The sequence below is a fragment of the Dama dama genome, chromosome 17 (assembly GCF_033118175.1).
Source record: "Dama dama isolate Ldn47 chromosome 17, ASM3311817v1, whole genome shotgun sequence".
Lineage (NCBI taxonomy): Eukaryota > Metazoa > Chordata > Mammalia > Artiodactyla > Cervidae > Dama > Dama dama.
In genome coordinates this window covers 31,473,845-31,618,023 of record NC_083697.1, presented here as the reverse complement: position 1 = coordinate 31,618,023, position 144,179 = coordinate 31,473,845, and the positions used below count along the sequence as shown (strand labels likewise).

The window sequence follows — 144,179 nt, the reverse complement described above, 5'->3', positions numbered from 1 at the left end:
TGAGGCCGATACTAAAAGTAGTGCCACTAAATATACATAGATTTCTAATCTTGGCTCTCAAAGAACAGGATTTTTATTCCCCTTACATAGACAAAGAAACTGTTACATAAGACAGATCCAGGGACACAATGAATGGTGGGGATGATTGGAGAAGCTGTGGAGGCAGATGTCCTGTTCAGAGACCTAGGTGTGTTTCATAGATTAGTAGGTTAACATAGCAGAGAAAAATGGGTCCTTCTGTCCCAGTACTTTGCCTTGTCAAGACACAAGTCTTCTTTTAAGCACTGCATTATTCTATACTTCTGAAAAAATTAATTTATATATAAACACATCAAACATTCATATCATAAAAGGGGAGGATGGTGGTCACAAAGTCAATTGCAGATTTCATGCTGGCTTTAATTTCTCCCCAGAACACCAGTTTATCAAATTTCAAGACAATCTGTTGGTTCTTGATCTTAGAGACCCTGGAACTGTGAGAATGGAGTAATGGGGGCAAAGAGCTACTTAGGATATTAAACAAGTCAACATCTTTTCTTGATAAGACTGCTAAGAGGCAAATTGCTTTTCTTTCAGTTGAGCTATGTAAACTCACTGTGGTAACCTTAGATATCTATGCTGATCAGAACCTGGGTGACAGTGTATGGTTTTTATTGATAATAACTGCTGTAAAATTATGTTTGGTAGACAAATTGTTATAAAACCTAAAGTCCATCAGGGGGTTATAATAATGTAAGGGGAACAGTTGTGAATCATCAGAGAGACACTAGTAATATGAGGAAGCACTATGGTCAAGTCAGCCAAGTCTTTGTTTGGTAAGTAATTTAATCAGAAATTCTCAGTCACTTTTGGATCAGCTTAGGTTGTCTCTGAATACTTCCAGATGGAGTCATTTATTTACTAAATATTTATTGGTGAAACCCTATGGCACTTCCCTGCCATGTCCTCAGCCTACCTTTTGTCTGAAAAATATTTAGCCAAGGAATAAGTTTAGTCAGAGATGTGAGAAAATGCAGAAACAAAAGAAAACAGTCCAACAAGACCAAATAAAAATAGTTTACTCATTGAACATAGTTAAGGATCTCCTCAAGGGCTATAGATAACATTCTGAGCCATATCCTGTGATCTGTCTATTAGATACTGAAACCTCCACCAGGTGGAAGAAGTTAGCTACATGATGACTAGACGATAGCCATGACATAAGCTGCCATACTTCCAAGAACTGGCCTCAAGAAAATGGGAAAAAGCTGGCCATGGAACTGAAGATTAACTTTAGCCTAAGAAATCAAAATGATGCTGATCAGACCACTGATGACCAATTTCAAAATGACTGTCAGAGAAGACTGTGCTCTTTCTAATGTAGCCCCTTCCCTCTGTCTATAAAAGCTCTTGCCTACTGGTTGGCAGTAGAGGGGGGAATCAGTCTTTGGATAGGAGTCTGCTTCCCCACCCCGCCCCCCTGAAATAAAGCAAACTTTCCTTTCCACCAACCTTGCCTCTTTATTGGTTTTTGAATGGCGAGTAGCCGGACCCCACTTTCAGTTACACTGAGACCTAGGTGACAAGCACTGTGCCAGGTGCTGGGGACAGAAGGAAGGGCGAGGGAGGCGCCCCGCGCTTGTGATACCCTGCCTGACCTTCAGGTCATTCTCTGCCCTGCTCTGTGCTCTCAGGAGGCTGGCCCAACAGCTGGAACAACAGTCCTCCCTGGCCTATGGATTCTGGCTGGGTCAAGTCAAAGAGGTTACCAGCAGATGATCAAGGGCGAGGGAGAGAAAGACTGGGACGTTCCTTTCCTGTCTTCCTCATCACCCATCCTGGTGGGGCAGGGACTGTTTCTTCTGCTCTTGGCCACTGCTCCTGCCAGGCAGCCCCTCTGCTCTGTCTCCAGCTCTTGCTGGATTCTGGTAACTCTTCCCTGCCCTTGCCCTTCAGGCCTGGAAGTGATAACAGTTTCCCACTGTAATAAAGCTTTGAATACTTCATCACCCCTTGTCGGAATGGCTCATACTGCCTACGGTTCTTAAAAGAAAAAGGGAAAAAACAAAACAAAAAAAAAACCCTTCTTAAACTTTCTTCAATTAAACTCTAATTTGATTAAGTTTACTGTTTCCTGCTAGGTTCCTGACTGACATTGGTCCTGCCCTCAAGTTGATTACCAAACAAGTCAATAAGCAGCAACTATTCAATGTGAACATGACTGTGATGAAAATTCTACTTTCTGGTTTCCTGGGTTAGACATTCACCAACCTGTGGAAGAAAGACATGAAAATTATAGCAACAACCAAGGTAAACACTTAGAGATCAGTGAACGAAACTTCCATTTCAACCTAGGCTTATTGGTTTAGAACCTATCATAGGTAAGGAAATGTAGGGGTAGGAGGTTTGAAGAACACAAAATAGGAGAAATGGGATCAACCCAGTGGGATTAAAAGCTAATATTAATAAAGGTAAATAAAGTATAAAAGAAAGACTTGGAGTCACAGTGGGCATATAAGCATTTCCCCAATAGCTTCCTCAGTTTTCAAAATCATTCGTAAACTAGAAACGTATTTGTATACTGATTAACAAATCATTTTCTGTACATTCCCTCTCATTTGTGAAGCAATCCCTAAATCAGGCATGATAAACATGGAAAGATGTGGTTTGTTCAAGTCACATGGTGATCCAGCATTTCATTTGGTGTTTTCATCAAGCACAAAATATTCAGCTATTCCTTCATTTTCCTCAATTCTACTGCAAGAGAGAAATGAACAAGGCAGTTGAAAAAGTGTCCCAAGGTTCATGTAAAAGGGAGCAGTGGTTTCTGATTTTTCTTCCTATTTTAACTATGAACTTGCTCATAACTCTTTGGCCTACTTGCTGCTGCTGCTGCTAAGTCGCTTCAGTCGTGTCCGACTCTGTGTGATCCCATAGATGGCAGCCCACCAGACTCTGTTGTCCCTAGGATTCTCCAGGCAAGAATACTGGAGTGGGTTGCCATTTCCTTCTCCAATGAATGAAAGTGAAGTCGCTCAGTCGTGTCTGACTCTTAGCGACCCCATGGACTGCAGCCTACCAGGCTCCTCCATCCATGGGATTTTCCAGGCAAGAGTACTGGAGTGGGGTGCCATTGCCTTCTCCTTGGCCTAGCTAGACAGTGCCAATTTCAACCTCTTTCCAAGCCCTGCAGAGGAAACCAGGCCTCAGGGGATCTTTTTTTATACTCTTATTTAAGAATCTGTATGCATTTATTTAAGAAGCACTATTGTATGTCTGTTCTTGTTAGCCTCTCCTTTGGCAGCTGGAGACAGACACAGAGACTTGTGAGGGGACGAACACACAGAATACGACAATCTAACATGGCACACACAGTGACCGATGCACACACAGTGACCGACTCACACTTAGGCTATTGAGAGAGCAGAGAGGCCCTGAGGTCAGAGGAAGTGTTCTTAAGGAGTGAAGATTAAAATGAATCCTAACGGAGATGCAGGAATTTGCTAAGACGAGGGAGCAAGTTGGAGGAATAGTCTAGGAATAGGAATAGCAAAAGAGAAAGCAAGCAGGAAAAAGACACCTAAACATAGTGAGTGCAGGAGAAACCCAAGCATTTAGTGTTGCCTGAGTGTGGTGGGAGGGAGGGCCCTTCAGGAAGGGCCTTAGACTCATGTTCATGTCCAAGAAGCAAACTGAAGTTCTGGAATCACTTGTAAGTAAAGGAGCGGCTTGGTCAGATTTGCTCCTTGGCTGTCTCATTCTGGAGATGGTGGGGAAGACAATTCTGAGAGGAATAAGACAAGAGGCAGGGTATAGGGAATTCCCCAAATCTCTATCTGTAATTACCTTAGAGGGAGATAATAGGATATCGAAACATTTCTCTTTAAGTAGGCGATTTCCCAAAGATTAGGGAAAATGAAGTTACACAGACTGTGTTTTGGTTGAGTGCATTCATCCCTTGATATCCATGGGGAATTAGTTCCAGTACCCACTGTGGATGCTCAGATTCCATCAAGTTCCTTCCATATCCATGTGTTCTTCATCCAAGGATATAGAGGGCTGATTCAGAAAACTTACACTTAAAAACTCAGTAAATCAGCGACTTCCCTGGTGGTCCAGTGGTTGACTGGGGGTACAGGTTTGATACCTGGTCAGGGAGCTAAGATTCCACATACCTCCTGGCCAAAAAAACCAAAAGCATAAAACAAACAATACTGTAACAATTTCAATAAAGACTAAAAATGGCTTACATAAAAAAAAAAAAAAAAGACACCAACAAACCCAAACTCAGTAAATCTAAAACAATGCCATGATTCCCAAAGTATCACTAAGCTTGTTTTTGTAAAAAGATAAAGCAGTTAAACCCATGGTATTTAGACTCAGAATCCTCAATCTTGGTCTTCAGGGGAAACAAACCTGTGAAAGATAAATCTACTTTTTAAGAGAAAGGGAGCAATAAGTTCTTGCTCTGATAGGAAGCTCTCGCATCAGCAAGGTCTGTCGATAGAGTGCACCTGAGCATGGCATGCTCCCCACCCTTTTCAGGTGATGTCCATTTCTCTCACACTCGCCTCGCAGGAGTCAGCCAGGGCGGAAGCCGAGCTGCTCCACAGTGAACAGACCTTCAGTCTCCACCCTGCACTTCCTGTCCATGCGGAGGCTGTGAAATATCCTGCTCTGAGCCTCAGGTAAGAGGATATAGTACAAGGGGGTTGGTGCCACTTCCTCTTTGCGCTCAGAAAGCTTTTTGGTATTTGAAAGAACAGAAAAAGAGTGCTCATTGTGGGCGTTCCTGTGGTTGGACTTGGAGGATCTGGACAAATCTGTTCAAAGCTGTACTGTAATAGGCAGGGACTCATGTTGATGTTTGTTATAGGAATTTGGGCAAGAGATGAGAGAACAAATCACAAACTGGGGAAACTTGATAGCAGGGAAGAGGGCAAGGGAATTGACTTGTGGTTTCGGAGGTAAAATCAAGAGGTCTTGAGAAATCATTTGCTGTGGAAGCTGATGGAAAGGGAAGATTCCAGCAAGGAGCCTGGCTTTTGAGTTTGAGTAGATGGTAGGGCCACAGACCAAAGTGAGGAAGATCAACTTTGGAGAAAACAAAGGGTTTAGTTTTGGTCATGTTAGTTTGCATTGCCCGTGGAGTAGCGAGGTGGTTATTCCCTGGAGGTGGAGAGACAATCCACATGGGTAAGGTCAAAATGCCAGGCTAGTCTCAGGGTAAAGCAATGGGGATATTTCCTTTGTGTAAGTTTAAAAAAGAGAAAAATATTCTTGGTTGAAAGTGGAGAGACCTCATGCGGGAGGCCTTCTAAGTGTGGTGTGGAGACTTCTGGGGATGGCTAGGTGTTTTCTTTCAGGGCCTGTTGCTGTTCCTACAAGCATTGCCTATTGCACCGACACCAAAGGAACATGCTTGATCTCTTCTGTGAAAGTCCTAAGTCTGGTGGCTGGGGGCTGGTTGAGCCTCTGAAATATACATCTAGTGTAGGGAAGTTGCCCAGTTTCTTCATTTTTACCCCGACTACAGTTAGAGGAAATCATTTGGATGAACTGAGATGTTCAAAGCAACGAGAAGAAAAAGATAGATCTTAATATCCTTCACACAAGATGAACTGTAAAATTTGGGGAAATTGACATTCTTACAAAATGACATAGTATGATGGTAATTTGTTTCAAAGGGACAACAGCCCAGATTAGGCCAGAATCCTGCCATACCAAGCTTCTAGAAGCAGGTAGAGGAGAAATAGGGCCTCTTGGTAATGCCAGGGCTGAGCTCCTGATGAGAAAACTGTATTCTCTCTTTCTCTACTCGCCTTCCCCCCTTCCCTGCCCCCGCTGCAAGTTATTTGCTCCTTGATCAAACTCAAGAATTTCTTTCAGATTCAGCCAAGTGTTCCCCAGAACCTTCGGTGGTTTCCTGGTGAATGCCTTTTTTCCCCTGATTTTCAGTTGCCACAATTAATTCACTAGCATGTGTCCCCTATTTTGCAAAAATTAACTGAAAGTGCTTTAGCACCCTTCATTCCTGGGGAGGTGATCCTCAGTCATCTTTTCCAAAGTAAAGAGAAACCAAGAGTCCTCATTCTTATTATAGCTTTTGAAAGTTAGAACTAGGTGGGACCTCAGGAAACAGGTACTGAGTTTCAAACCCAGACCTTCTGAATCAAGTTACCACATCATCCTTTTGACTAAACCTGTGTAATCTACAGCCATAGTACAGTATTTGTACTTCATGGGGTTTTGGTAGGAAAGTTTATTTTACACAAGGCTATGATGAATGACTCATACTATATTTGATTATAGTATTGTATATATATAGTATATTATACATTATATACGATATTGTTCCTTGACAAAATTTGCATTGAAACATAAAATACTAAACAAGTTAAAATAATTTTTCTCCAAATGTGCAATTGCAAATTCAAAAAACTTTTCTAATTAAAATGTTGACTTGAATTTTAAATGAGCTATTTGTTTATAGTAGAGAAAAATAAATCCAAATTTGCAATTAAATATTTGGCTACTTGAAAGAGTAGTTGCTACTTTAATTCTTTGACTAGCATGATGATGTATTTAGTTGGACACAACACAGCCAGAAATATATAATCCTCTCAACTTAATTGTGAATCAGTCAGTAATGTCTGCATAGTGTTCATTGGGCAGAGAATGTTTTACTAGGTACTGTTTTAAGAAAAAAGTTTTAGCACAGTCTCTATCTTCTAAAACTCGGCGTGTATAGTGGGTTGAATTCTCAGAGAAAAGACATAATTCACTTCTCTGTAGCCTGTTGGGTGACTGGCAGTGTCAGAAGAGTGGTGGAAAGAATTGCAGGAATCTAAGGCTGATTGGTGAAGGGAATCCAGTTCTATGAGGGAGTCAGAAACAAGAAGATGAATGAAATAGATATGAATGAAGGAGGTGAATATGGCAAGCTAGTTTATGAGGCCTCGGTCAGCTAATTATTACAGAAGAATAGAAAAACTTTGACACAGAGAGGAGTGAGAAACAAAGAAAATGCTGATGGGGAGAATTTTGCAGGTTGGAGTTAAGGTCATGGGGGAAAGAGTATTCCTGGGAAAGCTATATCTATTTATCTATAGCCATTTTCTTCTTTTAAGTAAAAATAATTTAATGTTAATCTTGGTAATAGCTAAAGCATGTTCTTCTCTGAACAAGTGCATATAGAAGCTGACTATTGAGATAAATATACAAAATTCTTCATAAGGAATCAGCATTTAGAATATTATTAATGTTTTGAGGCCATTCTGACCTGTTTTCAGTTCCTAGTAGGAGATGGTCAACTTTTCCAGATTACAGGCCTTTGGATATGTGGTTCCTCCAACTGGAAGAATTCTGCCCCTCTCTTCATGGGGCCTGTTCCAGTTCATCCTTCAGATGTGAGCTTAAATTACACCTTCTCAGAATGGCCTTCCAAGACACCTTATAGAAAGTTTAAAGATTCCTTCCTTCCATTTATTTTCTCTAACACAGTGCTTTCGTCACTGCCCTACTTAACACATCACATGTCTAAGTGATATATTTGCATGTTTATTTACTTTCTTATTACATGGGTGTCTCGCTACACCATATGCTTTGTGAGGCCAGAGGCCAGCCACGTTTGTTTTACTTACCACCATGAGCTAAGTGTTTACCTAACTCATTGCTTGGTATGTGGCTGAAATGAAAAGAAAAATTGTGTAATAAATTAATATCTTTCTCTCATGATTTAAGTAGATAAAGTTTTAGATTATTTTTTAAACAAGAAGTTGGATATTTATTTAACATTCTTATAGCTATTTCTTTAATCCTCTGATTTAATAGCCAAGAAGTCAGTTTGACACTGCTTCATGGCTTTGTTGATTAGAAATGAAAAATACATAAAAACTATCAATCTCCTGATCTCTGCTTAGGACCAGCATTTTCTGGTGATTTGAGAAACTGCTCATAGGCAGGTTTTCCCTGGCAAGATTGAAGAAGGTCTTTCTGTTCACTGTTTGGCCATGACGAGCTCAGAACTGAGAAACGATTTAACAAAGTTTCATAATAAGCACTAAAAATATAAAATTGTGACATACACAACATTTTAAAAAATAAAATTTAGAAGAAACTCTAGGCATAAAGTGGAGTCCATTTAAAAAGCTGGTCTGAGAGAGATAAATGTTTATTCCTTTTTAGATTCATTTCTTCTGATGTAACTGTATTTGTATATAACTTTAGATATCCTTGTGTAACAAGTTTTCTCAAAATTTGAGGTAAGGGACATAAACATTAATATACTTTACATATTTTTCTGGTTAAAAATGCTTTTGGGGATCAGTTTTCTTACATTAGGTGTTTGAGTTGTGACTGCAGACGTTGCTAATGGATAAGGGAAGTCTCTGAATGATTCTTAGATGGAGAGTGTGTGTGTGTCTGTGTGTATTGCTTGTATACGTATATATTTTCTAATAAATTGTAACTATAAGTGCTTTGAGAATTGCCATAGCTGAACAGCTGATGATGAAGGTACTTCATGAAGGAATTTAATATACCTTTTTAGATATTTCTGCTGTTTTTTGTTTTGCTTTGTTATTTAAACCTAGATTAAGCATAGATCAAGAAACTGGCAAAGGAAAGAAATTTTACCCCTTGGGTTCAAGCCACTTTTCATTGGGAAATACTCATCATGTAAAAGTAAATACTCTTTTAAGTACCTAGACTTTTGCAATCTCCCAAGGCAGGAATGTACAAGCTGTATACTGAAACCTCTAATTTCTGCTGTACCCACATTACTTAGTTTTCTTACAAAGTATTTCATATGTTTTATATAGGTGTCTTAATGTTTTACCCTTAGTGAATAAAAGTTTTATAATGAATAGAACTACCCTCTTAAAAAATCACCACAAAACATTTTATAAAATCTTTAAATTTTATTAAAAATTTTAAGTATATTGTATATATAGATACGGGGCTTCCCCGGTGGCTCAGAGGTAAAGAATCCACCTGCAATACAGGAGACATGAGTTCAGTTCTTGGGTAAGGAAGATCCCCTGGAGAAGGAAATGGCAACTCATTCTTGTCTGGAGACATGGACAGAGAAGCCTGGTGGGCCGTGGGGTCACAAAGAGTTGGACATGACTTAGCAACTAGACAGCAAAAACATAAATAGATACAGCAAGCTATGCCAGTGCAGATGTATACAATTAAAAACATTATTTTGTTAAATGGAGTCATTACTAAGCAAATAGGGACTTAGGGACTGCTTTATTAAACTGAATATTAGGATATACATGTAATATATATATATATATATATATATATATATTATACTGTGTTTGTAGCTGAACTTGTATGTTTAATAGTATTATCAGTTCAGTCATTCAGTCATGTCTGACTCTTTGTAACCCCATGGACTGCAGCACGCCAGGCCTCCCTGTTTATCACCAACTCCCGGAGTTTACTCAAACTCATGTCCATTGAGTTGGTGATGCCAGCCAACTGACTCATCCTCTGTCATGCACTTCTCCTCCCACCTTCAATCTTTCCCAGCATCAGGGTCTTTTCCAAGGAGTCAGTTCTTCACATCAGGTGGCCAAAGTACTGGAGCTTCAGCTTCAGCATCAGTCCTTCCAATGAATATTTAGGAGTGATTTCCTTGAGGATGGACTGGTTGGATCTCCTTGCAGTCCAAGGGACCCTCAAGAGTTTTCTCCAACACCACAGTTCAAAAGCATCAATTCTTTGACGCTCAGCTTTCTTTATAGTCCAACTCTCACATCCATACATGACTACGGGAAAAACCATAATTTTGACTAGACAGACCTTTGTTGGCAAAGTAATGTCTCTGCTTTTTAATAAGCTGTCTAGATTGTTCATAACTTTCCTTCAAAGGAGTAAGTGTCTTTTAATTTCATGGTTGCAGTCACCATCTGCAGTGATTTTGGAGCCCCCGAAAATAAAGTCTGTCACTGTTTCCAGTGTTTCCCCGTCTATTTGCCATGAAGTGATGGGACCAGATGCCATGATCTTAGTTTTCTGAATGTTGAGCTTTAAACCAATTTTTTCACTCTCCTCTTTCACTTTCATCAAGAGGCTCTTTAGTTCTTCTTCACTTTCTGCCATAAGGGTGGTGTCATCTGCATATCTGAGGTTATTGATATTTCTCCCGGCAATCCTGATTCCAGCTTGTGCTTCATCCAGCCCAGCGTTTCTCATGATGTACTCTGCATATAAGTTAATTAAGCAGGGTGACAATATACAGCCTTGACATACTCCTTTCCCAATTTGGAAATAGTATTATAAAAAGACATATTTTCCTGAAATATTCATGTATGCTGACAAATCTCTTATACTCTGCTTTTCAATTTCATCTAGTTATAAAATGATTCCTTAAGTTAATCACTTAAAATGTGCTTCTCCCTTGTATCCTCCCTTTCGCTATTTCTTTCCTAATCAAGTAACTTACAATGAGCGGTTTTCAAAACCTTATTAAACATTTTTTGTAACAAGTGCTTTTTAAAAAAATTTACATTTGAATCCAAAAAGAATGGTTACAATGTGTTAAAGACATCCATAAAATTAATATTAGTGTAGGAAATACATGTGTCATATCTTTATGGCTAAATCTGCTGGGTAAAATTCTTTTAAAAAAATCTTTATTCTAACATCAAAATCCAAGTATATGTATATGTACTTAATATATATTATGTATGTACATATATGTATGTTATATATGTACATATATACAATCTCAAAATATATAATTTTGGCTTTAGAACATGTAAGTTAAAAATTTTAATATTGTTGACCCAAGCACCCTGCTAATTCCCAGGTGCTCATAAGACACTGAATGTTTATTTCATGAAGACTATATATCTTCATATATATATATCTTCAATCTTGTGCTTCTGCTTGTATTTATGAAACAGATCCATGGTCAGAGCAGAGAAAGTGTAAAAAGGGAAGGTCCAGGTCACCATCACACAACACAGACCTTCTGTCACCTAGAACCTCAAAATGTCAGGACAGTTTGAATGCTGAAATGTAAAATGACAGCTTTTAGTGATTTGTTTCCGTACCTTCCAAACAAAAACATTTTATGCAATTGTCCTTCCTGCCTGATTTAGGAAACTTCAGGTCAATTCTGCTATTGGTAATCCTTCCAGGCCTGAGGTCGCCACCATTCATTTTCTCTCTATGGGTCTCCGATATGAGTATCTGAGCTGACTCTTGAATCATCAGTACAATTGCAAAAGCTGACAAGAGGAAAGGGATTTCCTGAAGGGAAATTCCAAAGGAAAAGGATGAATAAGGCTATGAAGGTGTGCATAGGAAGGGTTATCCAATGAACTTAGACTTCTGGGTGTCTAGGAGCAAAGTAGCTGAGTGTTACTCCTGGGCTTTATCCCCAAAGCCTAGCACAGAGGCTGTGATAGGGTGGGTGCTAAATTCTATCCTGTGATAGGGTGGGTGCTGTTAAATGACTCGATATATTAATAAATAAAAGTAGGTTGTGGTCTAATAGTAAAGGCTTTCAAAACCATGCTAAGGCATTGATATTTTGGGGCAACTTGAGTTTTAGCAGTTTAGTGAAGTTCTGGCCAATATGGTAAAATATAGTAGGCAGGAGACCTATTATCATATGACTGTGTTAACATGGTCAGTGAGAGAGAACTGAATTTAAGGTAACAACTGTGGGAAATGAGAGGGAGCACTCCCATGCCCACTGCAGCACTGTTTACAATAGCCAAGATGTGGAAACAACCTGTGTCCATGGATGGATGAATGAATAAAGTGTATGTGTGTGTGTATAATAGAATATTGAGTCATAAAAGAATGAAATTTTGCCATTTACAACAAAACAGATGGACCTCAAGGGCATTATGCTAAGTGAAATGAGTCAGTCAAAGACAAAAGCTATATGATCTCACTTGTATGTGGAATGTGAAATCTGAAATAATAACAACTTCATAGATACAGAGAACAGATTGGTGGTTGCCATAAGCAGGATTATGGGGTGGTAGAAATAGTTGAAGGGAATCAAAAGTTAAAAAAACAAGTAAGCAAACAAAGCCTAATCTTCAAGGATCAGAAGAAAACACACTTTAAAAAAGCACTTTAAAAACTACAAAGTAAGGAAATTTTGTGGCAATACTTGAAGAAGTGAGCAGATTTGTGATGAAATAAAAATACCTAAGATGAAATCAATCTAGTATTAAAAAACCAAAGTACAGAGGTTTTAAAAATTGGTTTTATAGGACAATGACACAATAAGTCTATGAAGAAGACTTATTCTTTTTGTAAGTCTATATCAGTCTTGCTACATAAAATAATATAAAATATGAGGGAAACATACATTTATAAATATTAAATTTAAAAGGTAGCCTATGGGGAGGAGACAAGATAACCATAAAAAAGCAGGTACCTTTGTCCTGAGTTGAGCAGTTCAAATCCTTCATTGATTTTTTAAAGATGTAAATCATGTGTTATCAATTGGTCCAGGTCAAATTTCTTTTCCAGGAAATCATTCACCAGTTTTGGAACATGATCTCTGCTTTTCCAGCCTGTAAATAAGCACACATGCTCTCTTTAGAGTTTACTAAATGAGTTTTATATTTTATTATCTTATATTTGTTTCCTCTCTCTCTTGTACTGTTACCTTTATCCTGGATGGTACTATTCTCAGCAGCACACAATGGAACTGCATTTCACCCTTCTTAAGAAACAAAGACAGAAACCCCATGAGAAAGCTTTCTTGTCCTCACATCTTTTAGCTACCTCATATCTCTTCTCTTACAGAAAAACTGCTTTACAGGAAGAATTGTCTCCAGTGTTCTCAGTTCCACTTCCTTTTCTCTTATTTTCTCTTGAGCCCACTCAGTACCTGGCTGCTATAACGCTTGTGAAGGTCACCAGAGACAGAGACTACAGTCAGTGTGAGGACACTCCTTTTCTCTTTCCACAGTACCTGGGACACAAAAAATGAGAGGCTGTTTGGTACAGAGGAGATTCTTCAGAGAGGGCTCCTTAGAGGAAATAAGACTAATTGATAAACAATAAGAGATATGAGTTGAGCTTCCTCACTTTGACTATTTGTGTGATGTAAGGATATTATGGATTATTGATGACTTAGAAGTAGAATTCACATATCACTGAATGCCTTTTGAGTATATGCTAAGTACCAGGTGGCTTCCCCGATGGCTTAGATGGTAAAGAATCCACCTGCAATGTAGGAGACTTGGGTTCATCCCTTGGTCGGGAAGATAACCTGGAGAAGAAAATGGAAACCCACCCCAGTGTTCTTCCCTGGAGAATCCCATGGACAGAGAAGCCTGGCAGACTACAGTCCACGGGGTTGCAAACAGCTGGACATGACTGCGTGACTAACACTTTCACTTTAAGTACCAGGTACCATTTCAGGGATGGGAACATGATGGGGGCAAAAAAAGGCCCAGTCCCTGATCTCAGGAAGAACAGGAAGCCCAAGAATCATCTCACTTTAGTTCAGGGAGACTGACAGTAAACAAATATTGCCGAGTACATCATAAATGACAAGAATGAAGGAGAGAAATAGAGTGGGGGCAGTAGGTTGTGCAGAGGCTGAAGCTAGGGAAGTGAGGAGGGAATGTGATTTTTTTTTTTAAAGCTTAGGGAAGGCCAGTCTGATAGGGTGACACCTGAACAAAAACATAAGGGACAGGAACTATCCGGAAATCTTGGGGTAAAGTAGTTCGGGGAGAAGGCAGAGTAATTATAAAGGCATTGAGGTGAAGTGTTGGCCGATGAGAACAGTGAGGAGGCCGGTGTGTCGAGAATAGAGGAGAGCAGTGGTAGGCTGGGCTTGGAGGGCCAGATCACAAGGGGCCTTTCGGCCATCACGTGTTTTGAGATTTTACTCTGAGTGAGAAAGGAAGACGTTAGAGGTGTTTGGGAGAAGTGTGACCTGATCGGATTTCCCTTTTAAAAGTCTCAGTCTCTGGCTGCTCTGTAGGGAATACTCTAGGAGACAAAGGGCAAAAGCAGGGAGACCATTTCAGTTCAGTTCAGTTCAGTCGCTCAGTCGTCTCTGACTCTCTGCGACCCCATGAATCACAGCCCGCCAGGCCTCCCTGTCCATCACTGACTCCCGGAGTTTACTCAAACTCATGCCCATTGAGTCGGTGATGCCATCCAGCCATCTCATCCTCTGTCGTCCCATTCTCCTCCTGCCCCCAATCCCTCCCAGCATCAGGGTCTTTTCCAATGAGTCAACTCTTTGCATAAAGTGGCCAAAGTACTGGAGTTTCAGTTTCAGCATCACTCCTTCCAATGAACACCCAGGACTGATCTCCTCTAGGATGGACCAGTTGGATCTCCTTGCAGTCCAAGGGAGACCATTTAAGTCATTGATATCATGCAGGAAGAGGTGATGGTGACTTAGACAAGTGATGGTGCTGGTGAGAAATGATCAAATCCTGGGTATACTTTGAAGGTAGAGACAATAGGCTTTGCTGGAATACTCATGGTATAAGAGAAAGAGCATAACCCAGGGTTTGAGGCCTGATCAACAGGAATGATGGAGTCATCATTTATTGAGATGGGAAGACTGGGAGGCAGGGGTGGTTTAGGGCAGGTAAAGTTCACATATCTGTCAACTATCCAAGTGGAGATGCCAGGTACGCAACCTTTATGTCTTCAGGTCTAGGCTGAAGATATAAACTTAAGTGTTGTGGGTAGAGTGTATTTACAGTCTTGAGACCACAGAAGATCACCTTGGAAGGAAATGTAAATAAAGAGGAGAAGAGGGCTGAGCACTGAACCTTAGAACACACCAAAGTTAGAATCTTAGGGATGTGGAAAACCCAGCCAAGACTCCTGGAAGGAGTGACCAGTGAGGAAGGACGAGGAGGAAGAATAAAGGAGAAAGAAGAGGAGGAGGAAGGGAGCAGGAAGAACAACAGCAGCAACAACAAAGTAATATCTAGAAATGAGGTGCACAGAGTGTTTGAGAAAGAGAGAGCCACCAGCTGTATCAAATCCTACTGATAGTTCATTTACGACCAGGACTGAGTTGACCATTGTCTGTGTCAGTCTTTCTGGTGTTAATTTCAATCATCCCCATAAAATGGGACAATCCCTTTTATTTTGGCTTTAGATTCAGAACTTTCTGTTGATGCTATTTAGTGAATCAAATAAATTCTATTTTTCATACACATTCTCATGTATGTTGAAAATAATAGATTAAATCAGAAATTTCTGTTCCATAAAATCATCCCAATAGAGAGTGCTGGAGCCTCTCATTCAGGCCTTTGGAGAACTTGAGTTGCAGATGCTAATATTAAAAATATGCCCTCCAATACTAGCAGTAAGTCAGGGTAGGGGGATTATCTTTTGTACCATCATGGCCACAGTTTCATTTTAGATCACTTCATATCCATTCTTGGAAGAAAGACTTTTCAGGGAGGATATGATGAAAAAAGAGACTTCTCTCATTGTCCACAGAGTTAAAGCCACATTCTCAGGCCAGAGGCTTTGTCGTTCTTACTTCAAAAATGCATCCCTTCCACATGCATCCAGTGAAGAGCAGCATTGGGTTGCAAGTGAGCATCTTGGCTGATGGAGGAGCCCCTACCTCCACTTTGACCACATAGTTCATGTTGCAGATGCAAAGGCATCAATCTAAGTTTAGAATGAAAGAGAATGTTTCTCATTTCATGTTACAGACTCAGAAATACCCTATGTAGATTGTGGTTCTAATAGTTGATTTATTTTCCAAGTCATGAAGTAAAATTAGGCCCACATGCCTTTTGCTTTGTGCTTACTTTAAAAAATTCTCAACACAATTTTAGTCACAACTTAAACTTGTTCGTACATTTGACTTTTAAGGCAGAAAGCAGAAATTAATGTGGTAGGTGTTCATGGCTTTTTCAGTTTACCATGGACCAAAATGCAGGGGGAAGTTTCCTATATTTTCAGAACAATATCACCACTTGAGAAGGCTTAGAAAGCCATTTGAACTAAACTAAATCAAATTACCTATAGTGAATCAATTGACCCAGTTTTCTTTTATTAAAGTTTAGTATGAAAATTAAATACTAAAATGTAGGACAAAGGAATCCCTTTCTTGGTTGCAGCTCTGAGACTAATCCCACATTTTCTGGTCATCTGCCCATTAACTATTCATTAATAGTTTTTCTGAATACTTGATAGGTTATAGCAATAGATGTTATTTATTAGAGACCCATGTTCATTAAAGTATCATCTGGAAATCAACAGACCCTAACAATATCCAGTATTGCATATTGACTGTGTAAACATGATATTGGTTGCTATGTAATAATTCTAAGTGATGCCAGGGAAGGGGAATGACAACAGTGGTAAAGACTACTTATTCCTAAGGTACCAGAAGTATTAGAGCGAATTTAGTCTACTGCTCAATTGGGAGCAGAAGTGACTGTGTCCCATATTGCAGTTCTTTCTTACCCTAACCCAGACTGGGGCTTTCTAGTCCAGAAGATCTGTCCTCAGATCTAAGCAGAAGTCTGGTGCTACTGGCTGCCACAAGGGAGGCATATTTTAGAGAATTGAAGGCTTCTATTTTGAGAGAATTCAGATAAGAGAAATCGAAGCTCAGGTGTAGTGTGAGAAATTGGCTACATCATGGTTTTGAGGAAAGACTGCCAAATTTGGAATAGCCCCTCCACCCATGCCCTGTTCTCCTGCTGTCTCCCCAGAGAGTCACTTTAGGCTATTTGGCTTATTAAACTTCAAGAGATGTAATCATTGTTGCCAAAAAAAAAAAAAAAAAAGAAAGAAAGAAAGTGCCATATATACAAAGCAGATTAACACTTGAACACTTTGCCCCGATGGTTGACTCCCTCACAGCCTGGTCACATGAGGGTGGTATGATGTGATACTTCTCAGGCAGACCTACACATAACTTTGTGTGTGGCTTTAGGTGCAACTGCTTCACGATTACCAGGTATTTTGCCTAATAGGTAGTTACTATCAGTAAAGCTATGGAAAATGAGTCTACCTTCGTGCAATCAAGGTAGCTTGTGTACTATGTGTCTCCCCTTATCGTGGCTCTTACCATAGTTTCAGGATGCCCAATAACTTCAAAACTGTAGCCCATAGTGTCCCCTGTCATTTCTGATAGCACTTCACTGATGGGCTTGGTGAAGTCCTTGGGGCTGATCACTCAGTGGCTCCTACAGCCATGGCCTTTTGAAATTTGTGTTTGTTGAGGTCAACCCCAATGATCCTGGATGCACCAGCTGACTTACAGCCCATGATGACCGAAAGGCCAACTCCTCCCAGGCCAAAGACCACACAAATTGAGCCAGGGGTGACCTGTGGGGAGACAAGTCCTGTAAATGCTAGACCTAGGGTCAAAAGGTAGAACCTGCAAAGTATCTTCAGTATCAGAACATGAAATTCAGAAGATCACTTTGATGAGTTGTTAGGACCGAATGACTCATTCTCAGGACAGTGTCACAAAGAGAACCAGAAACAGCACAAACCCATGACAAATTTGTTTTAGATTTGGTTTAACCAGCATGTTCTTAGTGATCATAACTGAGTATTTTTCATCAAAGTTGAATCTCCATGTTGAAATAGATTATCGATCCATGTATAGCTTCAGGAAGAAAATGTAGTTAAATCAGTTGGGGGGGTTTTTACCCTGTACTGTGTGTTATTAGGGCTTCCCTGGTGGCTCATATGGTAAAGAATCTGCCCGTCATGCAGGAAACCCAGGTTCAATCCTTGGGCTGGGAAGATCCCTTGGAGAAGGGAATGGCTACTGATTCCAGTATTGTTGCCTGGAGAATTCCAGTGGACTATGCAACGAGCACATAGTCCCTGGATTGCAAAGAGTCAGATGTGACTGAGCAACTAACACTTTTACTTCATGCTATATTAAAGAAGATTCTAGACAAAAGTCATCTTCCTGCTAGAACACTCTTAATCCTATTACACAGCAGGGAGCAAGGAAACCTGAAAACAGAAAGACCTGTATATACCTATGCATGTGTTTTGAAATGTCTAAACTTATAAGCAGGGATTTATGTGGGTACAGAGGTGCCATACCCACTCTCCATGAGCTATAATTTCAGCTGTGGCCTCCCAAGCTCTCAGTTCAGTTCCTGAATTTGGAGCTTTGAAATCCGTGTGGCCATTCTCTCAAATATCATTCATCATTCACTCATCCACACAACAAATTTTATTGATGAATTCTTTGTGGTCAGAAACTAAACTGGGCATGTTCTGCCTTTTCTCGTAGTTTCTCTGGTAGTTTTACTAGCACAGTAAAAAAGTAGAATACTAATTTAAACTATATCCAATGTCCCTTCTCTCATCTCTTTCTTGGAATAAATCTGTTTGAACAGCCATATGTGTATTTTCCACAAACTCCTCACCTTTTTAGTCTTCCTTTGGACATATATTTCCTTTATTTGGACATCCCTTTTCTTTATTCATTCATACATCTCTTTTTTTCCAATTATTATTTATTGAGTCATTACTATGTCCAGGCTCCTTGCTAAGCAGTGTAGTGAACAGAGACTTGGTCCATACCTTCCTGGAGCTTGTGGTTAGTGAAAAGTAAAGGTATGAGAATTTGAAATTTGGGACCATACTATTAATGAAGCACTCATGTTACCCTGAATAACAGAAAGAGATTCCTGCTTAGATGGAGTGGATAGAAAGAAATAAAGAACTTTGAGCAAACAGGTGATTTTTTTTTTTTTTGAGAAAACATGTATTTCTCCTTAATTTTTAGATTATATTTTACTAGGATGGAATTCCAAATTGGTAGTCTTTCTGTTTCTTCCCTAGTGGCTCAGTTTAAAGAATTTGCCTTCAATGCGGGAGACCTGGGCTCAGTTTCTAGCTCAGGAAGAGTCCCTGGAGATGGGAATGGCTACCCAGGAATGGCTATCCAGTATTGTTGCCAGGAGAATCCCATGGACAGAGGAGCCTGGCAGTCTACAGTCCATGGGGTCACAAAGAGTCAGGCATGACTGAACGACTAACACTTTCACTTTTCTGTTTCTTCCAGTATTGTATCTTTTCCCAGCAGGTGATCTTTAAACTGAGAATAATCTTAAGGAAGCAGCCACATAAGGGCTCAGTAGATGAGCGTTCCAGACAATTAGAATACCTCATGTAAATATTTTCATGCAAGACAGGGACAGCTCAGCAGGCTTACAGATCTCATGAGAGGTGAGTGTGAGTGGATCATAGTGGATGAGATGAGATTGTTCCAAGAATGGAAGCTATTGAAGGATTTTTAGCAAAGATGTAATGCAGACCAATTTATGACTTATAAATGGAGAATTACTGGGGATGGTCAAGAGGAGTAATGAAAACAATAAAAGGGAGGCCACTGGGTCCAGTGAAGACACGATGATGGTATTGAGATGCAGAAAATGGAAAGATTTAAAATATACCTTGAGGGTAAAGTTAGCAGGACTTGCTGCTGGATTATATATAAGGTGATGGAGAGGGAAGATAGAGGATGAAGAAAATTAGAGTGGGCATAAATATGGCTGGGTGACAGGGAGGAAGAAAATTAAGAATTCCTTTTGATACATACTCAGTTTGAGAAACCTATGAGATCCTCAAAGGGAGGTGTCAGGTATGGCATTGAATGAAAGAATTTGGGGTTCAGAGAGAGTACTGGAGATAGAAATTTCAACTCAACTAACACATGGACAATTTTTAAGACTTCGGAGTTGGATGAGACCACCACATACAGGATTGTCTGTGGGAATGGTTTTAGTATTTATGAATTGTGTGTTATTTTACCCATTTCTTCTACTCATTAAGAGTGACATAGTCAATCAGTTCAGTCACTCAGTTGTGTCTGACTCTTTGTGACCCCATGCAGTGCAGCATGCCAGGCTTCCCTGTCCATCACCAACTCCTGGAGCCTGCTCAAACTCCTGTTCATTGAGTTGGTCATGCCATCCAGCCATCTCATCCTCTGTCATCCCCTTCTCCTCCTATCTTCAACCTTTCCCAGCTTCAGAGTCTTTTCCAGTGAGTTAGTTCTTCACATCAGGAGGCCAAAGTACTGGAGCTTCAGCTTCAGTGTCAGTCTCTCTAATGAAGATTCAGGACTGATTTCCTTTAGAATTAACTGGTTTGATCTCCTTGCAGTCCAAGGGACTCTCAAGAGTCTTCAACACCACAGTTCAAAAGCATCAATTCTTCAGCACTAGGCCTTCTTTATGGTCCACATCCATACATAACTATTGGAAAAACCATAGATTTGACTCTATAGATGGACCTTTGTAGGCAAAGTAACATCTCTGCTTTTTAATATGCTGTCTACATTGGTCATAGCTTTTCTTTCTTTCTTTCTTTTTTTTTTTTTTTTTTTTTTGGTCATAGCTTTTCTTCCAAGAAGCAAGTGTCTTAGTTTCATGGCTGCAGTCACCAACTGCAGTGATTTTGGAGCCCAAGAAAATAAAGTCTGTCACTGTTTCCATTGTCTCCCCATCTATTTGCCATGAAGTGATGGGACTCGATGCCATGATCTTAGTTTTTTGAATGCTGAGTTTTAAGCCAGCTTTTTCACTCTCCTCTTTCACTTTCATCAAGAGGCTCCTCAGTTCCTCTGACATAAGTTGAGTCCAAATAATCACTCTTAAGCTTTCATGTTTTCATACTATATGCTAGCCATTAGAGGTTGCATTTTTCCCCCCCCAACATAACTACTTATATGTTGAAGTCTCAACTCTCAGTACCTCAGAATGTGATCTCATTTGGAGATAGGGTTTTTTCAGAAGTAATAAACTTTAAAATAAGGTAATTAGATGGGTTCTAATCCAGTATGATTGATGTCCTTATAAAAGGGGGAAATTTGGATAAAAAGACTGGCATAGAAGCAAGGTGATATGAAGAGACATTGGGAGAAGACAGCCAAGGAGAGAGACCTGGGATAGATCTTTCATTCACAGCTCTTAGAAGAAACCAGTCCTGCCAACACTTTGATTTGGGGTTCCTAGTTTCCAGAATGTGAGACAATAAGTTTCTGTTGTTTAAGCCACTCAGTTTGTGGCAGTTTGCTACAACAGCCCTAGCAAATTAACACGCCAGTCTTAATACTTATTTTGTGAAAAAAGATTAATATTAGATGTGAGTCTAAATTTTAGAAAAGAAACTGAAGGAAATACAAAGGAAACAAAATTAAATCTAGAGATTTTATTTTCTCTTATTCAGAAATAAAATTTTGAATCTGAATTTTTCATTTTCTTCCAGTTGATTTGGCATTGTGTAGAAACAGCCTGCATATGAGATGCTTTCAAAAGTTTTGCTTTTAAAAAAAATCTTCAGTTTTCCTTAAAAAAAAAAAGCATTTAAAAAATAAAATAAGAACTAGCCTACCCTGCTTCTTACCTTGCCAATCTTAATAGTGGCCCCATATCCAGTGGAAAATCCACATCCAGTTAAACAGACTTTCTCAGGAGGAGCTGCATCATCAATCTTAGCAATGGAAATTTCACCCACCACCGTGTACTCAGTGAGTGTACTGGTGCTCAAGAAGTGATAGACTGGCTTGCCCTTGCACGCAAATCTAGTGGTGCCATCAGCCAGGACTCCATGACCAGTAATGGTTTGATATGTCAAATACTCACTTTAATTCAATTCAAAAATTAGCACAGGAACAATTAAATGGCATTAGAGAAAAATGACTGAAACCTACTCTGCCCTTATACAAAGGTTGCCAGATGGGTAGCGACAAGCATTGCATTCTCTACACTGAGGCAGAAATTGGGGAATGACTTTGTCATCTAGAGGGAAAACATGATATAATGTGTTGGTCATTAACATTAAAGGATAAAATAGATGAATGTGAATTAAGCCCATGCCACATGCAAGAATTGCCTGAGTAGAGGCATGCCTTGGAGATATCACAGGTTCAGTTCTAGACCATTGTTGTAAAGTGAGTCACACAAATTTTTTGGTTTTTCCAGTGCATAAAAAAATCATGCTTATACTACCCTGTAGTCTTTTAAGTATGCCATAGCATTGTGTAAAATAGCAGTGTATATATCTTAGTTAAAAAGTTTGCTATTGGAAAAATGGCACGGATAGACTTGCTTGAGGCAGGATTGCCTCAAACTTTCAATTTGTAAAAAAAAAAAAAAAAAATGCATCTTCTTAGAAGCATAATAAAGCAAAGTTTAATAAAACAATGTATGCCTGTATTCTAAAGTTTATAAGCACATCAAATTTGTTTGCTAAAGGTTGAGACTTTGCCAAATTAAATTTCACTCTATACAATCCATTTTCCTTGTGTTCTTTTATCCTCCTAAATTCATTAAGGCTCCTCTGATAATTCCTAGTTGCACTATTTCCTTTTATAGGATAGATAACCCTACTTATCTCAGACTTGTGGCTCGACATTTGCATACCTGTTTTCATGGTAGTGACTCCTTCTCCAATGCTGTCTACAACCCCAGTGGCTTCATGTCCCACAATCACTGAAAACTTAGACAGTATTGCTCCTTTTTATCCCGTGGTCATCTGTTTGACAGATTCCCATTGCCAACATCTGGGTTCAAAGATAAGAACACTGCACCAACCAGCAAAGGGGTTGTTTTACAGTTGGGAAGACATTTATCTCTTTCTTGAAAAGACTATAATTGTTTATGCTGGATGACTGCCCAATATAATAGTGTTGATTCTCAAATTCTGAGCTGAGGATCAACCATCAAACCAGAATCTCTCTCTTTAAGGAATTTATAGTACTATTGCCTCTGGCTGTATTTTGAATCTCAGTCTTTTTGAAGTAAACTGATGCTCCTGTGAGGGAACTAGAATGCAGTTTGTTACCAGGCACAAAAGTAGATTTTTACAGTTAGTTCTTCCTCTTGATGAAAGATAGAGGGAATGAGAATGGTCTGCCGAAGAGAAGTGAGCAAATTTGTATGCTACCACAGTGCTCAGATAATAAGAGATGGTCAAAGAAAGATGGCAGCAATGACTATTCAATAACCTGGTGACCAAAACAATGGTTAGGCTCTGTCCAAAGGAGTGGGGGGAATGTTCCAGGAAGCTGTTATTTCTCCAGGCACAAATGAGTTCCTTATTCTTTGTGAAAAGTAATCTCAATGTTATTTGATACCCAGAAGATTTTAAAAACAGTCATTAGTCATAATGATTAACCATTTTTATCACTGTGTCAATAAAAATTCAACAAATAAAAGTTATATAGAGCAGATTAGTAGAATTGTTTTTTAATCAATAACTAAGTCATTAATTTTATACCTACTATGGTCTTATAAATTAAAAAAAAAAACAGAATGAGAGTTAATAACTGAAAACTGGGAAACATTTTCTTATTTAAGGATCCAACCTCACAATAATGATATACTCAAAGTAGGGGTGATAAAATTTTAGGCTTATATGCACTTGCAGACTTTATTTTTGGGGGCTCCAAAATCACTGCAGATGGTGACTGCAGCCATGAAATTAAAAGATGCTTACTCCTTGGAAGGAAAGTTATGACCAACGTAGATAGCATATTATAAAGCAGAGACATTACTTTGCCAACAAAGGTCTGTCTAGTCAAGGCTATGGTTTTTCCAGTAGTCATGTATGGATGTGAGAGTTGGACTGTGAAGAAAGCTGAGCACCGAAAAATTGATGCTTTTAAACTGTGGTGTTGGAGAAGACTCTTGAGAGTCCCTTGGACTGCAAGGAGATCCAACCAGTCCATCCTAAAGGAGATCAGTCCTGAGTGTTCATTGGAAGGACTGATGCTGAAGCTGAAACTCCAATACTTTGGCCACCTCATGCAAAGAGTTGGCTCATTGGAAAATACCTGATGCTGGGAGGGATTGGGGGCAGGAGAAGAAGGGGACGACAAGAGGATGAGATGGTTGGATGGCATCACCGACTCGATGGACATGGGTTTGAGTAAACTCCGGGAGTTGGTGATGGACAGGGAGGCCTGGCGTGCTGCGATTCATGGGGTCATGAAGAATCAGACACGACTGAGCGACTGAACTGAACTGATGCACTCTCAGGTGATTACCTTAATATGACTTCTTTCGCCTTTGGTGTGTCTCCTCAATGGAAAAGGGTTTCCTCTGTTCCCATAGCACAGCCACTTTACGTTTAATAACCTAAGAAACTGGTGAGAGTTATAAACAGGTTCCAACTTTGTCTTTACAGTTACAGACTCTCCGAACAATACAAATCTGGACAGATCACTTTGTAATCCTTAGAGATCATCTTATGTACACCTGTGTTTGATATATGAGGAGTGGAGGCCAGAGACACTAACAGCTGGATCCTTGGTGACAGAACATGTGGGAAGCAGGGCTGGACCAGATTCTGAGGTACACCCTTTCTGGCCCTTTGCTTTTTCTCTGCCTGTGCTCACATAATATTTTACTAAACTAGGTTCTTTTACTACCATTTCAAAGTAACAAAATGTCACCTGTGTATCACTTATTCACAAGAGCAGATTTATAAAACAGAAAATGTTGTTGATATATATCTTCAAGAATCTAAGCCAGTATTTAATAGCTGTATAATCATGTGGCAATGGTGAGGATATTAGAAAATTAGCTTCTTTAGAGAGGAAGGGAACCATGAACATCATGATGTGTATAGATTGCGAATTCCTGAATGACTGTCTCTTTGCATCTCCTAATCCTTTTTTGTACCCAGTCCAGTTCTTGCATCTCATGGGTCTAGATAGGTGAGGTAAGGCTTCTCATCTCTGCTGCTGCTGAGTTGCTTCAGTCGTGTCTGACTCTGCGACACCATGGACAGCAGCCCACCAGACTCCTCCCCTCACAGAAGTGGAAATTAAAGAGTGGAGCATCTCAGTGAAGAGCCTTCAGCTGTCCAGCTGGTTTGGGTAGTTATTTAATTAAAGAATTTTGCTGACATTATTGAAATCAGAGAAGGGGAGAGAGAGAAATTGTTTTCTTGATTTTCCATCCTCAAATCTGTTTAGGAATCCTATAAAATATTTTAATTCATTTGTTCAGATGCCAAATGAGTTATCAGTTATCTTTCATCTTACTTGTCAACTAATACACCATTTCTAAGATCTGCTTCAGATGGATAGTTACATGGCTCTTTTACAAGAGACTTTGAGAAATGATATGCTGGAAACAGATGGGACGCTGAAAGCCATCAGTGATTTTAACATTCGCCCTCAGCCTCTCTGAGGCAAATGTCATAGGTCACAGTGTTGCTGACTCTATTGTTTTATTCCTTTCCTCTTTGTTGTTGTTGTTCAGTCACTCAGCCATGTCTGACCCTTTCTGACCCCATGGACTGCAGCGCACCAGGCTTTCCTGTCCTTCACCATCTCCTGGAGCTTGCTCAAACTCATGTCCATTGAGTCAGTGATGCCATCCAACCACCTCATCCTCTGTCGTCCTCTTCTCCATCTGCCTTCTATCTTTGCTACCTCTGTCAACAAAGTAATGTCTCCACTTTTTAATACACTGTCTAGGTTTGTCATAGCTTTTCTTCTAAGGAGCAAGCATCTTTTAATTTCATGGCTGCAGTCACTGTCTGCAGTAATGACCCATGAACAATATGAAAAGAGTCACAGTGCAATGTGGTCCAGTCTTGATGCTAGAAATTTCACATCACAATCCCACACTAATTCCTGCTGGATTAATAGTTGGGATTTAAAGTCAAACTATAAATATGAAATATGTGGAGCATGGAGGAGTTTTTGTGCTTGAGAATGACAGATAAAAGTCACACTGGAAGCATCTAAGAATGAACATTTTGTGTGTTGAGAAGTAGTAAATAGCAGTATGTGCCATTGAAAGTCAATTTATGGAAACATTTTGCTTACCAGAACAATTGCCCGGCTATCCTGAAATTCAGTTATTAATAATGTCAATAGAAATCACATTTTCCCATTTTTCTTACTGAAAAAGCGCCCATATGCTGTTTTACCCTGTTTTTTTTTTTTTTTCAGTACAAACACATATATTTTTTCTATGAAGTAATAGAAACAAGTGAGTATTTCTACCACATCCTTCATTACTAATGAAATGATTTACAAATAAGTGGCTTTGGAGGTGAAATACTAGACTGTTTCCATCTCTTTCTTCACCATGGGTTTCCAAGTTACTTAACTCCATGTCCTGAAGAAGAGGCAGGGCTGGGTGTGGGCTTCTTATATGTATATATACATGTAGAAGACCAGAGAATGCCAACCCAAATATTCGTCTTTGGCATAAGGATTTTTGGAGTGGACTATTTTGGGAAATAGCAGATATAGGAGAAGCACTAGAAATAGAGCATACATTACATTTTCATAAAGGAAATCACCATTTGTAAAAACATCTAGCTCCCTCTACCAGGAAGAGAAGGATGACTGTAAGTCACAAGAGAATCTTATCAATGGAGAAGGCTGTGAATTAAATCTGCATAACAAACAGTTGTTTGGCCCACTTTTCCTGGTCACCTTCCAATAACTTGCTTCCCCCACACCCATCTTCCTTTGCTGTAGCTGAAGATAGTATTTAAGCTCAAGTTCTAGCCACCTCTCTTGAATTTACTCATGCCTGAGTTTCTTCCATGCATGAAGGAAATATACAAGTTAATACATCCTGTTTATTTTTTTCCTATTAGTCTGTCTTTTTTTTTTCCATTTATTTTTATTAGTTGGAGGCTAATTACTTTACAATATTGTAGTAGTTTTTGCCATACATCGACATGAATCAGCCATGGATTTACATGTGTTACCCATCCCGATCCCCCCTCCCGCCTCCCTCTCCATCCCATCCCTCTGGGTCTTCCCAGTGCACCAGCCCTGAGCACTTGTCTCAAACACTTGTTTCAATGTTATTCTCTCAGAACATCCCACCCTCGCCTTCTCCCACAGAGTCTAAAAGTCTGTTCTGTACATCTGTGTCTCTTTTCCTGTTTTGCATATAGGGTTTCTACTGGCATTTTCTGAAATCCCAACCCTTTACTCTCCCTCATCCCCCAGGGTATGCTTGCTCAACAGGCTTTTAATTCCCTAAGAAATATCCCCAAGTATTTAATTATGTTAAGATATTCAAGTTCTAACAACCAGACCCATATTATTAGATCATGAGGATACAGAAATGTTCTGCTTACTTTCCCAGGGGTGCCCATTCTGTCGTTCTTTTTGTGTTGTATTTCAGTAAACAGACTTTTTCTGCCTGTTGTTTAGCTTAGTCTGTGGTAAATAACAGCCTCTTGTGCCCTCAGATAAATAGTCTGGCTCAAAAGTTATGCCTTGAGTTGATATGCCTCATGCCTTCAAGACTTTCAATGAGCCAAAAGCCTCACCCTTTGCAGTCAAGTTTTGAAAAGAAACATGGTAACCTGTAATGATCAAACCATGAGTAGAGCTCTAACAAAGACAAGATAGCCAATCCTATGGAAAATGACTGAAAGCTTTCTTATCCATCTTATATTTGGGGATATAAAAATATATCAGGTTAGTTCAGCTCAGCATGACTCAGTAAAAATGTATTCTGTGCTTCTTTAGCTGCTCTGCAATTTTAGGGATGTGTGTGTATGTATTTATTGATTTTCTATTAACACTTCACAACACAGAGACTTGATGTAATTTGTAGAAAACATGTAATTAAACATAAATGAAAACAAGGCCAGGAAAGTGTGAAAGATTGGAATAGAAGGTTAAAATTAGAAAAGAGGAGTCAAGGATATGTAGAACATGAGTATGGATAACTATGGTTTCTAGATATTTGAGGGATAGAAAGATATGTAAAATTTGCTAGCTCTGCATGTGAACAGATTATGGACTGTCTCATACAGTTGTAAAGGCTGTGCGTGACACAAAGGCATACAGTGCAGAGAGAAAGGGAACTGAAGTCCAGCCTCTTTCTGGCTCTCAAAATGTTAAGGGTTTTCACTTACTTGGCAAGTGTTTCACTCTCCTGAAGTAGTTGTTTAACTACGTCAAGGAACTTTTTCTGAAAATAATACAATGGTGCTGGAATCTTTGGGATTTACTGACTATTGATAGGAGAGTACCCAGGATGGATTTTATTTTTTTACACTATTTGGAAGTGCACTGGCACGTTCACCTCCAAGCAAATTTATTTTACACAAAGGAGATTTTACTGTTGTGGACTCAGTCAGTAGGGCAGGTTTTTCAAATCTGAAAAGCTGTTCAGATCATGAAATATACTTACAGACAACAGATATGAGCAAAATTTTCTTTTCAAAACCTGGCATAAGCTTTGCCCACAGATACCTCTCTCAGTGTAATATATTAAATGTTGTAGGTCCACCTTAAAATCTATATACCTAATTCAGAATTATCAATTAGAAGGACCTTGTTTATCCATCCTATATGTAGTACTTCCGTCTGCTAACTCCCATCTCCCACTTCAACCCCCAACCTCTGTCCCAGTCATGTCCATGAATCTGTCTGTTTTGTAGTTAGATTCATTTGTGCCAGTTTAAGGTTTCACATATAAGCGATATGGTATTCTCTTTCTTTTTACTTCACTTAGTGTGATAATCTCTAGATGAATCCATGTTGCTGCAAACATCATTATTTTCACTCTTTTTTATATCTGAGTAACATTCCATTGTATATATGTGCCACATCTCTGTCCATTCATCTGCCAATATACCTTTAGGTTGTTTTCATGTCTTGGCTATTGTGAATCGTGCTGCTGTGAATACAGGGATGCATGTATCTTTTTGACTTATAGTTTTGTCCAGAATATGCCCAGGAATGAGATTGCTAATACATTTAAAAATAAGAAGAAGAAGAAGAAAGTACATGAGAGAAAAAAAAAATTATCAATTAGAATTAGTCATGCTAACTCACTGGCCAAATTAAATCCAAAAGGTAAAAGCACTACTAGTCAATCAGCCTTGACTGGGAGCACCATTTTCTTAGCAGCGAAACACTGAAGAAATGCAGCATATCTCACAGGTTATTACCAGACAGAGTTAAGAGTTAAGTGAGCCAAACAACTATTCTGAGTCTTAATCTTCAAATCAAAGATGGCAAAGTTTTACGTCAACAACAAAAAGTTGTTTACTTATGAGCCAAGGCAAAAGAGTACCAATATACAAGGTGCCAGCACAAATACGGACGTCCTCATTTGGTAAACTCCCTCAAGTGAAATTTGCTCAGTCATGTCCAACTCTTCGCGAACCATTCTGGTTTGCCAGGACTGAGGGTGTTCCCAGGACATAGGAGTCTCAGGGCTAATGCCAGGACAGTCCCAGGCAGCTGAGTTGGTCACCCCTGTGCACCGGCATCATCACGCAGTCTGTGTGCGTGATGGGCAGAGTCACGTGAGCTTCAGGGTGTCAGCTGTCCTCTCTCAGAGTCCTGGTTCTTCCCCTCCATCCTGCATCATGGACCTCAGTCGGGAGTCGGATCACCTAGTCTCACACTGACAGCAGGGGAGTCATAATAGTGGAGTCAGGAGAACCAGGTCTGACTATCAACTCTAGCAGTGACTTGTAATTGCTTGTGACAAGACAGTAAATGCTCTGAACTTCCCAGTGACAGGAAATTATCTGACTTCAGGGCTTGTCATGAAGGTGAAGTGAGGTACTGTGTGTGGAAGTGCCCATTAAACTGTGGAACACACAATGTATGAAAATTACTCTAAGTGATATCCCTTAAGTTAAAGTAGGAAAGAGGCCTTTGTATGCACAGGGAAATGGACCTCTGTTTATTGCTGAATCATTCTTAATAAGCAGAAATCATTATACAATCAGAATATTCCAAGGCATTAAAAAATCTGCTAGTAACTTGAACCACAGTGAATTTTGTTCTGCCTTCACAAGCCAAACCTGAAGGTGGAATTTCACTGTGGCCTCTGTGGATAAAATTTTCAAACACTCCAAACTCAGGTGGTAAGTCAGACAACCAGCTGCAAGCTGAAACTTATCCTTTAATCTTTGAGCTATGCCAAGCCAGGTGAGGATAAGGCGAAGCTGAAAAGCGGGGTTGAGATGCGGTTTCTGCAGCTTCACCCTGACAGGCGAAGATTTTGCTAATCCTTTTACAGGTACGCAGGGCCAGCTCTCAGAACTGCAGTGTGAGATTATGCTTGGCTGTTTCAGAAAATTTTCTTCTGCATGCAGAACCTGAGCAGGGAAAGAATCCTGAGACGATATTTCATAATGATGCCAGGGCTTCACATCATTCCAGCACATCTCCATTGTGCTCAGTTCGCCAGCCCGGTGTGCTGGTTGATGAGAATTTCCATTTAAAGAGGTCAGGAATCCCTGGTGTGATTCTGTCTTGCACGGCTGCTCATTCGAATAGTAGTCGTTTAATTCTGTCCGGCTTCACATAAGTGCATGCCGCCAACCCATGGAGGATTCAGTGGACATGGACATGAGCTCCTCGAGGCCCCAGAACTATCTTTTCAGTTGCGAACTAAAGGCTGACAGAGATTATCACTTCAAGGCGGATAATGATGAAAATGAGCACCAGTTATCTTTAAGAACGGTCAGTTTAGGGGCTGGAGCAAAGGATGAGTTACACATTGTTGAAGCAGAGGTGATGAATTATGAAGGCAGTCCAATTAAAGTAACACTGGCAACTTTGAAAATGTCTGTACAGCCAGGGGTTTCTCTTGGGGGCTTTGAAATTACACCACCTGTGGTCTTACGGTTGAAGTGTGGTTCAGGGGCTGTGCATATCAGTGGACAGCACTTAGTGGCTGTGGAGGAAGATGCAGAATCAGAAGATGAAGAGGAGGAGGATGTGAAACTCCTAAGTATATCTGGAAAATGTTCTGCCCCTGGAAGTGGTAGCAAGGTTCCCCAGAAAAAAGCAAAGCTTGCTGCTGATGAAGATGACGATGATGATGATGCAGACAATGATGATGGTGACGATTTTGATGAGGAAGTTGAAGAAAAAGCTCCAGTAAAGAAATCTGTATGAAATACTCCAGCCAAAAATGCACAAAAATCAAACCAAAATGGAAAAGACTCAAAACCATCAACACCAAGATCAAAAGGTCAAGAATCCTTCAAAAAACAGGAAAAAAACACCTAAAGCACTGAAAGGGCCTAGCTCTTTAGAAGACATTAAAGCAAAAATGCAAGCAAGTATAGAAAAAAGGGGTTCCCTTCCCAAAGTGGAAGCCAAGTTTATCAATTATGTGAAGAATTGTTTCCGGATGACTGACCAGGAGGCTATTCAAGATCTCTGGCAGTGGAGGAAGTTTCTTTAAGAAAACAGTTTAAACAGTTTGTTAAAAATTTTCTGTCTTATTTCATTTCTGTAACAGTTGATATCTGGCTGTCCTTTTTATAATGCAGAGTGAGAACTTTCCCTACCATCTCTGATAAATGTTGTCCACGTTCCATTGCCAAGAATGTGTTGTCCAAAATGCCTGTTTAGTTTTTAAAGATGGAACTCCACCCTTTGCTTGGTTTTAAGTATGTATGGAATGTTATGATAGGAATAGTAGTAGTGGTGGTCAGACAGATGGAAATGGTGGGGAGACAAAAATATACATGTGAAATAAACTCAGTATTTTAATAAAGTAAAAAAAAAAAAAAAAGAGGTCAGGAATTGTGGGAAAAGTATAAATCCAAGTTGTTTGGTCCTCCTGTTGAGCTTCCCTTAAGAATAAAACAAAGCAGATAGGGAAATTGGTTTTGCCATGTATCAGGCTGAGGACTAGTTGAAAATAATTCTAGAGCACCAAGGCCTGGCAGTGCTTCATTACAGACATGGCCTAGGGATTGCTTCTTGCGGAGGATGAACCAACTATCACAGCCACAGGAAGGGAGCTGCCTTCGGACCAGAAGGCAGGAGATCGTGGCCTTGGAGAAAAGGCAAAGATGGCTCTGGGAAGCGCTGCTGCTGCGTCGCTTCAGTCGTGTCCGACTCTTATCGACCCCATGGACTGCAGCCTACCAGGCTCCTCTGTCCATGGGATTTTCCAGGCAAGAGTACCGGAGTGGGGTGCCATGGCCTTCTCCGTGGGAAGCGCTACACAGCATTGAGTCAAATTCATTGGTTTCTTCTCGCTTTGCATCTATTTCTAGAGTTCCCTTCAGGGCTTGTCTGGATAAAACAGGGAGTAAGAGTCCAGAATATTAGCACCAGAAGTACCCACAGACCACTCCTCTATTATAAAAGCCCGCTCCATATTCAGAAGGAACTCTTCCTGGCACAGGGAGAATTTGGCTCTCATAGTCAATCAGCTTTCTCTGTGGTTCCACCCAGGCTCTCCTTGTGTTTTAAATTATCACTAAGATGGTTAGAGGGTAGACCCAGGGGAATGTTGAATTCCATCTCCATGGGTTTTGTGGCCTAGAAACTTCTCAGTTTTGCAAGTTCAACAACTTGATTCTATTAGTATGTGTAAGTTTGATTAGATTCTGAAGGCTGATTCACATGATCCACACTCATGATGAATTGATAAGCTATGTACCAATTCATCATTTTATAATTTATTAGTTTCTAATACTCACCACTATAACGTTGAACATATTCTGCACAAGGAACATAATAGACAGATATAATATTCAAAATATTTATCAGACCTCAAAGGCATGAGCAGTAATTAATCAGAATGGGTCCACAATCCATTATAATAGATGCCAGCTGGCTTGCTATTTTAGAACATATTAGGAAGACAGCCCTAGAAATAGAGGCAAGAGTTAATATTTAAGTAACCCACTACCTGCCAGATACTAATATGTAATCAATTCACTTGGATTTTTAAAATCAAAACCTTACAGTGATCCTTGAGGAAGGCATTAAAAAACTGACTATAGAAGATTTCAGACAACCTGTCCTTGGTCCCACAGGTACATGTGTATCATACTGCAAAGGTAAATCCACTCCACCCCCTGGTACATTCATACTGGAAGCAAATTTAGATCATATGGTCAGCTAGTATTGCTATTATATTGTACAAGAGGATCAGTCCATGATGGAGTGGGAGAGGGAAAGTAAGGGTTTTCCACCATAGATGGTTTGGAAAGCACAGCTTGAAACCATCTCTTTGGATAACCTTGTGTATCTGTTAGTTGCTCAGTCATATCCAACTCTGTGACCCATGGACTGCAGCCTGCCAGGCTCCTCTGTCCATGGAATTCTCCAGGCAAGAATACTGTAGTGAGTAGCTATTCCTTTCTCCAGGGGGTCTTCCCGACCTGGGGATCAAACCCAGGTCTCCTGCATTGCAGGCAGACTCTTTACACTCTGAGCCACCAGGGAAGCCCTTGGACTACCTTGCATCATTCTAAAGGCCACACTTTGAGGGAGATTCTACCTGTACCTGCTGCCCTTCTGAGGCTGTCATTGGATCCTTTACCATCTTTGGTTTCATTGTCGGGGTCAAATGTAACATCCTCAAGGATTGGCTTATCTTTGCCAGTTTTTCTCAGAGGACACAGCTGCAGCACTCTTTCATTTCTTCTATAAAATACCTGGGAAAAAATGGCAATAAATAAATATAAAACATGAATCTCCACTAAGTGGTAAAACAAAAAGGAAGGGCTCAGTTGTGCTTGGAGATTAACAGTGGGTGCCTGGGTGTCTAAGGCTGACTTAGAGGTTCCTCAGCCAGCTGCACTTCTGGAGGGAAGAGCCCAGGGCATTGTTGAAGATCTGTGATCAGGCAGAATCATGGTCATGTTTTTCTTTTCTGGTCTGAGGCATGATGGTATGTGACAGGATGGAGCCATATGGTAGTTCTCATTGAGGACAAGACCCAGGGTTGCATAACATGAAAGAGCTAGTGGCTAAATGAGGTCTGAGCTATCCTGTGGGGGAGGACTAAACTTTGAATAACTCTGCAACTTGTTCTGGATCATTTCAAATCAAGAAACTTCTGACTTAAAAATAAAAGGTTTAATTATGCCCCCAATATAGTGAATTTTCCTAATTAAAAAATCAACAGAGTCTAGAACTTCCCTGGTGGTGCAGTGGATATGAATCCACCTGCCAGTACAAGGGACATGGGTTCGATCCACAGTCTGTGAAGATTCCACATGCTGCAGAGCAGCTAAGCCCATGGACCACAATTGCTGAGCCTGAGTGCTGCAGCTACTGAAGCCCACATGCCTAGAGCCTGTGCTCCGTGACAAGAGAAGCTGCTGCAATGAGAAGCCCAACCACCACTACAAAGAGTAACCTCTGCTCATCACAACTAGAGAAACCCCACACATGGCAACAAAGACCCTGCTGCTGCTAAGTCACGTCAGTCGTGTCTGACTCTGTGCGACTGCATAGATGGCAGCCTACCAGGCTCCTGTCCCTGGGATTCTCCAGGCAAGAATACTGGATTGGGTTGCCATTGCCTTCTCCAACAAAGACCCAGTGCAACCAAAAATAAAAAAAAAATAAATAATTGTTCTTAATATAAAAAAATCAAAACAGTCTAATTAAGGGTTTTGTTTTGATGTTGGGGCTTCCCAGGAGGCCCGACTGATAAAAAAACCCTCCTGCCAGTGCAGGAGCCATAAGAGACATGGGTTCAATCCCTGACTCAGAAAGAGCCCCTGGAGGAGGAAATGGCAACCCACTCCAGTATTCTTGCCTGGGAAATCCCATGAATAGAGGATTCTGGCAGGCTATAGTCCAAAGGATCACAAAGAGTTGGATATAACTGAAGCAACATAGCAAGCAAGCAAGATATTACTTCCTTTAATACTTGAGCTCTCGTCTTGGAAGTATAATTTGGACACACATAATAATTTTTTGAAACATCTTAGTGCATAAAGTTCTAAGGAAGGACAAAAATAGAGTATTTTGTATCAGAATATGCTTGAAAATAGGAGATATGGCCACATTTCTGCCAACATGATCTCTGATTCCTCTGCCTTTTATTAATCCTGCTTGAACATCTGGAAGTTCTTGGTTCACGTGCTGTTGAAGCCTCACTTGGAGAATTTTGAGCATTACTTTGCTAGTGTGTGAAATGAATGCAATTGTGCAGTAGTTTGAACATTCAAAGCTATGGTTTTTCCAGTAGTCGTGTATGGATGTGACAGTTGGACCATAAATAAGGCTGAGAGCCAAAGAATTGATGCTATGAACTGTGGTGTTGGAGAAGACTCCTGAGAGTCCCTTGGACTGCAAGGAGATCGAACCAGTCAGTCCTCAAGGAAATCAGTCCTGAATATTCATTGGAAGGACTGATGCTAAGGATGAAGCTCCAATACTTTGGCCACCTAATGGGAAGAGCTGACTCACTGGAAAAGACCCTGATGCTAGGAAAGATTGAAGGCAGGAGGAGAAGGTGATGACAGAGGACCAGGTGGTTGGATGACATCACTGACTCAATGGACATGAGTTTGAGCAAGCTCCAAGAGATGGTGAAAGATTGGAAAGCCTGGTGTACTGCAGTCCATGGAGTCACAAAGAGTCAGACATGACTGAACAACAACAGTTGCTGCCAACATGAAAGAAGGAGAAAAGGAGGCCACCTTCTGTATGAAGTTATGGTCTTCAGTTTGCTACAAAAAGAGCCAACTCATTGGGAAAGACCCTGATGCTGTGAAAGATTGAGGGAAGGAGAGGGGGCAACAAAGGATGAGATGGTTTGATGGCATCACTGACTCAATGGACATGAGTCTGAGCAAACTCTGGGAAATTGTGAAAGACAGGAAAGCTTGGTGTGCTGCAGTCTGTGGGATTGCAAAGAGTCAGACACAATTTAGTGACTGAACAAGAGCAACAACTTCGGTCACATCTGTTTCTTTCTCTTTATAACTGAATGTTCTTTCAATTAATGGTAGCTAATATTTATTATCTTGTTCATTCATTATCTCATTTAATGTTCATAAATGCCCTCCAAGGCAAATGGTGTTACTATGTTGTTTATCAATTTTATACATAGTAGTGTATATCTATTAATCCTAAATTCCAAGTTGATCTCCACCCCTCCCCCCCAAACTCTTTCTCCTTTGGTAACCATAAGTTTGCTTTCTATGTCTGTGAGTCTATTTCTGTTTTGTAAATAAGTTCATTTCTACCGTTTGTTTAGATTCTACTTATAAGTGATAGCATATGATATTTGTCTCTGTCTGACTTACTTTACTTAGTACAATAATCTCTAGGTCCATCCATGTTGCTGCAAATGGCATTATTTCATTATTTTTTGTCACTGGGGAACATTCCATTGTATACATATACCATGTCTTCTTCATCTATTCATCTGTTGATGGAAATTTGGATTGCTTCTGTGTCTTGGCTGCTAAAATAGTGTTGTTGTGAACATTGGGGTGTATATATCTTTTCAAATTAGTTTCTGTCTTTTCTAGAATTATGCCCAGGACTGGGATTGGTAGATCATATGATAACTTTTTAGTTTTTTAAGATATCTCCATACTGTTTTCCCATAGTGGCTGCACCCATTTATATTCCCACTAACAGTTTAGGAAGGTTCCCTTTTCTCCACACCCTCTCCAGCATTTATTATTTGTAGACTTTCTGATGATGGCCATTCTAATAGGTGTGAAGTGATACCTCATTGTAGTTTTGATTCATATTTCTCTAATAATTAGCAACATGGAATATCTTTTAATGTGTCTATTGGCCAACTCTATGTTTTCTTTAGAAAAAAGACTACTTAGTTCTTCTGCCTATTTCTTGATCAGGTTTTTTTTTGTTGTTGTTGTTATTGAGTTGTATGAGCTGTTTGTATATTTAGAAATTAAGCCCTGTTGGTTGAATTATTTGCAAATATTTTCTCCCATTCAGTAGATTGTCTTTTTATTTTGTATATGGTTTCATTTGCTTACAGAAGCTTGTAAGTTTGATAAGGTCCAATTTATTTTTGCTTTTATTTATAGTGCCTAGGGAGACTGACTTAAGAAAAATTGCTGTGATTTATGTTAGCAATGTTTTGCCTGTGTTCTTTTCTAGGAGTTTTGTGATGCCATGTCTGTCATGTCTTATGTTTAAGTCTTTAAGCCATTTCAAGTTGAGTTTTGTGTATGGTGTGAGAGAGTGTTCTGACTTCACTGATTTGCATGTAGCTCTGTCCAGCTTTCTCTATACCACTTGCTGCGGAGGCTAGCTTTTCTCCATTGTGTATTTGTGCCTCCTTAGTTAAAGGTTAGTTGACCATAGATGTGTGGGATTACTAAACCACTTTCAGAGATGAGGGGTATAAGTTAAATAAACCCCAAAGGTAATCTCAAAGGGGAAATGTATGTACTACTTGAGTGACATGAAAACTAAGTGTGGGTTGTGGAAGTGTTTATGGGACAGCTGAACAAAGGTAAGAAGATGAGGAGGAGAAAAGGGAAAGGAAAAGAGTTGGAAGACAAGTAGTCTGAATTCTAAAATCAAGTTCTACATTGAGCCATCATTCACAGCATGAAGAACCCTGTACAGTAGTCTGAGTGGCCCTAAATCTGAGGAGCAGAGAGCAGCATGAAGCCCTTATTGACTTGCTCACCCACACACAGAGTCAGCCTCAAGGAGGAAGGAAGTGCTCTTGAATACAAACTACCAGGCACATCCAGGTTGGGGTGGAATTACCATACTCTTGGGTAAACGCACCAGGTCATCATCTGTGGTTCTACCTCATTTTAAAAAAATCCTCCCTATTCTTAAAGAGTTAGCCACCCTCTTTCCCCCACTGCTGGCATCACTGGGCTCTATAAAGCCTAACAGCTAGTGAAGTGCTGTATAAAGAATTTAGATGAAAGCAAAGTAGATTTCAATGGGTTTGCATTTCAGACTTACTGGCTAGGAAACTTCAGGCAGTTGATGTAATTTCTTGTACCCACATTTCTTTACCCACATGCTAAATGGAGGAGCTAATGTCTTTCTTGTAGGGAGACTGCATTGAACAGTGCTTAAGAGCTCAATCTCTGGACCTTGACATCCATTTGAGAATGCCTCTACCTTTGATAAATTATCTGATTTCTTCAAGCCTTAATTTCTTCATCTATAAAATAAGAATAACACTAATAGCACTTATTTCACAGAATAGTTATGAGAATTGAATGGGATACCATATACTTTACACATTCCCTGAGAAATGGTTAATGATCAACAAGTATTAGCTTTTATCATTATTATTGAAGGTCACACACAGTGTAGATCTGTCCAATGCCTGATAACTACCCTTAATAGGATACACATGGTGAGATTTGAGTCTTTTTTTTTTTTTTTTGGCTGCACCCGGTCTTAATCGCAGCATTCAGGATCTTCGTTGCAGAGTGCTGGATCTTTAGTTGCAGCATGTGGGCTCTAGTTCCCTGACCAGGGATGGAACCTGGGCCCCCTGCATTGGGAGGTCGGAGTCTTAACTGTTGGACCAGCAGGATAGTCTCAGCTTTGAGTGACTTTCATGCATGTTATTTTCTCTAAACTGCCACTCTTGTTAATACATGTGTATTCGAAGATGAAAGGCTGGTTTCCTAGATCTCTTCTCTTTAGATATGTAAGCCTTCACACAGATATAGGCTCAAGGTGTGGGGAAAGTCTTAAGCAAGCTTGAATACCGCTCTATACACCTGTGAGGTCTAGCTCGGAAGAAAGCAGTGGGTTGAATATTCTCTTAACATTCATGTCCACCAGAACCTCAGAATATGACCTTGTCTGAAAGTAGGGTCTTTGTGATATAAATAGTTAATTTGAGGTCATGCTGTGTGTGCTAAGTCTCTCAGTCATGTCCAACTCTTTGCAACACTTTGGACTGTAGACGCCAGGCTCCTCTGTCCATGGGGTTCTCCAGGCAAGAATACTGGAGTGGGTTGTGATGCCCTCTTCCAAGGTGTCTTCCAGACCCTGGCCAGTGGGTTCTTTACCACTACCACCACCTGGGAAGCCCAAATCTAATGCTGCTGCTGCTGCTGCTAAGTCTAATGCTAGTGTCCATATAAAAAGGCCATGTGAAGATACAAAGGGGGAGACACAGACGAGATTGCTCTGTGACCACAGCAACAGAGATCAGAACCATGCAAGTACAAGCCAAGGAGGCCAAGGAGTGCTGATGACCACCAAAATCTAGAAGGGAGATTGGGGCAAAGGTCCGTCCAGTCAAGGCTATGGTTTTTCCAGTAGTCACAAATGGATGTGAGAGTTGGACTATAAAGGAAGCTGAGTGCCAAAGAATTGATGCTTTTGAACTGTGGTGTTGGAGAAGACTCTTGAGAGTCCCTTGGACTACAAGGAGATCCAACCAGTCCATCCTAAAGGAGATCAGCCCTGGGTATTCATTGGAAGGACTGATGTTGAAGCTGAAATTCCAATACTTTGGCTACCTGATGCAAAGAGCTGATTCATTGGAAAAGACCCTGATGCTGGGAAAGATTGAAGGCAGAAGGAGAATGGGATGACAGAGGATGAGATGGTTGGATGGCATCACTGACTCAATGGACATGAATTTGAGCAAACTCTGGGAGATGGTGGAGGACAGAGGAGCGGCATTCTACAGTCCATGGGCTCACAAAGAGCTGGACATGACTGAGCGACTGAATAATAACAATGACCAGAGGGCAGGTGTGTGTTCTCTCCGTGGCCTGTTGGGTGATGGGGGTCGTGCTGTAGCATGAGGAGCTGAGGGCCAGGCAGGAAGGGGTAGTGAATTATGATCACACTGAAAGGGACAGATAAGCCAAAATTGGGCCACTAAAGTTCTTCTGGGGTGACCCACCACACAAATTTGGGGGCTGCGACACACTAGGTAACACTCACAAAATCATGAATGCTTTTAAGTATAAAGCCGAAAGCTGACTACCTTCTTATGCTGCAAAGACAGCACTGACATTCAACTGCTGTGTTAAAACAAGTTCTCTCAGCCAGTTTTAAATCTAATGCTAACAAATTTTAACCCAGGGATAGCCTGTTAACGAGACAACTAAAAAAAAAATTTTTTTAATGAAAGCTTTTTCTACTTTAGATATTCCAGGGCTCAGGATGGGGACTGTCCTGAGTTGTCTTACCAAGACTTCATTTTAACAGTTCCTAAGAAACCTTTCTTGCCAAATTCAAGCAGGGGAATCTGTTCAAAAAGTAGCAAATCAAACAAGCATTCAGAAAGAGCTAAGTCATAGTGAGAGTGGAACCTCCCTCCAGCAGCTAGAAGAACCCAAAGGATGTAAGTGCTTGACTAGTTTTACAATTGGGATGGCTTGACTGGGCAGCTGAGAAAGAGAAGAACTGAATCAAATCAGAGTCTTGGAAACTCAGTTCAGCCGAATCTCCTATTTAAGTCACAAATGTCACCAGTATAAATGGCCATTCAGTCATCCCAACACTCAGTGAATCTTCCACACATCCAGTGAGGAATGGCAACCCACTCCAGTACTCTTGCCTGGGAAATCCCATGGATGGAGAAGCCTGGTAGGCTATGATCCATGGGGCCACAAGGAGTCAGACACAACTGAGTGACTTCACTTTACTCAGTTCATTATGGTATAGGTCTGGGATATTGGTGGAGGGTACTGAAGCGATTAAGAGGTACTCTCTGTTCCAAGAAACTTAGAATAGAATAGGTTATCAATAATTTCTTTTGTCTCATCTAAATAACCCTAAATTTTTTTAAAGAATAAATAGGGTGACAAAGCAAGGCCACTCCAACAGATGTACACATGCATATATATATACACACACACTAAGAACATTGCCCAAATCACAAAAATGACCAAACATTCTACTTTCCTACTTTGGTGATTTAAAAAGCATGTCCAATGAATGGATAAGGAAGCTGTGGTACATATACACCATGGAATATTACTCAGCCATTAAAAAGAATTCATTTGAATCAGTCCTAATGAGATGGATGAAACTGGAGCCCCTTATACAGAGTGAAGTAAGCCAGAAAGATAAAGAACATTACAGCATACTAACACATATATATGGAATTTAGAAAGATGGCAACGATAACCCTATATGCAAAACAGAAAAAGAGACACAGAAATACAGAACAGACTTTTGAACTCTGTGGGAGAAGGTGAGGGTGGGATATTTCAAAAGAACAGCATGTATACTATCTATGGTGAAACAGATCACCAGCCCAGGTGGGATGCATGAGACAAGTGCTCGGGCCTCGTGCACTGGGAAGACCCAGAGGAATCGGGTGGAGAGGGAGGTGGGAGGGGGGATCGGGATGGGGAATACGTGTAAATCTATGGCTGATTCATATCAATGTATGACAAAATCCACTGAAATGTTGTGAAGTAATTAGCCTCCAACTAATAAAAAAATAAAAATAAAAAATAAAAAGCATGTCCACACATTTTTGGATGCTCTTCCCTTGAGGAGGTGGAGCTTCCCCTCTCTCTGAGCAAGCTGGACATAGTGACTTGATTGGGCTTCCCTCATAGCTCAGTCAGTAAAGAGCCTGCCTGCAATGCAGGAGACCTGGGTTTGATCCTGGGTCGGGAAAATCCCCTGGAGAAGGAAATGACAACCCACTCCAAACCCCCTATCCAAATCCTATGGATAGAGGAGTCTGGCAGGCTACAATCTATGGAGTTGCAAGAGCTGGACACGACTGAGTGACTAAGCACATAAGTCAGTGACTTGATTCTAATGTATTGACTAAGGTGGAGGTGATGGAGTGTAGTTCTGAGACTAAACCATAAAAGTCATTAGAATATATTCCTTCCATGCCCTCTGTCTCCGGTCACAGGGGAAGCCATGTACTGAACAGCCCCATGGAGAGGACCTGAAGCTTCCTGACAGGAGCCATGTGAGTGAGATTGGAAGTTTGACTTCGACCCTGGTCAAGTCTTCAGGCACTGCAGCCCCAACTCACAGTTTGAAGGAGACCCCAAGAGAGACCCTGAGCCAGAACCACCCAGCTAAGCCTTCCTGGATTCCGGACGCTCAGGAACTGTTGTCGTTGCTGTTTAGTCACTACGTCGTGTCCAGCTCTTTTACGACCCCATGTACTGTAGCCCGCCAGGCTCCTCTGTCCTTGGGATTTTGCAGGCAAGAAGACTGGAGTGGGTTGCCATTTCCCTCTCCATTTTCTTTCTCTTCCCTTTACTAACTCCAAGGGATCTTACCGACCTAGGGATTGAATTCACGTCTCCTGCATTGGCAGGTGGATTCTTTTGTGTGAAGTCATAAATGGTTGTTATTTTAAGCTGCTAAAATCGGAGATGATTTGTTGCACAGGAAAGATAACCAAAACAGCTGGTTAAAATGAATACTGCTTCCTTACCAATTACAACAGGTTCATTCCTGTTGCCTTCTTGATAAGTGTTGTCTTGATAGATGTTATTCCTGATAAGAGTTTTTGAAATGCTCAGTCAGAATTGTTTCTGTTTCCTGACAGCGTCCAATCCAGGACAAAGCTCCACTTCCTGAAACCCTCCCGAGACTCACCTAACAGAAGCCCAAATCTTAGAAATCTTTTCTAACATCCTCTTGTTGAGATGGCTCATGTTCCTGATGACACGCTATCTCTTACCACAACAGGCAGATGAATCCAAACCTTTGTTACAGTGCATTCCTGGTGGACTTAGACTAAAGGTGTCACAATAGTGTGGCGCTGTACCGGGCAGTGAACTTCCTGTATTGTGCATGGATAAAAATCAATTCAGGCTGTTAATAGATATAATTATAAAAATATTAGCTAATATTTACTGAATGCTCACCATATGCCAGATACAGTGCTAAGTGCTTTACATGCATTATATTATTTTAGTAAAATAACTTTATGCAGTAGCTGACATTATTATCACCATATCAGAAATGAGTAAATTGAGGTGTTGAGAGGTTAGGAACTGACATAATCTGACACAGCTAGGAAGCAATGGAATTTAAATCCAAATTTTCTCCAGACCAACATTCCTAACCATCAGTGGATTATCCCCCATCAATGTAAACATTCACTGAAAATCTGATAGCCAGTGATCCAACAGTATCTTCTTCAGCCTGGTTGCAACCTACCCCACTAACTGGCAGTATGTCTGGAGTGCTACCTTTTGTAATCATCTAGAAACAGATTTCCAAATATTTTTTATTAAGTTTTCAGCAGAAGAGAAGAGTGGGGAGGGTTCAATGGCTAAAGAAATTTTGAAAGCCATGAATCTAACCTGCTCTTCTATAATCATCACGAATCTGGACTCCAAATACTCCACAGACTCTTGTTCTTAGGAGATTTAAGCATAAAAATCTTTTCTTGGAAATAAAATATGATTTCTGTGTTTTTCCAATCCAGTAAGTAATTGAAGTAATAATAAACACACTAAGAGTCTTCCTAAGCAGTTAATCTAATTTCCCATTTGCTTCTAAATTATCACTTCTCATAAAGAATAATGTTCCTGCAGAGTTAAAAAAATAAAGTATGAGAGACTTGGGGCAGTGTTGGCATGACAACCAGGGAAGAGGAGAGCCTTGGGATAAAGGACAATGATTGAGGAAGAGGAATTACTTCTGATGAGCAGGCTCTGAGAGAAGAGTTACATCCTTTTAAGTTAGAAGAAGAAAACCAGAAAGCTGGAATTGTCTGATGAACAATCATGCCTAAGGAGCTGTGAAGTGAAACATGATCACTGCCTCAGACTCCCCTTCACACCTCTTCCCCATTCTGCCCTTGTCTGCATAGACACTTCATCATCCCTTCATTCCACTCAATCATTTAGATATTCATTCTCATCACACTACATACAAAATAAAAGACACATGTACAGTATGGTTTAAAAAAAAAAAAGCTTAGTCACATAAAAAATGTAGTAAGAATACAAGCAGTGAATGTTAAACAAGGAGTGTTGCATTAATTCAGAGGACAGGGGCACAGCTTAACACAGCCTCAGAGACAAGCAATCCCACAGAATAGCTTTGCCTATGGCTATTCCCAGATAAAATTTTTTGGATTTATTCACACATCTCCTCCATTTCATCAGTCTTTGCCTTGTCTCCCCATTAATTGCATCATACAACTTGGGTCCCCCAAGTAGAGTTCCCTTCTTTACATGTTTTTGGGTCTGAGGCTTTCCCACATCTAACTCCCCAGATAAAGTCTCTTCCTTCCTGCCTGTCTTTGTTCTGTGCAAGGACAGGACTCACCAACCCATCTAAGAAATTAATTTAGGTGCAGGAAATGGAACCATGTCTAGGAAATGTGCTGGCTCCAGATTTCTTCTACTACTTGATACCTTTTAAAAAGGTAATCAAGTTTGGGGACAGCCTGAGTCATGCCATGGTCATACCATATTCTGCCTATTTTATTTTATTTTATTTTAAATCCTGGCTTCCAGAAGCCCAACCTGAGTTCACACTCTATAGCACAGCCACCATGGTAATGCTGATTCTGCTCCTCCCCTCTCCTTGCACCCCAGTAGAAATGTGAAAGTCAGCAAAACCAATTAGGTGATATAAAATTATTCATAAGGATAAACAAATTATCAACTTTTTCAAATGCACCATGATGTTGGAATAGTTCTTTTTAAAAAGAAAAATGGAATTAGACTAAGCAACATAAATTAATTTTATATTTGAATGCTTATGTGCTAAGTTGCTTCAGTCTTGTCTGACTCTGTGCAACCCTATGGACTATAGCCTGCCAGGCTCCTCTGTCCATGGGATTCTCCAGGTAAGAATGCTGGAGTGGGTTGCCATGCTCTCTTCCAGGGAATCTTCCCAACCCAGGGACTGAACCTGTGTTTCTTAGGTCTCCCCATTGGCAGGCGGGTTCTTTACCCCTAATGCCACATGGGAAGCCATATATTTCAATCATCCATTCTAAAAACTTAAGAATTCATCTGAAAATGTTAACTATATAGTCTTCTTCCTATCCTTTTTTTTGTTGTTCAGTCGCTCAGTTATGTCTGACTCTGTGACCCCATGGATAGCAGCACAATAGGCTTCCCTGTCCTTCACCATCTCTATGAGTTTGCTAAAACTCATGTCCATTGAGTAGGTGATGCCATCCAACCATCTCGTCTTCTGTTGTCCCCTTCTCCTCCTGCCTTCAATCTTTCCCAGCATTAAGGTCTTTTCCAATGAGTCAGCTCTTTGCATGAGGTGGCCAAAGTATTGGAACTTCTGCTTTAGCATCAGTCCTTCCAATGAACACCCAGGGCTGATCTCCTTTAGGATGGACTGGTTGGATCTCCTTGCAGTCCAACTCCAACTCTCCATGGAGTCTTCTCCAACACCACAGTTTAAAAGCATCAATTCTTCTGCACTCAGCCTTCTTTATAATCCAACTCTCACATCCATACCTGACTACTGGAAAAAGCATAGCCTTGACTAGACAGATCTTTTTTGGCAAAGTGCTGTCTCTGCTTTTTATTTTATTTTTTCATTTATTTTTATTAGTTGGAGGCTAATAACTTCACAACATTGCAGTGGGTTTTGTCATACATTGACATGAATCAGCCATGGAGTTACGTGTATTCCCCATCCCGATCCCCCCTCCCACCTCCCTCTCCACCCGATTCCTCTGGGTCTTCCCAGTGCACCAGGCCCGAGCACTTGTCTCATGCTGGGCTGGTGATCTGTTTCACTATAGATAATATACGTGCTGTTCTCTCGAAACATCCCACCCTCGCCTTCTCCCACAGAGTCCAAAAGTCTGTTCTGTACATCTGTGTCTCTTTTTCTGTTTTGCATATAGGGTTATCATTACCATCTTTCTAAATTCCATATATATGTGTTAGTATGCTGTAATGTTCTTTATCTTTCTGGCTTACTTCACTCTGTATAATGGGCTCCAGTTTCATCCATCTCATTAGAACTGATTCAAATGAATTCTTTTTAATGGCTGAGTAATATTCCATTGTGTATATGTACCACAGCTTCCTTATCCATTCGTCTGCTGATGGGCATCTAGGTTGCTTCCATGTCCTGGCTATTATAAACAGTGCTGCGATGAACATTGGGGTGCACGTGTCTCTTTCAGATCTGGTTTCCTCTCTGTGTATGCCCAGGAGTGGGATTGCTGGGTCATGTGGCAGTTCTATTTCCAGTTTTTTAAGAAATCTCCACACTGTTCTCCATAGCGGCTGTACTAGTTTGCATTCCCACCAACAGTGTAAGAGGGTTCCCTTTTCTCCACACCCTCTCCAGCATTTATTGCTTGTAGACTTTTGGATAGCAGCCATCCTGACTGGCGTGTAATAGTACCTCCTTGTGGTTTTGATTTGCATTTCTCTGATAATGAGTGATGTTGAGCATCTTTTCATGTGTTTGTTAGCCATCTGTATGTCTTCTTTGGAGAAATGTCTGCTTAGTTCTTTGGCCCATTTTTTGATTGGGTCATTTATTTTTCTGGAATTGAGCTTCAGGATTTGTTTTTATATTTTTGAGATTAATCCTTTGTCTGTTGCTTCATTTGCTATTATTTTCTAGCAATCTGAGGGCTGTCTTTTCACCTTGCTTATAGTTTCCTTTGTGTGCAAAAGCTTTTAAGTTTCATTAGGTCCCATTTGTTTATTTTGCTTTTATTTCCAATATTCTGGGAGGTGGGTCATAGAGGATCCTGCTGTGATTCATGTTGGAGACTGTTTTGCCTATGTTCTCCTCTAGGAGTTTTATAGTTTCTGGTCTTACATTTAGATCTTTAATCCATTTTGAGTTTATTTTTGTGTATGGTGTTAGAAAGTGTTCTAGTTTCATTCTTTTACAAGTGGTTGACCAGTGTTGCCAGCACCACTTGTTAAAGAGGTTGTCTTTTTTCCATTGTATATCTTTGCCTACTTTGTTGAAGATAAGGTGTCCATAGGTTCGTGGATTTATCTCTGGGCTTTCTATTCTGTTCCATTGATCTATATTTCTGTCTTTGTGCCAGTACCATACTGTCTTGATGACTGTGGCTTTGTAGTAGAGTCTGAAGTCAGGCAGGTTGATTCCTCCAATTCCATTTTTCTTTCTCAAGATTACTTTGGCTATTCGAGTTTTTTTGTATTTCCATACAAATTGTGAAATTATTTGTTCTGGTTCTGTGAAAAATACCATTGGTAGCTTGATAGGGATTGCATTGAATCTATAGATTGCTTTGGGTAGTATAGTCATTTTGACAATATTGATTCTTCCAATCCATGAACACGGTATATTTCTCCATCTGTTTGTGTCCTCTTTGATTTCTTTCATCAGTGTTTTATAGTTTTCTATGTATAGGTCTTTTGTTTCTTTAGGTAGATATACTCCTAAGTATTTTATTCTTTTTGTTGCAATGGTGAATGGTATTGTTTCCTTAATTTCTCTTTCTGTTTTCTCATTGTTAGTGTATAGGAATGCAAGGGATTTCTGTGTGTTAATTTTATATCCTGCAACTTTACTATATTCATTGATTAGCTCTAGTAATTTTCTGGTAGAGTCTTTAGGGTTTTCTATGTAGAGGATCATGTCATCTGCAAACAGAGAGAGTTTCACTTCTTCTTTTCCTATCTGGATTCCTTTTACTTCTTTTTCTGCTCTGATTGCTGTGGCCAAAACTTCCAAAACTATGTTGAATAGTAGTGGTGAGAGTGGGCATCCTTGTCTTGTTCCTGATTTCAGGGGAAATGCTTTCAATTTTTTACCATTGAGTGTGATGCTTGCTGTGGGTTTGTCATATATAGTTTTTATTATGTTGAGGTATGTTCTGTCTATTCCTGCTTTCTGGAGAGTTTTAATCATAAATGGGTGTTGAATTTTGTCAAAGGCTTTCTCTGCATCTATTGAGATGATCATATGGCTTTTATCTTTCAATTTGTTAATGTGGTGTATTACATTGATTGATTTGCAGATATTAAAGAATCCTTGCATTCCTGGGATAAAGCCCACTTGGTTATGGTGAATGATTTTTTAAATATGTTGTTGGATTCTGTTTGCTAGAATTTTGTTAAGGATTTTTGCATCTATGTTCATCAGTGATATTGGCCTGTAGTTTTCTTTTTTTGTGCCACCTTTGTCTGGTTTTGGAATTAGGGTGATGGTGGCCTCATAGAATTAGTTTGGAAGCTTACCTTCTTCTGCAATTTTCTGGAAGAGTTTGAGTAAGATAGGTGTTAGCTCTTCTCTAAATTTTTGGTAGAATTCAGCTGTGAAGCCATCTGGTCCTGGGCTTTTGTTTGCTGGAAGATTTCTGATTACAGTTTCGATTTCCTTGCTTGTGATGGCTCTGTTAAGATCTTCTATTTCTTCCTGGTTCACTTTTGGAAAGTTATACTTTTCTAAGAATTTGTCCATTTCTTCCAAGTTGTCCATTTTATTGGCATAGAGCTGCTGGTAGTAGTCTCTTATGATTCTTATTTCAGTGTTGTCTGTTGTGATCTCTCCATTTTCATTTCTAATTTTGTTAATTTGGTTCTTCTCTCTTCATTTCTTAATGAGTCTTGCTAATGGCTTGTCAATTTTGTTTATTTTTTCAAAAAACCAGCTTTTAGCTTTGTTGATTTTTGCTATGGTCTCTTTAGTTTCTTTTGCATTTATTTCTGCCCTAATTTTTAAGATTTCGTTCCTTCTACTAATGCTGGGGTTCTTCATTTCTTCCTTCTCTAATTGCTTTAGGTGTAGAGTTAGGTTATTTATTTGACTTTTTTCTTGTTTCTTGATGTAAACCTGTAATGCTATGAACCTTCCCCTTAGCACTGCTTTTACAGTGTCCCATAGGTTTTGGGTTGTTGTGTTTTCATTTTCATACTTTTCTATGCATATTTTGATTTCTTTTTTGATTTCTTCTATGATTTATTGGTTCTTCAGGAGCATGTTATTTAGCCTCCAGATGTTTGAGTTTTTAATAATTTTTTTCCTGTAATTGAGATCTAATCTTACTGCACTGTGGTCAGAAAAGATGAATGGAATGATTTCAATTTTTTTGAATTTTCCAAGACCAGATTTATGGCCCAGGATGTGATCTATTCTGGAGAAGGTTCCATGTGCACTTGAGAAAAAGGTGAAGTTGATTGTTTTGGGGTGAAATGTCCTATAGATATCAATTAGGTCTAGCTGATCCATTGTGTCATTTAAGGTTTGTGTTTCCTTGTTAATTTTCTGTTTAGTTGATCTATCCATAGTTGTGAGTGGGGTATTAAAGTCTCCCACTATTATTGTGTTACTATTAATTTCCTCTTTCATACTCGTTAGCGTTTGCCTTACATGTTGCGGTGCTCCTATGTTGGGTGCATATATATTTATAATTATTATATCTTCTTCTTGGATTGATCCTTTGATCATTATGTAGTGTCCTTCTTTGTCTCTTTTCACATCCTTTATTTGAAAGTCTATTTTATCTGATATGAGTATTGTGACTCCTGCTTTCTTTTGGTCTCCGTTTGCGTGAAACATTTTTTTCCAGCCCTTCACTTTTAGTCTGTATGTGTCTCTTGTTTTGATGTGGGTCTCTTGTAGACAGCATATATAGGGGTCTTGTTTTTGTATCCATTCAGCCAGTCTTTGTCTTTTGGTTGGGGCATTCAACCCATTTATATTTAAGGTAATTATTGATAGGTGTGGTCCCGTTGCCATTTACTTTGCTGTTTTGGATTCACGTTTATACAACCTTTCTGTGTTTCCTGTCTAGAGAAGATCCTTTTGCATTTGTTGAAGAGCTGGCTTGGTGGTGCTGAATTCTCTCAGCTTTTGCTTGTCTGTAAAGCTTTTGAATTCTCCTTCATATCTGAATGAGATCCTTGCTGGGTACAGTAATCTAGGTTGTAGGTTATTCTCTTTCATTACTTTCAGTATGTCCTGCCATTCCCTTCTGGCCTGGAGGGTTTCTATTGATAGATCAGCTGTTATCCTTATGGGAATCCCTTTGAGTGTTATTTGTTGTTTCTCCCTTGCTGCTTTTAATATTTGTTCTTTGTGTTTGATCTTTGTTAATTTGACTAATATGTGTCTTGGGGTGTTTTGCCTTGGGTTTATCCTGTTTGGGACTCTCTAGGCTTCTTGGACTTGGGTGGCTATTTCCTTCCCCATTTTAGGGAAGTTTTCAGCTATTATCTCCTCGAGTATTTTCTCATGGCCTTTCTTTTTGTCTTCTTCTTCTGGGGCTCCTATGATTCTAATGTTGGGGCGTTTCACATTGTCCCAGAGGTCCCTGAGGTTGGACTCATTTCTTTTGATTCTTTTTACTTTGTTCCTCTCTGCTTCATTTATTTCCACCATTTTATCTTCTACCTCACTTATCCTATCTTCTGTCTCCGTTATTCTACTCTTGGTTCCCTCCAGAGTGTTTTTGATCTCATTTATTGCATTATTCATTTTTAATTGACTCTTTTTTATTTCTTCTGGGTCTTTATTAAACATTTCTTGCATCTTCTCAATCTTTGTCTCCAGGCTATTTATCTGTAACTCCATTTTGTTTTCAAGATTTTGGATCATTTTTATTATCATTATTCTAAATTCTTTTTCAGGTAGATTCCCTATCTCCTCCTCTTTTGTTAGACTTGGTGGGCATTTTTCATGTTCCTTTACCTTCTGGGTATTTCTCTGCCTTTTCATCTTGTTTAGATTGCTGTGCCTGGAGTGGGCTTTCTGTATTCTGGAGGTCTGGCGTTCCTTTTTATTGTGGAGGTTTTACCCAGTCGGTGGGGTTAGATGATTGGCTTGTCAAGGTTTCCTGGTTAGGGAAGCTTGCGTTGGTGTTCTGGTGTGTGGAACTAGATTTTTTCTCTCTGGGGTGCAATGGAGTGCCCAGTAATGTGTTTTGAGATGGGTCTATGTGTTAGGTGTAACTTTGGGTAGCCTGTATGTTGACGTTCAGGGTTATGTTCCTGCATTGCTGGAGAATGTGCGTGGTATGTCTTGCTCTGAAACTTACTGGCTCTTGGGTGGTGGTTGGTTTCAGTGTAGGTATGGAGGCTTTTGGACGGTCTCTTATTACTTAATGTTCCATGTAGTCAGGAGTTTTCTGGTGTTCTCAAGTTTTGGGCTTAAGTCTCCTGCCTCTGGATTTCAGTCTTATTCTTCCAATAGCCTCAAGACTTCTCCAACTATACAGCCCTGATAATAAAACTTCTAGGTTAATGGTGAAAAGATTCTCCCCCATGAGGGACACCCAGAGAGGTTCACAGAGTTACATGAAAAAGTGGAGAGGGAGGAGGGAGATAGTGTTGAGCAGGAGGAGAAAAAGGGGGACTCAAGAGGAGAGAGACAGATCTACGCAGTTCTCTGTTCCCTAAGTGTTCTCCGTAACCCAGACAGCCACAAAGATTCACAGAATTGGATTGAGAAGAGAAGGGGAAAGGAGGAAATAGAGGTGTTCTGGGGTAGAAAACAGAGAGTCAAGATTGGGAGAGAGTAATCAACACACTCCTGAATAAATATGGGAACTGAATATTGGATTCTTAAATGTCCACAATTTATATCATATTCTGAAAAACAAAGATTAAAAATCTAGAGTAGAGGTTAGACTCTTAAAAATACAATATTAAAAACAAAAACACAAAAAATTTTAGAAATATATATGAAGTTTGGTTTAAAAATAGGGCTTCTCTCTTTTTTTTTTTTGCAAGTTTATAGTGAAATGGAAATGAAAATTAAGGAGTAGTAGAGGAGTAATAGAGGACTTTAAAAGGAAATAAGAGAAAAAGAAAAAGGAAGAGAAAAAGAAAAAAAAACAAGAAAAAAAATTTTCCTAATTAAAAAAATTGTAAACATCTATGAAAATGAAAGTTAAGGAATAATGGGGGAGTAATAGGGAATTTTTAAAAGAAAATAAAAGTGAAAAAAGAAAAAAATTTTTTAATTAAAAAAAAAAGTAAAAATATATCTAGGAATTTCTCTGGAGCTGTTGCAGTCAGTGTGGGTTTGGTTCAGTTTCAGATAGCTCCTCGTTCCAGCTTACACTTCTGGATATCTAGAGGCCCCTTCTGATGTAGTCTGTGTTACCTGCATGGATTTTAATCTGTTGTACTTGTCCCTTCTGAAGCGGTTCCCTTTGTTTATTTGGCTTCTGTTTGCCGGTCTTTTCAGTGCCTCATTTCCGCCCTGACACAGGCGGGTGGAGGTGGTCTCTTATTCATGTAGCTAGTTCCATCCCGCTGCGGGGAGGGGCTGGCACTGCTTTCCCAGTCTACGCTGCTCAGGCTCCCAGCTGCTCTATATGGAGCATGCCCTGTGCTGTGCATGGTTCCAGCCCTCGGGTGTTCCACAAAAGCGCGGACTCGGCTGCGCCTGCGTTTTGTGCCTTCCCCGGCTGGAGCAGCTCAGGCAGCCAGGAGCTTGACGGGAGCACTCTCCCCGGGTGCAGTGCGCCTTCTCCCCTCCGGGGTCCCAGTCTCAGTTTCCGCCCGCGCCAGTTGGGTGCAGTGTGCCTTCTCCCCTCCGCGGTCCCAGCCTCAGTTTCTGCCCGCGCCAGTCGGGTGCGTGTGCCCTATGTCTCCCCGCGACCCTCCTGGTGGATGTCAACCATCCAGAATCTCAGGAGGTCTTTGGTTAGAAACTGGAGGCCTGTTTGCAGTGCGGTGGGGCATGCGGTCCTTGGGGCCGAGCCTGCCCCTTTCCCCTCCCCCCTGCCTCCTGCCTCCGTCGGGGCTGGGCCGGTCCGCAGCCTGTGAGCTCTTCTCTGGACTTGCTCAGACCCTTTGTTCTGCAAACGGCTGGCAGTGTGTTCAGGCTGGTTAATTTTCTCTCTCTTTTGCTGTCCCACAGTTTAAGTTGGTAACTCACAAAAGCTCCCTCTGATTGCCCTCAGGGCACTCAGGCCCGGTCCTTACCCTAAGCAATGCAGCCCGCTCCTCTCCGTTCCGCCCCCACTTGCTGGTGGCGGATGCGGGCATCTGGGGTACTTTTCTGCTGGGAGTTGCTTTTAGGCACGCAATCTGTGGATTTTATTTATTCTTCCCCTCCCAGTTAGGTTGCCCTCCGAGATTCAAAAACTTACCCCAGACCCACCAGTGCCAGGGTTTCCTGGTGTTTGGAAACTTCCTCTATTAAGACTCCCTTCCCTGGATGGATCTCCATCCTTAGCTCTTTTGTCTCTCTTTTTATCTTTTATGTTTTGTCCTACCTCCTTTCGAAGAGGATAGGCTGCTTTTCTGGGCACCTGATGACCTCAGCTAGCAATCAGAAGTTGTTTTGTGAGGTTTGCTCTGGATTCAATTGTTCTTTCGATGAATTTGTAGGGGAGGAAGTGGTCTCCCCGTCCTATTCCTCTGCCATCTTGGCTCCTCCCCTGTCTCTGCTTTTTAATATGCTGACTGGGTTGGTCATAGCTTTTCTTCCAAGGAGTAAGCATCTTTTAATTTCATGGCTGAAGTCACCACCTGCAGTGATTTGTGAGCCCCCAAAATAAAGTCTGTCACTGTTTACACGGTTTCCCCATCTATTTGCCATGAAGTGATGGGACCAGATGCCATGATCTTAGTCTTCTGAATATTGAGCTTTAAGCCAACTTTTTCACTCTCCTCTTTCACTTTCATCAAGAGGCTCTTTAGTTCTTCTTCGCTTTCTGCCATCAGAGTTATGTCATCTGTATATCTGAGGTTATTGATATTTCTCCCAGCAATCTTGATTCCAGCTTGTGCTTCATGAAGCCCAGCATTTCACAAGTTAAACAAGCATATAAGTTAATTAAGCAGGGTGACAATATACAGCCTTGACATACTCCTTTCCCTATCTGGAAGCAGTCTGTTGTTCCATGTCCAATTCTAACTGTTGCTTCTTATGTGCGTACAGATTTCTCAGGAGGCAGGTAAGGTGGTCTGTTATTCTCATCTCTTGAAGAATTTTCCAGTCTGTTGTGATCCACACAGTCAAAGGCTTTGGCATAGTCAATAAAGCAGATGTTTTTCTGGAACTCTCTTGCTTTTTCAATGATTCAGCAGATATTGGCAATTTGATCTCTGGTTCCTCCACCTTTTCCAAATCCAGCTTGAATATCTGGAAGTTCATGGTTCACAGACTGTTGAAGCCTTGCTTGGAGAATTTTGAACATTACTTTGCTAGCATGTGAGATGAGTGTAATTGTGCGGTAGTTTGAACATCCTTTGGCATTGCAATGAAAACTGACTTTTTCCAGCCCTGTGGCCACTGCTGAGGTTTTCCAAATTTGCTGACATATGGAGTGCAGCACTTTCACAGCATCATCTTTTAGGACTTGAAATAGCTCAACTGGAATTCCATGACCTCCACTAGCTTTGTTTGCAGTGATGCTTCCTAAGGCCCACTTTACTTCACATTCCAGGATGTCTGGCTCTAGGTGAGAGATCATACCATCATGGTTTTCTGGGTCATGAAGATCTTTTTTGTATAGTTCTTCTGTGCATTCTTGCCACCTGTTCCTAATATCTTCTGCTTCTGTTAGGTCCATACCATTTCTGTCCTTTATTGTGCCCATCTTTCATGAAATGTTCCCTTGGTATCACTAATTTTATTGACAAGATCTCTAGTTTTCCCCATGCTATTGTTTCCCTTTGTTTCTTTGCACTGATCACTGAGGAAGGCTTTCTTATCTCTCCTTGCTAGTCTTTGGAACTCTGCATTCAAATGGATACATCGTTCCTTTTCTCCTTTGCCTTTTGCTTCTCTTCTTTTCTCAGCTATTTGTAAGGCCTCCTGAGACAGTCATTTTGCCTTTTTGCATTTCTTTTTCTTGGGGGTGGTATTGATCTCTACCTGCTGTACAATGTTATGAACCTCTGTCCATAGTACTTCAGGCACTCTGTCTATCAGATCAATCCCTTGAATCTATTTGTCACTTCCACTGTATAATCATAAGGGATTTGATTTAGGTCATACCTGAATGGTCTAGTGGTTTTCCCTACTCTCTTCAATTTAAGCCTGAATTTTGCAATAAGGTGTTCATGGTCTGAGCCATAGTCAGCTCCCAGTCTTCTTTTTGCTGACTGTATAGAACTTCTCCATTTTTGGCTGCAAAGAATGTAATCAATCTGATTTTGGTGTTTATCATCTGGTGATGTCCATGTGTAGAGTCTTCTCTTGTGTTGTTGGAAGAGGGTGTTTGCTATGACCAGTGCATTCTCTTGGCAAAACTCTATTAGCCTTTGCCCTGATTCATTTTGTATTCCAAGGCCAAATTTTCCTGTTACTCCAGGTATCTCTTGACTTCCTACTTTTGCATTCCAGTTCCCTCTAATGAAAAGGACATCTTTTTGGGGTGTTAGTTCTAGAAGGTCTTGTAGGTCTTCATAGAACCATTCAACTTCAGATCCTTCAGCATTACTGACTGGGGCATAGACTTGGATTACTGTGATATTGAATGGTTTGCCTTGGAAATGAACAGAGATCCTTCTGTTGTTTTTGAGATTGCTCTTAAGTACTGCATTTTGGACTCTTGTTGACTATGATGGCTACTCCATTTCTTCTAAGGGATTCCTGCCCACAGTAGTAGGTATAATGGTCATCTGAGTAAAATTCACCCATTCCAGTCCACTTTAGTTCACTGATTCCTAAAATGTCAATGGTCACTCTTGCCATCTCCTGTTTGACCACTTCCAATTTGCCTTGATTCATGGACCTAACATTCTAGGTTCCTATGCAATATTGTTCTTTACAGCATCAGACTTTATTTCCATCACCAGTCACATCAACAACTGGGCTTTGTTTTTGCTTTGGCTTCATTTCTTCATTCTTTCTGACGTTATTTCTCCAGTCTTCTCCAGTAGCATGTTGGGCACATACCGACCTGGGGAGTTCATCTTTTGTGTCATATCTTTTTGCCTTTTCATACTGTTCATAGGGTTCTAAAGGCAAGAATACTGAAGTGGTTTGCCAGTGCCTTCTCCATTTTCAGTTTGGTTCATTTTCAGTGTTTTAGAGGGAAAAGCAAATCATAAGTTTGGCTTGGCTGAGTACTAGCCATAAACATTGACCAAGTTATCACATTTTTCAGAGCTCCAGGAAACGAGGCATGTCTTGAAGGAGTGTTTTAAAGATAATGTAATTAATATGCACCTTGTAATAGGTCATTACTAGGGTAATTCTATTTATTTTTTATTGCTAATCACTTTTTGGAGTGTAATACTTCTTATTTTTCAACTGAATGCCTACAGACATAGTTTAAGTTCATACGAATCTTCCAGGTACAAACTGTTTACTCTCCAAGGTTCCCCCTCCCCCTCCTCTGTCCTCAGGGAAGGCTCACTAGCTGGATTAGTTGAAGGACTCTCTTGCCCTCTGGTTGGGATTTGGCCAAGTGGGGATCATAAGCAGAAGAAAGGCAGAGTCAGGTTGAGGGTTTATTCCCCAGGTGCCTCCCTGTGGGTCCTGCTACCAAAGGTCAGAGCTACAGTCCAGGAAGCCCCTCTGTGTAGCCACCCCCCCCCCCCCATTTCTCGGTTCCATAAACATCTCTTCCCCCTACTAACTGCAGGGTACTAGACCACTTCTTGTTTGCTGTTTTTAAAAAAAATGCTGTCCACAACTTTATAATCTATTGAAGTCTTCTCAGTAATTCAGCTTGGAAATAGAATCTGTTTCCTGCTAGTGTGCATGCTAACTTGATTCAGCAGCCTCTGACTCTTTGTGACTGTGGCTGTCCATGGGATTCTCTAGGCAAGAATACTGGAGTGGGTTGCCATGCCCTCCCCCAGGGGATCTTCTGATCCAGGGATCAAACCCACATCTCTTATGTCTCCTGCATTGGTAGCTGGGTTCTTTACCATTAGTGCCACCTGGGAAACCCATTTCCTGCTAGAACTAGAAATAATATAAGGGTTATTACACTTCCACCATTATTACTTCCAGATTTCATTAGATTTTGTTTAACGTGTGTGTTTAGTTATAGTTATCAATCAGGTTCTTCCATGAGGCTTTCCATCATAGCTAACAGAAACATGTGTTATGAAGGAGGTTTGGCTGGACAGAAGCTTTGGTTTTAAACAACTGGGTTCTGGTCATGATTCTGTATTTCTGAGCTCTGTAGTGTATCCCAGACTTCTGTCTAAGCCTCAGTTCTTTGATCTGTGAAATAGGGATAATAGTTCCTATCTCATGGGATGGTTAGAATACATGTAACTGTTTGATTAATGTCAAGTGTTATATTACTATTATTATGCCAAAAATAAGAAAAGAATATCCAGCTGATCATGAATGAGCAGCTGAGCTGTCAAGTCTGCCTTCAATACTGTAACATTTCAGGCCAAGGTGGAGGTACTTAAAATCAGGACTTGTGTGAACCCAGTGTGAACGGGAAACAAGGTGGCTAGGTGCTGGAAGAACAGTCAGCACCCTCTAACTACAGAACAAGTCTTGCAGGAAGCCTGGCTCCACTTCTATTTTTTTTCTCCAACCCTGACTGTGCATCAATCTGCCAGGAAATGTTTTTTAAAACAAACTGTAGGCCGTATTACAGAGCTTTAGAATTTTCACAAAGCTACTCAAGTGCTTCTGATATTCAGCCTGGGCTCTCAGCCTTACCCTAAGGGGCAAGGTATTACCCTGGGTAGAGGTCACCCCCTGTTATACCCTATGGACCTCCTCTGCTCCATAGCTACACAGGGACCAATCGTATCAGTCTTCAAAGAAAGCAAACACTTAGACAATTTTAGGGCTAGGATGCTGGCATTTACCCTAGGATTACCAGCCATAGATTATAAGTGGGAGTTGTTTCTTCAACTCAGATATAGAATCCTAGTGCCAGATACTAATAAACTCAGTATTCTCTGGTGGGGGAGAGGGGAATCTCAGCCTACTGACTTCTTCTTTTGAATGTGTTTTTTCAGCCTACTGACTTCTGACATGGTCAGTTAGGCCAAGATGTAGAAAGTCAGTTTTGCTAGTGGAAGAAATCTATTGCAGATGTCCCAATTTATCAAGAGTATCTTATCAAAAGGGCTATACGTAAGTCTTCACTGAGTTTTACCCTTCTAAAGGGTTTATTAGTTCGGGAAACAGAATGGCCACAGCAGTTGCTGTTTGTGAAGGCTTCCATTCCAGCTCTTCCTGCCCTAGCTGACCCAGGCATGGGCAGGTCTGTGGATAGCATGTTACCGCCACCTCGTGGCGAATGCGGCACTTTAATCTTGTGACGGGAATAAAAATCTCTTCAGAAGAAAATTGGGCTTCCCTGGTGGCTCAGCTGGTAAAGAATCCGCCTGCAATGTGGGAGACCTGGGTTTGATCCCTGGGTTGGGAAGATCCCCTGGAGAAGGGAAAGGATACCCGCTCCAGTATTCTGGCCTGGAGAATTCCATGGGCTGTATGGGGTCGCAAAGAGTTGGACACGATTGAATGAATTTCACTTCATTTCACTTCACTTTTTAGGAGAGAATTGGGAGAGCTGGATTAGCAACATCATTTCGAAAACAATGTTGAATCCCCTATTACCTTCCAATAAATAAATAAATAAAACCCACCCAATATATCCCTTTGACAAATTTGGATATTCTATAACTGTTTTTTTAAAAAAAATAAAACAGCTATAATCATTTCCCCTCTTTTCTCTATTCATACACTACAGTAATTTTTCCTTAATTAAAAAAAATCAGAAATAAACATTCACTCTAACTTCTTGATACTTGTGAGATATCTAATGTGGATATACCAATGACAGACAATGCTCTTTCAACCTTTTTAAGGAACCCTTAAATATCAAATGCATAGCACTTCTGATGAATGAAATGTCTCTTCTCAGGGCCAGGAGAGCAGTTGAGAAGCACTTGGTTTTGAGCCCTAACAGAGATGAATCTCACCTTCAGAGAGATCACTTGATAGGAATTGATAGTAATTAGATTTACAAGCTGGAAAAAGTCAATGTATCACCTCCCCCTTTCTGTTTTGTTGGTTGGTGATCTGATGTAAGCTCGTCCATCCTGAATTTCCACAAGGAACTCAGAAAACATTTCTCATTTTTTCTCTCTCTTACTCAGATGAGGGACTAGAACTGTGAGAAAGAAATTGCTCATGCATTCAAGTCTGAGTTTTGTGACGCTGTCAGCATCCTCAGGCTGATGATGCCACTCTTCTCTCAGTTCTTCTCAACGTGGTACCAGCTGTGCCCCCGGCTCTCTGTGTGATCCTGGGGAACTTTGCATGTCAGCTGCATTTCAGTTGGACACCCTAGAAGAACTTTTTCCAGGTAATTATATTGGGAGTGAGATGGGAAGTCTGGAATCCAGAACAGAATCACTGTGAGATCCTTGGGCTGATTTTTTTATTTTATTATTTAAAAATTCATTTGCTTGCTTTATCTTCTAAATTCCACATATAAGTGGTAACATACAGTGCTTTTCTTTCTCTGCCTGACTGTTTCACTTGGCATAATACCCTCCAGGTCCACCATGTCACTGCAGTATCTTTTGGCTGTTTGAAATGGATGGGCCCTAGGAGCAGGCTAGGGAACTGGATTGCAGGGCTGGCGCTCAGCTCTCCTCTCCCAGCAGCGACCAGCACGTCCAGAGCCTGTGCGCGGTACTTTGCGCTGAGCAAAGTACTCTTCCGGGTTTACCAAAACAACAACAACAATTCTAGCATGTTCACCGTGTTCCAGATGTTGTGCATGATCACATTCCATCCTAAAGATTTCTGAAGCTGAGAGTTTTATTGTGTACAATGAACAGATAACAAGACTGAAGCCTCGGCAGGAAAGTAAACTGACCTGGAATCACACAGGGAGTATTGAAGCTGAAACATAAGCCTGTCTGCCTGACTCCAAAACCAGGCTCAAAATCATTTGGTTTTACAATCTCTCTGCTGCATAAATCAGCACCTAAGAAATCTTCTTTTATAGAAAGCCACTTGCTTTTAAACCAAGAATGTGCTGTCCCTGTGTGCTACCTTATAAGAAACAAGTAACTTGGTGCGGAGGAGGTACGGTACACACCCAATAAATGTTGGTGGAATTAATGAATAATTAGTTTATAGTTGCATATCTTGCAGTGTGATATAGCTGAGAACTTCAGCTGCATATTAATAATTTTACATCTCCAGATTTTAGAATTCTTCCTTAATGACTATAAAAAACTCTACTCTTAAGACAGAGATCAGAAGCCATGTAGGAAATAAATTATAGACAGCCAAAGTGAATATGCTTAATCTGTGAGATACATTTCTTTTTTCCATCTTTCCTCTCTTCACAAATTTTCACTTCTATTGTCATTTTCTAAATGCTGAAAAGAAATGTGTAATGTCATTACAATTATAGATATTAATAGCATGATACAATTCAACAAATCATTTTATTTAGTGAACTCAATTAACATATATTATTTTTCAGAGGCAAATACTAGCTAGAGATGTCATGCTGAGAAATAAATCTAGGGGTGACCAAGTTTGGAGAAATACTGCAGTCTGAAGCTGCCAGTGATTGGAGAGAATTTCAGCATGTGGTAAACATGGCATTGAAGGATGTGGCTACACATGGGCTCAGATTAAGTAGAAAGTTTGTAAGGTCAGGATGCAGCTAGCAATCTAGGGGTGAGAGATTGAGGGTCTTTCCAAATGAGTCAGTAGCCAAAGAATTGGATTTTCAGCTTCAGCATCAGTCCTTCCAATGAATATTTAGTACTGATTTCCTTTAGGATGGACTGGTTGGATCTCCTTGCAGTCCAAGGGACTCTCAAGAGTCTTCTCCAACACCACAGTTCAAAAGCATCAATTCTTCAGTACTCAGCTTTCTTTATACTCCAACTCTCACATCCATACATGACTACTGAAAAAACCATAGCCTTGACTAGATGGACCTTTGTTGGCAAAGTAATGTCTCTGTTTTTTAATATGCTGTCTAGGTTGGTCATAGTTTTTCTTCCAAGGAGCAAGTGTCTTTTAATTTCATGGCTGCAATCACCATCTGCAGTGATTTTGGAGTCCCAAAAAATAAACTCAGCCACTGTTTCCACAGTTTCCCCATCTATTTGCCATGAAGTGATGGGACCAGATGCCATGATCTTAGTTTTCTGAATGTTGAACTTTAAGCCAACTTTTTCACTCTCCTCCTTCACTTTCATCAAGAGGCTCTTTAGCTCCTCTTCACTTTCTGCCATAAGGGTGGTATCATCTGCATATCTGAGGTTATTGATATTTCTCCCGCAATCTTGATTCCAGCTTGTGCTTCATCCAGCCCAGCATTTCACAAGATGTACTCTGCATAGAAGTTAAATAAGCAGGGTGACAATATACAGCCTTGATGTACTCCTTTTCCTATTTGGAACCACTCTGTTGTTCCATGTCCAGTTCTAACTGTTGCTTCTTGACCTGCATATAGATTTCTCAAGAGGCAGGTAAGGTGGTCTGGTATTCCCATCTCTTTAAGAATCTTCCATAGTTTGTTGTGATCCACACAGTCAAAGGCTTTGGCATAGTCAATAAGCAGAAGTAGATGTTTTTCTGGAAATCTCTTGCTTTTTCGATGATCCAGTGGATGTTGGCAATTTGATATCTGGTTCCTCTGCTTAAGGGAGAGAGAAAAAATATCTGACACTTGCAGCCTATTTCCTCTGTTTGGAGACCCCTGGCCTTCCCACCTGTTACCCTCTCAACACAAATTATGTCCAGAACTCTTTTCATCTGGATCCTTTTCTTGAAAGCCAGGTTTTTTGTCATCAAAGTTTTGAAAACAAAAACACAGTTTTTACCACAATATAAAAATGGCAAGTTAGTGCATAAGGCTTGTGAAACAATGTTTAATTAGTAGTGGCTTACAATGTGGGTGAAACAAGGCTATACTATGCTCTAAGCGTCTTTGTGGATGCTTTTAAAATGATTAGCTCCACAGCTAATCTCAGATAATGGCCTAATGCAGTAAATAGTATTTTTCTTGTTTCACAGATGAGGAGACTGAGGTTCAGGGTGATAAGAACATAACCCATAACACAGTAAATGATGAAGTTGGAATGTGAACCCAGGAGTTGAATCCAAGTTTTCTTGAACCCAGAGAGCTTCTCTTTTTCTCTGCACCATCCTATCAAGTACTTCCTTTGTTGTTGTTGTTCAGTCGCTCAGTTGTGTCTGACATTTTGCGACCCCATGGACTGCAGCAAACCAGGATTCCTTATTCTTCACCATCTCCCGGAGCTTGCTCAAACTCATGCCCATTGAGTGAGTGATGCCATCCAACCATCTGATCCTCTGTCATCCCCTTTTCCTGCCTTCAATCTTTCCCAGCTTCAAGGTCTTTTCCAATGAGTTGGCTCTTCCCATCAGGTGGCCAGAGTATTAGAGCTTCAGCTTCAGCATCAGTCCTTCCAGTGAATATTCAGGACTGATCTCCTTTAGGATAGACTGATTGGATCTCCTTGCAGTTCAAGGGACTCTCAAGAGTCTTCTCTAACACCACAGTTCAAAAGCATCAATTCTTCGCACTCAGCCTTCTTTATGGTCCAATTCTCACATCTATACACGACTACTGGAAAAATCATAGCTTTGACTATACAGACCTTATTAAAATAATCTTTCATATACTTATAAAGTCATAAGCCCCAAAATTTATCTTGATCACCTTATCTTTTCATAGCATTTTAAAAACTTTATATTTGTATGTCTGTGGGTCATATACACATACATATACCCATCTCCCAACACATAAAATTGATCATTATTTATGCGTTGAAGCAGAAACTAAGGCAAATTCTGGCTTCTGTTATTTCCACGAGTCACTTCAATTTAGAGATGCAGTGGCCAGCTGTTTGGATGTGAGTACCTTGTAACTCTCGAGCTTTCACATTGAGATATGTATCCTGGATCTGCTTGTCTGCCTTCACTGCATGTGGACCTGTCCATGTAACTGCAGCCAGGTCAGAAAAAGAAGAAAATCTCAATGTAGAAATAAATACAGATTTTCCATGTCTTACTTTATAATACTTTTCTTTGGCTGCTAATGGTCTAGTGGTTTTCCCTACTTTCTTCAATTTAAGTCTGAATTTGGCAATAAGAAGTTCATGATCTGAGCCACAGTCAGCTCCCAGTCTTGTTTTTGCTGACTGTATAGAGTTTCTCCATCTTTGACTGCAAAGAATATAATCAATCTGATTTCAGTGCTGACCATCTGGTGATGTCCATGTGTAGAGTCTTCTCTTGTGTTGTTGGAAGAGGGTGTTTGCTATGACCAGTGCATTCTCTTGGCAAAACTCTATTAGCCTTACCCCGCTTCATTCCATACTCCAAGTCCAAATTTTCCTGTTACTCCAGGTGTTTCTTGACTTCCTACTTTTTCATTCCAGTCCCCTATAATGAAAAGGACATCTTTTTTGGGTGTTAGTTCTAAAAGGTCTTGTAGATCTTCATAGAACCGTTCAACTTCAGCTTCTTCATTGTTACTGGTTGGGGCATAGGCTTGGATTGCCGTGATTATTGAATGGTTTGCCTTTGAAACGAACAAGATCATTCTGCCGTTTTTGAGATTGCATCCAAGTACTGCATTTCGGACTCTCTTATTGACCATGATGGCTACTCCATTTCTTCTAACAGATTCCTGTCCATAGTAGTAGATATAATGGTCATCTGAGTTAAATTCACCCATTCCAGTCCATTTTAGTTCACTGATTCCTAGAATGTCGATGTTCACTCTTGCCATCTCCTGTTTGACTACTTCCAATTTGCCTTGATTTAAGGGACTAGACCTGATAGACAGAGTGCCTGATGAACTATGGATGGAGGTTCATGACATTGTACAGGAGACAGGGATCAAGACCATCCCCACGGAAAAGAAATGCAAAAAAGCAAAATGGCTGTCTGAGGAGGCCTTACAAATAGCTGTGAAAAGAAGAGAAGTGAAAAGCAAAAGAGAAAAGGAAAGATATTCCCATTTGAATGCAGAGTTCCAAAGAATAGCAAGGAGAGATAAGAAAGCCTTCCTCAGTGATCAATGCAAAGGAATAGAGGAAAACAACAGAAAGGGAGAGACTAGAGATCTCTTCAAAAAAAAAAATTAAAGATACCAAGGGAACATTTCATAGAAAGATGGGCTCGATAAAGGACAGAAATGGTGTGGACCTCACAGAAGCAGAAGATATTAAGAGGTGGCAAGAATACTCAGAAGAACTGTATAAAAAAGATCTTCATGACCCAGATAATCACGATGGTGTGATCATTCACCTAGAGCCAGACAACCTGGAATGTGGAGTCACGTGGGCCTTACTATGAACAAAGCTAGTGGAGGTGATGGAATTCCAGTTGAGCTCTTTCAAATCCTGAAAGATGATGCTGTGAAGGTGCCAGCAATATGAAATTGCCAGCAATATGCCAGCAAATCTGGAAAACTCAGCAGTGGCCACAGGACTGGAAAAGGTCAGTTTTCATTCCAATCCCAAAGAAAGGCAATGCCCAAAATGCTCACACTATTGCACAATTGCATTCATCTCACATGCTAGTAAAGTAATGCTCAAAATTCTCCAAGCCAGGCTTCAGCAATATGTGAGCCATGAACTTCCAGATGTTCAAGCTGGTTTTAGAAAAGGTAGAGGAACCAGAGATCAAATTGCCAACATCCACTGGATCATGGAAAAAGCAAGAGAGTTCCAGAAAAACATCTATTTCTGCTTTATTAACTATGCCAAAGCCTTTGACCATGTGGATCACAATAAACTGTGGAAAATTCTGAAGGAGATGGGCATAGCAGACCATCTGACCTGCCTCTTGAGAAACCTATATGCAGGTCAGGAAGCAACAGTTAGAACTGGACATGGAACAACAGACTGGTTCCAAATAGGAAAAGGAGTACGTCAAGGCTGTATATTGTCACCCTGCTTATTGAACTTATATGCAGAGTACATCATGTGAAATGCTGGGCTGGAAGAAGCACAAGCTGGAATCAAGATTGCCAGGAGAAATATCAATAACATCAGATAGGCAGATGACACTACCCTTATGGCAGAAAGTAAGAAGGAACAAAAGAGCCTCTTGATGAAAGTGAAAGAGGAGAGTGAAAAAGTTGGCTTAAAACTCAACATTCAGAAAACTAAGATCATGGCATCTGGTCCCATCACTTCATGGCAAATAGATGGGAAAACAGTGTCAGACTTTTTTTGGGGGGCTCCAAAATCACTGCAGATGGTGATTGCAGATGAAATTAAAAGACGCTTACTCCTTGGAAGGAAAGTTATGACCAACCTAGATAGCATATTAAAAAGCAGAGACATTACTTTGCCAACAAAGGTCTGTCTAGTCAAGGCTATGGTTTTTCTAGTGGTCATGTATGGATGTGAGTGTTGGACTGTGAAGAAAGCTGAGTGCTAAAAAATTGATGCTTTTGAACTGTGGTGTTGGAGAAGACTCTTGAGAGTCCCTTGGACTGCAAGGAGATCCAACCAGTCCGTCCTAAAGGAAATCAGTCCTGAGTATTCACTGGAAGGACTGATGCTGAAGTTGAAACTCCAATATTTTGGCCACCTCATGCGAAGAGTTGACTCACTGGGCAAGACCCTGATGCTGGGACGGATTGGGGGCAGGAGGAGAAGGTGATGACAGAGGATGAGATGGCTGGATGGCATCACCGACTCGATGGACATGAGTTTGAGTAAACTCCATGAGCTGGTGATGGACAGGGAGGCCTGGCGTGCTGTGATTCATGGGGTCGCAAAGAGTCAGACATGACTGATCGACTGAACTGAACTGGACTTGGCTGCTAAGATTCTTTGTGACCCATGGACTATAACCCGCCAGGCTCCTTTGTCCATGGGATTTCCCAGGCAAGAGTATTGGAGTGGGTTTTCACTTCCTTCTCCAGGGGATCTTCCTGACCCAGAGATCAAACCAGGGTCTCCAGCTTTTCAGCCAGATTCTTTACTGTCTGAGCCACTATGGAAGCCCCAAGACTATTACAGTAATTGCAAAACTAATAGTTTCTGTATTTAAGAACTGAAATGGGTAATAACGCCTCTTCTTTAAACCTCCCCCTCTCCCAGCACTCATCATTCAAAAGAGCTTTGAAGGTGTTCTTACATGTCAGATCAGCTATGGAAATTTTCAAAATGGGTACTCCTAAGTTTAAAAGCAGACTAAGAATCTTTGGAGCTATAGTTCTGAAGATTTGCCTAGAAATGATAACTTATCTGCATTCTAATTACTTTTTTCCTCTCTAGTTAAGAGGAATATGAAGGGAACATCTGAAGGCACCAAAGAAGTGAGTGATTAGAAGAGTACAGTCACTGCTTATATAATTGTATGATGCATGTGGAGAATACATATATTCACCTGAAGATTTATTAGTCTGGACCTCCTCATTTGAACATTCTGTATCAGGAATACATAAATCTATAGGAAAGAAAAGTGTTTTATTCTTGTATAAAATGGGAATAAAACAAGCTATTTTGATAATTTAGAATAGAGATCATCTAAGAAAGTAACACTGATATATATTGTTACTTCAATTTTAGTTCTAACTGAAGCCCCCCTTTCTTTGTTGGTAGAGAGCATTATATTAACACACAGCTCTTTCCTGAATAATGCAAGTCAATTCCTTCCTGAATTTGTTCTCTGTGCAACACATGAGTTATTAATGATCCATATTAATCATTTTTGGCCATAAAATCAGACACAAATTTAAAGCCACTATCTTTGCTCCTGAAACCTGAAACAAACAAAATCAAAACATGTGCCACAATATGCGACTTTTTGTTGGGTTACATTTTTATGTTACCAGGAAGACTAGTTACTAGCAAGGCTATTAATAAGATATTTTTAATTTTATAAACACTTAAGTTAGAAAAATAATTTTAATTACATTTCTGCCTTTATTTTAAAGGTTTCTAGACAAGTGGCTCTCAGGTGTCACAAGGCATTAAAATCTCCTTGGGTTGGGGGTCCTGCCTAAAATTCAAATATCTAAGTTCTCTTCCCAGGAATTTTGACTCAATAAGTCTAAGGGATGGAACACAGGAAATTACATGTTTAAAAACTTTTAATGAATGTGTAATATTCCATCAGCAAGGTGTCCACATCATTGGTGTGGAGCTCAATGAACTCTCACAAACTGAACTCATGCATGTTACCAGCACCCAGTTCCAGAAACAGAATCTCCTGGCACCAGAGCCTTCTTGTGCTCTGTCCTCTCTCCTGTCACAAGGATGACATCACACACACTAGCACTCCAGAGGTTAGTTTTGTCTGTTTCTGGATTTTATGGAAAGAGGATTGTACAGTTTATACTCTTTGATCCTGTCTTCTCTCGTTCAACATTATGTTTATGAGGTTCGTCAATATTGTCGTGTGTAATCAGATCATTCATTCTCACTGCCATGTGGTATTCCATTGTGTGACTACACCCCAATTTATGTATTCACTTGATTTTTGTTGGGCATTTGGGTCACTTCCCATTTGGGCTGTTAAATTAGTCCTGCTGTAAACACTGCTGCCTGAACAACCAGTGAAAGGGGAGCCCTATAATCAAGGTTCATAAAAGAAAGTCACAGGACCTATAAGACTAGTGCCTTAAAGCTAAAGGGGAAAATAATAATGTCAGACTTGTTTTCTGAAAAAAAAAGTGCCAAGAGCAAATAATAAGACTTTTAATGTTTTAATGTTATGTCTTAAACAAGAATAGAGGGAGAGAACAGATAAAGAAAGCAGAATTACTTGACTCTTCTTATGTCTTTTCAATAAGGAAAACACTGGCAGGTAAACAATGGATAGAGTGCACATGATTAAGACAGAGCTGAATCCCAATATAGGCTAGAAGATGGCGAGTTAGTAAGTGGCAAAGTCAAATGCTAGCAAATACATTCCTTTTTAAAATTTTTTTAAATTGAAGGATAATTGCTTTACAGAATTTTGTTGTTTTCTTCCAAACATCAACATGAATCAGCCACAGATATACATATGTCCACTCCCTCATGAACCTCCCCTCCCATCTCCCTCCCCATCCCACCCCTCTAGGTTGTTACAGAGCCCCTATTTGAGTTCCCATTGAGTTCCCATTGGCTATCTATTTTACATATGGTAATAGAAGTTTTCATGTTATTCTCTCCATACATCTCACCTTCTCCTTCCTCCCTTGCCAGTCATGTCCATAAATCTGTTCTCTATGTCTGTCTCCACTGCTGTCCTGAAAATTTCAACAGTACCATCTGTATAGATTCCATATATGTGTGTTAGCATACAATATTTTTCTTTCCCTTTCTGACTTACTTCACTCTGTATAATAGGTTCCAGGTTCATCCACCTCATTAAAACTGACTCAGATGTGTTCCTTTTTATGGCTGAGTATTCCATTGTGTATATGTACCACAGTTTCTTTATCCACTCATCTGTCGATGGATATCTAGTTTGCTTCCATGTTCTAGCTATTGTAAATAGTGCTGCAATAAACAATGGGGTGCATGTGTCTTTTTCAATTTTGGTTTCCTCAGGGTATATGCCTAGGAGTGGGATTGCTGGGTCATATGGTGGTTTAATTGTAGTTTTTAAAGGAATCTCCATACTGTTTTCCAATGTAGCTGTATCAATTTACATTCCCACCAAGAGTGCAAGAGGGTTCCCTTTTCTCCACACCCTCTCCAGCATTTACTGTTTGTAGACTTTTTGATGATAGCCTTTCTGACTGGTGTGGGATTATATCTCATTGTAGTTTCAATTTGCATTTCTCTAATAGTCAGCAATGTTGAGCATCTTTTCATGTTTGTTAGCCATCTGTATGTTTTCTTTGGAGAAATGTCTGTTTAGGTCTTTTTCCCACTTTTGATTACATTGATTGTTTTTCTGGTATTGAGTCATATGAACTGCTTGTAAGTTTTTGAAATGAATCCTGTGTCAGTTGTTTCACTTGCTATTATTTTCTCCAATTTGGAGGGTTGTCTTTTCACCTTGTTTACAGTTTCCTTTGCTGTGCAAAAGCTTTTAAGTTTTATTAGGTCCCACTTGTTTATTTTTGTTTTTATTTCCATTACTCTAGAAGGTGGGTCATAGAAGATCTTGTTTTGATTTATGTCATTGAGTATTTTGCCTATGTTTTCCTCTAACAGTTTTATAGTTTTATATCTTACATGTAGGTCTTTAATCCATTTTGAGTTAATCTTTGTATATGGTGTTAGCAAGTGTTCTAATCTCATTCTTTTACACGTAGCTGTCCAGTTTTCCCAGCACCACTTACTGAAGAGGCTATCTTTGCCCTGTTGTATATTCTTACCTCCTTTGTCAAAAATAAGATACCCATAGGTACATGGGTTTATTTCTGGGCTTTCTACCTTGTTCCGTTGGTCTATATTTCTGTTTTTGTGCCAGTACCATACTGTCTTGATGACTGTAGCTTTGTAGTATAGTCTGAAGTCAGGAAGGTTGATTCCTCCAGCTCCATTCTTCTTTCTCAAGACTGCTTTGGTTATTTGGGGTCTTTTGTGTTTTAGCAAATACATTCTTATCAAAAGAACTTGTACTAGTGATTCTTACAGTCTGAGCAGAGTTCAGACCCCTGGACTGGCAGCAACTCAGTGTCCACTAGTCATGGGTAAAAGCCCTGGATTCAGGGTCTGACAGACAATGGTTTAACACTTTTGCTGTTACCTCACAGTGGGTGGGGAGTGTGGGCATGGCTTAACTTGAGCCGGATCTCCAGACCAGGGTCTCATGAGCCTGCAACCCAGGGGCCAGCTGGGGCTGGGTTTTCATCTGCAGCTTGGGGTCCTCAAGCTCTTGTGGTTACTGGCTGACTTACTTCCTGGCAGCTGTAGACCTCATGACTGCTTGCTTCTTTAAGGCCAGCAGGTGAGCCGTCTGTTCTTGCGTGTGCCTGCTTAGTCGCTCAGTTGTGTCCAACTGTTTTTGACCCCATGGACTGCAGCCTGCCAGGCTCCTCTGTCCACAGGGATTCTCCAGGCAAGAATACCAGAGTGGGTTTGCCATGCCCTCCTCCAGGGAATATCCTGACCTAGGAATTGAACCAGGGTTTCCTGCATTGCAGGCAGATTCTTTACCAGCTGAGCTACCTCAATCTAAATCTCTTTTAAAGGGCTCACTTGATTAGGTCAGAACCATCCCAAATAATCTCCTTTTGGTGAACAGACTTTGATAAACTCTAAGTAATTCTGATTTTAGATCTTAATTATATCTTCTAAATCTCTCTCTCTTGCTCATAGAATATAATCACAGGGGTGACCTTCATTCTATTCACAGGTGCTCCCACAGTCAAGAGAAGGAGATTCCACAGGGTGTGGACACCAGAGAGAGAAAATTTGGGGTACAATTTATAGACATTTGCATAAGTACTATTTTCTGGGATTGCAGATACTTGATGCAAATTTAGTGTTGAATCATGTGCTTTCAAAATGGACAGAACAAAGTACTGGATGGGTAAGGCACCAGATCAAATTTTTATTTTTGTATTGTTTTAAATTAGCATTTTTGTCTCTCATAAATTATTTGCATTACCTTCTTATAAGTTAATCAGACACTAATGACATTTTTATAGTAAATGCAAAATGAGGATAAAAATGAATAGGCCTAATCTATTCATAGCTCCAAGATGCAACCACTTGGAGCTTGCACATGGAGAAAATTGACCTAAGAGTTAACCTACATATTCACACCTGTGTGAATCTGCTAGGGCTGCTGTAACATAATGCCACTGACATTATGTGGCTTAAACAACAGAATTTTATTTTTTCAGAGTTGTAGTGGCCGGAAGTCTAAGATTAGGTTGCTAGCTGGGTTGGTTCCTGGTTAAACCACTCTTCCTGATGAGTAGATGGATGCCTCCTTGCTGTATCCTCACATGACCTTTCTTCTGTATGTGCAGAGAGAAAAAGAGAGTGAGCTCTGGTGTTTCTTTCTTCTCTTCTAAGGATGCTAGTCCTAGCTGTTTAGGACCCACCCTTGTGACCTCATGTAACTTTACCTCCTCCTAGGTCCTGTCTCCACACAGAGTTATGCTGGGGGTGAGTGCTTCAACACAGGAATTTGGGGGACACACTTCAGTCCACAACAATACTCAGAAATATCTATGGACAATGAACATGTGGAGTTTCTTGCTGTTTATTACCGGTGTTTTAAAACTTACTAATCACCATTCATAGATTCACTTATATATCCCAAGAAATCTCTCCATCTGTCTTCTACCTGTGCTGAAGATAACAGTGTCTTGGACTGGTAGTCTGTTCCCAAGACAATAAGGACACACAAGTTGCCCTGAACAGAGCCTCAGAGCCATCTCAGTCCATGGTTCTGACAGAATTACTGCAAACTGTGCCCAACCCAATGAGTTGTATCATTTTTTCTGGCAGTGAGAGAAGAAAGGTCCTCATAAAGGGAATACAACAGAATTATGGTCACATGCCAGACGGTCACATCTCCTTCTAACGGATGATAACTGTCTCTAAGGAAAGGTGTAAACCACAAGAATATGGACACCTTTCACACATGGGTTAGGTATGTCGGGCTCTGTGGTAGAGATCACTGCTTATAAACCTAAAGTATGTTTTCTAAGCCTCTGTTTTAGAAAGGGGTGGGAATGTACTCTGTGAGGAAGCTACATTTTCTGTGCCCCCCACCTCCCCCTTCCTTCCCCCCACCCCACCCCGCCTTCCAGCTACAAGTGATCAGTGCATCCAGATTATCGCCTGGGATTCACGGAAAGGCTCTTACAGGAGGGGCAAATGGCTAGCTAGTGCCCCTGTCTGTCCTTACCCACCCCCTGCCTTTCCTCTTGTTTTCTTCCTGGATTATTGATGTGATGCCTGGCAACAGAGTAGCCATCTGGATGATTAGAACTTCAGGCACCATCTGGGATAAGAGTTAAGCTCCAGAAGAGAAGCCACACCTTAAGGAAGATGGACCTAAATGTGCGACAAGCCTAGGGCCATAATGACACCATGGAACTGTTGTATCAACCACGGAACTCTTTCACATGAGGGAGAAATAATCTCTGCTACTAGCTGCATAAAGCCAATTCCTAACTGGTAGAAAGTATAGAAAGAAAATCTCAAAATGCAAAAATTACCTTGGAAAATCCTTTAAACACTCCATAAATAATATGTAAGTCCTGAATGGGTTACAGGTGCAGAGAGATGTTGAGCCTTTAATTCTTGGGGCCAGTCAAGAAAATAAGATTGCATTAAATTCTATCCTTGTATTGTAAATTAAGTGTCTGCCCTTCAGGAATTAGCTACATTGCTTTCAGAGACAGTAACTCAGCTATCAAAAGTAATGTGTGGTCTGAAAAGAAAAATACTGGAAAGCACCAGTATACATAATTCTGACAGTTGACAGCAACATACATGTTTGTACACTTGTGTGTGTACATGGTAATTCCATCTTTAATTTTCATAGAGAACTTTATGACTTTAACTGTATTACTTAATATATCTTTATGATTTTTAATTCACATTTCAGTTCTTTTTCAAGGCTGTTGAACAGTCATCAGCATGGTCATCCTGATTATTCGGGCAGGATGACTGGGATTCTTTAAAGTCATTCACACTTTTTTCCTACATGTTTTTGATGAGCTAAGTTTGATTACATCTGCATGGTACGTGTTCTTTAAGCACCATTTTGCAGAGAATTATCTGCATGGTTGAAATTCTTCCCCCCACTCTGTTGTTCTTTCTCTTGCATTTGATTCAGCTCTATTTTACATTCAAAGATTAGAAAAGTCACTGCTGCCAAGTGGCTCAGTCAAGCTGTGGGTAGGTAGAGCTCTAAGAAGAATGACAAGTGGAGAGGTTCTGGAACTCAGATTTCCCCAAGGAATGTTACCATGTTGCTAAGCTATATAGAGTATCTTAACAACCAGGGAACCACATAGGGCTCCTTGGAGCAAGAGCAGGAGAAACCGGAGGGAGACAGTTACATTCATTTGGAAGCCTTAGACATTAGGCTGTCTCTGCCAATTAAGGATTCCCAGCTCAAGTACAAAGATTTCAGGAAATCAATGACAACTCAAGATAGACCCATTACAAGGCTTGAAGGGTATCACAAGCCTTGAGTTCCTGTCAGCCAGATCACCTTCCTTTAAAATTGACCTCAGGTATAATTTTAAATTCATCATTAAAATAATTTTTTAAAGTTTTAGGTTTGATTTAGTTTATGCACCACAGTTGAGCTGACCTTTTTAAGACTACATAAAAGCCAATTAAGTCTGTTTTGAGGAAATGGGGCATTACCTTCTAAAATAAACCACCTATTTCTGAGAGAGCAACAAATAACAAATGCTGAATTTGTGGGATAAGAACATTTATTCTTTGAAAAGGTTTACTTAATAAATATTTATTGAGCATAAACTATGTGACAAGTGGAAAATTGGACTAGATCACTGCCTGCTTGATACATCCTATTGAGAGAAGCAAAAAATAAACACAGAAATGTAAAAAAAAAAAAGTCAGTGACATACATTATGAGTTATGAAGACAGTTTAAAGAGGGTTGAGGGAAAAAGAATGGGATGATGGTGGAAACGACTTTGGAGAGGGGTAGGAAGCCTTTGGAGAAGGAAATGGCAACCCACTCCAGTATTCTTGCCTGGAAAATTCCATGGACAAAGGAGCCTGATGGGCTACAGTCAGTGGGGTTGCAAAGAGTTGGACATGACTGAGCACACACACATACACAGGAAGCCTTTTGGAGAAAGTCTTACCAGACAAAGCCATGAACAAGGTGAGGGAGGAAGCGACGGGAAGATCTGGGTGGCCAGGAGCTCTGCAAATGTAAAATGGTTCTGCATTCATCACATAAATAACAGTCTTCACATCTCAAGGAATTCATAGTAACTTAGCTGCTCAATGATCAGCTATTGTTGTCTCCTTTTGTAAGCATACATTTTGCATATGTGCTATTTTGGACTAAATTAAATCTGTATTTAATACACATTTGCATGGTATTTTCCAAGTAAATGGCCAGGACTAGATTGATTAATAATGTTTTTAAAACTACCTATTCTGAGGATTTTGTGTCATGTGGTCTAGATAAAATTCAATAATTTACTAATATATAGGTAGATTTTAGAGGCTTTAGAAAAGGAGATATTTTTCCCAGTACTAATATGATTCCGAGTGGTGAATGGTAATTTTAATTAGATTTTCCCACAGAGTTACCCATATACAGGTTTTTCTTCTGTTCTTCTGGATGAAAGCACAGTTTTAGCATCACAATTAAAACAGAATTATAAACAGAACTTGGCTACTTTGACTCAGCAAATCTTTTGGATGTATTCTCTTAAGACATTTCAGCCTAGGTTTTATAATAAGGCAGCCAGGCTAGTGGTGATGGAATTCCAGTGGAGGTGAAGGAAGTCCACTTGAGCTGTTTCAAATCCTAAAAGGTGATGCTGTGAAAGTGCTGCACTCAATATGCCAGCAAATTTGGGAAACTCAGCAGTGGCCACAGGACTGGAAAAGGTCAGTTTTCATTCCAATCCCAAAGAAAGGCAATGCCAAAGAATGCTCAAACTACCACACAATTGCACTCATTTCACACGCTAGTAAAGTAATGCTAAAATTCTCCAAGCCAGGCTTCAACAATACATGAACCGTGAACTTCCAGATGTTCAAGCTGGTTTTAGAAAAGGCAGAGGAACCAGAGATCAAATTGCCAACATCTGCTGGATCATTGAAAAAGCAAGAGAGTTCCAGAAAAACATCTGCTTTATTGACTATGCCAAAGCCTTTGACTGTGTGGATCACAACAAACTATGGAAGATTCTTAAAGAGATGGGAATACCAGACCACCTGACCTGCCTCTTGAGAAACCTGTATGTAGGTCAAGAAGCAACAGTTAGAACTGGACATGGAACAACTGACTGGTTCCATATAGGAAAAGGAATACGTCAAGGCTGTATATTGTCACCCTGCTTATTTAACTTATAAGCAGAGTACATCATGTGAAATGCTGGGCTGGAAGAAGCACAAGCTGGAATCAAGATTGCCAGGAGAAATATCAATAACCTCAGATATGCAGATGACACCACTCTGATGGCAGAAAGTGAAGAAGAACTAAAGAGCCTCTTGATGAAAGTGAAAGAGGAGAGTGAAAAAGTTGGCTTAAAACTCAACATTCAGAAAACTAAGATCATGGCATCTGGTCCCATCACTTCATGGCAAATAGATGGGGAAACTGTGGAAACAGTGACAGACTTTATTTTTGGGGGCTCCAAAATCAGTGCAGATGGTGATTGCAGCCATGAAATTAAAAGACGCTTGCTCCTTGGAAGAAAAGTTATGACCAACCTAGACAGCATATTAAAAAACAGAGACATTACTTTGCCAACAAAGGTCTGTCTAGTAAAGTCTATGGCTTTTTCCGTAGTCATGTATGGATGTAAGAATTGGACTATAAAGAAAGCTGAGTGCCAAAGAATTGATGCTTCTGAACTGTGGTGTTGGAGAAGATTCTTGAGAGTCCCTTGGACTGCAAGAAGATCCAACCAGCCCATCCTGAAGGAGAAAAGTCCTGAATATTCATTGGAAGGACTGATGCTGAAGCTGAAACTCCAGTACTTTGGCCAGGTGATGCAAAGGACTGACCCATCTGAAAAGACCCTGATGCTAGGAAAGATTTAAGGTGGGAGGAGAAGGGGATGACAGAGGATGAGATGGTTGAATGGCATCATCGACTCAATGGACATGAGTTTGAGTAAACTCCAGGAGTTGGTGATGGATAGGGAGGCCTGGCGTGTTGCAGTCCATGGGGTCACAAAGAGTCAGACACAACTGAGCGATTGAACTGAACTGAGTCAGGCAAGACCCAAGATATTTACTAATAGTAGTTAAACTGTTCACATTTACAAATTGTTTAGTTTTTAAAAGGGATTAATATAAAGAAGGGTAAGTTTTCTAACACCATCGCTGTCATTTAGTTGCAATGTCCTGTTCTTACCTGACTGGAAAGCTTGGAGTTCGAGTCTATTTATACAGCTCTGCTGAGCAGCAGTTACTGACACCCACAGTTAGGTGATTAAAACACGTTTTTAGTACTTTGCTTCCCACAATTTTGGGACGTGGTCTTTAAAATCTGAACATGTGATGGGAATGTGTCTTCCACGTGAACATTACTGTCACGTGTAGCATGGTGGGGAAAATAGGCTGACAACTCCTACTTATCTATTATATAGCAAATACCTATGAAGCTAGACTACTAGAAAGTGTTTTTCCCCCTTGTGTTGTTTTTTAAACATTTTTGGCTTTTAAAATGTGTCTACTATTTATCATATGACTGTATTTGAAAGCGAAAGTCACTCAGTTGTGTCTGACTCTTTGTGACCCCATGGTTATATAGTCCATGGAATTCTCCAGGCCAGAATACTGGAGTGGGTAGCCTTTCCCTTCTCCAGGGGATCTTCCCAACCCAGGGATTGAACCCAGGTTTCCTACATTGCAGACAGATTCTTTATCAGCTGAGCCACAAGGGAAGCCCAAGAATACTGGCATGGGTAGTCTATCCCTTCTCCAGTGGATCTTTCCAACCCAGGAATTTAGTCCCTAGTAAATAATCCATGGCAAATTTGTAGAAGTAACTATAGCTGATTTAGTCTACTGAATCCATCCATCGTATATATGTGTTTTCCACTGATTGATTTCTAGAGAAATTAGAATACTGGTTTAGGAAAACTTTTAGTCACTTCATTACAGTGAGATTTCTGTTTCTCTAATACAGATAATATTTATGAGTAAGTTATGTATTTCCTGGTATCTACTTCTATTAATTCCTTACTTTAGTAATATGTTCTCATATTTCTCTTGTTTTGGGAGGAAAAAAATCCACCCTTAATGAGAATGAATGATCATTTCATTTCTTCTGGATTTTTTCTTAAAAAGTTACAGTCCCAAATCAATGCTTGTTATAAAGAGAAATCTTTAATAGATAAACATTATTCCAAGCCAACTAATGGGCTTGAAAGCTATCCATTAAAATCAGAGCAATGAATTATCAGTCAATTAAAAAGTACTGAAATCAATATAGGCAATAGAAGGGAGAGTAAGATGTGGGCCATTATTAATACAACAAAATGTTGCTAGTTTGAGGTGGTGGTGGTTTAGTCCCTAAGTTGTGTCTGACTGTGAGTGACCCTATGGACTGTAGCCTGCCAGGCTCCTCTGTCCATGGGAATCTCCAGGCAAGCGTACGCGAGTGGGTTGCCTTTTCCTTCTTCAGGGGGCCTTCCTGACTCAGCGATTGAACCTGCATCTCTTGGGTCTCCTGCACTGCAGGTAGATTCTTTACCGACTGATCTACCAGGGAAGCTCTATCGAGGTAGTTGTTTTTCAATTGCTAATATTTTCAGAGCGGTTTTTAAGCTTATGGAAAAACTGAGCAGAAAGTACAGAGAGTTCCATATCCCTCTCTGCCCAGCTTCTCCTATTATTAATCTTGCAGCAGTGTGGTACACTTGTTACAACTGATGAACCAATACTATAAATTATTAACTAAAGTCTATAGTTTACATTAGAGTTCACTCTCTGTTGTATAGTTCTATGCGTTTTGACAAAATGCATAATGTCATGTATCCATTGTCATGGTATTGAACAGTATAGAGGTTTCACTGCCCCCAAATCCCCTATGCTCTACCTATTCATTCCTCCTCCTTTTGCCCTCTGGAACCCCTGGGAACTGCCGATCTTTTTATAGTCTCTAGTTATCCTTTTTCTGGAATGTAACATATGTAAAATTACACAGTATGCAGCATTTTCAAGTTGGTCTCACTTAGTAATACGTGCTTGCTGCGCTGCGCTTAGTAGCTCAGTCGTGTCCAACTCTCTGAGACTCCATGGACTGTAGTCCACTAGGCTCCTCTGCCCATGGGGGTTCTCCAGGAAAGAATACTGGAGTCGGTAGGCTATCCCTTCTCCAGGGGAACTTCCCAATCCAGAAATTGAACTAGGGTCTCCTGCATTGTAGGTAGATTCTTTACCAACTGAGTTACCTGGGAAGCCTGTTTAAGTTTCCTTAAACATGTCTTTTCAGGGCTTGAAAACTCATTTCTTTTTAGCACTGAACAGTATTCCAATGTATGGAGGTACCACACTTTGTTTATCCTTTCCTACTGAAGGTCACCTTGATTACTTCCAATTTTTGGCAATTATGAATAAACATTATTTGTAGGTTTCTGTGTGGATGTGTTTTCAACTCTCTTTGAATAAACATGGAATGCAATTGCTGGATCCTGTGGTAAGAGTATATTTAGCTTTGTAAGAAACTTCTAAACTATTGTCTAAAGTGGCTGTATCATTTTGCATTCCCATCAATGATGACTGGGCATTCTTGTTGCTCTACATCCTCACCAGCATTTGGTGGTGTCAATGTTTTGGATTCTAGCCATTTTTAATAGGTGTAGCAGTATCATATTGTTCTTTCAATTTGCAATTCTCTAATGACAAATGATGTTGAGTATCTCTTCATACAAATGCTTATTTGCCATCTGATAATCTTCTTTGATGGGCTTCCCTGGTGGCTCAGATGGTAAAGAATCTGCCTGCAATGAAGGAGACCTAGGTTTGATCTCTGGGTCGGGAAGACTCTGAAGAAAGGAATGGCAACTCACTCTGGTATCCTTGCCTGGAGAATCCCATGGACAGAATCTTCTTTGATGAGGTGTTCAGATCTTTTGCCCAGTTTTTAATTGGGCTATTTATCTTTTACCTCTTAGGCCTACGACACTGGGTCTAATAAACAACTGTTGAGTGGTTGAAGAAAAATCATTAAATATTACTGAATACTGCAAATAACAGCAAATAACACGCCCAAAGCTCTCCAATTTATTATCTGTAGATGTAATATCATTCTTTTGCTACTGGATTTTTTTTCTCCTTCAAGTTTTACCATCCAGTCAGAAGATAAAAATTTAAGATGCTGGTTTTCTTAAGAGTACAATATGAAAAGTCCTCATTTACAATAAACTGAATGTAAAGCACATTTGTGGGTGTTGTATTTTAAAGCTAACATTATATCAAAATTGATTGATAACCATGTCATATATTTTATGTTGGAAATGTTTTAAGTTTCTCACAAATGCTTTGATTTTTCCAGGGAAAAATTTTTACCTGTTCTACTTGTGTCTATCTTGATTTTAATGTTTACAAAAACTTGGTCTTAAAGTAAAATTAGCCTCACTTTAACAAATAACATTCTAATTATTTATTTGTTGTCTCTAACATGAGAGACAACTCAGGGCAAACAAAGGTGATGGTGAAACGTTTGATGTGCAAGAAAATGTCTAGAACCCCTTGTCTGAACGATTGTCATGCTATGATTTCAGGGTCTGAGCACCTCTGGAAGTGAGGTTAACAAGGTACACTCCAAGACCTTTTGTGGCAACAGCAGAGAGGAGGAAACCAACACTCCGTGAACATGAGCCTCAAATCCCCAATGTCTGCTCCTCAGATTGAGAGCAAAGGCAGCCATATTTCAGCTAGAAATGGAAGCTGTTTTCTAGCCAGGCACACTCCTCATCCCAGAAGGGTCTGCCACATCAAAGGTGAGGTAATTCAGAGTCCTAGAATGTGTCTCTCTCCTCTATATTCAGACTACTTGATGATTCTAGTGGGTAAACACGGGGGTGTTATTCAAAATACTGAACCACTGGTGAGGCGCAGGCGCGGACTGTCGGGACCGGATGCCAGCGCTGGAGTGAGGGCAGAAGAGGCCTGCAGACAACCCCTGTGCAGGCAGTTACCCCTGGATTACTTGACTGATAGGAAAGGGACCTGGAGAGGTGCCACAGGGGCCACTCAGGAAGCTCAGGGCAGCAACTGACCCAGTGGTATGAAAGTATCTCAATTTTTAACAACCTGTACAGTCGTGCTAACATCTACATGTTAAATACCAGCCTGGAGAACCATGCATGTCACTCACTCTCATTCTCTCTCAGTCCTTTCTCTTCTTTCTCCTCTCCCTCCCTTTCCGCCTTTCCTTCCTCTCCTCACCTTTCCCTCTCTTTCTTCCTTTCTCATTTGAAAATTTAGTTTCAGTCACACCATATACCCTAAAATTTCCCCCCTATTCCTGTAGTTTCTTTCTTTTTTTTTTTTTTTTTTAATTCTGCAGTAAATGTTGGAATCCCTTCACAGGTAAATCCTTGGCCATTTTCTTTTTAGTCTGTACCATAATCCTAGTCAAAGTTACTAATTCCCACTGCAAAACATTATCCAAAAGCTTCTTGTGCAATTTCTTGGGAAACAAAGCAGTCATCTATTACTGTCTCTCACAATTCACTTATTAATAGAGCTGTGTCCTGCACACGTATGCTTCCTAAGCTGCCCAGTTTTATATAACACAGCATTGATACTAAGAAAAGGGCCTGGATATAATCCAATATTTAAGCGAAAAGCAAATAGCTATTATAGGAGAATGAACGAACCCAGAAGGCTCTGAGGAAGGAGATTCCTTTTAACTAGGTTTCCCTTCCTTCCTTCCCGTACAACTTACCCTGTTCCTCACTTGAATGACTCTTTCTCTTCTGCCAGCACTGAAGAGCCAATGTACGTCTTTTATGGGGCCTTGTTACATCAAGACATTCTGGATGCTTTCAAAAATCTAAATCTGATATTCCTGAAGAGTGCTAACATAGTCCCTCTTAGTCATTATTAAGACATGGGAAATGAGAGGTCTGTCTGGGATTAGCAGCAAATCTACTCCACTTAACTCCCAGACCAAAGATCAAAGATGTGGGCCTTGGTTCTCAAAGCTAACAAGATGGCAGGACATTTTAAGAAGGACATTTAAGCAAACATAATTTGCTACACTGACTTTTAAAGACTGTCCACCCAGCACTGGTTCATAAAATCTGAAGTCTGACATCTTTACATACATTTTATAATATCTGGTTGGAAAACTGCTGAGTATTCAAAGAAAACCTGCCAAAAACCTAATCTGGTGGTTTGTTCTTCTCATCCGTACTCACCTAGGTTTGAATAACATTCCAATCTGTAATGTGAATGATGATGAGAACTCATTCAGAACATTGTGGTGTGTTGGCCAGTCCCACCACTCACAGAAAGATGAGATATCATATGCCAGATGCAGCTACCCACCCAGTGCTGTGGCCACGGAGAGCCCCGTCAGAGGAGTCTCGCCAGCCCTTAACGGGGTCAAAGTGCCCCCACGGCCTCATTCTGGTGAGTCCCTCTCAGTTCATGAAATCTTTCCTGAGGCTTCCTGCCAACTATCAGGAGGGAAAATATCTATATAATTGCTCACATAGCTGCAGTCATTTTTAAATAGTCATGAAATTTTCCCACTGTGAAATAGTTATTCATTATAAAAATTTCCACTCACCTCATCTCAATTCAGTTCAATACTGTTAATAAATATGATTTAAAATTTTCAGTATTGTTAATTGTGCCCAAGCCAAATTTGGCATGGTTCTAGCCTCTAAGCCCTACAATAGTAGCTAAGAGAGACCAAAAATGAATGTTAGCCAACAATGGTAGAGAAACTACTCTAGACCAAAGCTGAGTCAGGGAAATGCAGTAGGGATGGAATGTCATGTTTACATTTTCCTCACTGGACAGTCATCTCCTTAAAGTCACGGCCCAGTTTTACTGTTCTCCCAGGCCCTGCGACAGGATCTGATCTTTAGCAAACATTTAATTCAATTAATTAATGCTTATTAAGTTAAATTTAAAATGATTACTCAAAAGTACAGCATGATGACTGTAGTTAGTAATACTATATCATATATTTGAAAGTTAACAGTAGATATTAAAATTTCTCATTGCAAGAAAAAATATGCAACTATTGGTGATGGATGTCAACTAAACTGATTGATAATCATTTTACAATATACATAGATCAAATCGTTATGTCATACAAGGAGTTCTAGATGGTAGAAATTATATCCGGTACTTTTCCCTCTGCCCTTTATAATTACAAACTAACACTTTCAGGGCACATGAAAATTATTTTGGTATAATGTGGTAAAACACATATATCTTCTAAAAGATAACAGTAAGAGGAATAGATTCCATTCTAGAGTCTTCACATGAGTTAACTCATTTCATCCTTTTCACCAGCAATGAAGAATTAAAACCCACTTATTCCACCGTCTTTCTAGTGTCCCTTCTTGTACTGTAGAACCTAGAAACCTACAGATTACTTTTGCAAGAGTCCCTTGATGAGTAGGGACAGGTGCACGGTGTTGTTCTTGAAGTGATTTGTGAAGGTCAAGACAGAGTTCACTCTCACTTTGCCCCGCTGTGTCCATAAGTCTATTCTCTCCTAGCACTGACATATATACACGCATGTGTAAAATAGACCGTGAGAAGTTGCTATATAACACAGGGAGCCCGGCCTCGTGCTTTGGGATGACCTGGAGGGGTGGGGCGTGGGGAGGGGAGGGAGACTCAACAGGAAGGAGGCATACATATATATAATAATTTATATATATAATAATGTATATATATAAATATGACGATTCATGCTGTTGTGACTATACAGGGGATGTATGTATTTACATAAAAGGGGCTATATACAATTTTTACATATGTAATAATTTATATACATATATGACAATTCATTGCTGTGCAGTAGAAACCAACACAATGTTGTAAAGCAATTTTCCACCAATTAAGAAAAAATCTATATAAAAATTGTTCACTGCTCCAACTCTTCTAATGATATTACAAACAGCTAAATTCTATGTATTATTTACATTTTTGCTTAAAATAGATGAGAGGTTTCTGTTTCCTACAAGTGGACACTAAGCAGAATCACTAACCATAACTTCCTTCTCACTACTTGGAGAAAGGTAACTTTATACTTAAAAAAACTTTCCTCAGCTAGAACTAATGAATTCAGTTACTACTGTGTATATGCACAAAATCTTTTCAGCTTTTAAAAAATTGTTAACTATGGCTGCGGTGGGGAAAAAAAAAAACCAGCATCACACAGAATGTATCTTTAAATGAATGCAAAGGGAAATTAAGCAAATATTTAAGTGTAATTAAGGGTAATTTAATTAGATGGCTATGTGAAATTGGCAGGGTTGCAAGACAGATGAAGTACTAGAGCAAAGAATGTAATTATAACTCAACACACATCTCTTTCTGTCTACAGAAAGAGTACACATGTAATCTCTTTAGCTAGAGAAAGTGACAGTCATATGGACAGAATACAAAGAAAACATGTCTTATACTGAAATACATACTTTTTAAGAACCAGTTTACCGGGATCAAGGAAGTTCTTGTAGTATTTATCGCTTCTTCCTGGGCATAGAGTTAGCTTTATAAATATGCTTTTATTATGCTGTTAAAGTACAATTCTACCTGCAGGTTTTCTAGTATTTATAAACAGATCCCTGAGTTGACTTTAACTGAAATTCAGATGTACTCTTATCCATTTCAGCAAGTGATGTATGTATCATGTGGTAGAAATTATTTTTCAGTTTGATCTAAATAAATATATTTTTCCTGTCATTTCAGAGCCCTGTCGAAAAGTCAAGGAGTGCTTCAAAACTTCCAGTGATAATCCCTTAGTAATTAAAAAGGTAAAGAAACAACTATTTATAGATACCTATTTGGTTTTTTTTTCCATTTATTTTTATTAGTTGGAGGCTAATTACTTTACAATATTGTAGTGGTTTTTGCCCCTGTTTGGTTTTGACTTCTATCATTTCCTCTCCTTTTCTTCACATATCTTTCTGGAAAAGTTTTTCACAATATTTTTTTCTACAGCTTTTAAGTATAATTAACATGATATAAAATGGGCATTTTTAAAGAGTTCAGTTTGATGAATTTTGACATATATATTCACAGACTGAAATCAAGAGAATAAAAACTCCCCAAAGTTTTCTCATGACCCTGGCCCTCCCACAGGCAAACATTTATTTGCTGTCACTAAAGATTACCATGCATTTTTTAGGATTTTAGATAAATGAAATTTACAGTGATCTTTTAAAAAATCTGGTTTAACTCAGCATGTTTAAGACTCATTCATCTTGTTATGTGTATCATTCCTTTTTTTATTGCTGAGTAGTATTCAATTATATTGGTATCTCACAATTTGTTTATATGTTCACCTGTTGATGGACTTACATTGTTTCCAGTTTTTAACAAAGCTAATATGTTGCAGTCCTTTAATGGACCGGGACCTGGTGGTCCGGAGTCCACCATAAGAAAGTGAGAGAGAGAGCCGGAGGGAGGAAGAGAGAGAGAGAAAGAAAGAAAGACACAGGGACCCAAGCTCTGATGGAGCAAGGGTGCTTTATTAGCAGAAATGCAGGCTTATATATCTTTAGTAAGATGATTACTCAGCTATTACACAGGATGAAATTTTATCAACAGTCACAATATGGATAGTCTAATACATACAAGGTTGCAGAAAAGAGTCACTGAAGGGAGTTACTGAAAGGAATCCAAGCAGATACCATTTCTCATGATCTCAGTCCTGGGAGCCGCATGCAGCTCTACTCATTCCCGGAATAGGAACTGATAAGGAACAGAGGATTCATGAGAAATAGAAAACACCATGCAGGAATCCTCCTGTTAAATGTTCCCTGACACTGAGATGAATGTTTGTGTACAAATCTTTATATGGATATATATTTTCTTTTCTCTTGGGTACATAAGTAGGAGTAGAATTGACTGGGTCTTATAGTAGTGTATGTGTTAGTCACTCAGTCATGTCTGACTCTTTGCAACCCCATGGACTGTAGCCCGCCAGGCTCCTCTGTCCACAGGATTCTCCAGGCAAGAATACTGGAGTGGATTGCCATTTCCTCCTCCAGGGGATCTTCCCAACCCAGGGATCAAACCTGGGTCTCCTGCATTGCAGGCAGGTTCTTTATTATCTGAACCCACCATGGAGGCTGGGTCTTATTGCAAATGTATGTTTACATTTTTAAGAAACTGCCAAAGTTTCCAAAGTGGTTGTAGGATTTTATATTCTCACCAGTTATATATAATGGTTTCCTTTCCTGCATATCCTGTTAAAACTTAATATGACCAATATTTTTAACTTTGGCCAATCTAGTAGGTGTGCAATGGTATCTCACTACGGTCTTACTTTACAATTGTCCAATGACATGTTTTCATGTTCTTACTTGCTATCCATATTTTTTTATGTAAAGTATATGTTCAAATATTTTGTCAGTTTTTTCGATTGGGGTGTTGGTCTCTTTATCATGAAGTTTTAAACACTTGTTATATATTCTAGATACAATTCTTTTGTCACACATACATTTTGCAAATGTTTTCTTCCAATTGAGGCTTACTATTTTTTTGGGGGGGGTGATAGTGTCTTTTGAAGAATCAAAATGTACAATTTTTATAAATCCTAAATTAAAATTTCTTCTCCTGTAGTTTCAAATTCACATGCTGTTTATGTTTCCTGTGCCTTACTGCAAGGGCTAACCTGTAGTACAGTGCTGAATTAAAGTGAGGACGGCAGACATTCTTGCCTTGTACCTAATCACAGGCGGGAAGCATTCAGACTTTTACCATTGTGCTATTAGTTTACTTTATCCAGAGGTGCCCTTTACATGGCTGAAGAAGCTTCTATTTCTAGTGTTCTGAGAGTTTTTATCAGAAATGGGGGTAGGATTTTGCCAAATGCTTTCTCGGCATCTATTTGAAACAATCATGTGATTTTTCTTTTTTAGTCTGTTAATGGTGAATTGCATTGGTTAACCAAATGTTAAACTAGACTGCGCTGCTGGGAGAAAACTCCACTTGATGATGATGTATTATTTTTATATATTTAATTTCATAAAACAGTGTTTAGCATTTTTGTGTTTATGTTCATAAGGGATATTTGTAGTTTACTGGTAATGAATGTCTTTCCTGGTTTTGGTAAATGGCGTCATAAAATCAGCTGGAAACTCCTTTTCAATAATCTAGGAAATTTCATGTATAATTAGTATAATTTTTTATTTAAAAGTTTAGTAGAATTCTTCAGTGAAGCCATCTGAACCTGGAGTTTTCTTTAAATCAAGGTTTTGGTTATGTTTTTCAAAAAATTTGTCCATTTCATCTAAGTTGTTGAATTTACTGATAAGAAGTCATTCATAAAATACCCTTTAAATTATTATATAATCTGCAGATGTTCTGTCTCTCATTCTTGATATCGGTACATAACTTGTCTTTTTTTCCCTGATGTTTCTAGTTAAAGGTTTCTTGATTCATGGACTTTGGTTCATGTCTTTATATAAGATGAAAACTTATGTGTTGAATTGAGACATTTTCCCTTTCTAATATAGGCATATATTACTATAATTTTTCTACAAACTGCGTTGGCTGCATCCTCCAAATTTTACTTGCTGAGTTTTCCTTTTCATTCTGCTCAACATACTACCTAATTTCTTTTAAACCTCTTGACTCATAGGTTACTTAAAATTATGTTAATTTACAAATATTTGGGGATTTTAAAGTTATCTTTATGTGATTTCCAATTTAACTCCATTATGGTCAGAGAACATCCTTTACTTTGAAACTTTTTATTCATTGAGATGTTTGTTATATGGTCCAGAATATGCCCAACCTTGATAAATTTTCTATATGTCTATAAAAAGAATGTTCACTCTGCTGGTTCTTGGGAGAGTGTTATATAAATATCAATTAGGTCAAGTTGGTTAATAATGTCACTCAAGTCTTCGATAACCTTACTGATTTGCTTTTTCCTATCACGTTATGGTTTTTATTTTTTAAATGTACTTTTTAATTGCAGTATGATTCCTTTAAAATGTTGTTAGTTTCTGCTGTAAAACAACACGAATCAGCTATAAGTATACTATCCTCACCCTCTTAACCTTCCCTCCCATCAAGCCCCTCCCCGCCCACCCCCTCCACAATCCCATCCTTCTAGGTTATCTCCTTTTTCTATCAGTTATTGCTTTTTTCCCTGGGTCCTGGTGCACACTAGACCTTGTATGCACCCTCCAAGAGTAGATTTTCTGTTTCCCCCAGTCCTGCGGAATTTTTGCAATCAAATACCACTGGCCTTCCAAGCCAGATTCCTCTGGAGCCTTCTCCTCCTGTTGCCAGACCCCCAGGCTGGGAAGCCTGACGTGGGGCTCAGGACTTTCACTCCTGTGGGAGAACTTCTGTGGTATAATTATTTTCCAGTTTGTGGATCATCCACCTTGTGGATATGAGATTTGATTTTACCGCACGTGTCCCTCCTACCGTCTTGTTGTGGTTTCTTCTTTGTCTTTGCGTATAGGGTATCTTTTTTGGTACACCCTACATTTTTTTTGTTTTTTTCTTTTTTGATGGTTGCTCAGCAGTTAGTTGTGATTCTGGTGTTTTTGTAAGAAGGAGCCATCTTAATGACAAGTCCTTTTTCTAATTCACATTATAATTTATTCTATGACTCATGATTTAATTGTTAGACATTACGTATGAAAACTCATTTGTAGAAATCTGAAGATCATGATAAATGCACTTTCTTCCAAAGAATTGGTGTTTGCTTCTGTAGGAACCCTGGGACCCTACCAGCCTCGACCAATTTGCCCAAGTTCAAGCCTTGATCTAAGGCTATATTTCTTCAAGGACTTTGCATTTCTAGGTCACCTTGACCTAGAAATACCTTTGTTGGCCTTTATTTGGGTCCTGTCTTTCAGGAATTTTAAGACTGTCAAAAGGAAAGTTTTCATTTTCTGGAGTAAGACAACGATCTCAGGGAAAAAATGACTACCGTACACCCTACACCTCAAGTGTCTTATTTCTGTTTTATTTTTTGACCCACTAATTCCTAAGTTATTCATGCCTCAACAGTTTAAACTTAAAAAATATTTTAACCTACCATTTTAGCTGTATTCAGTGGCATGGTTGAACATAAACACACATATATATACATTATGTAAATGTGTGTGTGTGTATATACACACATATATATATATGTTGCTACTCCCCTAAACAAGAAGTCTGAGTAATAAACCTTAACAGAAGAGTGCATATACAATATGTATATACAATACAGCTTTATTTTCTCTTGTGTTGTTGTTTACTTGCTCAATCATGTCCAACTCTTTTGTGACCCCATGGACTGTAGCCCACCAGGTTCCTCTGTCCATGGGATTTCCCAGCCAAGAATACTAGAATGGGTTGCCATTTCCTTCTCCAGGGGATCTTCCAAACTCAGGGATCAAACCCATGTCTCCTGCTCGGCAGACGGATTCTTTACCAGTGAGCCACCTGGGAAGCCCTTATTTTCATTAAACATCAACAACTGAATACTGTTCTAGAGATTGTAATCATTACAGTCCTTGGCTGACACATTCAGCTACCAGCTTCTGTGTACCTTTATGTGTCGCTCACTTCTGAAGATTAAAAAGCCTTTCTTGGAATAGACAATACAGTTTTTTTAAAAAAAAAAAAAAAAACTGTAAACAGTATATTCACCTCCCAGAACAAAAAAATAGCCTTTCTATGTCCTTTTCCAACTAACCAAGGGAAGTAACTGAGTTTACGCCTCTAATTCTCTAGCTCTCAGCTGTCATTTAGCAGAGCCAGGAAGCAGTGGTTCACACCATGTAGTTTCTTCACAGATAGCATAAAAACTCTTGGCTGACTTTCTCCAGTCTTAAAAGAAAAATCTCAAGAGAAAATCTGTGTCAAGAGTTGGTTGTTACCAGAAGCAGCAAGATAAATGATGGTTTCACATTAAACATTACAGAATTATCTTTTAAACCAAAAGTTTAAAATCATTGTATAAAAAGTAAATAACATATCACTAATTTGTTCCATCTTCAAATGTAAATATTTGATAATGAGCTTTTTAAAGGAGGATTAAAACTAACCTCTTACTTTCATGTATGTGTCTCAGTTAAACATTTCTCATTCATTTTACATTCAATTTTCATAGAAAATATAAGTGGATGCAAATGCATATTGATTATATTATACCTTTGATATAGGATGAAACAAAGGTAAAAAATCCACCATCGACTCCAAAGGCATGCTCTACTGCTAGTTCTTCTTCTTCAGAGGTGACGAGTACTAAGACTGCCATCAAAGAGAACACCATCTGCATACCAAACTATCTGGATCAGGAAATCAAAGTAAGAGGAAGTTTTTTTAAATCCATAACATGGGAACAGCATGAATATACAAAAAAAATGACATCACTAGCATCCTTAAAACTTTAATGGGTTCCCATTGACAACTGAATTGAGTTAAAACTACTCAGCCTGAAATCCAAGGCCTGCTCTTGTTTTTTACTTGCAGATTTCTTCCTGGGACACATTCCTAAATCACGGCACAGAGAAGTGGAGGCCAAAAAGGGAGTAAGAGCTTCACTAGGTAGAGAAAAGAGAGTTTAGAGATTGGGGATGCTGAAGTGGCTGGAATTTGCAAATTAAGATACTGAAGAAGTATTTGTGCAGAGAATGAGCTTCAGAAATCTGTACAAGATTGCCTGAGTCTTTAGCCCAATACAGACTGCACCTGCATAGGATGGGAGTTTGAGACCTGGCAGAAGAGAGCTAATGGGAGGGAGCATACTGCTTAAAGTTACTGGAGTTGTGATCTGCTAGAGTGGAGAGCGGAGAAGGCATTGGCGACCCACTCCAGTACTCTCGCCTGGAAAATCCCATGGATGGAGGAGCCTGGTGGGCTGCAGTCCATGGGGTCGCTAAGAGTTGGATACAACTGAGTGCCTTCACTTTCACTTTTCACTTTCATGCATTGGAGAAGGAAATGGCAACCCACTCCAGTGTTCTTGCCCGGAGAATCCCAGGGACAGGGGAGCCTGGTGGGCTGCTGTGTATGGGGTCGCACAGAGTCGGACACGACTGATGCGACTTAGCAGCAGCAGCAGCAGAGTGGAAAGACCTTGCTGAACACACCAAGGATACAGCTGAGACACCAGAAAGGTCACACCTTAGAAAAAGAATAGGGGGCTCTGGCCCACAGTTGTGGCTACTCTAGATTTACACTCTTAAATCCTAAAATCAAATTTCAGTAGATCAAACTCGCCCACTTTATTTATCACCACTTATTGTAACTGCTTTCCAGAATAAAAATGAAGAGAAAGCAGGGTTCGGAGGAAGACATCTTCTATTTTCTTTCACTGAAATGATTAATTACATTCTTTCAGAGCTGATCAGTAAATGACCTATAAGTTAGAAGAAGTCAGGGGTGACGTGCAATCACTATATTGATGACAAAACTGTAAGAGGCAGAGTGGCCTGGAGAATACCATAGGCCTACTCTTCTCCTTTTGCCATTTCCATTGATTTGTCATGAAATTAAAAACAAATTTAACTTGTTTTCTTCTAGGATAAGGCATCAAGGACAGGAATCTTAATAAACAAAGCTGAATACAGGACAGCGGATTTTTCTGCCCTTTAAATTCTGTATCTCCAGCACCTAAATCAATGACAGACACAAATATTGATATCTGTTGAATTAATAGTATTTTAATAAAAGTTTTCAGGCAGAAAGTCTAGGAAAAAATATGCTCAAGAGAGAATTGATGATGGTTTACACTGTGTCAAGCAAGGCTATGGGGATAAAGAGAAATGGAGATTTGAGACATTTACAAGAAAGAATTTACTGACCTTGTTTGGCAGTATGACATAGAAAAGGACAAGGGAGTCATCTAGGGTGAATCCCAGGGTCTTGCTTGGACATACATTCAACGTATGCAGGTGCTGTCCACTGAGATGGGGAACCAGAATGGACAGCAAGTTTGGAGCAGGTTTTATAAAGAAAAAGATGGGTGCAGTTTTAGGTATTTGGGGTTCAAATTACCTATTGTATGTCTATGGTCACAGATGGACTAAGTTCAGGAGATAGGTTTAAATTTCAGGTATGTCTAAATTCCTAAAGCAGATACAATTTGGGGTAAATCTGGAAACATTACATGTGCTTAATATTTTGGACTTTTAATATTTATTATAGTCCATTTTTATTAATTTATTTCATCTATCACCAACACAGCAGTTAGCTTCCAAATGAAAAAGAAGTCAATGAAGGATTCTGATTGACTAAAGAGAATCATATTCCTACCCGATTGGGCCAATCACTGTGTTCTGGGGCCTGAGGAACAATGATGAATCCAGCTAGGTTCACTCACTACAGAGAGGAGCAAAACAGATGGGACAGTTCTGTGACCAGAGAATCCCATGGTGCAGTAGGAAAGGATCAGTTCCCAAAGAGAAGTGAATTGCTCTTCGATAAGATGTTGGTACTGAACAGACAAAACAAGAGAAAACTGCATGCATGGCTTAACCTAAACTATTGCAGTTGACCCTTGAACAATATGAGTTTGAACTGCGTGGGTCCACTTATACATGGATTTTTTTCAGTAGTAAATACGACGGTGCTACATGATCCATGGTTGGTTGCATCCATGGATGTGGAATTTAGAATATGGAGGAACCACCTATACAGAGGGCTGACTCTAAGTTATAGTTAGATTTTCGACTGCCTAGAGGGTTGGCAATAGACTAACCTTGCCTTGCTCAGGAGTCAACTACATTTGTACTGAAGATGTTTTTCCCTATTTGAAATCTGACTTCCAAGTTAAAATCCCAGTTGTCTCGAACACTGTGTACAGAGTGACATTTGGGAAGACAAGAATGGAGAGAGTAAAGGAAACCCTATAAACTTTGCTCACTATGTAACCCTAATATTCTCTGTCAGATTCTGGAAAAGCTCTGTAACATTTTACGCACTGATTCTCTGGCAGAAGTTCTACAGTGGCTGCTTCATGCAAATTCAAAAGGTGAGATTACGTATTTGTGAACACTGAGCTCAGTTTATGGCCAGAAACTAGGAAATGTGCCAATGTCTGAAGTTTTCTACCTTGGATTTGCAAAGACAATGCTGCAATTTTATTTCCCTAGTGTTCAGTATCAGAGTCCTGTATATCCAACGGCACACAAGCTGGTCATGCCCCAAACTGAACTTCTGTGGGTGATGTGAAACACTTGTGTCCAGAGCTGGTTTGTGCTTCTCCTCCCGAGCCCATGCACCCAGGCTCTCCATGAGCATATCTCTGGCCTGCTGGGAGCCCTCAACACAGCCTGTTTCCCCTCTTCGATGTGGATGGCAAGAGCATCGCCTTCCAAGTTCCAGATTCTAACACCTCTGCCAGTTCCTCACCAAAACCATCAAGTCAGTCATCTCCCAGCCTCCTTTAGGCTCTTTCTGGTCTGTTCCATGAAAAATATATGCCAGTCCCCAAGTGGGATGACCATAAACAACACAGAGCAGCTATCCTCAAACCTAGCTGGTCATCTGACTGACTGAGACAAAACTTCTGAGGTGGGTGGGGCCTGAGAATAGGGTTTTCTACCAAGTTCCCAGGTGATGCTGATAAGCCTGGTCTGGGGAGCACCCTTTGAAAATCACTGTAGTAATCAGAGCTAGGAGATACCCATGTGTTAGGGATAGATTAATGAATTTAAATGGGGAGCATTTGGAATACTTTACCTCAGGAATTCAAGATTACTTGGCAGGCAACTGAGAAGTATTTGGGGGTAAGGAGTTTTTACTTTTTTTTTTCTTTTTAAGAATATAACTTTTAAAAATTTACACAAATAATGAGTGCTTACTGTTGGGCAAAAAAAAAAAAAAAGGTGAGCCAGACCAAAAAAGAGAAAAATAAAATTATCATAGACACCACTTTAGTAATGCTTTGATATGTATCTTTTCAGAGATGCTTATAACTATTATTTAAATATTAGTTTTAATTTTCATGAGCTCATACTGTACTTAGTATTTTTTATAGGTATCTTTTTTTTTATTTGGTAGTGGCCTGTAAGGTTGGATTTTGTACTCAATATTTAAAATCTATTCCACTGCCACTCAGGGACAAGTACCCCCAATAGTTAACTATTCTGAGTAGTCTGCAATATCACAGGGGGAGAGAAACTAGGTTGATGTGAACCACCTTTTCTATATAAACCTTAACTCACACAAAGGTGCCTACCCAGAAAACAGGTTACCTTTCACACTGGAGTGCTGGGTAAAAGAACTAATCCTGTGTTTCTAGCCAACGTGATAAGTACAACCTTCATGACCCCTCTCTTTTTTAAATCAGAAAAGGAGTGGGTCTCAGCTTTGATTCATGCTGAACTGGCTGAGATAAACTTGTTAACTCGCCTCAGAAGAAACACCTCAGCTGAACCAGCAGCAGAGACTGGGAAGCCACCCAAAGTTAAGTCACCCTCAAATTCATCAGCAAAATCAAAGGTGCCAACAAGTTCTAGGGAAGAACATCAACAGAGGAGGTAATCAGGCCCGATGGCCAGTTATGGGGCATGTGGTTCATACAGACTTTGAATTTCCTTTTGGTTATCTTTCAAAACACTAAAATTGCTGAAGTTTTAAGTATCCTCCTTATTCAGTAAATGACAACAATGTACTTGTTTTCTCATATTACATTTATGAAAATGAAAGAAATCATTCTAAATTCTACTATTTAGAGCATGTTGGCAGAAGCCATGTCTTCCTTACCCAACAACCTATGTTTTTGAGAAAAGTTCCTTTTCCACTCAGAGGAACCACCCAGAAATCTAAGAAAATGTAGTGGTTCTCAGTTTACTGAAAAACAGAAGCAATAAAGAAAACCAAACTTCACTGTTATTGTATACTTTGCAAGAATGCATATTATATAGGTATCACTTTTTCTTTCTGTCTAGAACAATGCAAGATTAAAACAAATTGCTTAACCTAATTTTCCCTGACATATGCCTGGGGGGCTATCAGAAGGAAAAACAACTATTAAGGGAATTAGGAATTATTTCAGCAGAAACTTTTCTCACCTTGTAATTTTAATGACAGAAGAAAATACATATTTATGGGAAATATCATAAAGAATGTGGTAAGATGTTATTTAAGCTGGGAGAGAAAATCATTTGCTTTAAATTAGCAAAAGTTGGGTAAATCTTAAATTTGGAGAAAATAAATATTCAAAACAAGTAATATGTCACTTTAAAAAACATTCAGATTGAGGAGACTTTTACATTGCAAACAGTTACCACCTTGAAGTTTCCATACAATTTGAGACTGGGAGATAGGGTCTGTTTCTCTACCCTAGTAAGTAATATCTGATGTACTGTTCATATGTTTACTCCAAGTCAGGAGAATTTTTCATCAGAATGTACATTTAATGCTATCTGCATCAAAAAACAGAGATGTTTATTTAAGAAACATACATTTCTTAACTTGTTGATGATGGTTCAGTCTATAGAAAATATTTGTATCTGTGAATTTCATTTTGTTTCTCCAATTGATTTAGAGTGTCAAGTCAAGGATCTGAAGAAAATAAGGAAGTACTGAAAGGTTAAGTACAGTTTGTGATAATTACTGAATTCATATAAGGAAACCAGTAAGTATCTAACTAGTTGGAGACACAGGTATTACAGATCTATGGTTTTAAAGGGAGTATAATGCAATAGTGATTTACAGCTACTCTTAAGGGACAGCATCTGCTGAATTTCTCATAGAGGTAAAACTGAGCTGTATTTGACTTTGTTTTGAAAGGCAAAGTGCCTCATCACACTACTTGAGAAGCAAGACCGCAGGAACTCTAGGTTTGGTCATTTCAATCCAGTGACCGGAGACCTGCACTGACCTAACAACAAAAAAAAGAACGGTGATATCAGTTTGGGTTTTTCACAGCTTAACTGTCATTGAACTAAATGATTTTCACTTGAAACAAAGTCAGTCCAAGAAAACAGTAACATTTTGGCAATCAGCCACAACATATGCCTGAGACACAGCCTGAATCAGTAGCAGCAGAGCAGCAGCTTTGTGTCCCTGTCAGAAGTCCAGCCCCAGCCTGCAATCGGGACCGAGACATATCAAGAATTGTGGAAAGCCCTAGTTTGGTCCAAAACAGCCCAATCCAAATATCCCTGTGGGTTCGGCCAACTCCTAGCTTTAAAACAAACATAGCAACAATGACTACAGAGCAGCCACTATGAAGCAAGTCTACAAGCCTCGAATTATTTTACAAGTCCCTCTTACACCAGCAATGATACAGCAATCAATTAAGAGATCCATGAGGTCACTCTAGACCCCCGCAGTTTCTGTTGGGGTTAATCAAACCCCAAAGAAGTGTTATTTGCTAATATGAGGCAATAATAAGTATAGTTTAGAAATTAGAAAACATTCACTTACTCTGACACCCCAAGGATGGTCTGTTGTATCTGACTCCTAACAAATTCTTTACCCTAGGACCATAAAATCCTGACAGTGATGATTTCTATTATTCAATTTTATGTCTTATCTGCAGGTCTCAAATATATTTTACCGTGTCTAGATACTTACATGCAAACCCCCAAATCATACCCCTTAGTCTTTGGTGTAGGTATTCAGTTCACTCAGTTGTGTCCGACTCTTTGTGACCCCATGAACTGCAGCACGCCAGGCGTCCCTGTCCATCACCAACTCCCGGAATTTACCCAAACTCATGTCCTTTGAGTTGGTGATACCGTCCAACCATCTCATCCTCTGTCGTCCCTTTCTCCTCCCACCTCCAATCTTTCCCAGCATCATGGTCTTTTCAAATGAGTCAGTTCTTCACATCAGGTGGCCAAAGTATTGGAGTTTCAGCTTCAGTATTTCCAATGAATATTCAGGAGTGATTTCCTCTAGGAAGAACTGGTTGGATCTCCTTGCTGTCTAAGGGACTCTCAAGAGTCTTCTCCAACACCACAGTTCAAAAGCATCAATTCTTTGGTGCTCAGCTTTCTTTATAGTCCAACTTGCACATCCGTACATGACTATGGAAAAACCATAGCTTTGAGGAGACAGACCTTTGTTGGCAAAGTAATGTCTCTGCTTTTTAATATGCTGTCTAGGTTGGCCATAGCTTTTCTTCCAAGGAGCAAGTGTCTTAATTTCATGGCTGCGGTCACTATCTGCAGTGATTTTGGAGCCCCCAAAACATAAAGTCACTGTTTCCACTGTTTCCCCATCTATTTGCCATGAAGTGATGGGACCAGATGCCATGATCTTAGTTTTCTGAATGTTGAGTTTTTTTAACCCAACTTTTTCACTCTCCTCTTTCACTTTCATCAAGAGGCTCTTTAATTCTTCTTCACTTTCTGCCGTAAGGGTGGTGTCATCTGCATATCTGAGGTTATTGATGTTTCTCCCAACAATCTTGATTCCAGTTGTGCTTCATCCGGCCCAGCATTTCTCATGATGTACTCTGCATAGAAGTTAAATAAGCAGGGTGACAATATACAGCCTTGACGTCCTCCTTTCCCGATCTGGCATTCAGCGTCTCCGCAGACTCTCCTTTCTGCTTGGGTGGAGCTAGTGTAGGCCTTGGGAAGATCTTATCAGTGCAGTTGTTTTAACCTGCTTGTCTGCTTTGTTTTTTTGTCTGTCAGGACTGTAGATCCTTCACCTCTCTCTCACTGGTCCCATCCTTTGCCCATCACCAGCTCTAAATGGCCCCTACCAAAATAATGTTTGATTCTAAGACTGAAAGAACATATCCTACATGTTGTAGTACAAATAGCTTATTAAAGATGAGCAGGTGGTAGTGAAGATGAGAATAAATAATTTTATGAATTTTGGGTGTATCTGAATCACCCAAACTTCATACAGTCTTTTTTGTATGTCATTTGCTACTAAGACATGGCAGAAGCTACTATATTTGGATGTCTCAATTATGGTCTTATTGAGACTTTTTCTATTTCAGAGGGCAAGCCTCCATTGTTTATAAGAAGAAATCAGATGAAAATACCTGTTGCAGAATATTTCAGCAAGCCAAAATCTCTTCCAAGGCCTAAAACTCAGGAGAGTACATCAACAAAGCCAGTGTCAGCAAGGAGTACACAACAAGGATATAATCTCTCTGCCCAAAGAGCATTTTATCCTGTAACATACCAAAGGTAGAAATGGTATGCTGGGCCAAACCTTTCAGAAACACAAGTTTCACTTTGTTAGGACATCAATTATGAAAAACACATTTTTGGTATGGAGGAATCAACAGCTCCTCTATATGGTGGTACATGTAAATCTCAAAGCAACTGTATATAAAGCTACTAAATAAATATTAATGGAAATATTTCTATTTGTAGTTAATTAGTACCTTGTATAAAAGAAATGTTTGTTTATATACTACATTTCTAGTCTGGGGCTACTATTAATATTAGTACGTAAGCATTAGACTCTGATACTAGAAAATTCATCCATAATCAGAATTTAGGCAATTTCAATTCAACACTACTCCAAGCTCTGATAGAAAATCAACAATAATAAACAAATTTTAACATCTGAGCTACTTCTCACAATGTATTGTGTTCAATAATGTAGGACTATTGAAAAAACCATTTGTTAAACAGTTGTAACAAGTGTCATAAGTTAGGAACAATTTTTCTTTTTGTGAGGAGGTGAGCATTCTTCTAATAGTCCAACTTATGAGTCAGAAAGGAACTACTGCTGCTAGTTCCTTTCTATTCACTGCTAATTGTGAATGATATTAACATATTTCCTAATATTGAACTTTTGGTATTTTTAAAATAAACCACTTTAGGGCCATGCTGACCTGCCTCTTGAGAAATCTATATGCAGGTCAGGAAGCAACAGTTAGAACTGGACATGGAACAACAGACTGGTTCCAAACAGGAAAAGGAGTACGTCAAGGCTGTATATTGTCACCCTGCTTGTATATGCATGAGTACATATATATGCAGAGTACATCATGAGAAATGCTGGGCTGGAGGAAGCACAAAACGGAATCAAGATCAGTGGGAGAAATATCAATAAACTCAGATATGCAGATGACACCACCGTTATGGCAGAAAGTGAAGAATAACTAAAGAGCCTCTTGATGAATGTGAAAGAGAAGAGTGAAAAAGTTGGCTTAAAGCTCAACATTCAAGCATCCAGTCCCATCACTTCATGGCAAATAGATGGGGCAACAGTGGAAAGAGTGGCTGACTTTTTATTTTTTTGGGCTCCAAAATCACTGCAGATGGTGATTGCAGCCATGAAATTAAAAGACGCTTACTCCTTGGAAGGAAAGTTATGACCAACCTAGACAGCATATTAAAAAGCAGAGACATTACTTTGCCAACAAAGGTCTGTCTAGTCAAGGTTATGGTTTTTCCAGTAGTCACATACGGATGTGAGAGTTGGACTATAAACAAAGCTGAGCACCAAAGAATTGATGCTTTTGAACTGTGGTGTTGGAGAAGACTCTTGAGAGTCCCTTGGACTGCAAGGAGATCCAACCAGTCCATCCTACAGGAGATCAGTCCTGGGTGTTCATTGGAAGGACTGATGTTGAAGCTGAAACTCCAATACTTTGGCCACCTCATGTGAAGAGTTGACTCATTGGAAAAGACCCTGATGCTGGGAAAGATTGAGGGCAGGAGGAGAAGGGGACGACAGAGGATGAGATGGTTGGATTGAATCACCGACTCAGTGGACATGAATTTGGGTGAACTCTGGGAGTTGATGATGGACAGGGAGGCCTGGCATGCTGCGGTTCATGGGCTCGCAAAGAGTCGGACACAACTGAGCGACTGAATTGAGGGCCATGCTATATTCTTCTTTCAGTGTATTGCTGAATTCTACCAAGCAATCAGCCAATCTTTTGTTTAGAATGTTTGCTGTGATATTAAAATATATATATATTCTTATAAATTTTGTGTGTGTGTGAGTGCATGCACACAATCTTAATACTGACACATACCACACTTACTGTGTGTCAGGAATCATTCTAAATACTTTAGTTATAGTAACTTATTTAATTTTCACAGTAACTGAGGTAGCTATTATTGATATCCTCCTTTTGAGAGTTGTACTCACTGGAATGAGACAGAACAGTTGTAACAAATGTCATCATTCAAATACAACAGAGGCTTTTCCCACACGTAAGTGTCTGAGGTGTGTGTTTTCAACCAATAGATGACTTCACTTGGTGATTCACAGGCCCTTGATCCTTCCATCTTGTGGCTCTACCATCATCGAGGTTTCACTGTTAACTTCACCTTCCTGGCAAGAGAGGAAAAAGTAAAAGTGGAAGAAAGTATTAACCTCCGATAGCTGCTATAGTAAATTACCACAAACTTAACTGGTTTAAGCCAACACATATTTAAATTCTTAAAATTCCAGGGTTGAGATCCAAAATAGATCTCCTTGGGCTAAAACCAAGGTGTTGGCAGGGCTTCACTTCTTTTGGAGGCTTTAGGGGGGAATCTGTTTCCTTGCTTTTTCCAACCTCTAGTGGGTACCCACCCTCCTTGGCTCATGACTCCCTCTGTCTTTAAAGCCAGCAGGGGCTGGTTGAGTCTTTCTTGTAACACATCACTGATACTGACTCTTCGGCACACCCCTGTTAGGATCCTATCATTACACAGAGCCTGTCTGCTTATCCAGGTTATCCAAAATAATTTTAAGGTCAAATGATTAGCAATTTAATTCCCCTTTACCATGTAACACCATAGATTCCAGGAATTAGGATCTTTGGGGGAACATTATTCTGCTTCCACAGGGAGGGGACATCTGCTTCAAGTCTTGGTCTTGAAATGGGAATTGTCACTTCTAGTCTCCTTCAATGGTTGAGAATTAGTCTAGCTGAAAGGAAGCTGAGAAAATTATTAAGCAGGAATCATATTTCCAACTACAACTATATTCTGTGGTGGACAGTTAACTCTGACACAAAAGTGACTGGTTTAAAGTGTAGCTGAAATCTATTTGCTTAACCACTAGGCACTACTAATATGTATGAAGACTATACTATGCTCCTTCATTAAATGCATTTCCAAGCTTGCTCTCTCTTTTTCCTTTCAGGGAGAGGTTGCAATAGCATTGTAGATTCCTTTTGCTTGCAAACTTAAGTAAAATTCAGGCTTCCTTTGATCCCTCCGTCAGGAAGATCCTCTGGAAGAGGAAATGGCAACTCACTACACTATTCTTGCCTGGAGAATTCCATGGACAGAACAGCCTTGTGGGCTATAGCCCATGGGGTCACGAAGAGTCAGACACAACTTAGTGAGTAATACTTTCACACTTTAGTAAAATTCACCTATCAGAACATGTAGGTTTGGTGTCTTGGGAGTGGTAGTCCTTTGACAATTTTATTTCTTCTGTGATAACTGGTCAGTTTATATTTTCTGTATTTTGGAGAATCAGTGTAATACAGCACATTAACAAAATCAAGGACAAAAATCACACCATTATTTCAATCAATGCAGAAAAAACCTAACAAAATTCAGCACCTTTTCGTGATCGAAACAGTCAACAAGCAAGGAATTCAAGGAAAGTTACCTCAACATAACAGAAGCCATATGTGAAAAGCCCATAGCTAACATGGAATTCAACAAAGTGAAAGGCTGACAGCTTTTCCTTGAAGATCAGGACCAAGGCAAAGATGTCCCTTCTCACTATTTCTATTCAACAGTCCTGGAAATTCTAACCAGAGCAATCCAGACAAGAAATAAAAGGTATACAAATTGGAAAAGAATAACGGGAAGAATACAATTAAAATGATTTATTTGCAGATGATATGATCTTATATGTAAAAAACCTTAAAAATTCCACATACAAAAAAATCCCCTTTAGAACTAACAAATTCAGCAAAGTTGAAGATTCAAAATCAACACTTAGGAATCAGTTGCATTCTGATACACTACAATGACCAAATCAAAAAGAAAATTAAGGGAAAAAAATTCCATGTCCTATAGCATTAGAAAGGATAAAATACTTAGAAAAAAAATTAACCAAGGAGGTGAAAGACTTACACACTGAAAGCTAAAAGACAATGCTAGGAGAGATTAAAGAAGACAGGAAAAAATGGAAAGACATTCCACATGCATTGACTGAAAGACAATCATGTTAAACTGTCCGTACTACTCAAAGAGATCAACAGATTCAGTGCAATCTCTATCAAACTATCAATGACACTTCTTATAGAAATAGAAGAAAAATTGTAAAATTCATATGGAATTTTAAAGGACCCTGAATAACCAGAACAATCTTTAAAAAAAAAAAAAGGCAGCAAGCCTCACACTCTTCAATTTCAAAACATATTACAAAGCAACAGTAGTTAAGACAGCAATACTGGCATAAAGATAGGCATACAGACCGACAGAAAAGAATAGAGGGCCCAGAAATAAATGCTTGCATACATGGCCAAATGATTTTCAACAAAAGTGCTGAGACTATACAATGGAGAGAGGGCAGTCTCTTCAACAAATGATGCTGGGAAAACCAGATACCATATGCAAAGTTATAAAGTTACCTTATACTTTATACAAAATTAACTCATTTGATTAAAGACCTAAACGTAAGACCTAAAACTATTAAGCTCCTAGAAGAAAACAGGGGAAAAACTTCAGGACATTCGATTCAGCAGTGATTTCTTGGATATGATACCTAAAACATGGGCAATAAAATTAAAGATAAAATTTGACTCCATCAAATTTTAGAATTCCATGCACAAGAAACAACATAGTGAAAGGGCAATCTATGGGATGGGAGAAAATATTTCCAAATCATATATTTGATAAGGGATTAATATCTAGAAAATGTAAGGAAATTTTATAACTCAATGATAGAAAACAAACCAATTTTAAAATAAGCAAAGGACTTGATTAGACATTTCTCCAAATCAGATTTTACAAATGGCCAGTAAGTATGTGAAAAAATGTTCAACATCACTAATCATTAGAGATGATCACAATGAGATATCCCTTCATACCCATCAGGATGGCCACTATCAGAAGAACAGAAAATAAGTTTTGGTGAGATACAGAGAAGTTGGAATGCTTATACATTGTTGATGGGAATGTAAAATGGTATCATGGAAAACAGTATAGATTCCTCGAAAAATGGAATTAACATACAATTCACTAATCCCATTTGTGGGCATATATGGAAAAGAAATGAAAGCAGGATTCAAAGAGACAGATGTACACTCATGTTCATCACAGCATTATTCAAAATAGCCAAGAGGTGGAAGCAATCCAAATATTCACAAACAGATGAATGATAAAGAAAATGTAGTACAATGGAATACTGTGCAGCCTAAGAAAGAAATTCTGTCATGTACTATAACTTGCATGAACTTTGAGGACATTATGCTAAGTGAAGTAACCAGTCATAAAAGGACAGTATTGTATGACTCTACCATATGAAGTATCTAAAGTAGTCAAAATGATAGAAAGATAGTTACCAAGGACTGGTGGGAAGGAGGAAGGGAAATTTATGTTTAATGAGTATAGAGTTTCAGTGTTGCATGATGAATACGTTCTAGAAAGCTGTTCCCCAACAATGTGACTGTACTGGGTTGGCCGAAAAGCTCACTAGGGTTTTTCTATATAATCTCACTAAACCGTACACTTAAAAATAGTTCAGAAGGTAAATTCAATGTTATGTGTTTATCATAACAAAGACCTAAAGTGGAAAATATATGACCTGAACAGCATAGTTAACAAACTTCATAAAATGAGTGTTCCCTCATTTTTAGTTCTCTACAAAGAATCTGTGTAAAATATGTACTTGCTTTTGGTATGTCTCACAGATATGCCCATAAAACATTTGGTCCTAGATTTTAAAATACTAAATCAAATTACTTAGAATTATAAAATTCTTTGGGGAACTAAATATTTTTTGGTGATTTTAACTTTTTTTGTCATTTCTCATAAACTTTCATATGTACTGACACAAAGTAATTTATAATTCCCATTTGTTTACAATTTAATATCTCCATCATTTCTATAAAGTTTTCTTCTTTAAAAGACTATTATTTTTTTCAAAGAATTGTTGCCTTCAGCCTCTTAACTGTATGTTTATTTTGCTTTTAATGCTGATTTTATCTTGTTTCCCTCTTTCAACTTTGAATTTTATTCTGTTCTTCTTTAACTTGTTAAATTAAATGCATGGCTCAATAATGCTAGTCCTTCTTTTTCTAACTTAATGGGCTATAAATTTTCCTCTAAACTGTTTTATTACATATTACACTCCACAAGTTTAAACACACATTGTTTCATTAAATTTGCTTCTAAATATCTTCTAATTTTTTCTTCTGAAACCCATAAGCTGTTTTGATAAGCCTTTTAAAAAAAAATTTCCCAAACATATGCTTTTTAAACTTGTTGTATTTTTTTAAATGATTTATAATTTAACTGCATTGTGATCAAATAATAAGATAGGCAAAAATGATCCACAATAATTTTCTTGTGGGTAGCTTTGAGGGTTAGCATATGGTCAATTTTATTAATGTTCCATATGACTTGAAAATAAAGTGAATTTTAGAGTTGTTAGACACACAGGTATATCCATTAAACCAAGCTTATTAATTGTGCTGTTCAAATCTTACATATCCCATCTAATTTTTCTCTTCATGCTTATTTTCTATTATGGTAGATGATGTAGTTCTGTGGTCTTTGTAATTTTGTTCACTGTGATTCATGTATTTTGAAATGATGTGTAAATGTAGTTTAGAATTTTATAATTAAGTTGTAAGAAACTATCTCCAATATTGTTTTTTATGGTTCTAGGTTGCAAGCCTTTCCTCTTGTCCTAGAAGTTTATTTTCTACTTTTATTGTTATTAGAGAAGTTGCCTATATTATTTCTACTTTTGAAATTACTTTCCTTTGTGATTTAACAGATACTTTTATGAATGTCCCTTATGCACTGGAAAACTTTTTTTCACCTATAGAACTGGATATATATCAATTATATCTCTTATTAATTCTAGCATTTACATCTTCCATAAATGTATCCTTTGTCCACCTGAGCTATCATGTATTGAAAAGAATGAATTAAATTCTCCATATAGTACTGCATTTCTTAATATTTCATATAATTCTCAGTTTTCTTTCCATGAATTTGAATATTATGCTACCTGGTGCACAGATATTCATAACTATGATATGTTCACTAAGGATTAGATTCTTGAACACTACAACATGCCTTTCTTTTCCTTGTTTCACTGTAAAGTGTTGTTAAAACTGTGACTTCTGTCTTCCTTTTTATTATTAGCCTGATACGCTTCTATTTTATTTTTAACACTGCTGAGTAAACTTACTCATAAATTACAGCATAAGTTTAGGTTTTGAGTGACTTTACTGGTGATAGGACAGACAGATTTTCTTGCATCGTCACTGTTTTATGTTAGTGCTGTTTTTTCAATGTTTCCTAAAGGAGCTCTGATTTCTGTACTTTGATAAATGTTCATTCTAATAATTTAGAAAGTCTGAATGTTTACAATCTTATCTAATTCACAATCCTTAAAGCAAAGACTAAAACAAAGGGTTATACATTATTCCTTTTGGGGGACAGGCAATGTCAAAAAGGAAGAGTGAGAAATGGAGAAAATGAGACAAGAAATGAAGGAATGTCAATATGAGAAAGCATTATCAAGTTAGCTGCTGTTTGGTTTCAAACCAGCTGACTGCACAACCCTAAGGGATAGGCTAAATGGGATAACATTTCCATCTTACAAATGAGGACTCCTGAGACCTAAAAAGATTGAATAACTTGCCCACACAACTATCACAAAGCAGTGGGGAGATTTAAACCAACTTTTTCCACTAACTCTATTATCCCTCTCTTTTTTTTTAATTTAAATTATCTATTTATTTTACTTCACAACATTGTATTGGTTTTGCCATACATTTACTTGTATTATCATCTCTTGATTCTGTCACTGGTTCTCCCCGTCCGATTTAAGTGCCTACTATATGTGTCTAGCAAGAAGCCAAGAAACCAGAGATAAACATCTCTATGCTAACTGCAAGAAATTTCAATGAGTGTTCTAGAACACTGCTGTCATTAATTCTAATCCCTGCATTCTTTTTTCTTATTTATTCACTTTTTACAACAGTTGTCTGTACTATTCTTGGCGCTCTGTGGACAATTCCTGCCTTCTATCTGTATCATCTCAGTGACCTTTCCCACCTATAAGGTGAAATAATACATCATTTTACCTTCTGATTATAATTGGTGGGTTTCATAATTGTTCATTCACCTCCTAAAGTATTCCTAAAAGGAATTTTTAGAATTGCTTCCTTTTGGCATTTCCAAGTATTTTAACATTCTCCATAGTGCAAACACTCTGATCTCTGGAGAAACAGTCTCAACAATGTCCTTCCCCTTAAAAAGGAGCTTGCTTTATAAAGACCATGTGTTTTTAAAGAAATGAAATGAGAAAGCAGCCAAGATGGCGGAGTACAAAGACCTTGAGTTCACCTCTTTTTAGGAGCACACCAAAATCAGAACTGCAGAACAATCACTGATGAAAAAGGCTGGGAGCTACCAGAACTAAAAACATCAAGGAACCACAAGAGGGGCAGGAGGGGCAGACTCACAGTATAATCAAATCCCATACCCCCCAGGTGGGTGACCCACAAACTGGAGAATAATTAGTCTGTAGAGGTTCTCGCACAGGAGAGTTCTGAGCCCCACATCAGACTCCTCAGCCTGGAGTCTGGCACTGGGAAGATGAGTTCCCTGAACGTCTGGCTTTGAAGAACGAGCAGGGCATTCAGTCAAGAGCCGCGTAGGACTGGGGAAATAGAGACTTTACTCCTGAAAGGCACACACAAAGCCTTAAGCACACTGGGACCCAGAGCAAAAGCAGCAATTTGATAGGAGCCTGGGCCAGACCAACCTGCGGGCTCCAGACAGTCTCCTGGAGAGGCAGGGGCGGCTGTGGTTCACACTGGGGGCACAGACGCCAGTGATGGACGCACTGGGGAACATCCAGCCTGGCGAACACTTGCTGTTGACAGTTAACATCTTGGCTCATTAGCACCAAGAGCATCAGACCCATCCAATAGCCTGTGGACTTCACTGCTAAGATGCTTCAGGACAAACAACAAACTGGCCAGGGACACAGCCCCACCCATCACAAATAGGCTGCCTAGAGAATAGTGAGCCCAAGCCTCTGGACTCACCTCGAGACACTGCCCAGCCCACCAGAGGGCCAAGACAAGTCAAAATCAAACCAAAAAAACCCCAATCAAAAATGTACAGACAATCTAAATAAACATGTCTCCAAAGAAGATATACAATGGCCAATAGGTACGTGAAGAGATGTTCACATTGCTAATTATTAGAGAAAAGCAAATCAAAACTACAATAAGGTATCACCTCACAACAAGCAAAATGGCCATCATCAAAAAGTCAACAAATAAATGCTGGAGAGCTTGTGGAGAAAAGAGAACCCTCCTACACTGTAGCTGGGAATGTAAATTGGTGCAGCCCACTATGGAGAACAGTATGGAGGTTTCTTAAAAAACTAAAAATAGTTACCTTAGAACTCACCAATCACACTCCTGGGCACATTTCCAGAAAAGACAAAAACTCTTAATTCAAAAAGATACACGCACTCCAGTGTTTGCTGCAGCGCTATTTGCAATAGCCAAGACACGCAAGCAACCTAAATGACCACTGACAAATGAACAGATAAAGAAAATGTGGTGTGTGTGTGTATATATATAGATGCACACAGTGGAATGTTAAAGGATGAAATAATGTCATTTGTAGGAATACTGATGGACCCAGAGATTATGATACTAAGTCAAGTAAATTAGATAAATACAAACATCACATCACTTATATGTGAAATCTAAAAAAACTTATACAAATGAATTTATTTACAAAACAGACACACAGACACAAACAGCAAACTTAAGTTACCAAAGGGCAAAGTGGGGGATGAGATACATCAGGAATTTGAGATTAACAGATACACACTACTCCATACAAAATAAATAAACAAGGACTTACTATGTAGCACAGGGAACAATATTCAATATCTTCTAATCACCTATAATGGAAAAGAACTTGAAAAAGAATAGATATATATTTTATAAATATAGTGTGTATGCATAACCATATCACTTTGTGATATACCCAAAATCTTATAAATCAACTAAACTTCAATAAAAATAAACTTTAAAAATTAAAAATGAGAGAAAATCCTATTATTTCAGCAGACATATCTCCTTTTGATGCATTTAAGTACTAACTAAATTCCCTACCTTTACTATGTTCCAATACAAGTGACTTTAATATTACTTAAGTTTTTACATAAAGTACCTCAGATAAACCAAAACAATTTTGAAAACATAGTAAAATAAGAAAAAAATACAATTATTTAAAGAAAAACAAAATTTTAAATACCTCAGAAATTAGTCATTTCTAATTGTCATCTTCGCCTTCTTGTCATCAGCAATCCAAATTAGATACGGACTTGGAGTGAACACAATTGTCTCCACCCAAAAGATATGTTCAGGTCCTAATATGTGGTACCTGTGGATGTGAACTTATATGACAACAGTTTTTGTAGGTAAAATCAAGTGAAAATGAACTCACGGTGAATAATGGTGAACCCTAATCCAATCATCAGTATCCTTAAAAAGACACAATACAAGCACAAAAGACAGAGGGCAGAAGTCCATGTGATGACAAAGATTATAGTGATGCAGTTTCAAGCCAAGGAACGCCAAGGATTGCTGGCAACCACCGACAGCTAGAAAAAGCCAGGAGGGAATCTTCACTAGCCTTCTGAGGGGGTATGAGCCATCCAGCACCCTGATTCTGGACTATCAGTCTCCAGAACTATAAGAGGACGTTTCTGTTGTTTTGAGAATAAATTTCTGTTGTTTTAAATAAACTACTGTTGTTTTTTAATAACTACTGTTGTTTGCAGTATTTTGTTACAGCAGCCCTGGAAACAAATATAGGGCTTATATAATTAGTGAAAATTAAACTACATGGTGCTTGTAATGACCTCTCCCCACTTTTCAATATTAAACTGAGCCTTATTCCATATAGAATGATTTAAATTATAAGCCTAACATTCCATGCTACTAACTACATTTAGAAAAATCTGTAACTTTGAAAAATACAACTTAAGACATAAACTCTGTTCTATAACTGTGGGGGCTTTTCTTTATTTACATACATTGCTCACAGACCTTTAAATGGATAACTGTAATAGCTTACTAAGAATAAAGTAACAAGAGAGAGTGAACATCAATATTAAATTCAGTGAATTTTTGATCAAATATGTATATAATCTGAGATGCCAATAAGTAAAAAAAACAGAAACTTAATTTATCCAAACTTATTAACTAAGGCTTCTGAAATGTTACTTTAGCTGTGACAAAGAATAATCACATTAAATATAACTGCTCTACATTTACTGGCAGGAACTAGAACATCTACTAGCTCTACCATCTCTTGCCAATGCCCTCATATAAATGTTTAGTTATAGATTTTTACATTTTATGAAATTTAAATTCCTTAGTGTTTTTCAGCACATTCACACAAATAATATAGATATGGCAACTCAATCCTACTATCATCAATAACAGAATTATACATGATGTGGACAGACAGATGTATATACAATTATATGCATATTTTCATACATGCTTATATTATTTACAGAAACATATTTACATTAGCTTAAATATTACTGTATGATAGACAGATGCACATATAAAGTTAACTTTATTTGCTTAAGAACCAACATTATTTTAAAGAAGTACATAAGGAGAAAAAGGATAGCTGCTAAGGGCTACTTTTTTAAGAGCTGTTTCTTTTTAAATTTGGGTAATGACATAAATGGATCCATCTATGCCTTTTATTATATTTGATTGGGCTGGGTCTTCATTGCTGCATGCGGGCTTTCTCTAGCTGCTGTGCATGGGTTTGTCATTGCAGTGGCTTCTCCTGTGGAGCACAGGCTCTAGAGCACGTGGGCTTCAGGAGTTGCAGCGTGAGGGCTCTGGAGCGCAGGCACCGTAGTTAAAGTGCACATGCTTAGTTACCCCACGGCATGTGGAATTTTCTCAGACCAGGGATCAAACCCGTGTCCCCTGCACTGGAAGGTGGATTCTTAACCACTGGACCACCAGGGCAATCCCTCAACAGCTTTTTAAATTAATCTAGCCTGAAAAATGGACCTCCCTGGTGGCTGAAAAATTAATTTTGTAATCAAAATAATTTACCATCATTATTTAAATTAAGAAAATATATTAAAGTATTAAGTCCTTAGTGCTTGCCTTAGAACCACAAAAGCATCACACACACACAAAAGGATAGAGGTGGGTCCATAGTCCAACAGACATCAATTTTTGAATTTATCAATTCAATCCAAGAATACTGGAATGGGTTGCCTTTTCCTTCTCCAGGGGCTCTTCCTGACCCAGGGATTGAACTCATGTCTTCTGCATTGGCAGGTGGATTCTTTACCACTGAGCCACCACAGAAGCCCCTCATCAATCCAATACTACTTTGTTCCTAAAATCACTATATTCCTTTGAAATAATTAAACTGAATATAAAAGCTGCAAATAGAAGGTAACCTCCCATTCAGAAAATTTTGTTAGACTTAAAGGAGATTTAGGATACCTGCCTCCACAAATAAGCAGGCAATAAATCAGAAAGACACTGATATAAACATATAGTAATAAAACTGAAAGGTCAGAAGGCACATTCTGAAGAACACAATCTTGTAAATAAAAGAATACAGATTTACTGCTGCTACTGCTGCTGCTAAGTCGCTTCAGTCGTGTCCAACTCTGCGTCCCCATAGACAGCAGCCTGCCAAGGCTCCCTGGTCCCTGGGATTCTCCAGGCAGAACACTGGAGTGGGTTGCCATTTCCTTCTCCAACAGATTTACTAATAGGGTAATATTATCAAGTAATGGTTATTTGAGGTTTAGAAAATTATTTTTTATTTTACATGTTTAACTCTTATGCAAGAACAAAAAAATGCTTTCTTATGAGTACTTTTTATCACGTAGTTCAAAAAGAAAGTTTAAAAAAATTCACAACAGAAATAAAAGAAAATGAAATTTCCCTCCAATTCAAATATTCTATGAAACACCTTTCACCTGATTTTTCCTTAAACTTAAGAAGAAAAAAAAAAAAAGATGATACTAGTACGGTACAGAGTTCACTGTAGAGTCAGTGCTACTTTCTTTATCCTGCTTTTCTTCCTCATGTGGTGAATCCAGCTCATGCCTATTTTCCTCTTCACTGGAATCACTGTTTAATCCACCTTCAACTCTGGTGAATTTCTTGTCACATGAACAACTTTCACAGGCTTGGTCTGTGGGAACAGCTCCTTTCCTTTGGGGTAAAATGGTGAAAAATGCTTCTTGCCAGTCTCTTGTCTCCAGGTATTCCAGAATAATCTCAAACACTGCAACAAAGAGAAACTCTGTATGTTTCTTAGCCTAGCTCATCACAATGCTGTATACTTTAAAATACATTGCTTTTGTGTTAAGAGTGCTAATATGTCCTAATAACTACTTTGTTCTTATTACTTCCTTCTCCTGTATTAGCTGTCAGAGCTAATATGTACCAAGGCTCTCAAAGATGCTACTCTGTAGCTTTTCCTCATATCCTTTCTTAAGCACTCAGAGGTTTACCATTATCCGTTGTCAATTATAACTAATAGAGGACCCCTCTTTTTTTTCCTTCTTATTCTTTATTCCTGCCACATCTTTATCCTTTATATGCTAATAAAAAACCAAAAAGAAAAAAAAAAGGGGGGGGGGGGAGAAGCTACCATTAATCTAAATTTCTTCTAGTTTTCCACTCGCTCTGTGGAGTGTCTTGCCTCCTTTTTTTTTAAAATACTGTCCCGCCAAGTTCCTCTCACTTTAACACATTGATGAAAGGGTAAATTTGGATTACTTTATGATAGAAAAGGAATACATTATATATCAAAATTCTTGGAAGAGGTTCATTTCTTGAATCAATAAATTCATTTCTATAACTCCCTAGAGCTTGCTACAGAGAAATTTTAAAAACCCAATTAATAGTTGTGTATTAACGAAAATCTCTACTAAAAAAAATTTCAAAAAGCAAAACTCCAGGCAAAGACTTAAGTCTGAGGATATCTATTATAATATTTACAATAGTAAAAAGAAAAACATATCAATAGAAGAATGGTTGTATTATTGTATTGATATATTCAGATGAATAAAAGTTACACAGCCATTAATGACTCAATAAATATAAATGGAAGGAAAACACCCCACATTTATAACATTTTATGTAATAGAGTAAGAATCCAATTATATAATAAAGGATATTATGCATAGGAAAAGAACTTGGAGAAACACCAAAAAGTTACTATCAAGTATTTCTGGGTAGTGAAATAACACCTACTTATTTTTCTTTACACTTTTTTATACCTTCAAAACTTTCTAAAATATGCATGTATCAGTCAAACAAATCATAAATGGCTACATTTTAATTTTCCAAAGGTATATATTTTCTACTTTCCCAAAATGTAAATAGAAGGTTATTTTTCACAGTGTTCACATAGGTAAATTTTTAGCTTATAAGTTTATAGCTTACCATGATTAACTGCCAAAACTTTTCTACTATTCATCTTCACAAAATTCCCAAGGGGAAGCTGTGCATGATCAATTCCATGATCTGATGCTTGTTTATATGTGAGTCCCTAAAACAAAGACATCATCACCTAGAACATTACATTATTTAAACTTAAAGTCTAAGATAGAATAAATAATTTTTAGGAAAGACTTTAGTTCAGAGAATATAATCTGAATTTGAGTGTGTATATTTAACAGCAAATTTGAAAATATTCTCTTGATAATAAGTATAGTCCGAATGTTGCTGGTATTTATTTTAACCAAACGAGGAAACCAAAGACATTATGCTCTCTATCCTGTCACAAAGTTCATCAGTAGCAGAACCAAAGGAAAAACTGGCTCATGCCTCCTGACTCAAGCAGCTTCTCATCACTCCACACTGCCTTTTTCTCAGTTTAAAGTATTCAAACTGAATTCTTATAGAAGCATCATCACTCTTCTCATGAATCTGAAAGATAGAACTGTTTCAATTATATAGCGCTAAGAGGCACAAGTGGCAAAAACTAATGAAATAAAAACCTGAATGAAAAAAATTTCCTATGGTCCATAAATTTTATTTTTCCATTTCTGTCAATTAAAAGCATGCTGAATTATGAAAACAAACAAACCCCAAACCCAACCTTAGCATGGTAGAATAAAAAGCTTTAGAAAGGAAATCAACTTAAATCCTGTCTTAGGACTTTGTTTTAATGAAATGTAAACACTTTAGAAATTCTATTAATGTTACACTTAATTTATGTGTGAGAAACACAAAAAATAAACAAATAATACAAATTTCAGTGGAATAATACTTATTGGATGCATGAATTTCAACTTAAAAAAAAAAAGAATGCTGAATATGAATTTTCTTCTCAAAATTAAAATCCTTAAAGCCTGGGTCTAACCAGGACTAAAAGAGCCCAAAGACATAACACAGGAGGAAAAAGAGCTAAATTTCTCAACTAATAGTCTGCATTTTCAAAAAATAATTATTCCTTTATTGGCCACTCCATGCTGCACAACTTCTGGGATCTTATAGCTCCCCAAACACAGATTAAACCCAGGCCCTCGGCAGCAAGAGCACAGAGTCCGAACCACAGGAGTGCCAGAGGAGTTGCCAATAGTCTGCATATTTTAGAGGCCAATATTTGATAATAGGTCAAGTCAGGTCTTTTTGAAAACAAAATTGTTTTAGTTCAGAGAAACATACAACATGAAAGAAAAAAAACAGTTCTACAGAAATAAGAAAACAGAATTTTTCTACTAAGAAAAAAATAAAAAGGCTAAAGATCATCCTGATAAAATTCCCTATGACGCTTATGGAGCTGTACTGTCCAACTGTAGTCACAATTGACTACCTAAACTTATTATAATTTTTAAAAACTCAATTTCTCAATCATACTATTTACAACTCATGTGCTCAACAGCCAATGGGTTACCATACTGAACACGATGATATAAATACTTCCAACAATGCATAAAATTCTCCTGCACAGTGGTGCTATATGAGAATAATGAATTACTGTGTATTATTCTGCTGACAACATTTCAACAGATACTTAACTAAATAAATTGAGCTTAATTTAGCACAATGCAACATAGCTGGCAAAACACAAAACAATGTTTTCTTTTAGAAAGTGTATTTCTGTAATTTTTCATTTGAATGAGGGTAAGGAGGTGGGAAGAGACAAAAGTACAAATTAAAGAGGACAGAAAACACATCCCATATAATCACATATTTGAAAATGGGCATGTTTACCACTTTGGATATAAATTTTTATATAAATTAATATAAATTTTACCAGTAGGCTAGAAATTGATTAGCAGAAGCAGCATTTATCAATACAGAAAATCATTTAAGCACATGGGCTCCAGACCAATCTGGAGTTTCAAGTATCTACTACCTATTTTTATTAATTTTAGATTTAATTTTTATGTGCCTCTGGTTCCTCACCTGTAAACTGTGCGTACTAACAGCACTGACTTCACTGGGCTGCAGTAAGGATAAAGCAAACTAACATATGTGAAATGCTTTGCTTAGCTAGAAAGGTGACTGAAATATCTCGGTACTCAGTAAACACAAGCTCTCAGTATATACTATTAAGAAAATTAACATTACTATCAAGAACACTGGTACAGCAATTTTAAGTATGAGCAAAAGCAAAATAAAAACTTAATAGTATGTACCTTGTGATGGTTGTGATCTACTAATCCTCCAATCACATAGGCCTTTGATTCATCTAATTCCTTTAATATATTAGGTGAATCTGATGTAAGATAAATCAGGTCTTCTTTCTGTATGAATTCACTATAGTGCTCTGGTTTGATGTGGATATCCTTCAAAACACAAAAAGAAAGATGCTATTAATTAACAGGATTTTGTGAAAATTGGCTAAAAACGATTATTTTCTTTTCCCTAGACAAACCTACCCAAAAAATATTTGACAGGAAGTTTGAAAGAATATTATAACAATGTATTACTTAGAACCTATCACTCCAACATCTTTTCACCTCACATCTCAATTATTTATGTAGCCTCCTGATGCTATTTCCACCTCTAGCCTCAGATCCCTCCAATTTACTTCCTCACATGGCTGGGGGACTCATTTTCTGAAAACACTACTCTCAATGTTTCATACTGATCTGTAGGTTAAAATTCAAGCTCCTTAACTTAGTAACTCTCACCTTAATACAGCACCAATCTATCTTTCTAACTTTCTGTTCCAACAAAACAAATGCATTTTTGTTATATATTTGCTCACAGTGTTCTCCAGCCAAAGAATGCCTTCTCCAATTACTTCCTTCTCCATTTATATGAATCATCAAAAAGAAATGGCTTACAGATTTAATAATTTTCATGTACCTACTTCCACAAAAATAGACATTTGAAATCTTCTTTACCAAAACTGTCAGGTCAGAGGTACTGAAGGCTGAACAACAGCAGGCAGAATTTTGCAAATTGCACCGAAAGAAAAAAAGGAAGATACATCACAAAGTTTAGATGGCACTTCTCAATAATTTTTGTGGAAATAAAAAAATGAAGCAGGGGACCTCTCACCTAAGTGTATATAGCCTATTGATTAATAAGCAGCCATTTTTCTGGAAAATGATATACAATAAATATGATTCCTATACTTAATAAAGGCCCCAAGAGGAACGTGCATAACTAGAAACTAGTGAACTCATTATGTCTCTGGAAAACTGGTGGTATAAAATAATAAATTTTACAAGCCATAAAATAACTGAGAGTATGCCTACTCTAACTCATTACAGTATTTCTTAGGAAAACAGGTATGAATGTAAAACTTGGTAAATATATCATACTTTAAAACTTAAAAAGACTTTTGAAAATGTTTTATGCTATAGACTATTAATAAAATAAAAAACACAGTCATTATAGGATTAATGAGTGAGACAGGGAAAGTCTGTCACAGTGAGAACTGGCTTGGAGAAAGGGAAAAGGTATAAGAATAACCCACCACTTCTCTGAGTAGAATAGGATTAAGGTTCCTTAGGGATTGGTACTAAAGCCAATCTATTAGTTATCTTTGCAAATAACAGAGTAGTTCAGTTCAATAGAAAAAAAAAATGTGAGCCACATATGTAATTTGAATCCTCCCAGTAGCCACATTAAAAAAAAAATGACAAGGGGCTTCCCTGGTGGTCCCATGGTTAAGAATCCACCTTGCAATGCAGGGTACATAAATTTGACCCCTAATCTGGGAAGTTCCCACATGATGTGGAACAACTAAGTCCATGGACCATGACTACTGAGCCCCAAGGCTGCAACTACTGAAGCCCTAGTGCCTAGAGCCTGTGCTCTGCAACGGGAGAGGCCACTGTAATGGGAAGCCTGCACACTGCAACTAGAGCGTAGCCCCGCTCACCACAACTAGAGAAAGCCCGGGCACAGCAACGAAGACCCAGCACAGCCAAAAATAAATAAGTAAATGATTTTAAAAGGGACAAGAAATAGGTGAAATTCATTTTAACAATACATTGTATTCAACACAATATACCTTAAATGTTATCATTTCAACTTATAATGAATGTGTTTTTTTCATTTTAAGCAGATATTTTACATTCTTTCTCCTTTTTGTACTATCTTTGAAATCCAATGTTTATTTGACATTTATAGCACATCTCAAATCAGACCAGTCACACTTCAAGAGTTCAATAGCCATGTGTGGATGGTGGACACCAGAGGGTATAGAACAGATTTAGAAGAAAACAAGTATATTTCCAAATTTTAGAGTGACTTCACGCTTATAGATAACGTATAGCCAGTTTGTTGGTTTGAGATTGCATATAGACCTTTAAATTCTTTTCTTTTTTAAAAAATATGTTTTAAAGTTGGCAGTAAAATAGCAAGTGAGATTTCATGAAAGAAGGTACAAACTATATCTCAGGTCCCTTAGCTTCTCTCCTTGGTAAACTTAGACTTAGGAACAGTGATACATAGGGTTTGGAGCTGCTGACTCATATTTGTTAGCACTATGTAGAACTCAGGTAAAAAATGCAGACCTTTAAGCCTAAAAATACTTTGTATTATATGAGACTTAATCAATTTTAGTTACCTTCCAGTTGACCCATCCTTTGTCATTTTCATCCATGTTCTTTTTCAGCTGGCCTCCATGGCTTGTCAAATAAAACTGATAAAGAGATTGGCAGGCACAGAAAGAGAGACTGAAAGACTATTAAAGTCAATATTTTATTTCCTCACACACTAATGTGACTATCAATGAAACACAAAATATTTTCATTCTGGAAAAAAATTAATTTATGACATGCTTTGAACATGAAAAGACTTATCTTTGGTAGAAATGTGTATTTTTGTGCATCTCCTAACCCAGTAACTTCTGTATTCCACCTACATTTTCATTCCATTTTCTAAGCAGTTATAATCTGCCTCTTGCTTAGTGATCACTTACTTTTCTATAATATTCCTGCTTCCATGTCAAGTTTCCCTTCCCCTTCTTTTGCCACTACTGTTATTTATTACTAGTCCAAAGTCTTCATAATTTTGCTTTGACTTTAAACCCTGAAACATATTTGAAATCTAATCAAGGGTGAAAACAATATAAAATGTAAAAATATAATATTACTATCACTTGAGAAAAAGAAAATATCTAACCAAAATTTTAACAACATTTTCTAGTTTTTAACATCAGTGAGCCAGAGTTAATTTTTAGCTCACTTAGAATTAAAACAATAAGGAAAATGACCCTACTCTTAAGAGCAGTCAACTAGTCTCACAAATCACTCCCTCAATCCTTCAAAATTATCAGTGACTCAAAATCCTTTAAGTAGAGAAAATCTGGCCAACAGGCACAATGGCACGTATCAGCCTGGGGCAGTTCCGCTACTCCCCAGAAAGGAGTGAGAGCTGAGAAACTGGTATGAAAATATGTGTATGTCCTTTAATGAAGATGTTCAACTACATAACAATGAATAGGTCAATGTGTATAGGACTGATGATGACTGGGTACAGTGTATCTGAGAATAATGTATGAAAAATGTTTAAAATATTCTATTTTTGCAGAAAAATAGAACATTTTCCCAAAGAGACATTTAGCTCATTAAGAAAGATTACCTGTAAGACTCATTCTTGTACAGGCAATCAGGATTATCCATGCCTTTTCTGAAGGAAGATATAAAAGGAAACTGGAAGTTTGTTTTAATTCCTCAAACATACCTGCACAGGATGCAGTGCTCGTCGATTTTCTGCATAACATCGTTGAATCTGCTTGTGAAGTTTCTTAATGTCCTATAAAAGAGTGCAATTTTTAAAGCAATATTTTAAAAATTACCTGTGGCCATTTCATAATCTGAGTGGAACAGAATAAGCAGGAAGGATAACTAGATAGGTACATTTCTTCTTTAGAAATACAAGTCCTTTCTGATTAATTTCCATTCAATTTCCTTACACACTATTTAAATAATTACTATAAGTCAATATTCTGTAAGTGACCCATAATTTCACATTTTGTATCCACTTAAAATATAAATTCATGAAAACTTTCACTCTTCTTAGGAGACAACAAAAGAAAAAAAATAAAACTCTTAGAGCCATAGTATTAAAATTTTCACAACTTACAAAAGTTTAGGAAGTAATTAAAACATAGTAGCATTGCTTAACCAACCAAGTATCTTAAACTATTAAATAATCCTCTTAAGCCAATCATATTTTCCCCCCTCCTTTCAGTTAGGATTAATAACAAAACCCCCCACAGCTCTTTACGGTTAATATGCAGTTACTTAGTTTCATAACCTATTACAGTACCTGTCTTTCCCTTTGTCTATATATATAGATATAGCTTCCCTGGTGTTAGACCGTAAAGCGTCTGCCTGCAATGTGGGAGACCCGGGTTTGATCCCTGGGTCAGGAAGATCCCCTGGAGAAGGAAATAGCAACCCACTCCAGTATTCTTGCCTGGAGAATCCCATGGAGAGAGGAGCCTGGTGGGCTACAGTAGTCCATGCGGTCTCAAAGAGTCGGACATGACTGAGCAACTTCATACATATAGATGTAAATAAAAGCAACCTACTAGCTATTTAATACTTTAATTTAAGGCCACAGATTTTGAAAAGCTTAATTTAGGATGCATTTTTTTTCAGGAAAAAATTTTTTTTAATTTTTTAAAAAATCTAAAATTTATTATTTTTTTCTGGTCACTCTGTGCAGTATGTGGGATCTTAGCTACCAGAGCAGGGATCAAACCTGTGCCCCCTGCATTGGAAGTGAGGAGTTTTAACCACTGGACCACCAGGGAAGTCCCAACTTAGGATGCACTAAAGCTGATTTGGTGGTGCTGACTTCTCTTAGCTTTTGCTTATCTGTAAAGCTTTTGATTTCTCTGCTGAATCTGAATGAGAGCCTTACTGGGTAGAATACACATTCCTATACTCTAACAACAGAATATGAGAAAGAGAAATCAAGGAAACAGTCCCATTTACCATCTCATCAAAAAGAATAAAATATCAGGAATAAACCTACCCAAGGAGGCAAAAGACCTGGATGCAGAAAATAAGAAGATACTAATGACAGAAATCAAAGATGTGTGACACAAACAGATGGAGAGATAATATACCATGTTTTTTGATTGGAAGAATCCATACTGTGAAAATGACTACACTCCCCAAAGTAATCTACAAATTCAATGCAATCCCTATCAGATTATCAATGGCATTTTTCACAGAACTAGAACCAAAAAATTTTACAATTTGTATGGAAAAACAAAAGGTCCTGGAGAGTCAAAACAATCTTGAGAAGGAAAAACAGAGCTGGTGGAATCAGGCTCCCTGACTTCAGGTGATACCACAAAGCTACAGTCATCAAAACAGTATGACACTGGCACAAAGACAGACATAGTGATCAATGGAACAGGACAGAAAACCCGGAAATAAACCCATGCACCTATCATCAATTCATCTATGACAAAGGAAGCAAGAGTGTATGATGGAGGAAAGACAGTCCCTTCAGTATGTGGTGCTGGGAAAACTGAACAGCTACAAGAAAAAGAATGAAATAGAACACTTCCTAAAAACATACACAAAAATAAACTCAAAATGGATTAAAGAGCTAAATTTAGAGCCAGGTAGTATAAAACTCCTAGAGGAAAATATTGGCAGAACACTCTTTGACATAAATCACAGCAAGATCTTTTCCAATCCACCTCCTAGACTAATGAAAATAGAAACAAAAATAAACAAACAGGACCTAATTAAGTTTAAAGGCTTTTGCACAGCAAAGGAAACTATAAACAAAAAAGGCAACCCTCAGAATGGGAGAAATATTTGCAAAAGAAGCAACTGACGAGGGATTAATTTCCAAAAACACAGAACAGCTCTTGTAGCTCAATATCAAAACAACTCAAAAGATGGGCAGAAGATCTAAACAGACATTTCTCCAAAGAAGACATACAGATAGCTAAAAAGCACATGAAAAGATGCTCAACATCACTAATTATTAGAGAAACACAAATCAAAACTACAATGAGGTATCATCTCACACCTGTCAGAATGGCCATCATCAAAAAATGTACAAACGATAAACGCTGGAGAGGATGTAGAGAAAAAGAAATCCTCCTACACTGTTGGTGGGAACGTAAACTGGAATAGCTACCATGGAGAATAGTATGGAGGTTCCTTAAAAAACTAAAAATAGAATTACCATATGATCCAGCAGTCCCATTCCTGGGCATACATTCAGAGAAAACCATAATTCAAAAATATACATGCATCCCAATGTTCACTGCAGCACTATTTACAATTTACAATAGGACATGCAAGCAACGTAAATATCCATCAACAGATGAATGGATAAAGAAGACATGGTACATACATACAATGGAATGTTACTCAGCAATAAAAGGAAAGAAATTGGGTCACTTGTAATGATATGGATGAACCCAGAGTCTGTCATACAGAGTGAAGTAAGAGAAAGAGAAAAACAAATATTGTATATTAATGCATATATATGGAATCTAGAAGAAGGGCACTGATGAACCTATCTGCAGGCCAGGAGTAGAAGACACAGATATAAAAAGTGGACTTGTGGACACAGCGGGAAGGAGAGGGTGGGACAGACCGAGAGAGTAGCACTGACACATGTACACTACCACGTGTAAAACGGACCCCTAGTGGGAAGCTGCTGTGTAACACAAGGAGCTCAGCCCGGTGTTCCGTGACGACCTAGACAGGTGGGATGGATGGGTCAAGAGGGAGGGATACACATACACATATCGCTGATTCCACTGTTGTAAAGTAGAAACTAAGAGAACATTTTAAAGCAATTATACGCCAGTTAAGAAAAAAAAAGAAGACATGGTATATTTATATAATGGAATACTACTCAGCCATAAAAAAGAAACAACGCTATTTACAGTAGCATGGATGGACTTAAGAGATTATCATACTAAGTGAGTCAGACAGAAAGACAAATGTGCATCACTTACATGTGAATCTAAAAATATGACATAAGTGGACTTATCCACAAAACAGAAACAGACTGACAGAATAGACTTGTGGCTGCCAAGGGGTGAGAGAGATAACTGGGAACCCGGGATTTATCAGATGCAAACTACTACACACAGAATGGGTAACAACAAGGTACAACTGTACAGCACAGGTAACTTTATTCAGTATCTTGTAATAAATCATAATGGAAAAGAATATGAAAAGGGATAAATGTGTGTGTATATATACATATACATATACATGCATAACTGAGTCACCTTACTGTACAATAGAAGCTAACACAACATTGTAAATCAACTGCTTCAATAAAATAGTTTAAAAACACACACACACAAGAAACCAACAAAACAGCCTAGAGAGGGAAGCAACATAAATGTCCACTGACAACAGATGAAAGAATAAACAAAAAGTGGTCTATATATACACTAAAATAGTATTCAACCTTAAAACATAAGGGAATTCTGACACACACCACAATGCAGGGGCTTCCTAAGTGGTGCAGTGGTAAAGAATCCGCCACTCAATGTGGGAGACACGGGTCCCATCCTTGGGTCAGGAAGATCCCCTGGAGTAAGAAAGGGCCACCCACTCCGTTGTTCTTGCCAGGGAAATCCCATGGACAGAGGAGCCTGGTGGGCTGCAGTCCCAGGTGACAGAGAGTTAGACGTGACTAACAGCTGAGCACAGCACAGTGAAGACATGATGCTCAGTGAAAAAAACCCGTCACAAAAGTAGGATTCCACTTATATAAGACACACAGAGTAGTCACATTCATAGAGACAGAAAGTAGAATGCCAGTGCCAAGGGCTGGGGGAGGAGGAATGGAAATGGTTGTTCAGTGGGTATAAAATTTTAGTTTTGCAAGATGAAAAAGAGTTCTGGAGATTGGCTGCACAACATAAGTGTACTTAGCACTACTGAACTGTACACTTAAAAATGGTTAGGATAGTAAACTTTGTTATGTACATTAAAACCACAATTAAAAAGAAAAAAAGATGCATTTTAGTACATAAATTATATCAAAGTAATATTACATATTAAAGCAAGAATTATTCAACCTAGTCCTGCTATGGGATTTTTCTGACAATGATTCATGATACCTTTAACACCATCAAGCTGTCAAAACTGCAGTCGATGATAAGGCGGAGTGGGCTGTGAACAACGTCTCTTCGAATACGTTTTCTGTCACTTCCATCTGAATTTGACTCAGGTTGACATTGTCGCTCTAATTGCTTTCTCTTGCGTTTTTCCTTCCGCTTTTGTCTAAAATTAGTAATTGAAAACAACTTTTTGTTATTTGGATATTTATAAAACTTTTCTAAACAAAGAAAAAATTATTTTAAAATTAGTAGGCTAAATCATAAAAAACTGCCACTTCTGTGGATCAAAAATTGTCAAATATCAGCAATTTTAGATAGCCTAAAAGCTTTACTCATTTGCAAATGAGTTTGCAAAAGCAAAATATTTTTTACACAGATCTGAACTATAAGTTCATTTATTATTGGTAGCACGTTATATGGGGCTTCCCTGGTAACTCAGCTGTTAAAGAACCCACCTGCAATGTGGGAGACCCTGATTCACTGCCTGGGTCAGAAAGATCCCCTAGAGACGGGATAGGCTACCCAGTCCAGTATTCATGGGCTTCCCTGGTGGTTCAGATGGTAAAGAATCTGCCTGCAATGTGGGAGACCTGGGTTCAAGGTTCGATCCCTGGATCGGGAAGATCCCCTGAAGGAGGGCATGGCAACCCACTCTAGTATTCTTGTCTGGAAAATTCCAATGTCAGAGGAGCCTGGTGGGCTACAGTTCACGGGGTCACAAAGAGTCAGACACAACTGAATGACTCAGTACAGCACAGCACACAGCCCATTATATGTACTTAGAAAACTTTTAAAATACTGAGTTTGAGAGTTATAAAAAATTTTACTTTTATCATTCCCCTACATGATTTTCAAGCAACAATTATAACCATATATTAAAAAAAGTAAAATTGTTATTCAACACAGATTCGGACATCCTAGCCACAGCAGGCAGAAAGAGAAAGAAATAAAATGAATCCAAATTGGAAAAGAAGTAAACTGTCATTGTTTGCAGATAACACAGTATTGCATACAAAAAAGCCTAAGGATGCAGAAGAAAATTACTAGAGCTCAACAATGAATTTGGTAAAGTTGTAGGATACAAAATTAATACACAGAAATCTATTGCATTTCTACACACAACAAAATATCAAAAACAGAAACTAAGGAAACAGTCCCATTTACCATCTCATCAAAAAGAATAAAATGCCAGGAATAAACCAACCTAAGGAGACAAAAGACCTATACTCTGAAAACTATAAAACACTGATGAAAGAAATTGAAGATTACACAAATGGATGCAAAGATATACCATGTTCTTGGAATAGAAGAATACTGTGAAAATGACCATATTATGTAAGCAATCTACAGATTTGGTGCAAGCCCTATCAAAATATCAATGGTATTTTTCATAGAACTAGAACAAAACTTTTTGAAGCTTGTATGGAAACACAGAAGACCCTGAATAGACAAAATAATCCTGAGAGAAAAGGAGGAAGCTGGAGGAATCATCTTTTCTGACTTTAGACTATACTACAAAGCTACAGTCATCAAAACAGTATCACAATGGCACAAACACAGAGGCACATACATCAATGAAACAGATAGGAAGCCCAGAAACATATCAATTAATTAATATCAATTCATCTATGACAAAGGGAAAAAAAGAGTACAGGAAAGAGGAAAGACAGTCTCTTCAGTAAGTGGTCTTGGGAAAACACTGAAAAAACTGAAAAAAAATGAAACTAGAACACTCCCTAACACCATACACAAAAATAAACTCAAAATGGATTGAAGACCTAAATGTAAGGCCAGATACTATAAAGCTCTTAGAAAAATATAGGCAGAATACTCTGACATACATCACAGCAAGATCTTTTCTGATCCACCTCCTAGAGTAACAAAAGTAAAAACAAAAATAAAAGCTTTTGCACAGGAAAAGAAACCATCAACAAAATTAAAATACAACATATGGACAGGCAGTAAATATTTGCAAATGATGTAACTAACAAGGATTTGCTTCCAAAATAAACAAAAAGCTCATGTAGTTTAATATTAAAACAAAACAAAACTGAACAACCCAAACGAAAATTGAGCAGAAGACCTAAACAGACATTTCTCTCCAAGAAAACATACAGATGGCCAAAAGGCACATGAAGAGGAGCTCAATGTTGCTTTGGAGAAATGCAAATCAAAACTACAATGAACTATCACATCACCTCACACCAGTCAATATGGCCATCATCAAAATGTCTATGAATAACAACTGCTGGAGAGGATGAAGAGAAAAGGGAGCCCTCCTACATTGTTGGTGAGAATGTGAATTTGTGCAGCCACTATAGAAAACAGTATAGAGATTCCTTAAAAAACTGAAAATAGAGTTACCATATGGTCCAGCAATCCCACTCCTGGGCATATAGCCAGAGAAAACTCTAATTAAAAAAGACACATACACCCCCAACATTCACAGAAGCACTGTTTACAAAAACCAAGACACAGAAGCACCTAAATGTTCACTGACAAATGAATGGAGAAAGAAGATGTGGTATATATACACAATGCAAAATTACTCAGCTATAAGCAAGAATGAAATAATGCCATTTGCAGCAGCATGGATGGATCTAGAGATTATCACAGTAAGTGAAGTAACTCAGACAAATATGATCTCACTTACATGTGGAATCTAAAAAAAGTGATATAAATAAAGTTATTTAGAAAACAGCAGTAGACACACAGACACAGAAAAGAAACGTATGGTTACAAGAGTGGACAGTTAAGGGAGTGGGAAGATAAGTTAGGAGTTTGGGATTAACATACACATTCTGTGCTCAGGCACTTCAGTTGTGTCCAACTCATTGCAACCCTAAGGACTGTAGCCTGCCAGGCTCCTCTGTCCATAGGATTCTCCAGGCAAGAATACTGGAGTGGGTTGCCATGCCTTTCTCTAGGGGATCTTCCCTAACCAGGGATCAAACCCATGTCTTTTACGTGTTCTGCATTGGCAGGTGGATTCTTCACCACTAGCGCGACCAACAAGGACCTACTGTATCACACAGGGAACTATATTCAATGTTTTGTAATCATCTATAATGGAAAATAATCTGAAAAAATATGTATGTATATATGGGGCTTCCCCGGTGGCTCAGATGGTAAAGAATCTGCCTGCAATACGGGAGACCTAGGTTTGATCCCTGGGTCGGGAAGATCCCCTGGAGAAGGAAATGGCAACTCACTCCCGTACCCTTGCCTGAAGAATTCCATGGACAGAGGAGCCTGGAGGACTACAGTCCATGGAGTCGCAGAGGTGGATACAACTGAGCAACTGACATTTTTACTTTCACATATACATATATATATATGACTGAATCACTTTCCAGTACACCTAAAACTAACACAACATTGTGAATTAACTATGAAAAATAAAGTGTTAGCTGCTCAGTCGTGTCTGACTCTTTGTGACCCCATGGACTGTAGTGTGCCAGGCTCCTCTGTCCATGGGATTCCTCCAGTCAAGAATACTAGAGTGGGTAGCCATTCCCTTCTCCAGAGGATCTTCCTAACCCAGGGATCAAACCCAGGTCTCCTGCATTGCAGGTAGATTCGTTACTCTCTGAGCTACCAGGGAAGCCCATAAAAATAAAATGAAGAAAAAAGTGTTAGTCACTCAGTAGTGTCTGACTTTTTGCAACCCCATGGACTGCAGCCCACCAGGCGCCTCTGTCCATGGAATTCTCTAGGCAAGAACACTGGAGTGGGTAGCCATTCCCTTCTCCAGGGAATCTTCCCAACCCAGGGATCAAACCCAGGTATCCACATTGCAGGCAGATTCTTTATCATCTGAGCCACCCCAGGGAAGCCCTTTAATAAAAGTTATTTTTTAAGAAAAAGCTGCTCCCATTTTTTTAAAAGTAAAATTATGAAAAAAAAACCTCAGGTTTTTCTTTCATCTACATCAACAATTAATTTTCTAATAAATTTTGTCTTTCTATAATAACAGCTTAAGCCTAACTGCTCTTACCAAAACCTGTTAATAGTTCTAGCAAAATCAATGTTAGGCCCAAATTTGACCTTTCTGAGATGATTATTTTTGTTCCATATCTAGGACATAGATGCTAACTATATCCTTTTTATAAATTGGTTATTTTAGAAATTGAGGTGCTACTCACAATAGGTGTGGGTGAGAAAAGTGTACTGTGTAAATTCAGCAACACTGCTAAAAAAAAAAAACTTAAAACAGTTTTAGTAGGCAACTGACAAAGTGAGCTAACAATATGTACAGTCCCAATTTAATTAACATAATTACTATTGCATAATTATGTAATTGCATAATTACTATACGGAAGGTCCAACATTCCATATCTCTAAATAGGGATAGAATATATGCATTTTGATACATACTTGCGGAGTTCTCGTTGTTCTTCCCATTGTTTCTGTTTCATTAGCTTCTTCATTTGCCGTTTAGATATTGGTTGAAACCTTTCACTTAATCCTGGCTTCTGATTTTCCTCTCCATCTTCACTTAAGTCTTGCTGTCTTTCAACATTACAAGTCTCATTAAATGCTGGCAACATTTCAGATGACATTATTTGATGCCTCTGAAAAATTGAAAAGCAACTCTGACATGAACAGATGATTTACAACCAAAAATAAATAAATAAAAGTAAAAAAAAAGACCAAAGGATGTGATTAAAATAAAACCATATTAGTAATGAAAAAGGTGCAAACTTAGGCAATCAATCATCATTTACTGGCAAAGATCATTTGATGAAATGGGATGTTTTTATACACTTTTGGCAGCATAGCACAATTTTCCCAGAAGGCTACTCAGACCTATGTGTTTGAAGAGATTTGGGTTGATACTCTTTCTTACAATAATTTATTTCCTTAGAATTCCTGTAAATTAATTGGAAATATAAACAAAATTAATGGAAAAGAATACATGTATTACTGCTATTTTTAACAATAAAAAATTAGAATGTCAGCAAATGGGGACTAAATATAAATTACAGTTCACCTATAACACTGGATTGGAATACTAAGCAGCCAAGAAAAAGTTTCTCAATATTATTTAGTGATAAAGGGAAATAATTATGTTAAATAAGAAAATCAAAACAAAAAATGTTCAATTTTGTTTTAAAATACATATATGTATATATATATATACACACACACACACACATATATACACGTTTTAATTCTGACCCACCCATGGCTTTCTGCATTTTCCAAATTTTATATAGTGAAAATATAGTTTTATAAAAGAAAAACATATAATTTTTTTAAAGAGCTGGAAAGCACCTTTCTGTACTTGTCTTTAATACTGTCATACAGGAAAAATGCTAATTTCACTATCTGGGTGGACACTCAACAATTGGTTTTTGATAAAAGGTATGCTATACATTTCTATATTTTGGACAGTACAGAGAACAAATTGAGTTGCCCCCAACATATTCCATTATAAATATGTAATTATAAATTTTTCACTTCAGTCACAGCTGAAAAACAAAATATGTAAACTGACTCTGTAATCAGTTGTGGAATACTCAGGGCCACCTAAAATATCTTATTTAGATTTAACCACCAACATCTTTAAGGGTCTTCTCTGGTAGCTCAGTTGGTAAAGAATCTACCTGCAGTGCAGGAGACCCAGGATTGATGTGTGTGTCGGGAAGAGCCCCTGGAGAAGGAAATGGCAACCCAGTGTATTCTTGCCTGGAAAGTCCCATGGACAGAGGATTCTGGCGGGCCACAGTCCATGGGGTCGCAAGAGTCAGACACAACTTAGCAACTAAACCACAACCCACATCTTTATATCCACTGTCTAGAGCTAAACTTGCCTTTAGAGCAGGGAAAAGGATAGAAATGCTGAGACATCTTTTCTCTTTAATTATTAACACCATAGCTTAAGAATGTGTGTTCTTTATCCCTATTAAAAACTAAGCATGAATTCTGCAAATATTCTATTGGTCTTACACAAAAATATGTAATTCTTCCCTTTACAGAGATAGCTAACAAGTCTGTGCAGAGAAGCCAACATCTAAAAGGAAAAAGAACAATCTCCACATTTCAGAGAATGGAAAGAAAAAAGTTCGCAGAACATAGTTTGAGCAGCGGTTTTATTATACGGTTCCTACCTTCTTTAAACATGCAATGATGTAATAGGACATATAGGGTACCTAAGAAAACTGAGAAAGTTTATCAAATCTTGACTGCAAGACAAGAAATTTTAAGATGCATGATTTAGGGGCTAGAGCAAAGCCTTGACATTTTACCACACTGCAAAATTACTAAGAGGGGAAAGAATCATCTAGTAATACAAATAAGAGTTCACAAGTTTTCTTTATGCCACCAACCAAACTTCTTTTAAGGGAGATCATCTCCTAGAAATGACAACTCAACTTTGACTCTCCTCTGGAAACCCCACTGGGCAGGGCTAACATCTGCTTTTTCCCAACATTACACTGGCAACACTAGCAGTGCCGAGCACTTAGTAGATGCTTGTTATGTATTGGCAGAACAAACAAATGAGAGACTATGATATTATAAAGAACTTCTAAAAGTAATGAAAATTATAACATCAAACACTTATTAATTCTTACTATACTTAATAAGTTATTATCTAGTTTACTCTCTTAAAAAAAACCCTAAGGGGTAGTCACATATGCCTCCTTTGCAAAGGAAGAGGTACCAAGATTACTTGCCCAAAGTTACAAAGCTATTATATGATTCCTAAGAAACAGGCACATAGAGCAAATGTTGCACAAAATAGGTCCTCAAAATACTTGTTGAATGAAGTAATGGAGCAAAGATTCAAGCCCACATCCAACTCTACTGTCTTCTAGAAGTCCAAAGTCTTATTTAGAAAATGGGAATTTCCAAACAATCTTAAAGAGCTGTGTTGCTTTCACCCACCTACTGTTGAAAGGCTCAGAGAAGACCGGTGTCACCAAAAGATAACGGAGGGGAAAAAACCCTTTGGTTCTACTTGTATGCCAATGCACCAAAAAAAAAAAAGAACAATTGGGAAACTTCCTAGAGATCACTGCCAAAAGTTTATATCTGTGACATCCTGCCTTCCAAGCTCGCAACACATGACAATGGCAGATAAAATATTAAAGGGGAAAGAAAACAAGTATAGCCTTTCAAAATCAAAATTAAGAACAGGGTCTGCAGTGTAAAGACAGCTAAGAGGTTTCCTATCTTTAAAGAGAAAAATAATAATACAATACAGAGGATGGGAGACAGATGGGAGGAAGTTTAAGATGAACCCTTAAACTGGTGTCAGGGGTGAGGCTCCTCTTTCCAAGAAAAAAGCCTAACAACAGGTAAAATTAAAGATAGCTTATACAAAGCTGACTACTTGAGGGGAACAGATACCAGCCTCTTGGCTACAACCTGGGCCCAGCTATGAGGTGACGTACGAACGTACAATAATACGACTGAAATTCTCAGCCACATATATAGGCTCTGCTATTGGGCTGAAGAACTGAAAAGGGTCATGGGTGGATGAAACCACAAAATCAGTAGTAGACAGACACAGTTTGGAAACGGAAGCTATAATTCCGTTCCAGACGAGTCTGCAAAGCAAAATTATAAAACGATGGAAATTAGGGGGGAAAAAAGAGTTAATGAAGAGCAGTAACCACAAAAACAAAAATTGGGAAATTGGTACAGAAAAACAGGCATAAAAATATCAAAACAAGAATTCACTAAAAAAACAAAAAAGAACCAATTTGGAAAGGAGGAAGTGAAGTCATAAAAATTTCAACATATGAGGCAAACTCCAGATTACTTGGATTCCAAGAGGTAGTTGATGAATTAGAAGACAACCTCACAATCTGATTCAGAGTTCAGACAAAAAAATAAAACGAAAAAATCGTATGTCTGAGCATTTAAAAAATGTGAGTAACAGCTTGAGAGAAACATAGGCCAAAAAGGTAACTGGAGGTAAATGTAGAACTTTGAGTGCATTCATTAATTTTTTTTTAATCTAGAAAATAAGGTTACTATTCAATTTAAGAAACAGGAGACAGAGGAAACACAGTAAGCCTGAAAATATAAGAAAAATTTTAAACATATATTGTGATTCCTAGGATCACTTTTATTTCCTTTCCATAAACACATGAATAAAAATTAGCAATGAATATATCCAAAACAATACAAAAAACATAAGCTAAACCTGCCCATTAAGCTAAATGTGCAGGCTTCCCAGGTGGGGCTAGTGGTAAAAACAAACAAACAAACAAAAAAACCCGGCCAATGCACGTGGGTTCCATCCCTGGGTCAGAAAGATTCCCTGGAGGAGTGCGTGGCAACCCCCTCCAGTATCTTTGCCTGGAGAATCCTCGCACAGAGGAACCTGGGCTACAGTTCACAGGGTCGCAAATTGTCGGACACAACTGAAGCGACTTGGCATGCAGGAACGGAAGTCAAACGTGCGGACTTTAAGGCACAATTAAAAATCAGAGGAAACAAATTGCTCTCTTTATGAAATTGCTTAATATTCTAGGAGAGAATATTTCTATCATCAGTGGCATCGTTTTTCATAATTTCCTACGATGGTCCAAAGAGCAAGAGTTGATTGGCTCTAGACTGTGAAAATTTTAATATAATAAAGTACAGCAAAAGTTTACAACTCATGCACACCAGGGGGAGCTTTCGCCTTTCCCAAGAAGTCCAAGTTAAATTTAATTTGCTTATCATTGCATACTAGTATTTTTAAAAAGCCTATCAAATAGATAGAAAGGTCATGAGCTTGTCAATATCATTATCACTGCTATTTTTATTTCCAATTAAGAAAAAGGAATGTAGTAAAAGAAATTTTTTTAAAGCTTTGAATAAGCTAGATACATTGCAGGGAATGATGAAATGATCAAGCATCAAATGATGCTAGACTGAGATCCTTTCCTTATTGCTTTCAACACACTTTACAAAGACATGCACCAATTCCTAATGCCTGTAACATACAGTGAGCATTTAACTATGCACTAGTTTGTTCAGATTAACCTGTTAAGTAAAATATAAACACCATGGCAGTCTGCATTCGTCCCTCACATGCAGTGCTATTCACAGCACATTTTAATTCATTCACCAGGTTCAACCAACTTTGTAGCAATTACAGAAATAATTGCGCCAAATTTAGTTTACTTGAGCATTGAATTTTTTTAAATGGTTCGTTTAGTTAGATATAGATCATCTGGTGGTTTTATGAAACTAACTATGGATAAAGATGACTAATGCAATTTGGTGTGGGGCAGATAAATTAAAAAATTGTATCTCCATTATCCTTGTATTTCCACTTCGTAGCACAACTCCTGGCAGGGAGAACACACATCGTGAGTGTGACTGGCCGAAAGTTTAAAAAAAAAAAAAAAAAAATTTCATGGCTTTACTGATTGGGCTAAAGTCTTAATAATTTATAACACAGCCTTCCTTCCAGAAACATCCAAAGGAATGTCGAAATAACCGCAGAACGGAATTAAATGACCTAATGGGGGTAAATAAGGAATACCCTTTCTTAAAACGTGTTTTTAACAGCACCTGCAGCAACTTTCCCCTGGGCCTCTCCCCACATTTTACAGCACTCAGAGACATCAGCCCTGGTAGGAAAAATGAGGTTTAAACACGAAAAGCGACTTGCCCACGATCTCTTGCCAACAAGGGGCACAACCACAACTCATTTTCCGGCCCTTCAGAGTCCAGATTTCCCTCTCCCTTCATTCTTGGGAAGCGAACACACTTCACATACTAGGACACATATCTCGACCCCCAAACAAAAGTCAACATCAAGAGGACCTATACTAGTGGGCAGAACCGAGCCCGACTCTAGCCTCCATGTCACCCACGCGCGGTCGCACTCCAGAGGCGGGGTTAATTTGCAGCCGACGAATCAGAAAGCTGTTTGGCGAGGCGAAGGGGCGCGCTCTCTGACGTCACTTCCTTCCGGAGCTGGGTTTTTGCTACCATTTTCCATTATCCCACTTCCCTCTCCCCCGGAAGCCCTATTGCTAGTGGAAGGCGGGACCGGCACGCGCTCCTTTTGCTCTCGGATTATATCAAAGAGTAGACGAGCGCTAGCCTCCGCGCCAAGAGACTTACCGAACAGAGGAGTTGTCGGGGAATCTGATAACCTCTCAGAAAGCTTTTTGTAGTGGTCTTTACCACTCGAGACGGTCCTTTTTCGGAAACTTCAACTCCCAGAGGCAGAGCCGGGAGCTGCACGTAGGAGGCTACGGAGGTTACGTCTTTCGTCAGCCCACTGCGCCAACTCCGGACCCGCAGTGGAAGAAAGGGGCGGGGTTTGTGTGGGGCGGGGTCTGGGGTTAGGGTTTCTGGAGAGGGAGGTGTTTGAGTATACCTGTTTTTCCAATTCAAGGCAGGCGTACACCTGCAGGCATTTATTCATATATCCTCGTGGGGATGGCGAGGGATGTTAAGACATTCCTACTCTTAAAAATGACCGATACTAATAAAGGGCTTATAATTCTTCCGTGTTTGAGATGAGAGGAAAGCATCTGTTGCCTAAATTATTTGTATTTATAATACAGGAGGCTTTCAGTATCACATAATTTTACACAACTGAAGTGGAAAATTAGATTTTAAAAGTGAATCAAGCGCCCAATAAGATGTAATTAAATCTAGAATGTTTACGCCTTTTCTTCCTTACAACCATAAGTCTTACTCTCCATTCATTCTTTGAGCTGTTTTTCATATACTTATAGTTTTGTAAGACATTGGGTGACGTTTCATTGTTTATAATGCCTGACTTTACTATGTAACCTTTTTGCTATATATAGATTAAGTCACCTGAGGAAGAGCTGTAACATAATCCGGTTGGTGGTCATTTTCTATTTAGTTTTTAATTTGGGCCTACTTCTAATAAGTGATTATTGCAGAATTCGAAGATAAGAATGATGTTTGAAGCAATGAATAGAAGACTGCCCTCTAAGTATGGAAAGAACTCTGAAGTGATTTACACTTGATATTTGAAAACATTCTAACATGTTTAAAGGTTTCTGTGAATAGGAAATTAAATTCCAGATTTGACTTTTCTGAAAGAATTGTAAATTCTGTAAATTTAGTTACAAAACTGAAGTCACTCTTGCTTTAAATCGTCGAATTTTACTTGAAACACTGTCACTGCAACATGGTTGTAGGCCACTGTCTGTTTCCTCATTATGTCAAGTCCAAAAGATCTTTTAACTAAGAATTGGCAAGGAAATCTGGATCCATTTCTGATCTGTTAGTAGGGCATCTTTTTTCAGCTACCTCCATATCAGGCCAAAGAGTAGCTGAGGGAGGATTAGTAATTGGATATTTAGCCCTTCACATGTAGGTCATTGAGCTCAGGCTGGCATAGTGATGCGCCAAAACTTTCAACAGCTGTTCAGTTGCCCCTCAGGGATCTGTTTTATGAATAATTATATATTTTTCAGTGCTAGTACCTGATACCCTTATTAAAACAAAAATTTTAAGTTACTTAAAACACCCTCATGTGTTTTCTCTTTGACATAGCCATTTAACTTTACAGTCATAGGGTGTGAAATTTAAAATGATTCTAGTATCATCCAAAGCTGCACTAGTAAAAAATGGACAGTTTAATCAAAGATATAGAAAGCATATAGAAAATGCAGGAAGGCAAAAACCATAATATGAAACAGTATTATTTTCATTAATTTGTAAAATTCATGTATTTATTTATTTGACATACTGAGTCCCATGTTTTTTTGTCTTAGTATTGTTGATACAAAGATAGCTAAATCATGATCTTTGTTCTTGAGGAATCCTTAGAGCTGGTGTTAAATATCATACAACATAATGTACTTGAGATGCCTGTACATGGAAAGGAGCAACTAAATGTTCCTGGAGGTGAGTGACATAGTTTCAGAAATTGAATAATTTGTTCTATCTTGGAAAGGAAATAGAAGTTCTCCAGATATCAAGAAGAAAAAGTATTTTAAGTATTGGGAACAGTGAAAGCAAAGGCATGTCATAGTTTGGTACATGACTGATAAGCTGTGGGTAGGATGAGAAAGAAGGAGGAAAGACTGACCCTAAAATTTGGACAACTGTGTTAGCCCCTCAGTCATGTCTGACTGTCTGTGACCCCAGGGACTGCAGCCTGCCAGGATCCTCTGCCCTTGGGATTTTCCAGGAAGGATACTGGTGGGTTGCCATTTCGTTTTCCAGGGGATCTTCCCAGTGCATGGATTGAACCTGGGTCTCCTGCATTGCAGGCAGATTCTTTAATATCTGAGTTCTAATTTGGACAACTGTAGGAATGTAATTCTATTAACTGGATCATTTGGCAAATAGTAGAAGAAAATTAGGTTTTGAAAAAAATTAGTTTGGTTTTGAATATATAGGTTCTGGGGAGTCTGCAGAACATCTAAGTAGAAATGGAAATTACCAGCACATATTTGGTATTTTAAGCCAACATCAGAGGTTGAAATCAGAGATGCTAGACCATAGGTTACAAACCTATAATGTCTATTATGACTAGAAGGTAAATGGCACAAGCTATCTAGAAGAGAAGTGCCACAAACCTGAGAGCATATTCTCTGTTTAATCAGGGAGCAAGTTCCAAGTATTGGGCCTAATGCCATCAGACCTCAATTTTTTAAGAGCAGCCAGAGGTTTGGTTTTCTATGTGAAATCTGATTTTTAAGTGTTGGCAACTATTTTGTTTGTTTTTAAGTACTAAGCAAAGCATGTCTTGGACCACATTTAGACAGCAGCCAGTTTGTTAAATTGGACTATAGATCATGGGTCCCCAACCCTCAGGGCCATGGACCGGTTAGGAAACAGGCCATGCAGCAGGAGGTGACTGGTGGTAGCAAGCAAAGCTTCATGTATGGTGCCCAATGCCTCACATTACCACCTGAACCAACTACCCCTTGGCCCCAGTCCCACCACCACCATCCGTGGAAAAATGGTCTTCCACAAAACTGGTCTTTGGCGCCAAATAGGTTGGAGACTGCTGCTATGGATTATAGAGAAGAGGGCTACAGGTAAAATCAGAATGTTAAGACACAAATATGGTAATAAAGTCATGAGCTCCTCCAAGCTGCTAGCCTGAAAACATGGGACAGTCATCACAAATTATTTTAAGCCTAGTTCTGATATTTTATAAGTATGAGAGTACTCTTCAGCAGGTTGGGGAGGTATGGGAATAGGGTTACACTTGTAGGTATCCAAAGCCTTTGACTGTGTGGATCACAATAAACTGGAAAATTCTAAAAGAAATGGGAACACCAGACCACCTGACCTGACTCTTGAGAAATCTATATGCAGGTCAGGAAGCAACAATTAGAACTGGACATTGAACAACAGACAGGTTCCAAATAGGAAAAGGAGTACGTCAAGGCTGTATATTGTCACCCTGCTTGTTTAACTTATATGCAGAGTACATCATGAGAAACGCTGGGCTGCAGGAAGCACAAGCTGGAATCAAGATTGCCAGGAGAAATATCAATAACCTCAGATATGCAGATGACACCACCCTTATGGCAGAAAGTGAAGAAGAACTAAAGAGCCTCTTGATGAAAATGAAAGAGGAGAGTGAAAAAGTTGGCTTAAAGCTTAGCATTCAGAAAACTAAGATCATGGCATCCGGTCCAATCACTTCATGGCAAATAGATGTGGAAACTGTGGAAACAGTGGCTGACTCTATTTTTCTCGGCACCAAAATCATGGTGACTGCAGCCATGAAATTAAAGATGCTTGCTCCTTGGAAGGAAAGTTATGACCAACCATGATAGCATATTAAAAAGCAGAGACATTACTTTGCCAACAAAGCTCCATCTAGCTACTGGAAAAACCAAATGCTATGGTTTTCCCAGTAGTCATGTATGGATGTAAGAGTTGGACTGTAAAGAAAGCTGAGTGCCAAAGAATTGATGCTTTTGAACTGTGGTGTTGGAGAAGACTCTTGAGAGTCCCTTGGACTGCAAGGAGATCCAACCAGTCCATCCTAAAGGAGATCAGTCCTGGGTATTTGTTGAAGGGACTGATGTTGAAGCTGAAGCTCCAATACTTTGGCTACCTGATGTGGAGACCTGACTTATTTGAAAAGACTCTGATGCTGGGAAAGATTGAAGGCAGGAGGAGAAGGGGACGACAGAGGATGAGACGGTTGGATGGCATCGCCAACACAATGGACATGGGTTTGGGTGGACTCTGGGAGTTGGTGATGGACAGGGAGGTCTGGTGTACTGTGGTTCATGGGGTTGCAAAAGTCGGACACAACTGAGCTACTGAACTGAACTGAAGCAAAAAAAAAAAAGCGTAATTTATTTTAAATGACATGAAAGATATCTAAAAGGCAAAATCAACCTATCATCTGTAATCATTTCAACTTGCATTTGGATTGCCTTCAAAAATATAGAAAAAGCTTGTAAAAATGTTTTTAAAAATACACTATCCCCCACCATTCTGAGTAATATGTGATTATTGAAGACTCTAAGAAGATGACTGGAGACAGTGCAGTCTGAATCTCCTCATAAAACAGATAGAGCATCTAGGATAGCAAAATGACAGTAATTACAAGAACAAATCATGGCTACAACAAGAAAGAATCCTTTTAAAGTTCAAAATGTGAACAGGTGGGAGCAAACCTCCAACTTAATATCAGAATCTGCATAAGAGGAAATAGTGGGAAGACAACAGAACAGCTAAAGGCCATGAGAACCTCTGACTGCCAACAGGTATTCACTGAAAAGCAAGGGAGATCAATATGAAATTAGCAGCAAAACTGACAGACTCTAATTTCAGAGTGAATACAGATGGATGAGCAGGAAGGTCTGAAGGTGCTTATAGGGTGTGGAGGGTCTATGAATTCTCAAAACTTAATAAACCTGAACTCCCTTCTTGGAAAAGAGCCCAACACTAAGAGGAAACTTCTGGGAGTAGAATTCCAAATTAGACAGATTAGAGACAATCAGTTCAGTTCAGTCGCTCAGTCATGTCTGACTGTTTGCGACCCCCTGAATTGCAGCACGCCAGGCCTCCCTGTCCATCACCAACTCCCGGAGTCCACCTAAACCCATGTCCATTGAGTCGGTGATGCCATCCAGCCATCTCATCCTCTGTCACCCCCTTCTCCTCCTGCCCCAATCCCTCCCAGCATCAGGGTCTTTTCCAATGAGTCAACTCTTCACATGAGGTGGCCAAAGTATTGGAGTTTCAGCTTCAGCATCAGTCCTTCCAATGAACACCCAGGACAGATCTCCTTTAGGATGGACTGGCTGGATCTCCTTGCAGTCCAAGGGACTCTCAAGCATCTTCTCCAACACCACAGTTCAAAAGCATAAATTTTACGGCGCTCTGCTTTCTTCACAGTCCAACTCTCACATCCATACATGACCACTGGAAAACCCATACATAGCATTGACTAGATGGACCTTTGTTGGCAAAGTAATGTCTCTGCTTTTTAATATGCTACCTAGGTTGGTCATAACTTTCCTTCCAAGGAGTAAGCGTCTTTTAATTTCATCTGCAATCACCATCTGCAGTGATTTTGGAGCCCCCAAAAATAAAGTCTGACACTGTTTCCCCATCTATGCCATGAAGTGATGGGACCAGATGCCATGATCTTAGTTTTCTGAATGTTGAACTTTAAGCAACTTTTTCACTCTTTTCTTTCACTTTCATCAAGAGATTCTTTAGTTCCTCTCCACTTTCTGCCATAAGGGTGGTATCATCTACATATCTGAGGTTATTGATATTTCTCCCGGCAATCCTAATTCCAGCTTGTGCTTCTTCCAGCCCAGCATTTCTCATGATGTACTCTGCATATAAGTTAAATAAGCAGGGTGACAATATACAGCCTTGATGTACTCCTTTTCCTATTTGGAACCAGTCTGTTGTTCAATGTCCAGTTCTAACTGTTGCTTCCTGACCTGCATATAGATTTCTCAAGAGTCAGGTCAGGTGGTCTGGTATTCCCATTTCTTTTAGAATTTTCCACAATTTATTGTGATCCACACAGTCAAAGGCTTTGGCATAGTCAGTAAAGCAAAAATAGATGTTTTTCTGGAACTCTCTTGCTTTATCAATGATCCAGCAGATGTTGGCATTTTGATCTCTGGTTCCTCTGCCTTTTCTAAAAACAGCTTGAACATCTGGAAGTTCACAGTTCATGTATTGCTGAAGCCTGGCTTGGAGAATTTTGAGCATTACTTTTCTAGTGTGTGAGATGAGTTCAATTGTGGAGTAGTTTGAGCATTCTTTGGGATTTCCTTTCTTTGGGATTGGAATGAAAATGGACCTTTTCCAGTTCTGTGGCCATTGCTGAGTTTTCCAAATTTGCTGGCATATTGAGTGCAGCACTTTCACAGCATCATCTTTCAGGATTTGAAATAGCTCAACTGGAATTCCATCACCTCTGCTAGCTTTGTTTGTAGTGATGCTTTCTAATATCCACTTGACTTCACATTCCAGGATGTCTGCCTCTAGGTAAGTGATCACACCATCGTGATTATCTAGGTCATGACGATCTTTTTTTGTACAGTTCTGTGTATTCTTGCCACCTCTTCTTAATATCTTCTGCTTCTGTTAGGTCCATACCATTTCTGTCCTTTATTGAACCCATCTTTGCATGAAGTGTTCCCTTGGTATCTCTAATTTTCTTGAAGAGATCTCTAGTCTTTCCCTTTCTGTTGTTTTTCCTCTATTTCTTTGCACTGATCACTGAGGAAGGCTTTCTTATCTCTCCGTGCTATTCTTTGGAACTCTGCATTCAAATGGGTATATCTTTCCTTTTCTCCTTTGCTTTTCACTTCTCTTCTTTCCACGGCTATTTGTAAGGCCTCCTCAGACAACCATTTTGCCTTTTTGCATTTCTTTTCCATGGGGATGGTCTTGATCCCTGTCTCCTGTACAATGTCACGAACCTCCATCCATAGTTCATCAGGCACTCTGTCTATCAGATCTAGTCCCTTAAATCTATTTCTCACTTCCACTGTATAGTCATAAGGGATTTGATTTAGGTCATACCTGAATGGTCTAGTGCTTTTCCCCACTTTCTTCAATTTAAGTCTGAATTTGGCAATAAGGAGTTCATGATCTGAGCCACAGTCACCTCCCGGTCTTGTTTTTGCTGACTGTATAGAGCTTCTTCATCTTTGGCTGCAAAGGATATAATCAATCTGATTTTGGTGTTGACCATCTGGTGATGTCCATGTGTAGAGTCTTCTCTTGTGTTGTTAGAAGAGGGTGTTTGCTATGACCAGTGCGTTCTCTTGGCAAAACTCTATTAGCCTTTGCCCTGCTTTATTCTGTACTCCAAGGCCAAATTTGCCTGTTACGCCAGGTGTTTCTTGACTTCCTACTTTTGCATTCCAGTCCCCTATAGTGAAAAGGATCTCTTTTTGGGGTGTTAGTTCTAAAAGGTCTTGTAGGTCTTCATAGAACCATTCAACTTCAGCTTCTTCAGTGTTACTGGTTGGGGCATAGGCTTGGATTACCGTGATATTGATTGGCTTGCCTTGGAAATGAACAGAGGTCATTTTATCATTTTTGAGATTGCATCCAAGTACTGCATTTCACTCTTTTGTTGACCATGATGGCTACTCCATTTCTTCTAAGGGATTCCTGCCCACAGTAGTAGATATAATGGTCATCTGAGTTAAATTCACCCATTCCTGTCCATTTTAGTTTGCTGATTTCTAAAATGTCGACATTCACTCTTGCCGTCTCCTGTTTGACCACTTCCAATTTGCCTTGATTCATGGACCTAACATTCCAGGTTCCTATGCAATATTGCTCTTTACAGCATCAGACCTTGCTTCTATCACCAGTCACATGCACAAATGGATATTGTTTTTGCTTTGGCTCCATCCCTTCATTCTTTCTGGAGTTATTTCTCCACTGATCTCCAGTAGCATATTGGGCACATACCGAGCTGGGGCGTTCCTCTTTCAGTATCCTATCATTTTGCCTTTTCATACTGTTCATGGGGTTCTCAAGGCAAGAATAGTGAAGTGGTTTGCCATTCCCTTCTCCAGTGGACCACATTCTGTCAGACTTCTCCACCATGACCCGACCATCTTGGGTGGCCCCACACAGCATGGCTTAGTTTCATTGAGTTAGACAAGACTGTGGTCTCATGTCCAAGGTAAGGAGCTGCGGCTGCACTTTGCTGAAGCAGCCGTAAAGAGATACCCCACGTCCAAGGTAAGAGAAACCCAAGTAAGACGGTAGGTGTTACAAGAGGGCATCAGACGGCAGACACACTAAAACCATAATCACAGAAAACTAGCCAATTTGATCACACAGACCACAGTCTTGTCTAACTCAATGAAACTTAGAGACAATAGAAGCAGAGAAAAAAAGTCCAGATGAAAGTGGGAGAAGAGAAGACAGAGCTAAGAAATGACCAGGATATAAAAGCATCACTTTATGAAAACATCAGAAAAGGAAGCTCTGGAAGCTACTAATTCTATTCTACACATATCTGTCTCTTAAAAGTATAGAATAGCTTATTTAAACTAAAATTGTGCCAGGAAAAGAATTATAATTGAATTCTATGTAAAGCAGTTATAGAATATGAAACAGCAAAAAAGCTGAAAACTGTAACCCAATATTTCAAAACGGGAAATTTTTTAAATGATAGAAGATAGAACAGCATAAACCAGAAAAACTCAGAAATAATGTGATTGGAGAAAAGATTTGAAGAGGAGTAACAGAACTCAGAAAATATGAAATATAAAAGTACATAAATACTGAAAGTCTAAGCAAATATAATAAGAAGAAAAAGAAATAGAAATAAAACTGTTCTCAGGTGACATGATTGTCTATGAAAAATATCCCAAGAAACCAAAAACTACTCATGGAATTAATAATTGATTATAGCAAGGTCACAAATGACGAGGTTAATTTAGGAAAGTTCCTGTCTACCAGTGATGAACAATTGGAACTTAAAGAAAACATTAGCACCAATAACAAAGGTATGCATCTAACAAAATATACAGGATCTATATGAGTGAAACTACAGAACTCTGATGAAAGAAAGATCTAAATAAATATAAGATTTCGAGTACATGGATTAAAAGACAATATTGTAGGGACAAGCTCAGGTCTTGCTTTCCCATACCATTTTTCATTGAAAGGGACCAGAGCTCCTTGGAGCAAGGGCTGACTCTAGGATTGGGGTAAAAACATACAAGATGAGCCTGGAGCATTTTGTAGGACCAGAAATGAAGGAAATGCTTGAACACACACACATATACAAAGATAGGATATGTCAAAGGAACATAGGAGCAAACTGAATGAGCTCCCAATGAACAACTGTAGAAATAAATTTAAAAGTAATATTGGATTATAACCCCAAATATAAAATAAATGGTTGTGCTAATGCTGTTATAAATCATAAATAAATAGGGAAGAAGAGATAAATCTCTCATGCAGAGAAACTCCAAATTATGTAGATGCTCCATCCGCAAAGAGGAGGAATATAACTCCTTAGTCTTTAGGTATGAGCTGCCCGCAGCACTTCTTCCAGAGAGTACAGTATGGAAGAGAAGGTTTAAAGAAGATAACTTTACAGTGGAGAAGTCTGACAACATTCGTCAGCCAGGTGATCAAGGTCAACATCAACAGTGATAAATCACACCTTTGATATAGTGTGATGAAAATGGCACCTCTGTGGTTTTCCTCCAAACCTACAAGCCCGCTCATCATAAGAAAAAATATTCCATAAAACTAGTAAAGGAGCATTTTATAAAACACCTGGCCTGATCCTGCAAAACACATCAAAGTTGTCAATGCCATCAAAAATGGGGAAAATCATTATATGTGGAATCTAAAAAAGGAAGGGGGCAAAGGAACCTACCTATAAATAGAAATAGAGTTACAGATATAGAAAACAAATGTATGGTTATTAGGGGGTGAGGGGGACAGGGATAAACTGGAGGATTGGGATTGACATACACACTACTATATGTAAAATAGATAACTAACAAGGGCCTGCTGTGTAGCACAAGGAACTCAACTCAGTCCTCTGTAATGGTCTATTTGGGAAGAGAATCTGAAAAAGAGTGGATATATGTGTAACAGACTCACTTTGCTATGCACTGGAAACTAAAAGACTATAGTCCAATAATTTTTTTTTTAACTGAAGAAAATTAGAGAAACCCATACCTAAGAAACGCCTAAATGTACATGACAACTAATTTTAATGTAACCTGGATAGAATCTTGGAATAGAAAAAAACATTAGATTAAGGAAATCTAAATGGAGTATGGATTTTAGTTACTATGTCAATTATTAATAAATATACCACATTAGTATAAGATATTAATAATGATAACTGGATACAGTGTATATGGGAAATCTCTGGAATGTCTTAGTAAATAAAATGATTCTGATCAAAATTTAAGCTTTGTTTTCTTTATAATAGTTCATTGAAAGAAAGCTATCAGTTTTCTTCCTAAATGCTAGAAATTTGGTTTTGTGCCACCAAAAATAAAGTTAGACTCCTCTTAGGGTGAGTATTATTGACCCACAAGGAGTTTTTGGTTGTTGTCAAATACACGTGTGTGGAGGTGTGGGAGGTGGAGGTAAAGTTTAGTTAATGACTCCATTATGTGAAAATGATATCCTTTTTGGCAAGTCTTAGAGTCCATATATTTCAAACCTAAGTCTCATTTATTCTTTTTAAGGAAAAGCATTTTCCTTAGTGCATTTTTCTTTTATCAAAGAGAATTCTTAAACAATACCTTTAAAAATAGTATATGTATTCTCATATAATTTTTGCTTAGTATAAAAGAGAGCATCACTTTATGAGAATACAGTCCCTAAATTAGGACTGGAATTGACATATACACATTGCTATATATAAAATAGTTAGCTAATAAGGACCTACTGTATAGAACAGAGAATTCTACTCAATAATCTGTAATGGTCTATATGGGACAAAGATCTAAAAAAGAGTAGATACGTGTTTATGTGTAACTGATTCACTTTGATGTACACCTGAAATTAACACAACATTGTAAATCAACTCTACTCCAATAAAAAATTAAAAACAGACAAACTGAGAAAGTGTAAACTGACAAAAGGCAAAGACAAAAAACTACAGTCCTCTCTCAGTATCTGTGTGGGATTGGTTCTAAGATCCCCAAGGTCTTCCTTACCTACCAAAAATATTTTTTGCAGGATTCCTTGAGAATGCTAATTCACTCATCAAATTGAAAATACTAGTAGAATTTATTATGACCACTTAGGGATAACTTGAAGAGTCCCTCTAAAAAGTTTTTTTCATTAGTGTCTTGCTTCTTTCTAGGACAGAGTAAAGTGTTCTGACATCATAATGCCTTTCTTCCCTCCATAGATAGCTATCATCCATTCTGACTTAACTGTATCTAGAAGAGTAATACATTTCCTTCCAGCCTTTAGTGGGGTGAAGTTCATTCATCTTCTAATCTAGGAAATGAGTTAACTCCTAGCAACCCCTGATATGTAACAGAAACACAACTGTACTTTGGAATTAGTTAGCCATCTTTATTTCATAGTCTCTTATTATCACTGCCAAATAGAATAGCAGATATTCCACAGTGCCATGTACTTACCAATGGATTTCATTGCAATAGCATTGTTTTAAAATCTATTACTTGATTGTGACCTGACTAGCACAGATCAGTTTTTTCCCTGGAACAATCTGTTCAGCCTGGAACATCTAACCACAGCAATTAAGCTACCTGTTAGCCTTCACACAAAAGTGTGATGAACTTATTAAAAGACAGTCCGAATTGATAATTCTATGTCATACCTAAAAATATCAAAATTTTCCACCTCCTATCTCTAATATTGTTTAAGTAAAGGAGAATATTGGATCTAGGTTTCAATGTTTGTTTTTCTAGAATCCTTAAATCATTTTACTACATTAATCTGAATGTCATTTTGCTAACATGTGAAATAATGGTTGTTAGGCTATACTAGAAAACGTTCAGTGCTTAGCATAGTGTATTAACCTAGTAATTGTACCATAGATGGCAAGCTCTTATTTTTGTATCCTGCTGTGCTTCTGTATTGCTTCACATGCTGTGTAAATAGCTGATTTACACATGATAAGATTTGGAGATATCTCCCACATTATTGTAAAATGTCACTTTGCTTGGTCAACAGAATAACCAAGGAGAATGCCTCTCTTTGGTACACAGAATTCACTGGATATGAAAAGGCTTTGGCATTCTTATTTCACCTTTGAAACTATCTTAAGTATTTCAAATATCTTTGTAAAAAGTTAAGGATGATGGTTTTTATTACCAATAGAAGTAGCCTTATTTGAACATCCTATATTTAAATGACTACTTAATACAGTGACTCATAGGTGCTTTCTAGTGGAAGGCAAATGCTCAAATGAAACAGATTTTGTTAGGCAATAGTGATATGCTTTTTATTGGTTCGACTCTAGTAAACACCTGACAACGAATAGTACTTTAACCGAATAGACACGTATCATGCACCACATAGTCGAACCACAAGCATGGAGCTATAAACCTCAAATGAAAACAAAAGGCAGTTCTCATAAAATTTAAATTTAGTCCTTAATCTAAACAAAAAAGTGTGTAAAGTTTAAGTGACTATAGTGGCTTCATATCACTATGTATGCAATGCAGAAATTGTGGGACTACATTGAAATCTATTCAAATATAAAGCAATAAAGCACTTTCATGTTATCTTGTATTTATAATACCTACCATTCATAAAAACTTATATTTCTTCACCAGTTATTTTTCTCAGAGGACAACTTATTATTTTCTATTTACCCCAGGACAACTTATTATTTATAACTTTAAAGTGAAAGTAATAACCAAATATTTTATTTTTGTATAGGTACTTTAGCCATGATTTATATATGAAACATAATAGCAAATGAAGTTCTAATCTCAATAGATGATAAAGACAAATAATTTTCACATTTCAGTTCTTTATAAAAATATACATATTTCAAAAGGAAGTATGCTTAACTTTGAGACTTTATCTTTTAGATTTGATCATGTGGCCTGTCTATCAAGTTGATTGTCTCTTACCTGTGTTGTCTAGAAGATTTAAGCTTAAGGTTAGGATTCTAGAAAAGGGTTTGGAGAGAGATGAGGTTAGATTTAAGAACCCGTCATGCTTAAACATGGCCACACTGCTGCAGTTAGTTGCTAAGTCATGTCTGATTCTGTGACACCATAGGCTGTAGCCCATCAGGCTCCTCTGTCCATGGAATTTCCCAGGTAAGAATACTGGAATGGGTTGCCATTTCCTT

The 144,179-nt window shown here is 38.8% G+C and overlaps 3 protein-coding genes and 1 pseudogene across 7 annotated transcripts; 2 read left to right on the top strand and 2 right to left on the bottom strand.

Annotated features, from left to right (window-relative positions):
* Nucleotides 1–10,981: 10,981 nt before the first annotated feature.
* ADH7 (alcohol dehydrogenase 7 (class IV), mu or sigma polypeptide) lies at nt 10,982–27,117 on the bottom strand. The gene is given in 12 exon segments (XM_061164739.1): nt 10,982–11,006; nt 12,395–12,533; nt 12,682; nt 15,494–15,620; nt 17,034–17,148; nt 17,151–17,301; nt 21,355–21,592; nt 21,662–21,749; nt 22,374–22,470; nt 22,472–22,513; nt 23,985–24,089; nt 27,070–27,117. Coding segments are annotated over 12 exon segments (1,146 nt in total). The 5' UTR covers nt 27,088–27,117.
* Nucleotides 27,118–30,292: 3,175 nt separating this feature from the next.
* Nucleotides 30,293–31,493, top strand: LOC133071897 (nucleophosmin-like; annotated as a pseudogene).
* A 47,327-nt stretch (nt 31,494–78,820) lies between these two features.
* C17H4orf17 (chromosome 17 C4orf17 homolog) lies at nt 78,821–97,254 on the top strand. Its single transcript, XM_061164351.1, has 8 exons — nt 78,821–79,078; nt 80,508–80,717; nt 83,022–83,086; nt 88,454–88,597; nt 91,185–91,266; nt 92,587–92,776; nt 93,787–93,830; nt 96,205–97,254. Exons 1-8 carry the CDS (start codon nt 78,952–78,954, stop codon nt 96,399–96,401), a joined length of 1,059 nt encoding a protein of 352 aa, XP_061020334.1. The 5' UTR covers nt 78,821–78,951; the 3' UTR covers nt 96,402–97,254.
* Nucleotides 97,255–98,054: 800 nt separating this feature from the next.
* TRMT10A (tRNA methyltransferase 10A) lies at nt 98,055–131,207 on the bottom strand. 5 transcript variants are annotated; one of them, XR_009696503.1, is made up of 9 exons: nt 131,021–131,207; nt 125,321–125,517; nt 120,944–121,106; nt 116,560–116,631; nt 115,442–115,516; nt 113,052–113,201; nt 110,848–110,953; nt 106,253–109,681; nt 98,055–99,089 (listed from the first exon to the last, which is right to left on the bottom strand). XR_009696503.1 is itself a non-coding variant. In XM_061164350.1 (8 exons), exons 2-8 carry the CDS (start codon nt 125,503–125,505, stop codon nt 109,416–109,418), a joined length of 1,017 nt encoding a protein of 338 aa, XP_061020333.1. In that variant the 5' UTR covers nt 125,506–125,517; nt 130,563–130,735; the 3' UTR covers nt 105,060–109,415. The 5 variants fall into 5 exon arrangements, 2 of the variants coding, with proteins under 2 accessions (XP_061020333.1, XP_061020332.1); XR_009696504.1 differs by having other exon boundaries at nt 98,060–98,507; XR_009696502.1 differs by lacking the exon at nt 98,055–99,089 and having other exon boundaries at nt 105,068–106,292; nt 106,649–109,681.
* Between the last annotated feature and the right edge of the window lie 12,972 nt (nt 131,208–144,179).

Excerpts from the sequence above, each read along its gene's own strand:
- C17H4orf17 (XM_061164351.1), top strand. The coding sequence starts at position 78,952 with ATGAGCCTCAAATCCCCAATGTCTGCTCCTCAGATTGAGAGCAAAGGC. Across the intron at positions 88,598-91,184 it reads ATCTGGATCAGGAAATCAAA|ATTCTGGAAAAGCTCTGTAA; the intron begins GTAAGAGGAAGT and ends ATTCTCTGTCAG. Across the intron at positions 92,777-93,786 it reads GAAGAACATCAACAGAGGAG|AGTGTCAAGTCAAGGATCTG; the intron begins GTAATCAGGCCC and ends CAATTGATTTAG.
- TRMT10A (XM_061164349.1), bottom strand. The coding sequence starts at position 125,505 with ATGTCATCTGAAATGTTGCCAGCATTTAATGAGACTTGTAATGTTGAA. Across the intron at positions 115,517-116,559 it reads GAGCACTGCATCCTGTGCAG|TTTTATTTGACAAGCCATGG; the intron begins GTATGTTTGAGG and ends TCTCTTTATCAG. Across the intron at positions 110,954-113,051 it reads TAGATCACAACCATCACAAG|GGACTCACATATAAACAAGC; the intron begins GTACATACTATT and ends TCTTTGTTTTAG.